General features: G+C 47.9%; 6 protein-coding genes and 1 long non-coding RNA gene across 9 annotated transcripts; 4 read left to right on the top strand and 3 right to left on the bottom strand.

The window, feature by feature from the left end:
* Positions 1 to 6,747: 6,747 nt before the first annotated feature.
* LOC311617872 lies at positions 6,748 to 13,146 on the top strand. The gene is made up of 3 exons (XR_014794197.1): positions 6,748 to 6,818; positions 7,257 to 7,428; positions 12,910 to 13,146. It is a non-coding gene; the product is annotated as an uncharacterized lncRNA (long non-coding RNA).
* Positions 13,147 to 16,378: 3,232 nt separating this feature from the next.
* Positions 16,379 to 19,279, top strand: LOC311617871 (type III endosome membrane protein TEMP). The gene is made up of 3 exons (XM_084874760.1): positions 16,379 to 16,465; positions 18,246 to 18,359; positions 18,493 to 19,279. The coding sequence occupies exons 2-3, from the start codon at positions 18,341 to 18,343 to the stop codon at positions 18,813 to 18,815; spliced, it is 342 nt and encodes a 113-aa protein (XP_084730886.1). The 5' UTR covers positions 16,379 to 16,465; positions 18,246 to 18,340; the 3' UTR covers positions 18,816 to 19,279.
* Positions 19,280 to 27,362: 8,083 nt separating this feature from the next.
* TMEM125 (transmembrane protein 125) lies at positions 27,363 to 30,814 on the bottom strand. The gene is made up of 3 exons (XM_084874731.1): positions 30,608 to 30,814; positions 29,000 to 29,150; positions 27,363 to 28,763 (listed from the first exon to the last, which is right to left on the bottom strand). The coding sequence occupies exon 3, from the start codon at positions 28,616 to 28,618 to the stop codon at positions 27,965 to 27,967; it is 654 nt and encodes a 217-aa protein (XP_084730857.1). The 5' UTR covers positions 28,619 to 28,763; positions 29,000 to 29,150; positions 30,608 to 30,814; the 3' UTR covers positions 27,363 to 27,964.
* Positions 30,815 to 36,399: 5,585 nt separating this feature from the next.
* CFAP57 (cilia and flagella associated protein 57) lies at positions 36,400 to 91,472 on the bottom strand. The gene is made up of 23 exons (XM_084874754.1): positions 91,387 to 91,472; positions 90,975 to 91,148; positions 87,819 to 88,135; positions 85,660 to 85,946; positions 83,791 to 83,998; positions 81,490 to 81,642; positions 77,958 to 78,097; positions 77,019 to 77,184; positions 74,659 to 74,772; positions 71,791 to 72,003; positions 69,304 to 69,477; positions 66,081 to 66,242; positions 65,675 to 65,830; positions 64,031 to 64,124; positions 63,209 to 63,399; positions 60,217 to 60,390; positions 59,063 to 59,221; positions 56,645 to 56,788; positions 53,570 to 53,686; positions 52,143 to 52,277; positions 51,920 to 52,063; positions 43,659 to 43,791; positions 36,400 to 36,788 (listed from the first exon to the last, which is right to left on the bottom strand). Exons 2-23 carry the CDS (start codon positions 91,129 to 91,131, stop codon positions 36,559 to 36,561), a joined length of 3,768 nt encoding a protein of 1,255 aa, XP_084730880.1. The 5' UTR covers positions 91,132 to 91,148; positions 91,387 to 91,472; the 3' UTR covers positions 36,400 to 36,558.
* Positions 91,473 to 91,524: 52 nt separating this feature from the next.
* Positions 91,525 to 99,734, top strand: EBNA1BP2 (EBNA1 binding protein 2). Its single transcript, XM_084874710.1, has 9 exons — positions 91,525 to 91,790; positions 91,879 to 91,962; positions 92,204 to 92,373; positions 92,937 to 93,060; positions 94,156 to 94,245; positions 96,320 to 96,395; positions 96,603 to 96,696; positions 99,197 to 99,359; positions 99,488 to 99,734. Exons 1-9 carry the CDS (start codon positions 91,725 to 91,727, stop codon positions 99,536 to 99,538), a joined length of 918 nt encoding a protein of 305 aa, XP_084730836.1. The 5' UTR covers positions 91,525 to 91,724; the 3' UTR covers positions 99,539 to 99,734.
* Positions 99,735 to 105,356: 5,622 nt separating this feature from the next.
* On the bottom strand, positions 105,357 to 114,609 carry CFAP144 (cilia and flagella associated protein 144). 3 transcript variants are annotated; one of them, XM_084871920.1, is made up of 4 exons: positions 114,478 to 114,609; positions 112,131 to 112,190; positions 109,364 to 109,467; positions 105,357 to 105,550 (listed from the first exon to the last, which is right to left on the bottom strand). In XM_084871920.1, the coding sequence occupies exons 1-4, from the start codon at positions 114,572 to 114,574 to the stop codon at positions 105,440 to 105,442; spliced, it is 372 nt and encodes a 123-aa protein (XP_084728046.1). In that variant the 5' UTR covers positions 114,575 to 114,609; the 3' UTR covers positions 105,357 to 105,439. The 3 variants fall into 3 exon arrangements, with proteins under 3 accessions (XP_084728046.1, XP_084728045.1, XP_084728047.1); XM_084871919.1 differs by lacking the exon at positions 114,478 to 114,609 and adding an exon at positions 114,117 to 114,408; XM_084871921.1 differs by lacking the exons at positions 112,131 to 112,190; positions 114,478 to 114,609 and adding an exon at positions 114,117 to 114,430.
* A 121-nt stretch (positions 114,610 to 114,730) lies between these two features.
* LOC311616504 (spermine synthase-like) lies at positions 114,731 to 116,385 on the top strand (the record flags this gene model as incomplete). The annotated part of the gene is made up of 1 exon (XM_084871918.1): positions 114,731 to 116,385. One exon carries the CDS (start codon positions 114,731 to 114,733, stop codon positions 115,841 to 115,843), a length of 1,113 nt encoding a protein of 370 aa, XP_084728044.1. The 3' UTR covers positions 115,844 to 116,385.
* Positions 116,386 to 124,035: the final 7,650 nt, after the last annotated feature.

Raw genomic sequence — 124,035 nt, 5'->3', positions numbered from 1 at the left:
CGCTGGTCGGGACAATACTTAAACCATAACACACTCAACAAAGGAGCACCTAAATATATAAGCAAATCTTGATGGACATAAAGGGAGAAAGCAACAGTAATAGCATCATAATAGGGGATTTTAACACCCCATTGGCATGCATGGCTAGATCTTCTAGACAGAAAATCAACAAGGAAACAGCAGCCTCAAATGACACAGTAGATCAGATGGACTTAATTGATATCTTCAGAGCATTTCACCCCAAAGCATCAGAATATATTCTTTTAGTGCACATGGAAAATTTTATAGGATAGGTCACATGTTAGGACACAAAACAAGTCTCAATAAATTTAAGAAGATTGAAATTATATCAAGCATCTTCTCTGACCATAATGGTATGAAACTAAAATTAATGACAAAAGCTGAAACTGGTTTGGCTCACTGGATAGAACATCAGCCTTCGGACTGAAAGGGTCCAGGGTTCGATTCTGGTCAAGGGCATGTACCTTGGTTGCGGGCACATCCCCAGTAGGGGGTGTGCAAGAGGCAGCTGATCGATGATTCTCTCTCATCGATGTTTCTAACTCTCTATCCTTCTCTCTTCCTCTCTGTAAAAAAAAAATCAATAAAATATATATTAAAAAAATAAAATAAAATCAATGACAAGAAAAAAAAAAAAAAAACACACCTGAAAAAAAACATAAAGACATGGAAGCTAAATGACATGTTACTAAACAATGAATAGGTTAACAATGTGATCAAGGGAAAAATCAAAAGCTACCTTGAAACAAATGAAAATGAGAACACAACCATCCCAAAATTTATGGGATACAGTGAAAGCAGTCCTCTGAGGGAAATTTATAACATTACTGGCCTACCTCAAAAAACAAGAAAAATCTCAAATAAACAATCTAACTTTACGCTTAAAGGAACTAGAAAAGGAACAACAAACAAAGCCCCAGATTAGTGGGAGAAAGGAAATGATAAAAGATCAGAGTAGAAATAAATGAAATAGAGTCTGAAAAATCCCCACAATACAAAAGACCAATAAAACCAAGAGCTGGTTCTTTGAAAAGATAAACAAGATTGACAAACCTTTCATCACATTCATCAAGAAAAAAAGAAAGATGACCCAAATAAATAAAATCAGAAATGAAAAAGGAGAAGTGAAAACTGATTCCACAGATACACAAGGGATTATAAGAAAATGTTATGAACAGCTATATGCCAACACATTGGACATATCCCACCAATGTTGGTTTGTTGTTTGTCTGTCTGTTCTTTAGCACTTCCTTACTTCCTGGCACTAACAAGATACTCCAGAATTATTTTGTATCCTTCCTGTTCAACCCTAGAATCAGCCATCTCTGTAAGAAGCTCTGGTTTCTTCTAAAAATAACATTAGAAACCAAAAGCAGGGTGCCGGGTCTGCTCATTGACGCTAGAGTATCATTGCTTCTAGGCCCTCTTAGCTGACGGAGCAAGGAAATAAATATGTTTACACTAATGCGTGAACATACACATATCTGTAAATATTTTTTATTTAACAATTTGCATTAAGCTTAACATGAGTTAAGCTTAAGATGAGTTAACAAGGATGTCTCCAATTCTAATTCATTACCACATGGTCAGAGGCAGTTTTTTTTTTTTTTTTAATTTTTCAGATAGTAAATCAGTTACTTAGCATTTTCTCAAATCAATAATACCTCCACATGCCCAAGGATACACTTCACACAAAAGACATTTCCAAATACAGTGGTGCCTCACACAACGAACTTAATTCGTTCCAGGAGCAAGCTTGTTATGCAAAAAGTTCGTTATGTGAAACGCGTTTTCCCATAACAATACATGTTAAAAAAAATAATTCGTTCTGTAGCATAAAATATGCTAAGATGACATAAAAAAATATGCTAAGATGACATATTTTTATTTAGATACATCTAAAAACATAATTTAAAAAAAAAAAAAACACACATTTTTTTAATTTTAAGACAGACTAAGTAGAGTCTACCGAATCTTGCACATCTTCATCCATTTTCTGCTTTTTGGCCGATGGTTTCATGAAAAACCTGTCCAAAGTTCGTTATGCGAGGCACCACTGTAGATCAACCAACCTCATCCAGGCCCTACCCAAGGCACTCACAGATCAACACCCCAGCGCTATACTAACTCAACACATCCAGATCTAGGCCTTCCTCATTTGATTCAGCAGACCCTCAAGTTCCCCCAAAAGTTTCCAGCCATGTCTGAGAGGCAGCCTTGGGGCGGAGGCAGGCGAGGAGAGAGCTGTTCCAGGCCTGGCTGCTCCGGGCCTGGCCTCTGTTGCTCTGGTCCGTTCCACAACCAGCTGCTCCAGGTCTGGCCACTGCCGCTCCCGACCCGGCTGCTCTGGAACCGGTTGCTCTGGGCCCGACCACTCCGGGCCTGGCCGCTCCCAGCCTGGCAGCTGCTGCTCCGGGCCTGGCCACTCCCTACCCGGCTGCAGAGGCAGGTTTTTTTGTTGTTGGTTGTTGTTAATCCTCACCACCACCACCACCACCACCACCACCTTCCCCCACCTCAAATATATTTTTTTCTATTTATTTTTAGAAAGAGTGGAAAGGATTGCTTCTCGGCCTTTTGGCTAAGATCAAGTGTAGAAAGAGTGGAAAGGAAGGGGAAAGACACAAAGAGAGAAACATTGATATTGATTGGTTGCCTCCCACACATGTCTCTTGCCTCCCATATGTGTCCCTACCAAGTCTGCAACCAAGGAAGGAGATCAGAATCAAACCCTAGACCCTTCATCCCACAGGCCAATGCTCTATCCACTGAGCAAAGCATCTCAGGCAGGGGCAGTGTTTTTTTTTGTGTGGTTTTTTTTTTTTTTTTTTTTTTTTTTTATCTCAGAGCCATCCTCTCCCCATCAAACACAACATCCATCCCTATTGTTTGTTTGTTTTAAAAACATTTTCAGAAATGAATCACATCTGATAATGACAACTTATTCATAATTAGACCTGAATGTAGTTTTTGAAAATAAAAAAGGTTATTTTTTAATGCCAAAAGTAAATGAAAAAAAAGGTTAACACATGATTACCAGTGAATTCACCTCAAGGATTAGATTTATAAAAAGGCTACTTGAAAGAGAAGAGTTTTCTTCTGGTCAGAATAGCCAGGAAAACTCTGAAATAGATTAACGAAGCCCTATCAAAAAGTGATATGTGGCAGGTTGTATTTTTCCAAATTGGCCACAACAGTGTGTCCTGTGCCACATGATTTTCTTACAATGTGACCTTGACATTTGTCCCACTGAGAGGATTTGGATGGCACTGTCTTGTCATCAAATGAATAGAGAGGATGTGATGCTGCGTGGGTCAGAAAGGTGAGGCGGCTTCTAGTTTGTTCTTGGAAGCACTTGCACTGTAACTCTGAGCTGCTATGTATACGCTGTCCGACTTCACTGAAGCCACCGTGCTGAGAGGAAGCCCGGACTAACTCATACAGAGAGACCACACTGAGAAATACTGAAGCTACGTGAGGAGAAAGAAAATCTCCCCACCAAGAGTTTCCTGAATTCCTGACTTACGGAGACTGTGAGAGATAATAAAACAATTGTTGTTTTAAATTACTAAGCTTTGGGCCGAAACCGGTTTGGCTCAATGGATAGAGCGTCGGCTTGGGGATTGAAAGGTCCCGGGTTCGATTCCGGTCAAGGGCATGTACCTTGGTTGTGGGCATATCCCCAGTAGGGGTGTGCAAGAGGCAGCTGATCGATGACTCTCTCTCATCGATGTTTCTAACTCTCTATCTCTCTCCCTTCCTCTCTGTAAAAATCAATAAAATATATTTAAAAAAAATTACTAAGCTTTGGGTGGTTTATTTCACACCAAGATTTGCTGGAACATAAAACGTATTATATATAAAGTCTCAATAATTAAAGCAATGTGGTACTGGCAGCAAAACAGACCAATCGAAGAGAAAAACAAGAAATGGACCCAAATGCACATAGGAATTTAGCATACATGAGAAGTGGCATTTCAAATCAGCAGGAAAAGTTGGTCTTTTTAATAAATGATGTTGCAACAACTGGTACCTGTCTATAAAAATAAAATTGGATCTATATTTTACATCATGTATATTAAGATAAACTCCAAATGGGTCTAAGATTTAAACCAAAAAAATCAGCCAAAACCAGTTTTGCTCGGTGGATAGAGCGTCAGCCTGTGGACTGAAAGGTCCCAAGTTCGATTCCGGTCAAGGGGCATGTACCTTGGTTGCGGGCACATCCCCGGTAGCGGGTGTGCAGGAGGCAGCTGGTTGATGTTTCTCTCTCATCAATGTTTCTAGCTCTCTATCCTTCTCCCTTCCTCTCTGTAAAAAATCAATAAAGTATATATTTTTAAAAAATCAAACCCATAAAAGAATGAGAAAACATCAGTGAGTTACTTTATAACTTTGGAATGGATAACCTCTCTAACAAAGCCTCAAAACCCACAGACCTTAAAACAGAAGATTAATGAAATTTATAGCATATAAAAAAAAGCCCTAAGAGGCAAAAATAAGAGACAATGTCAAAAATAGATATAACTCATAGATTAGGAATCAATAAAAACATAAAATCCAATGGGCAAAAATTATGGAAAAGATAACTTGTTATTTGCACATAGTCTTGCAGAAATGGTGGTGGAATTGATACCCATTTGGGTGAAATTGTTGTGCAAATTATTCACACACACACACACACACACACACACAAACACACTGGTGAAATTTAAGGCTGGTTGACTTAGGGCAGTGGACGGCAAATTGGCTCTCAAGCCACATGTGGCTCGTGAGCCGCGGTTTGCTGCTCTGTTGACTAATGAGTTTGCCGACCACTGACTTAGGGGAAGACAATTAAGCTCCTTAAGTTGTCCCTCAAAATTGACATCAAGGCTACCTGAAAAGAAGTGTCAAATGGTCCTCTTCGAAGTAGCAGAGACTCCTTCCACGGAAGCCTATCAGACAAGAGTAGACTACCTGGGTGTCAATGCACTTATTTCTCAAAATAAACAAAGTGAGAATCCCATCTTTGCTTTTTGGACTTAAGTCATGCTATTATTTATAAACTGTGCAAGACCAGTATGCGAAGTTGAATGCTGCATTGTTTTTCTTGGTGATTTTTAAGGAAATGGGTAGTCCTAATATGCCTCCCCTCCCCCATTACATTCCTATGTTCTCCTAAAGCATGCCCTTGTGTCTTGGTTCCTAGAATATTCTGAAAAGTATTTAAGATATTTCTTTGTTATGTGCAACCCCAGATGTGGGTATCTTTACATATTTCATAAATGCTTTAACTCCCTACTGTTTGTCACAATTTCTTTGTGAAGAAATTTGTAAAATGTTGCTCAAACAACATTACAAAGTTTTCTTTTTATTGAAATAAAATAAGCAACAATTCTTAAGTCCTGTCTTTGCCTGAAATCAACTTTACCAAGAAATAATTGTTCATGTTGATCAGCAAAGGAAAATAAAAGAAAAAGTACCGGTAATACTTTTCCTTTTCATTTTTAGGTTCATAGTTGGTAACAATGGTACTTTCACTTAACTTCAGGAGCAGCTAAAGCCACATGTCAATTCAAAAACAGTTTTTGCTGTTCTTTCAGGAAATACTTCTCTAGTGACAGGAAGTTGTCAGCAGATGCTCTAGGGACGCGGGCTGCAGCTCTGTGCCTGACGTCAGCGGGTGAGCATGCGTGTTTTCACTCCGGGCTGAAAAGAGGTGCCAGGCGTGTATGACGAGCTGTAAGGAAGACTGTAGATGACTTGGAAGCCATGGGGTTCTTTTTTCTTGTTGAAAAAAGAAAACTAAAAACAAGCCCTTATGTAAAGGAAGCCCCAGTTAATCCAGCAAAGCTCTGAATGCATTCCCTTTGGTACAAACTGCTTGACAAAGACCATTTGGCCCCAAGGAACCCCTGGAGGCCAGAAGCTGGAATCAACACCTCACAGAGGGCTCAGGCGGTTCAAAGCTCAGGACCTACTTAAAGCTCAGCAGACTTTCACTGGCCTTGGTCAGCATGAAACGTGCCTGATAAAGGACGCATAGGTCTTACGAGGAACACCAACACACCTCCATTGCCAGGAATAACAGTTACTGAACATTCGCAGGTGCCGGGAACCTTTCCTGATGCCGCCTCATGGACGCTCTGCTGTTTGAGGTAGGTTTCTTTGTTATTCTCCTCATTTTACGGAAGAAGACATTGGTGCTTTCTAAGGTTAGTTAAGTGCTGGAGCTTGGCTCTGATCCCAGGCCTGCTAGATGGTCCCACCTAGACAACAAGCAGTTAAAAGTCTCTGCCGGCATTTATAGGAGGCAGCTATGAATGTAATCCCCCTAACTTTAAAAATGATTTCAGAAAGCCAATCGGTATGTCCTTAGAAAGCACTAGAGATTTTATTCTGGGAAAATAATAAGCCCAACTCTGTGCTGTGCTATGATGGAGCGGGGCCCCTTTAAAAGGCAAAGACGGACCAGCAGAGACGGGCAGGCACCAATTTTCAGGGTGTCTTGCCTTTAAGGTACACCCGGTCCTTGCTTCACCCCGGGTCACTCTGAAATCCTAGAACCAATAGCCTCCGACACAAATGACTCATTGTTTCTCTGCTTCAAACCGCAGCAAGCCTACTTAGAATACAAAGCACATTTTATGAGAGAAAGCTGCCACCCCAGGCCATCACCACACATTCCGGCAGCATCCACAGGCTGGGTGAATCACAGGATTGCTTCCTGGTTGGCCAATCTCACTTTAAATGTTGTGTGAGGATAAAAGCTAGCGACAGCGCAATGAACCTCATGATTCAGTCCTCTGACACAGGTACGAGAGGGAAACCTCTGAAGGCAGAGTCCCCCAACTCCCGCCCTTTGGACCTGAAGATATATTGGGGTTCTGCCATTTCCATTCTTGCCTCCACCCTGATGAAGGGGTGCTGGGGCAACAAGAGGAGAAAGTGGGCTTCTGGGCCCCATGGAGAGACATGCCTCCTTCCTGGCTTACGTAGTGCTGCCACCAGAGGAACCGCCCCAAACTCTAGGGGTTTCAGGTGGGGAAGGACATTTCTGACTCCCGTAAGAAAGCAGGAATGTGGGAGAGATGACTATTCCTATTGTGTGGGGAGGCAGGTCGGGGAGGGGACACCACAATGGGGACACCGCCCAGCTGGTTGGCCACCTCTGGCCATTTGCCTGGCATGACATCCGTCTGCTGAGGGTGTGGCAGTCCCCTGCCAGGTCTGCAGAGCTTTGATCCTCCTAGACCCAGTTACCCCAGAGATAACTGAACAAGGAGGGGCACTGACTGCTGCCTCGTCACACTGGGTGCGTCTGGTGTCTAATTATGTATCCACGGTGGCAGGATGGAGCTGGTGGCTGGGGACGAAGTTGTCCCGTGAACCTGGATGCTGGATCTGATGTGGTAACCATTTGAGGTAATGACACTGGAGTTTCAGGGTGGTGTGTTTGGGGCTGTATGCGGCCTGGTGAGCTCTCCCTCGGGGCTTCATGGAATACCTGACAGACTCGTCCGCCTTGAGGAAGTGAGCAAACCCTAGAAGCTGCGATCTCAAGGCATTTCCTCAGTCTCAGGCCTGGGTCTGGGAAGCTCCTGCGGGGATATAACCTTTGAACTTACCTTAGTGCATGCATGTCATACTCAAAGGCTAACACAGGCCCTAGCCAGTTTGGTTCAGTGGATGGAGCTGTCTGCCTACCAACTGAAGGGTCCCAAGTTGGATCCCGGGAAAGGGCACATGCCCAAGTTGCGGGCTTGATCCCCAGTAGGGGGCGTGCAGGAGGCAACCGATCAATGATTCATCATTGATGTTTCTATCTCTCCCTTCCTTTCTGAAATCAATAAATTATATATATATATATATATATATATATATATATATATATATATATATATATACACATATATATATATATATAGGCTAACACGGGCCAAATAAACAAGGTTTAAGTTTATGTGGGCTGCAAAAAAAAAAAACAAAAAAAAATAAGAGCTTTAATTTTCTTAGAAATGTAGGTTTATTTTGAGAGACATGCTGAATACAAAAGGCTGAAATAAATGAGTAATCATTAACATTAAAATAATATAACATTTTAACAAAAATTAATCTTTTTTCTTGAACATTAACTTACCAGACACTGAATAACTGCACAAATGAATAAGCGTAACACCCATTTTTCTTGTTCTCCAAAGGCGAAATATTTCCTGTTGCACACACCAAACAAGTTAGCACAAGACTAATGACATGGCCGTCGACTGCTAAAATTTTCGCTGCTGGTATTAGTGGAGAGACATGGTACGCCTGCGCGTGTGTAAGGGAAACGAATGCAACACGATTATAGTCATCAGTCATTAGCGAACGCTGTAGTTTGTTATTCATAATTGTGTGTAATTGGATATTGTAAAAATTAAGTTACAGAGCTTTTATTAAAACGTTTCTTACATACCGTTATATTGGCTGGGCCGCAAAAATATTTGTTGTGGGCGGCATGTTTCCATCAAGTTTCAAGCCCAGTCCCCGCTGAATGCTGGGGCATCTCCACATCATCAATGGCAGAGCAGGAGTGGGGAAGGCCGGCCTCTGGGGAGGGCGGGGCTGAACTGCAGGGAGCCCTAGGGAGCTGCTGACTCTACAGCAGGAGGCGGGAAGTGGCTGGAAGTGACTGGAAGTGTCTGGAAGAAGTGGCTGGAAGTGGCTGGAAATAGGCAGGTCCCTTCAGAGGTTTGCAGAGGAGAAGGGGTCCTCTATCTACTCAAAGGAGCCCCTGTTCACAATAGAAGAGAGGTTCCTGCACGCAGCTTGCAAAGGGTTAACACCAGTTCTTCACCCGGAGGGAGTGAGTGAGCCCCGTGGAAATCTAACCACTCATCAGACAGTTTTTATCGGGCACTTCCTACATGCCAGGCCTGTGAGCCTATTTGTGACTGGATGTACATGTGCATGTCCCTGTTCCCACCAGCTTCTCAAAAGGGAGCTACACTACCCCTAAGGCGAAGACCCCGGTCCGCAGCAGGGAGGGGCTGGGTCAGATGGGGGAGGAAGTGGGTGCGAGGCGGGGAACCCAGGCACCCCCTTCTTTCTCTTGCTCACTATCCATTTCCTTTGGGAAATATAATCAAATCTTTGAAAGGCAGTGATAGCTTTCTGTCAGTCCAAATGACTGTGAGGATTCGAACACTTTGATTGCAAATCTTACTCATGGGAGCCGATAAGAAAGAAATTCTGAGATGTTCTAAATTAATTCACAGTGTCCGGAGACTGAGAGAAAGAGAAGGAACTATTAGTCTATTATAATGGCTGCAGACCGGCTAACAAGAGACTCTCACACTCCTGTTTTGCCTGTTGGAATTTTGGATTAATTTCCAGATGACTACTTCCCAAAATTATTTTAGTTAGGCCCCATCTCACGCCAGGAGTGCATCCCCCCTTGCCAGCCCTCCACTCCTACCCACTTGTTTACAAAAGGGCTTTTCAGACTGATGCCCCAGCTGACGTATAGACGTGGACTTTCTTCCTTCCTTCCTTCCTTCCTTCCTTCCTTCCTTCCTTCCTTCCTTCCTTCCTTCCTTCCTTCCTTCCTCCCTCCCTCCCTCCCTCCCTCCCTCCCTCCCCCCCCCTCCCTCCCTCCCTCCCTCCCTCTCTCTCTCTCTCTCTCTCTCTCTCTCTCTCTCTCTCTCTTTCTTTCGTTTTATTGATTTTCCACAGAGAGGAAGGGAGAGGGATAGAGAGCTAAAAACGTCAATGAGAGAGAAACATAGACCAGCTGCCTCCTGCACACCCCCCACCAGGGATGTGTCTGCAACCAATGTGCATGCCCTTGACTGGAATCGAACCTGGGACCTTTCAGTCCGCAGATCAATGCTCTATCCACTGAGCCAAACCGGTTTTGGCTAGACATGGATATTTCTTCATGAGGACTTAGCTATCCCAAAGCTGGCCCTCTCTACCTTCCCCCACCCCTTTACCTATAGCTCAGGGAAGTCCTTTCAGGCAGGTATACCTGTCTTCTCCCTCCCACCTACTTGATGTATAAAAGGCTTGCAAAACCCAGGGATGGGGACGTGCTGCCTTTTCTACGCAGCCATGCTGCTGGTGGTTTAGACCCCATGCCTAAGGATCCACCTTGGGCTAGCATTTTGGCTCGGGAAAACTTTTCTCATAAAAGACTTACAGCCGTGGAAGTTAAACATGTTTAGTTTAACAGAGCAGAGGGATGTCGTTGGGATATATAACTGGAAAGATGCTGGGCCTAGAGTCAGAAGACGTGGGTTTGAATCCTGACTCTGCCATGTATTAGTGGAGCCATTAGCATGTTATCATGAGAATGATATCTGATGCAGAAGGTTGAGTTAATCACACGCTTCAGATAACAGTAAGACCCCCATGGGTCTGTAGGCTCCACCTTAGAACCACTCGAAGGTTCATATCCCCGGGCTTGTCTTTATCAAGAATTGCATCTCCTGGTAACCTCCTTTTCCTTATGCCGCCATCTGCTCTTCACTTCTTACTTTTCCAACGTACTCTCTCCAGTCCACCAGCAATTTCTCCTAAAATCCATTGATCCTACCACTTTTTCAGGGTTCCTCACACCTCCCCATCCTCTCCTCACTTCCCTCTTTACTGGGCCCAGCTTGCCTACAAATCCCCACCCTCTCTCCATCTTCCCCCACCTGCACTTGGAGTGGCTAGAAAACAAGACACTTAGTCACCCTAACTGACCACTCACCCAAGGTGCTACCTGTGAGCCTATCCCATGCTGGCAGGCTCTAGATGACCAATTCACACCTTTTCTTTCTCTTTGAACCCCAGAGCCACTGTACTCTCAGCTGATGACATTGCTTCTTATTTCTCTGGAAAAACAGAAGTCCTGGGAAGAAAGCTTCCTAAGGCTCCCATCATTTCACTGTATGCTCCGCCTTCCTCAGAGGGACTCTCCCTGCTCCGGCCCAAGGTCAACCCTCCACCAGAGCACTTGACCCCATACCCCTCATGTCCTTCAGAACTTCACACCCTTCTCTCTTCCTTCTGCATCATCAATTTCCTCTCTCTCCTGAATTATTCAGGCCAGCTTACACTCATGGTATAACAGCTCCTAGCCTAAAAAAATAAAATCCTCCATGATTGAACCCTCGCCTCTAGTGTCTGCACCACTTCTCTGCTCCTTTAAACATTTATTTATTTGAGAGAGAGAGAGAGAGAGAGAGAGAGAGAGAGAGAGAGAGAGAGAGAGAGAGAGAGAGGAAGGAGGAGGAGGAGAGAGAAAGAGAAATCAATTTGTTGGTCTACTTACATATGCATTCATTGGATGATTCTTGTATGTGCTCTGACTGGGAATCAAACCTGTGACCTTGTTGTATAAGGACAACACTAACCAACTGAGCTACCCGGCCAGGACTTCTCTGACGCTTTTATAGCAAAATTCTTTGAAGAAGTGATCACCACTTCCTCCATTGCTCCAGTCAGGCATTCGTCCTCACATTATTGAAACTGCTCTTACCCAAGTCACCAGTGACCTCTACCTGGCCAATTTCAAGGTCAGTTCTCAAGCTGTATCTCAGTTGCCCTATCACCAGTATTTGATGTAACTGACCAAGCTCTTGCCCTTGAAATACTTTCTTCTCTGGTCTCCAGGACACTCTCTCACGTCTGCCTCCCACCATGCCTCAGTCTCCTTTCCTGCTCCCCCTCAGCCCCTCTCTCCCTCCCGCTGTGCTCTAGAATCAGCCCTCAGCCTTCTCTCTGTTCACCTAGAGAACTGGCTTCAAAAATCATCCACATTGCCGGGACCGGTTTGGCTCAGTGGTAGAGCGTTGGCCTGCGGACTGAGGGGTCCCAGGTTTGATTCCGGTCAAGGGCATGTACCATGGTTGCGGGCACATCCCCGGTAGGGGGTGTGCAAGAGGCAGCTGATCGATGATTCTCTCTCATCGATGTTTCTAGCTCTCTATCCCTCTCTCCTCCTCTCTGTGAAAAATCAATAAAATATATATATATTTTTTAAAAAAATCATCCACATTTTGCTGCTGCCCAAATTTTTTATTTCTAGCCTTAATCTCCCCCTGTATTACTGCCAAATCTATGCTATTGCCTACTCAGGATGCTGCCTGGATATCTCTCAGGCATCTCACATCTCACATGAGATCCTGGTGACCCTCCCAAACCTCTCCTTTCCGGAGTCTTTCCACTTGAGTAAAGGACATCTCTATCCTACTAGCTGCTCAGGACAAAACTTTGGAGTTCTTGGTGGTCCCTTCCTTTTTCTCAAACCCGGCATCCAGTCCGCAAATCACCTCGCCTTCACCTTCAAAAACTATCGAGGACCTGAGCACTTCTTCCCATTTCTACCCGAGCACCCCGAGGCCACAGTCTCTCTCTCCTGGATGCTAGCAACAGCTTCCTAACTCGCCTCCCTGCTTCTACCCCGGCTTCCTCTAGTCCATTCTTTACACAGAGGCCAAAGAATATTCCCCCAGTCCTCTGCTGAGATCATCAGTGGTTTCCCATCTCGTGGAGGGAAGGACCTGATGAGGCCCCACATGAGCTGACAGCCCGCCAGTTATTCTTCACATGTCTCCCCACCTACTGTGCTCCATCCAGCTGGGCTCCTGACGTTGCTTGAACAAGCCAGCCTGCTCCTGCCTATCAGACTCCGTTAGGGCTGTTTCCACTTTCTGGAATGCTCTTCCCCTAGATGAGCATGTTTGCAGTCTCCCTCTTCTTCAGATCTCAGCTCGAACATCCCCTCTTCGGGGAGTCTCCCCTTTTTCTGACGAATGGAAAGTAGCAGCCCCCTCCACAGCTCCCTAGCACCCGAAGCTATTGGATTTATGCATAGCCCTCACCATGATCTGAAATGATCTTATTTATTTGTTGTGTATTGTCTGTCTTCCCCTCCAGAATGAAAGCTGTATGGTGGCGGGAATTCTGTCTCCAGCAGCTAGCACAGTGCCTACCACAAGTTACCCCAGCTGCCATGGGAGGTGGTAAAGATTGCTCCCTGCACCAGAGCTCTGGATGAGGGGCCAGTGGTGCTGAGATCCAGCCTGATCTCTGCTCGCCGTGCTGAGGGGGACCCAACAGGTTGTCCTCTGCTATATTCCAATGCGTGTCTATGGGCTGGCTGTGGCTCTGTGATGGGTGATCAATAAAAACTCATAAAATAAATGACTGACTGATGGATGTGCAGACCATTCCTTGCTTTATTCTGTGGAACGTTTTTGCGAATTTCCTTCCTTTGGCTGTGTTTTCTTCATCGATTGTCGGGCTAATTAATATCTAATAGTTTAGTTATGAAGATTAAATGAAATAGTTCAGTAAAAAGCTGGCACAGGTATGATTTCATTTGTAGGAAATATCCAGGACAGGCACATCCATAGAGATAGAAAGCAGATTTGCTGGAGCCTGGAGTACAGGGGAAATGAGTGAGTGCTTAATGGGTAGGGGTATCCTTTTGGTGTGACAAAAATATTTTAGAACTAGATACAATGATGGTTATACAACCTTTTGAATATACTCAGTGCCACTAAATTGTGTACTAAAATGGTGAAATTTGTGTGATGTGAACTAGGTTATGTTTTATAAATACCTCAATTTTAAAAACAAACAAACAGACAAAACAGTACAGGTGTTCAATGAATACCCTTTGAATCCCACGATCTCCTTGCTTCAAAATCAAAAGCAAAATCCTAAAACTTCCTGGCTTCTCACTGTCCCATTACGGGTAGTATTCACTGATAGATCCTCTCTTCCCCCGACTGATGGATGGAGTATGATATAAACTGCACCTGCGGCCTGGACATTCCTGAGCACCTAACTGGGCACCTTATATGGACTGTACATCGAACCACCATTCAGCACCTGCCAAATACCCTAAGCCCCCGATTCCTAAGCACCTAAGTGCCGAATCATGTGCCTGATATGAAACCACCAAGCAGCGTGTGCTGAGTACCCTAAGCCCCATCCCTCCCCATTCCTCCCCTCAAAAGGCGTCCTTCTCCTCTACTAAAGCCTGTAGTCCTGGATTTCAGCCCTCTCTCTCATCTTTCATTCACTTTTCTCTTATTCATTATGTCAGAAGAAGTTATTGTTGCCGTTTTAGATGTTGGGGACTCGAAGGGGAATGCGACAGGTACAGACCCTAACCCCAGAGCTTCCAAGCTCACAAGAGGCCCCACCAAATAGAGAAAAAAGCAATGGTGGTGGTCAGGGCAAAGGGAGAGAAGCGCCAGGTCTGAGGGGGCGCCGAGTGTGGGAGGAGGAACGCAGACTAGGAGAGTAGGGGAAGGCCGTCTATATACAGAGGCACCTAACTAGGGCCCGAGTGAGGAGTAGGTCTGGGAGAAAATTAGCCTGAGAGATGATGGACACGTTGGGGGAGGGGCTGAAGGAGAGAGGGGAGAAATCAGGGGCCCCAGGAACGGGGCATGCAGAACCTGGGAGATGAGAGCGTGGTGGGTTCCAGGAGCAGAGAACAGTTTGGTGAGGCTGGAGGAGAGAGCATGAAAGGTAAGCACCAGGTGAGGTGGGAGACCTAGGAAGGAGCCATTGGGAGAGTTCAGATTCCATGTTAAAAATTCCAAGGTCCTGCAAAGTCCCCCACTTTGTAGCCACAGTTCCGGCTTGCCCCGCTTGCAACCCCTGGGCACAGCCCTTGTTGGGGTTGTGGCCCAAGGGACCCCGTGAAGTCCTGTGCCCTCATGGCTTAGCTCACGCAGTCCTTCCTCCCTCACACAGTCACCGAGAGCCTGCCCTGTGCCAGGCGCCGGCAGCCCGGAGACTGTTAAAACCTGGCTCCACCCTAAAGAGCTGCTGGGTTAATGGGGAGGCAGCACAGGAAGAAATTATAACCGGACAATCCATGGGTCCGTGCTGCCAGTCCCTACTTGAGCCAATTCAGCAGGGACAGGGTTGAATCACATGAGCGTTTATTCCAATACTGCCGGCAGTATGGGAGAGCAGCAGGTCATCCACAAAAGTCTGCTCTGCCCCCACCATAAGCCAGCTGCTTATATTGGGTAGAAGGACAAAGATTACGTGGGGAAGTAGGCAAAAGGGTACAGACGGGGAGGGTGGGCCATGGGCCGCATGTCCAGGTGAGCTCCCAGGTCCCACGTGCAACTCCCAGCCAGGTTAGAACGCGCTTTCTTTATTTAAAAAAATATATATTTTATTGATTTTTTTGCAGAGAGGAAAGGAGAGGGATAGAGAGCTAGAAACATCGATCAGCTGCCTCCTGTACACTCCCTACTGGGGATGTGCCCGCAACCAAGGTACATGCCCTTGATTGGAATCGAACCTGGGACCTTTCTCCCCAGGTTGATGCTCTATCCACTGAGCCAAACTGGTTTCGGCAGAATGCGCCTTCTTTCACCAGAACAGAACCATCGCAGTGACCAGAGCATGACTAAGATTTCTTACAATCATACCTGGCCCCCAGTGTTCTATTTCTGCCCCTATCAAAATCACTACAAGATTCACAGAGAAAGGCTGTGACAGAGGTGTGCAGGGCATGCAGGAGGGAGAGCGATGAGAGAGAATGCTGGGGCATTCTGGTGTGTATGTGTTAGCGTGTGCCGAGTACCCTAAGCCCATCCCTTTTTTCCCCTGAGCCCCCAGTCTACCACTGCCTGAGGGACAAGCGTGTCCTTCAGGCAGTGGTAGACGGGGGAGGGGGGGGGGCGCTCAGGGAAAAGTGACTCCTGAACCCATATCTTCAAGGACAAGGAGTGGAACAAAAGGGAGATTCAGAGCCTGGCTTTGTGGGGTCACAGGATCCTTGAGATCCAGATGAAGGCTTAAAACCTCTAAACACATACACACCGTAACCTCCCCTCCCCGCAAAGATACATATACCATCCCCAAAAGACCTCTGAACTCACACTGCCCATGGACCTGCACATCCACTCCACACACACACACACACACACACACACACACACACACACACTCTTGCAGGCAGTGTTGAGTGTGTCCTTGGCCTCTCTGGCTTTGCCCGGAAAGAATGCCCAACCCCCTGCCTGGCGGTTCCGGCCCACCGCCTTCCCAGGTCTGCAAAGCTTCCTCCTCAGCTCCGGACTTTGGACCTGTCACGGGAAAGTCACTGCTAACCTGGGCCTGAGCCGCAGCCCGCTGAAGTGCCCGCCCCTTCTAGGGCCCATAGGACCACCCCTTCCTCTCAGGATCCCAACAGCTCCAACCCACCCCCCTCTCCCCAGGGATGGGGGTGGGGGTGCGGGTGAGGCCTGGGCCGTCAGGTTCTCCGCAAAAGCAGGGGGAGATGTAGTTAGTGAGCCTCCCGTTGTGGGCGTTGCCTGCTGCCCTGCCCTCCGCCCTCCCCGGCAGCCTCTGCCCCACCGGCTGCGTCCCCAGGTGAGTCAGGCGGCGGTGCTGGCCCGCCCACTATCTGCAGGCCAGGCCGGAAGCTTCCTCCACCGGCTGTGCACAGTTCCTACAGGTGAGGAGCAGAGGGGAAGCACTGGGGGGCTGGGAGGAGGAACCCACAAATCCCCGAGGGCTCCTGGGAGCAGGAGAGGAGCTTCAAATCAGGGTGGGTGTGTGTGTCTGAGGATCAGAGGAGGTGTGGGGACTGCCTGTGGGTGTGGAGAAATGTCCTTGGGAAGAAACCACTGGGTCAGGGTAGGAAGGAAAGGAACAAGAGTAAAAGAAAGGTCAAATGGAGCTCAGTTCATTTCAACGCAACGGAATCTTATTTTTCTGAGGACCCAGTGCACAGTGTGGGGCCCACAGGAGGCACCCATTGAATGTTATTCATTTTCCCCTCCGTTCTAATTTCTCCTGTCCCTGCCCCCTCCCCCACTCCCAGCTTCACTCTAAGCTCTGTCCCTCACTCAACTCACAAACTGGCTCTGAGCAGCGAGTGCCAAGCTCTCTGGCAGTCCCCAGTCCCGGGCACAGGTTTCATCAGCTCTTTGCCCTCAGGGAGCTGCCCATCTAGTAACTGGCTAGTTCTGACTGGTAGTTCACAGTTGAGGCCAGTGAAAGGGGTCACACCGAGGGGCTCTGGACAACCTCACCATCGACTGGTGTGGCCTGATTTAGCATTGGAGATGGTGGAGACACACACACACACACATAAAAAAAAAAAAAAACTGAGAAGGGAGGGGGTGACTGGGAAAGAGGATGGGTGAGGTGGGAGGTGTCTGTGTGGGGGTGGGAGGGAACTGTGGGAAGAGGAAGAAGAGTTTGGCCTGAGGGCCTTGAGCTGGATTGCATGGCTGAGGGATTTGCATGCGGCACTGGGTGTGGGGAGCTCTGGAAGGATTTCTAAGGGGAGTGAGGGGGGTCAGATTGGGGCTTTAGGCCCATCACTCTGGGGAAAGGACTAGAGATGGGGCCAGACCAGTGGGAGGTTGTGAGAGCTAAGGTACAAGATGAAGGCAGCTTGGACTGGGGAGGTGGCAGTGGGTTGCCAAGGAGGGGACTAGTCCTTCCAGGGGTATTTAGAAGAACTGATGGACGTGGTGACAAGTTGGTGGTGAGGAGGGAAGGTCTCGTTAAAGTATTGGTATAAAAGACTATGGGGGAGTACACCCCTAAACTAGATGCTTAGCTCCTAGGTCAGTGGTCGGCACACTGCGGCTCGAGAGCCACAGGCGGCTCTTTGGCCCCTTGAGTGTGGCTCTTCCACAAAATACCACGTACAGTGGGATTGAAACTTCGTGGCCAATGTGCCGAAGTCGGTTTTCGGCTTTCAAAAGAAATTTCAATTGTTGTACTGTTGATATTTGACTCTGTTGATAATGAGTTTGCCTACCACTGTCCTAGGTACTTAGGTTGGATACTCCTCCCCAGGAGTATCTGATTTAAGTATTTCACCTGCAGATAATCTCTAGTCCCAGCTGGTCCTCCAACAGGTACTTCCCTAACCTAGGTGTTCTTCCTCTACATACTCCCTAGATTCTGGTGTTGCTTCCCCCCCCCCCCGCCCCCCCCCATTTCCCATTCAGGTATTTCTGAGTCTAGATCAGTGGTTCTCAACCCACTGCCACTTCCCCAGTCCAAGGTGCCTTCATCTTGTACCTTAACTCTAACAGTAACCGCCCAGCTGGTCTGGCCCCATCTCTAGTCCATTTCCCCAGAGTGATGGGCCTAAAGCCCCAATCTGACCCCCCTCACTCCCTTGTTAGTTGTCCAGTCTCCTGCGACTGAGAGTATGGCCTGCTACGTGTGCCCCGTGGCCGTCCCTGACAGCCACACGTGTGTGTATGTTTCAGGATCTGTGCCCCAGGGCTGCCTGTCACCTGGGACCTGCTTGGAGCCAGGGCTCTTCTGACCAAGCCAAGGCTCACAGGTGTCTTCCAGCTACTCCATGAGTGACACGAACCAGAGTGAGTAGCAGTGAGGGAAGCTGAAGAGGGGGGCGGTTTCCCCTTAGATGCTGGGGTTCGGGGAAGGACCCTGCCCCCACTCCTCTCGGTCTCCCTAGGGAGCCCATCCATAATGCTGTCCCTTTCTCTGCAGCCATTGTGGGACCCTCGGGACTCCCCACGGTGTCAGCCATGACCCCTGGGCCAGGCTCTGGGGCCCGGGCATGGCCTGTGCTGGTGGGGGTTGTGCTGGGAGCTGTGGTCCTCTCTCTCCTCATTGCGCTTGCTGCCAAATGCCACCTCTGCCGCAAGTACCGCATCAGCTACCAGCACCGCCCACTGCCCAGGACAAGGAAGGGGATCTGTCCGGAGGCCGGTGAAGATGATGATGATGATGGCTTCATTGAGGACAATTACATTCAGCCTGGGGCCAGCGAGCTGGGGACAGAAGGTAGCAGGCACCATTTCTCCCTCTGAACCCTAACCTTTGGACACCTCTTGCCGGACAGCTTAAGAACTGTAAATACTACAATGAACCTCAGGGAGGGAGGTGGCTAGGATTTAAGGACTCACCAGGGATTGAGCAATTCTTCCATCTCTGACACTAGCCACCAAAGTGACAATGACCCTCTCTTGCTCAATAACTCTCAATGGCTCCCTGCTATTCTCAGGATAAAGCCCATCAAGGACCTGACTATGGAAATGAGGCCTCTGTCCGCCTCTTGGTTTGCATCCTTCCTACTTACCTAGTTATTATTATATACCAGTCGATAACATTTATCAGATGAAAATCAGTGTGCCAAGTTTCTTATTGAATTTTTTCCCCTATCAATAAAGTGGGTAATCTTAATAGTTATAATATATTCTGTTTTTGACAGGTATTAATAAATCTATTTTTATTTCCAATAAAAGTTAAAAGCTGCTCGTTTTTGATTTTCCTGAACTGGAACTGGTGCATAAAAGTGTTCTTTGTCACGGAGCTGGAAGATACTGCTGGGACATGCCTCCCCCGCAGTGATCCCCTCCCTCTCAAAACACCCTGTGAGCTTCTCTCCCATTACCCTTGCCACATTTTCCCTTAATCTTTATTGCAATTTGCACTTCTTTTTTACTGTGCATGTCCTTACAGCTAGACTGTGAGCTCCCTGAGGCCCCAGGCTCTGTCTCATTTGTGTCCTCAAGCATCTTGCACAAGGCAGATGCTAACTAAATACTCGGAGAATTTATTGAATTACTGTGGGCGCAGGAGTACGTAGGTGAGAAGGGTTAGGGAGTGCAGCTGATTGTGAAAAACCTGATCAAGCACATGACAGGAAAAGATTAGGGTCACAGCTGCTGGTGGAATATTGGGGCAAGGGAGACAGTGAAGCTTCATCCTTTGCTTCGTTTGCAAGCAATGGAAAGGAATCCTGGCTTTTGCACAGAATTAAAGGGACAGCTGATTCGGGAGGACAGGAAGCAGGTGGTCCCAGCAGCCCCAGGTTAGGCATGGTACCTCTAATGGCTTGTCATTTATGGGTATCAATGAGACTCCAAGCCTGGGACTGCTAAACTCTCAGTTCCGAGTTTTAAGAACAAAGGTGAGAGAATCTGATTGGCACGGTGTGGATCCAGTATCCACCACAGGTCCAGCCAGCTGTGACCAGTGAGAGCAGGCTCCTATAGCTAAGGTGACCAGACGTCCCGCTTTTGGCGGGACAGTCCCGATTTTTAAAACGCCACGGGATGCGGGACAAATTGTTAAAAATCGAGACATCTGGTCACCTTACCTATAGCACATATGTGATTTGGGAGCCCACCTGTCTGTTCAGGTCAATCCCAGACAAGGGGAAGTCATGAACCAGGCAGCCATCCACACTGTGTCCACCCGGATGCAGCATTAGCCTTTAGAAAGAGCTGGCAGAGGAGGAAAGGGAGGGATGACTAACTTGAGAAAAAGGCAGGAGGATGAGGAGGGCTGGAGCTGGAGCATAGGGTTTGAGGGGTGCCCCGAGGCCACAGGCTATGTCTCATTTGTGTCCTCAGAATCTTGCACAAGGCAGATGCTAAATAAATACTTGGAAAATGTATTGAAATTCCAGCCTCATGGCAGTGATGAAGCTCAAGCGTGGGCAAGATCAGCTAGAGCAGTGGTCGGCAAACTCATTAGTCAACAGAGCCAAATATCGACAGTACAACGATTGAAATTTCTTTTGAAAGCCCAAATTTTTTTTAACTTAAACTTCTTCTAACGCCACTTCTTCAAAATAGACTCACCCAGGCAGTGGTATTTTGTGGAAGAGCCACTCTGAAGGGGCCAAAGAGCCGCAGGTGGCTCGCGAGCTGCAGTTTGCCAACCACGGAGGTAGTGCCTTGGTGCCAAGATAGAGAGCTTGCTCTTCAATTTGAGAGCAACTTAGGCTCATCTGTGACGTTTTGGGGCAAGGAGTGATGGGATGATGACAGGAAAGTCACTGTGGCTGCTGCGCAGGGGTGGGTTGGAGGACAGAGATCAGGAGAGAAGTGACTAAGATGAGACTAATGCGCAGGGAACAGATTCCACACATGGAAGGGGGCAGGGCTGACAGCTCTGCTTGGCTGCCTACCGGCTGTGGGGACGGGAGGAGTCCGGGGAGCTGCCCTGGTTTCGGGGCTGGATGGAGGAACAGGTTTCTTGGGAATGTGGACTCGGTGCCGGATGTGGATTTCCAGGGAAAGGTGCCCTGGGGCAGCTGGGATTCACTGGGGAGAAGTCCTGTCAGCAGACGTGGGTTTGGGAACAGTCAGCCTGATCGTGTCGGGTTGCTGAGACCCTGGGAGTGGTTTGGTTTAGGTTTTTGTTTTTGTTTTTGTTTTAAATGTATTTTATTGATTTTTCACAGAGAGGAAGAGAGAGGGATAGAGCGCCGCCCCCAGTCCGGGTCAGCAGGGAGGGCCGCCTCTCAGAACCTGCTGGAGGGCAAGCCTGGCTGAGCAGGAACGGGGGATCACGAGAACCTTGTCCTGAGTGGCCTTGCTGGATTCCTCTGAGAATCATTGCCATGTGCTCACATGCCTGGCCCCGTGCACAAATAGGTCGCGTGACCTGGGCCCACAGCTGCAGGAGCCCAGGGATGCTGAGCGTGCCGGGAGGCCTGGGACTCAGCCAGACCCGGCCCTGGTCTGTCCTCCTCTAGCAGAGGCCCTGGCTGCAGCTGCCTCTGCCTTGGCCTTGCACCCTGTCCTGTACCCCCAGCAGCGGCAGAGACCAGGGGCAGGGGAGGGTGCAAGAGGCAGCTGATTGATGATTCTCTCTCATCGATGTTTCTAACTCTCTATCCCTCTCTCTTCCTACTCTGTCCTGGGAACCCCAACCCAGACCTGGCTGTGGAGGACAACCCGGCTCCCAGCTGCCTTGTTCTGTTGTCCCCCAAAGCAGAGCCAGATCCCTTGTTTGTACATGGAGGCCAAAGTCAAGGGTCACACAAGCCACAGGCGTGAAGTTTAAGGAGCCCCAGCAGAGCAGCGGGTGAGCTGAGAGCTTAGATTCCCTGGATTCAAATTTTAGCTCTGCCATTGGTGAGCTGTGTGACTTCGGGCAAGTTACTCCCTCATTGCACTAATTATTTCTTCTCGGTAAAGTGGGGATCATAGAGTACTTGAAACACCAGGTTAGGATTAAATGAGTTATATAAGTAAAGTAGAACTGAGCCAGCCTTTTGTTAGCCATTGCCTGTGGGCTCTTCCCCAGAGCAATCACTCCTCAAGTGGTTCTCCCACAACCAGGATTAACCCTAAGGGAGGAGCTTGCCCAGCCCCCTTTCTCCTCACTCTCTGGGCTGGGGTTTGAGCTCCCCTGCTTCCCAGAACTCAGCTCAGATCTGGTCAGGACAGAAGGACTTGAGTCTCTGATGCTACAGGACAGTGGTCGGCAAACTCATGAGTCCACAGAGCCAAATATCAACAGTACGACGATTGAAATTTCTTTTGAGAGCCAAATTTTTTAAACTTCAACTATATAGGTAGGTACATTGTTATTAATTTAATTAGGGTATACTCCTAAGTTGGCCTTTGCTAAAAACTCAAGGGGCCAAAGAGCCGCATGTGGCTCCTGAGCCGTGGTTTGCTGACCACTGCTATAGAATAACAAAAACGATAGCACCGATGTCCTAGAGCTTCTTACCACGGTCCTGCTGGGAAGGCACCCCATTTTGTACACTGGGAAGATGAGGCTCCAACCACGGAACTGTAACTTGCTTCTTTGCTCAGCCATAGTGCCATTATCTCAGTCTGAAGAAATGATCACAGACCCAGAGAAGGAACCGCTTGCATTCACCCTGCCGGGGCTGGCACCCCTCCCTCCCTGAGTGAGGGGGGCTGAGAAGTGTCGGGGTGCAAGCTGCTGGTTTGGGAGCTGGCTGTGAGGGTAGAATGGTCTGTTCCGTCCCCGAGGGCCCCTCCAGGCCCTGGGGCTGACTTCCATGGCTACGCCCAGGGGAGTCTCTCCGGTCCGAGGACAGTCAGGAAGGCGGCCCCTGTCCTGTGCAGAGTGCTGAGCGTGAGGGGCACGTGTCAGCCCCCTGCAGCCTGGAGAAAGCTCCTCGGGGGAGACTTGAGTGACCCCAGAGGGCCCGAGGTCTCATGTAGGATGTGCTTCCTCTTTTTTTAAAATATATTTTTATTGATTTCAGAGAGGAAGGGCAAGGGAGAGATAGAAATATCAATTATAAGAATTATTGATTGGCTGCTTCCTATGTGCCCCCTGGGGGTCGAGCCTGCAATCAGGCATGTGCCTTAATGAGGAATCAAACATAACTCGATGTTCAACCACTGAGCCACACCGGCCAGACCCTTTGTAGTTCCTTGAAGGAGCCACTTTCCTTTGTCCCTAGGTCCTTCTGCTATTTCTTCTTCCTAGGGCACTCTTCCCACCCCTTAGGGCCAGCGGGGACATCACTTCTGGGGCTGTCTGGCCATTTCTTCTTATTCTTTTCTTGGAGAGCTAACCCTGGTTCCATATGCAGCCAGCGAGTCCCAAACCCTATCCTCACTCCCCCGATTACGTTTGTCCTATGTTTTTCTCAGAGTCCTGAGGACAAATTCCTCAGCTGGGCTGCCAAGGTCATTGCCCGGAAGGGAGTGAGGAGGAGGGATTTGGTGGGAGCCATGTGAAGGCTTCTTTCCATAGGACTCTCAGTCCCATGAGGTGGAAGGTCAAGCCACCTGCAGAGGGGGATGTCAGGGGATGCTAGGATGCGAAGGGAATGGAGGTAACTTGAGGGTCACTGTGGGTACAGCTGACGAAGGAAACTGCCCACGAGCTGAGACTGGTGGTGAGGATTTCCTGGTGACACCTGCTCCCTGGCTTTCTCTGCTAACCACTCACTGAGAGGCGGCAGGTGCAGTGAAGGCCAGTGTGTGGATTAGTCCATGGAGGTGGTTTCCTGGGCGACCAAAGGGGCAAGTGGCTAAGGAGCTAAGGACGCTGTGAAGGAGTGGGTGAAATGATGGGTTGAAGAATCATCTCCAGAAGGGAGGAAAAGGCAGGAGGGGGAGGTTAGAGAGGAAGTGGCAGCTTTACATTTACTTTTTTTAAAAAAAATATTTTATTGATTTTTTACAGAGAGGAAGGGAAAGGGATAGAAAGCTAGAAACATCGATCAGCTGCCTCCTGCGCACCCCCTACTAGGGAGTGCCCGCAACCAAGGTACATGCCCTTGACCGGAATTGAACCTGAGACCTTTCAGTCCACAGGCCGACGCTCTATCCACTGAGCCAAACCAGTTTTGGCTATATTTACCTTTTATTAATCCTCACCTGAGGACATTCTTCCATTGGATTTTAGAGAGAGCAGAAGAAAGGGAGAGAGGCAGAAACATCAACATGGGAGAGACACATTGATGATTTGCCTCCAGCACCCATCCCAATCTGGGGTCGGGAATTGAGCCTGCATCGAACCTGGGACCCTTTGGTCTGTGGGCTGACACTCTACCCACTGAGCCAAACCTGCTAGGGCAGGAAGGGAAGCTTTAGAGAGAGAGCAGAGGGGCCGGTGGCCAGCTGGTTGTAATGTGGACCAAGATGGGGTTTTGTGAAGAGCTTTGAGCAAACAGGCTGGAGACGGGAGACTGTGGGTGGGCTGAAGTAACTGAGGAAGCGGTAGCATTTCTGCCCTGCCTGTGCCTGGACCCAGCTCTCACCCTCCCAACTCCTGTTCCAGATGGGTATGCGCTGTCTGCTCCCGCTGCTCTCTGAAGCAGGCCAGCTGGGGGCACAAACCAGATTCTTCCTGCCTGGCCCGGGCCTTGCCTGGAGTAGCTGCTCATCCAGACATCTGTGCCATGTAACCTGCCCCCTCCCCATTTTCTGGGCCTCTGTTTTCCTTTTGTTTCTTTTTCTTTCTTTCTTTCTTTCTTTCTTTTTTTTAAATACATTTTATTGATTTTTTTACAGAGAGGAAGAGAGAGGGATAGAGAGTTAGAAACATTGATGAGAGTCATTGATCAGCAGCCTCTTGCACACCCCCTACTGGGGATATACCACAACCAAGGTACATGCCCTTGACCGGAATTGAACCTGGGACCTTTCAGTCCGCAGGATGATGCTCTATCCACTGAGCCAAACCGGTTTTGGCTCCTTTTGTTTCTTAAAAGAGATATTATGGAAGAGTCTAACCCAGGCTCGGCCAAAAAGAAACATGATTCCTCCCCATGTTACGGGATGGAGAGGTGTTCTGTGGTCCCTGAATGGCTCAGGAGTTGGTGACATGATTGCTCTCTCCAGGAAGAGCCAGAATGTCTTGGGCAGGCAGTGTGGGGCCTTAGGAGAGTCAGGGCCAACAGTGGACAGCAGCCTAACTTCCCCACCCTTCCCAATCATAGTTGGTCTCTCCCTGATCCTTGCACACACATTGCCATCCAACAAAGCACCTACTATGTGTCAGGCCTGTGCTGGGAACTAGGGACACACAGGGGAGAAGACCCAAACCCTGCCAGGAGGAGTTTACCACCCAATTAAGGAGACAGGTGCACAGAGAAAGAATTGCAGGCTGGTGTCTACAACTGAGGGTTTGAGGCTAGAAAAGGGGCAACTCTCTAGTTTAGGGGAGAGGGTCAGGGAAGACTCCCAGAGAATGCGGTGCCCTCGAGAACTGAGTCTTGGGGAAGGTCATGAAGGCAAGGAAAGAACACAGAGAGGCCGGGAGAAGGGAGAGAACACGCTGAGGTCCAGCAGGAGTCGAGTGTGTCTGGCTCACGGGATGATTCGATAGGAGAGAGACCAAATTGGCTAACATCTGCATGTCAGCCTGCAAGAGGTGGGGCCATCCAAGGATCTCAAGGTAGTTTGCATTTTTTTTTTTTAACACAGTCACTGGGGCTCCACTTGTACACGTGGGACCGGGGGAGGGGAAGTTGCCTGTAAGAGGAGAAAAGAACAAAAGCAGGGAGAACAGCAGGGAGGCCGCTGCGCACACAGGCCGGGACGAAGCGGACTGTCTGGGCGGTGAGTGTGGAGGTCTGATTATCACAGGAACATCTACAGAGGAGGGCCGCGGGAGCTGCTGTGTGTGCTGGACACAGGGTGAGGGAGAGCGAGGTGCTGTCTGGGCCGGCTGAGGGTTCTAACCTGGACGCTGGGTGAATGGAGAGACGGAGGGACTAATGTAAGAGCGAGAAGAGGGGTTCCACGTTGAATATATGGCAGTCCGAGGCGCCTTTGGGATACCTGGTGCTCCCGGACACGCCCTATTCTGCTCCCGAGCTCTCTCCCCGGGTGGGAACACCCTTGCTCTCCTCCAGCAGCTCGGTGTTGTCCCCAGGAGATGGTCTCAATCTCGGCAGCTGGAAGCAATGCTCCCTTGCGGGAGCCCTGGCAGGTAGGTCTGCATCGAACACGTCTGGTCCCGACCTCTCTGCTCGCTGAGGTGCTGCCCGTATCTGCACCTTGCGAAGCAGGAAGTGATGAAACGCTCTCCTAGGGAAACTTTGGGCACCCAGGACGTGTTCCTGCACCGGAAGGGGAGATCCCTTCCCGGGTAGACCTCAAGCAGGAAGTGACTCTTACCACCCGAGGGGGTTTCAAGCAGCCCTTCTGAGCCCAGGAGCCCAGAGTCAGGCCAGCCAGTGCCGCCAGGACACGGACCAGCACCAGGACACGGACCAGCACCAGGACACGGACCAGGACCAGGACCAGGACCAGGACCAGGAACAGGACCAGAACCAAACCAGAACCAGGACACGGACCAGGACCAGGACCAGAACCCAACCAGAACCAGGACACGGACCAGGACCAGGACACGGAACAGGACCAGGACCAGGACCAGGATCAGGACCAGAACCAGGACCAAGACCAGAACCAGGACCAGGACCAGGACCAGGACCAGGACATGGACCAGGACCAGGACCAGGACATGGACCAGGATCAGAACCAGGACCAGAACCAGGACCAGGACCAGGACCAGGACCAGAACCAGGACCAGAACCAGGACCAGGACCAGGACATGGACCAGGACCAGGACCAGAACCAGGACCAGGACCAGAACCCAACCAGAACCAGGACACGGACCAGGACCAGGACCAGGACATTGACCAGGACCAGGACCAGAACCAGGACCAGAACCAGGACCAGGACATGGACACGGACCAGGACCAGGACCAGGACCAGGACCAGGACCAGGACCAGGACATGGAACAGGACCAGGACCAGAACCAGGACCAGGACCAGGACCAGAACCAGGGTGTTCCGGTTGCAGGGGCGGGTAGGGAGTTACCGCCTCCCGAGTCACCAGCTGACAAAACCTCAAACCCGAAGCTTCCTCCTGAGCTAATGGCAAGGACCCCCCTGGCCTCTCTGGAACCAGAAACCCACCATCTTCCCGAAGCCAGTGCCCCTCAGCCCCCATCTCCCCTCAGCTTCACAGCAGCTGAGAGGAGGACCCCACACCTCCAAGGTGCTCTTGGCACGGAATAAGCACGAGTGTTCACTTTGAGTGGGGGAGGGGGTATGAGAAAGGGAAAGGAAGGTCTCTAGGTGAGATGGGGATAGAAAGACAGTAACAGTCACTGTAACAGCAGCCTCCACTTTTAATGCACATCTGTACTATTCCCAGTCCTTCCACACGCGATCCTCGGCATCGATGACCACAGCCATGACTCTCAAAAACAGGCGCAGAGAGGCTGAGTCACCTGCCCAGGCTCCCCAGCTGGGAAGGGGCAGAGGGGGACCCCAGCGCAGGCCCGCACGCTCCGGAGCCCGCTCCGCCACAGTGACTCTCCTCCGCGAAGACTCGCCGGCGTGGTCTCGGGGTGGGCAGCAGTCGCTCCTGGGGACGCCCCTGACACGTGCTCGCTGGGAGGGGTGTTGGGAACAGGAGCGAGCCGAGAATCTCCGGGGGCCCCCAGACACTTGTCTGCCTGGAGACCCCCGATGCAGACAGGCAGCCGCCGACAGTTCCACGGACACAACACCCCGTTCCAAGAAGACACACACTCACCTTCCCGTAGAAGGGCTGGACAGGCCTGGGGTCGTGCACACACATAGTCACACACACACACACACACACACACACACACGCACGCACGCACGCACACGCACACACATGCACTCTCATGCCAGCACAGGTCCAGGAGGCTGAGGCAGCAGCTGTGGCAAGGGCTCCGGCCGGGGGGTCAGATGAGGCTGGCGATGCTGGACGTGGTCTCCTGACGCTGGCCAGCAGAGAGCCGTCCTGAGATGCTGAAGATGCTGCCGCCGTGGTCCCCGCGGGCGGAGGGGGCAGCGGCGCGGAGGGCAGGGCAGCGCCCGCTCACGCCCACCTGGTACAGCAGCAGGCCCAGCAGCAGGAGCGAGCCGGAGGCGGCCAGGGCGATGCCCACGGACAGCATGGCGGCGAGCGGCCGGGCGGGGGCCGGGGCGGCGGCCAGCCCGGCCAGCGTCAGGCCGCCGGCCAGCAGCACCAGGCCGCTGAGCAGCACCACCAGCGCGTCGGCGCCGCCGCCGCTGCGCAGCAGGGCCACGTGCTGGGGCTGCCGCACGCAGTTCATGTCCTGCACGGCCGAGCTCATCAGTTGCTTCACCAGCACCAGCAGGGCCAGCAGGCAGAGCGCCGTGCCCGCCGCCAGCCGCCACTCGCCTGAGCGGCTGCTGGTGGAGGCGAGCAGCGCCACGCCGCCCGCCCCGCAGCCGGCCACCAGGCCCACGGCCGTGGCAAAGCAGAGCGCCGAGCGCCGCGGCTCCTGGGACCACCACAGCTCCACCTGCTCCGCCAGCACGTCCGGGGGCAGCGCCCGGCCCCGCGGGGCGGGAGCCTCTCCTTCCGACATGGCCGGGTCTGGCAGGAGTCAGGGCAGAGGGCACCGGCGGTTAGAGGGCGCGGGTCATGGCCTGGAGCCCCCGCCCGCCACCTGCTTGGCAGCTGGAAGCCCGGAGTCCTGTTCCTCTCGCGGTCCGGGGCACCGTCACCATCCTCTGTGAGGGAGAGTCACTGCGGTTAGCTCCCCAGCCCGCCTGGGCCCCGTGGTCTCTCCTGGAGGCTGTGGGGATGGTCCTGAGACCCCTCCCAGGTCCCCTGGAATATCCCCCCTCCTCCCCAAGAAAGCCCCCTCCCCGGCACTGCTGCTTGGGAAAGCCTCCCCAGTGACCCCGGAGAGTTTCCCCCATAGAAAGCACCCCCACCCCTCCGGGGAACCCCTTCCCCAGCTGACCTCTCTGGCTCTCTCAGTTGCCTGTCCCATCCCAGCTGGCCGAGGGAGCTGGTGCCATGGTGGACGGTAGCCGGCGGCCGATGACGAAGAGCCCGAGATAAAGCCTCATTCAGGACCCAACTCACATGGCTTCAGCTGTCACCACTGACTCCTGGGGGGAGGGGGAGGGGACGGGAAGGGAGGGGGGGTGACTTAACCCTCTGGAACCAGCAGCCTGACCCTGAATAGTCTCTCTCAGGGCTGAGGTTCCTTCTCTGCAGGTTAGGATCTAACCCCTAACACCCTCCTTCCCCCGACACCCCATCCAACCTCCCAGCCGTGGCCCTCAAATCCCAACCTCGCTCCCGGGCTCCTGACCCATAAGCCACTGGCACCTTCATGTCCCATAGTCACCTCTGACACAACAGGTCCCACCCGAGCTCGTCATCTCACCCGAACCTGCTCCTCCTCTTACGTTCGCTCCTCACGTGTACACGACCCAGGGAGGCCACCTCTAGACGTTTCTCCATCCCAGTCCCTGCCCCGTCCCCACTGCTTCCCGACTCCTCAACACCCCCTCCTCATGGACTTCCTGTCCCCCAGCTCTCCCCCCCCCCGCCCCCCGCCCCCCTCCCCATCCTCCTCCTCCAAAGGGAAAGAAGGTCTGGGTCCTTACACCATGGGAACTCGGTGAGGGACCTCAGAGCGGCTCCCCATTTACCCATTTAACATGTCCCCAAGACCCCAGGGTCTCTGCCCTCAAGGAGCTTCCGTTACAGCAGGTTCGCGCCATAAATGCTGGGTGTGGATTAGTCAGAAGAGGGGTTTGGGGGAGGGTCAGGGAAGCTCCCCTGCGTTCACCTCTTAGAGCCCCAGGCTCCGTATCTTTTTTTTTTTTTTTTAAGATATATTTTATTGATTTTTTTACAGAGAGGAAGGGAGAGGGATAGAGAGGAGTTAGAAACATCGATCAGCTGCTCCCTGCACACCTCCTACTGGGGATGTGCCTGCAACCAAGGTACATGCCCTTGACCAGAACTGAACCTGGAACCTGCGACCCTTCAGTCCACAGGGCGACGCTCTATGCACTGAGCCAAACCGGTTAGGTCAGGCTCCATAACTCAAAATCAAGGGCAAAACCTTTATCTTGAGCGGTGGGGAGGGTGAGTCATTTGATATCAGAACTTCAGGGGGAATTCTGGGGCCCGCACAGATGCCCAGAGCATGCTTTTTGAAGAAAAGAACTCAACATCCGTTCTCTCCTCCAGTTCTGGAGGGGCCTCCTGCTAGATACTCAGGACCCAGACCCTGGGCCACTTCCGGAATGTGACTAAGAGGCTGTACAAGGGTTACACCCCACGTGAGGCACCAACCCTCCACAACCCCTCTGCAGGGCAGCCCGGCACCGGGCAGGAGAGGCAGGTGCCAATGCCCCTAAGGGAGATGGAGAGGGGGCCGTGGGAGGGGCGCTGGTGTCAGTGCCACATTCCCCAGGGCGGTGGCTTCACGGGTCTGAAAGTGCTTGCACAGGTGTGCTGGGACAGCGGGGGTGCTCAGGTGCCGAGCCAGTGGGAGAAGATGGAGGTGGGTGGGTGGGTGGCGGGGAGGGGGGGGCCCAGGGACACTCACGAGAAGCCTGGGAGAGCTGGATCCAATCCGAGCCCGGCAGGTGGAGCGCTCCAGCTCCGTTTCCGGGGAGGTGCTCACCTGCCTAACCTGCACCCTGGGCGCCCTGGGAGGGGCGTGGGGAGGAGAGGGAGATCAACAGCAGGTGTTTCCCAGTCCCGGGCTGGAGCTGATTGGCTGACGTGGCACTCCTTCTCCAGCAGGGCATTCCTGGGGAGGGAGGGGCTTCTGTCAGCTGCTGTTAGGGCTCCGGCAGAATTCCCAGACTTGGGCAGCAGCAGAAATGTCGCTGCCCCAGTGCTTGAGCCCTAATCCATCCCCCCAGCTCCAACCCCATCGTAGATTTAGTCCCAGCTGCAGTTTCAGACCCTAATGAGAACTCCTAGCGCCAACCCCAGATCTTACCCCACATCTTAGGCCCAACCCGGAACCTTGAAACCCAATCCTAACCCCCAGCCTCATTTCCAAACCGAATTCCTATCCCAGCTCCCAAACCCAGCCCTGAATCTGGAACCTCAGCTCAAATTCCTCACCTGACCCCAGCTCCAAATCCTGGGATGAGGTCCTGGATCCCACTCTCACAGCAGTGCCGGCCTTGCCTCCTGTTCCTGAATCCAGCCCCCAAATCCCAAATCCAGACTCAGACTGAGCCTCAGCCCCAAATTCCCCAGCTGGTCCCTAAGCCCCAGTCCCTCCAGCCCTTGGCACTTTCCCTGGGCCGAGGCCCCCACAAGCCCTCTCTCTGCTCATTCTCCTTCAAAATTCCATCTAGTGCCTGACTATGGCAGGTCTGCCTGCCCCCATCACCGTCCCCCCTCCCTCCCTCGTGGATCCCGCTGTGGGGCAGGAGGAGGCAGGATTTGAGCACAGGAAGGAGGGGGAAAGGCACTCGGGTGGGAAACAGGAGCTCCCTTGCTTAAAATACTTGCAGAATAAACTTCCAGTTAAATGCTACACTCCTTCACCGGCTCACAAGCCCCTGCCGCACACACCAGGCCAGCTAATTGCCACTGGTCCCTGCCCTCCTGCCGGGATGCACGTAGTTCCGTTCAGCATGCTCTGCCCTCTGCTCTGCCCTTCCGGTTAATTCTTAAACCCAGAGTTACCCTCTGCCTGGGATATTTACCACGCCCCAGCCTCAGTCTGGCCAACAGGACTTCTTTAACCGAGAGTTACCTCCTCCAGGAAGCCCTCCCTGACTTCAAGCCTGGTGGAGGTGCCTCTTGGATGCGCCCACGGTCCCTGTGCTTCCTCCACAAACTGCTGACATTGCATGTGCTGTAATGTTCCTTATTCACTCACCTGTTAGCCCCCACTAGACATGTGATCCCCAAAGGGTACACGTGTATGCCTGTTTTGCTAACCATCGTGGCCTCAGCAGCCAGCACTGTGCTTGGCACACGGGCAGTGGTCAGTAAGTGTTTGTTGAATGAAGTGTGAGCTGATGGGGCTTTGAGCAGGGAGCATGTGAGATGAAGCACAAAAGATTCAAGGCTGCGCTGGGCCTTGAATGCCATGGGGAGGTGCCGGGTCTCAGCGGAGGTACCGATGGAGGGTCCTGAGGTGTAAGTGGACATGGTCAGGGCTCTGCTCCTCACAGTGAGCCTGGCCCCACACACCGCATGCGCTCTGGGTGGGCTGAGGCGGTTGCCGGTTGGAGCTGGTTGGAGGCCGCCACCCGTCTCCTGGATGGAGATCCTTGAAATGAATGCCTCTTGCGCTCTCTCCTCCTGATGTGTTTGGGAGAGACAAGACAACAAAACCAAAGTTACCTTCCCACCAGCAGCTCACAAAGGGCTTCTGCCGGACCTGTCCAAGCTTCTCTTCGCTTCGTGCTGTGGAGGCGACAGGGGGTCAGTCCCAGCTCGAGAGCAGTGCTGTCCGGGAGGAACGTCACAGGGGCCGCGTATGCAATGTAAGGTTCCAGTAGCCACGTTAAAAAAGTGAAAAGAAACCGACGCTACTACATTAAACTTGTTACTTAACCCCTAAATGTTTTCACTGTAACATGCAAATGATTGAATGAGCGATTTGAGTCTTTCCTTTTGTATGGATTGTTGAAGATGAGCCGTGTGCCTTAGACTAGCCCTGTTCCAAGGGCTCCATCGCCCCAGGAGGCTTGCGGCTCTCTTACTGGACTGTGCAGCTCTGGGCAGTCCTGTCCCTGGGAAAGGGTAGGGTAGGCTGCCTACTGTGGGGCAGGGTCTGGGGGGGGGGGGGGAATCACATGGGTTTGCCACTTTGCAAAGCATTATAAAGGTGTCCCTGGGAAGGGACAGGCTTGCTGGCTGTGTATTCCCCTCGCACCTGTCTGACATTTACTATTATGTATCCTCCTGGTCCCAAGGAGGGGCCAATCCCGGGCAGACCCATGGTCCAGCTGTCCCAGGGAGAGCCGGGCAGGGAACTTGTGAAAATTCCCTCCTTTTCCCCAATCCCGGTCCTGACATGTCTTCTCTCTTACCTCCCACTCCAAATCCAGAGCAATGAGTGCCAGGGGGGTCTTCCTGGACACACGGACATCCCCGTGCTCACCAGGGTCCCTCAGGCACTGCCTGGGAGCAGCCGGCTGGTGATGGCTGCCCACACTCTATGAGGAAAGATGGACACTGATGCCAGGACCGCCCATGGGGCAGGGCCTTCGGTGCTGGGAGAACAGGATGGCAGAGGAGGCTCAGCTGGGAACCCACGTGGTGTGGCCAGAGCTGGCGCTGACTCTAGAAGAAGGGCAGGAGAGCACCTGGCAGTCTGGGTCCAGGCAGAGGGCAGCCTCCGAAGGCACCCGCGATCACCCCAGCATTGCACGGGTCCCCAGAGCTCCGTGAGGGACTGCAACCCGAAGAGTGAGAGTGGAGTCCATATGCCAATGCCTGGCCACTGGAGTGACCAGCAAGGTTCCTGAGGCTGCGGGAGGAGGGACTGCCAGGCCCCTCAGTGAGGCGTCAACTGGCCGAAAAGACCCTGTGAAGGAGGCGTTGGCACCATGAGGTGAGACCCTTCCCCTGGGGTCAGCATAGGCCACGTGGACGGAGGTCTCAGGTGCAGCAGCCACCCACTCCATGCCACCCAGCAGGTGGGTGTAGGAACACACGAGGCAGACGTGGAGAGGAAAGCAAGACTATTCCTCCGGCCCCAGCTTTGCTAGCAAGAGGCTGTGCTCACCTTGTGCAGCTGAGAAAACATCGCGGACTCTCATTGTGGCAGGCTCTCGTTGGCCGGGCTTTGTCCTCCAGCTCCTCCGCACCAGCTGGGCCACCGCCAGCCTCAGGCTGAGGTAAGCTGGCTGGCAGGTGTCAGCGCCTTCCCCTTCTGGGTTGGACTCCCCACATGTCACACTCCTAAGACCGCCAACACTTGGCCCAGTGCTCTGCGTGGACGCGTCTCCGGGGCAGGCTTACGATCACGGGATGTGGAGGCCATTGGGGAGACGGCCTGCAATCCTGGCTCCATCGCGTGACCCTGCGCTGGTGACTTCATTCCTTTTGTAACCTAAGGCTCATCTTATAGGGGAGATGTGATATCTTGATTCGAAGGCATTTTTATTTTTATTAAATTATTATCTGTGTACATATTTTAACATTGCTCCCCCCCCATCGAAGGCATTTAAAATATATATATATTTTATTGATTTTTTTTTTTTTTTTTTTTTTTTTTTTATAGAGAGAAAGGGAGCTGGATAGAGAGTTAGAAACATCGATGGGAGAGAAACATTGATCAGCTGCCTCCTGCACATCCCCCACTGGGGATGTGTCCACAACCAAGGTACATGCCCTTGACCGGAATCAAACCCAGGACCTTTCAGTCCACAGGCCGACCCTCTATCCACTGAGCCAAACCAGTTAGGCCAATTCAAAGGCATTTTTAAGTTGAAAAGTCTGTCATTTGAATGTTGCTACTTCATAGCCACAGCGAATTCATTTCCTTCTGGCCCTGAGAAGGGCCCGTTTCCTTGGCATGTTCCTTCTTACTGGGTCTTTCTGCCCCTCGCCACCCTCCTCCCCACCCCCAACCCCAGCCTCCAACTCCCTCCGGTCCTAAAGTCAGGATTCACTTCTCTGCATCTCCACCGCCACCATGTTGGTTCCAGCAGTTGTCCTCTCCCACGTGGTCAGCCACAGTGTCCTCCTAACTGGTCCCCCTGCCCCCACTATTAGTTCCCTTAATCAGTGACCCACCCAGGTACCCAAGTGAACTTTAAAATCCTACAGAGCCTTGCCCCCAGAGAATGAGAGCCTAGAAGGAGAGGCAGCACCTACACCTGAACGGATCTGTCAGAGGGTTAAAAAAGGAAGCCATTCGGGAGTGTAATTTGGGGGGAGGGGAAGGGCAGGGTCGGGGCAGTCCCCTGACATTTCAGTTATCACCTGAAGGATGAGTGGCAGTTTGCTGAGTGAGGTGTGGACAGACCTGGAGGCAGGGAAGAGCGTGGCTTTTCGGAGGAATGGGAAGGAGGCCAGTGTGTCAAGAGCCTGGGAGGGGGTGGGGAGGGCCTCAGGCTCAGCACCGGCCTCTGTGGGTGCCTTTACCGCCCACACCATCGGGCCCTGCTGACCCCCCAAACTCATTTTGAGTCCATTTCTTCTACCAAGGTCAAAGCAAGGCTGGCCGGGAATGGAGAAGTCCGACTCCCAGAGAGCCCGCCTACCCAGCGTGGCCGTCTGTGGTCCTAGTGGGCGAATTTCTCAGGGTGCCTGAACGTTGTCCTGCTTCCTGGGCCTGGTCTGGAGGAGATGAGCTGGCCACTGTGGCGGGTGTGGCTGGGTGGGAGAGAGGAAGTGCCAAGGAGAGAGAGTCCCGTGTACACTTTGCTTTACAGCCTCTGCCTTGTGCCTTCTTTCTGCTCTTCCCAGCCCCAAGGAGAGCCCTGCCAAGTGTGATGGCCATGCCTCGGCACTCTCTGGGGAAACTAACCCAAGAGCAGTGCCCAGAGCAGATGGGGGGAGCTGGGGAGATGCCCTGGGGACTCAGATCTAAGAGGCAGCAGAGACCAGCAGGGTATAGAAGGGTGCCCGGCCTCTGCAGCTGGGAGGACAGGGGCGTCTGGGTATACTGATTGCTCTTTAGTGCATAAAAGCAGCCTTTTCTGGTACGTGTGGCGGGTACCCAGTGGAAGTATGGGTCCCAGAGGAAGAGGTGTCCCCCAGAATTGTGGGGGCGGGGGAAGTGGGAGGGCCTTGGGTAAGGTGACCAGACGTCCCGATTTTTAACAATTTGTCCTGCGTCCCACGGCGTTTTTTTAATTTTTATTTTTAATTGGGACTTTTTAAAAATGCCCCGGGACATGGAACAAATAGTTGAAAATCGGGACTGTCCCGCCGAAAGCGGGATATCTGGTCACCTTAACCTTGGGGAACAAGTCTAGAGTGGCATGGAGGTGAGAGAAATAAGGGTGGGGCTCCGCTTCTAATCCTAACCACAGGGTCAGCAGATAAGGGACACTTGAGGGAACTTTGCCACGTTCTTTCTTTTACTCCGATCTCTACACAAATCCTCGGAAATCCTCCTTAGGTTTCATAAAGGAGAACAGACGGAGGAGGCTGTGTCAGGTCCTGTTCTGGCTGGCAGAGGAGAAAGCCAGGTCAGACACGTGGGCAGCGATACTTAAAGTGGGAGCAGGCAGCCCGTCCTTGGGGCCCAGAGAGGAACGTGGAGGCAGGACCCAGCTCCAAGTTCGGTGTGAGTTCCACAGGGAGAGGTGGCTTTGGATGAGCCGGAGACACCCCCAAGTCCTCAGGGTCCCCGCTTTCCCTTCTTCCTCCCCCAGCTCCTGGGCTAAGCCAAGAGTTGGACACAGTTGTCGGCAAACACCTTTATTCTGACCAAGTCTCAAACTCCCCAGGGCGGGAGAGGGGCTGGGGCGGTGCGTGCCACAGGGACGGCAGCCCAGAGAAGGCCCCGGGGACAGATGCGCGGCGCTTCCTCTAGTGTGGCTGGAGGTGGCTCACCAGAGGGAGTCACTTGTTGGGCACCTCAGTGTCCAGCTTGACTATAGATTGAATCCTCGAGCCGAGGGAAGGAAGGCGAACTCCACCGATGGCGTGGAACCCTGGAACCTGCTCCTGCTCTTGGATCTGGTCTCTGAGGCTTTGGATTTCTCGGCGTTGCATTTCAATAATTCTCCCCATTTCTTCTTGCTCGTTCAGTCTCATGGTGGGAGCGATGCGGTGGGTGGCCTCGCTGGGCCCTGGAAGGGACAGAGCAGGATGAATGGGGGCCTGTCATTGGACGGCAGCATGTCCCCCCTCCCTCCCTGCCTCCTCTAAGTTTTATTGAGCACCTACTCAATCCCTGATGCTGGGGATACAAGATGGAGACGGGAAGAGACACACTTGAGAGTGACAGTCAAATGCTGGGCATGACCTCGGCCCAGCACCTCTCCTGAGCCCCAGGCTGCTGCTGGCCTTGAGGTCCCTCCCGTACAGGCTGCTTTTTCTCCCATCCCCCACCCCAATCAGGGTGGCGCTGTCCTGTTGACGTTGGTTGGCTTCTAAACCTCCAGTGCTCCTCCTTGGGTAAAACCCCTGCTCCTGGAGACAGACCCCTCTCTACCTCTCCTGGTGTGGCCACTCATTCATGTTCCTTGAGGACTTTCCCTTCACTCTCCCATCCCCAGTCATCCTCAGATGCTGCCATCATCCTGGGCATAGCTGGTGTCCACCAGGGCCCAGGGCTCATCCATTATCTAACCACACAGGCTGGACCCTCAGGGGGAATGTTCTTGGCTTCCACGATGTGTCAGCACCCACTCCTGTAGTTTCCCCTCCCTTAGCACACACGAGGTCTCCATCCTCCCATCATGACCTCTCTTTCTGCCTTGTGCTCAAGGCCCCTGTTCTTTGACTGAGTTTGGACCTCTTCTTCTTGGACAACTCTATTTCTTACCTACCAAATGGGATCCTTTTACATGCATTCTCTTTTCTATCCAGTTAGATCAATTTACAATAGCATCAAAAAGAATAAAATACTTAGGAATAGACTTAACCAAGGAGGCAAAAGACATTTACATTGAAAAGTACTTTAAAAAAATAAAAAGGAAAGTACTCTTCTCTTACACTACAAAGCCACTGTAATCAAAGCAGCCCGGTATTGACATAAGAACAGACTTATAGATCAATGGAACAGAATAGAGAACCCAGAAATAGACCCAAGCCATTAAGTTCAATTAATATTTGACAAAGGAGGAAAGAGAGTATCTTCAATAAATGGTGTTGGGAAAATTGAACAAATACATGCAAACAACAACAACAAAACATTAGACCATCAACTTACACCATATACAAGAATAAAACCAAAATGGGTAAAAGACTTAAATGTATTAGTAATTGTGAAACCATAAAAATCCTAGACTAAACCATAGGCAGCAAAATCTCAGACATCTCTCATAGCATTATGTTTACAGATACATCTCCTAAGGCAAAGGAAATTAAGGAGAAACTAAAAAAAATGGGATTATATCAAAATAAAAAGCTCTGCACAGCAAAAGAAACCATCAACAAAAGGAAAAGAGAGTCCACTGTATGGGAGAACCTATTTGGCAATGATACATCTGATAAAGGGTTAACATCCAAAATATATGAGGAACTCATACAACTTAACAGAAGGAAGACAAACAATCCAATTAAAAAATGGGCAAAGGACCTAAATAGACACTTCTCCAAAGAGGACATACAGATGGCCAAGAGACATATAAAAAAAATGCTCAAAGTCATTAATCATCAGAGAGATGCAAATCAAAACAACAATGAGGTACCATCTCACACCTGTCAGAATGGTTACCATTGACAAATCAACAAATGATAAGTGCTGGTGAGGATGTGGAGAAAAGGGAACCCTAGCACACTGCTGGTGGGAATGCCAACTGGTGCAGCCACTGTGGAGAACACTATGGAGTTTCCTCAAAAAATTAAATATGCAACTGCCATTGGACCCAGTGATCCCACTTCTAGGAATATATCCTAAGAAACCTGAAGCACCAATCAGAAAGAATGTATGCACCCCTATGTTCATAGCAGTACAATTTACAATGGCTAAGATCTGGAAACAGCCCAAATGCTCATCAGGAGATGAGTGGATAAAAAAGCTGTGTTATATTTATACCATGGATACTATGCAGCAGTAAAAAAGAAGAATCTCTTACCCTTTGAGACAGCATGGAGGGACCTGGAGAATATCATGCTAAGTAAAGTAAGTGAGTCAGAGAAATACAAGTATCACATGATCGCACTCATGTGGAATCTACGTAACAAAATAAACTGATGAATGGAGTGGATCCAGAGACGTGGAAGCAGGGAATAGAGTGCGGAATCTCAGAGGGAAGGTGGGGGAGATAAACAACCAAAGACCTTGTATGCATATATGCATAACTCATGGACACAGAGAATAGGGTGCTGAAGGCCTTGGGTGAGAGGACTGGGGGGGAGGAGGAGACGCTGGAAGGGGTCAATGGGAGAAAAAAAGGGAACATATGTAATATGTTCAACAATAAAGATTTATTTAAAAAAAATAAAAGTTACAATGATAAAAGAACTGGGCTGACAGTGAATTGTTTTTTAAAAATAGAAAAGAGCCGAAGCTGGTTTGGCTCAGTGGATAGAGCGTCATCCTGCGGACTGAAAGGTCCCGGGTTCGATTCCGGTCAAGGGCATGTGCATTGGTTGCGGGGACATCCCTGGTGGGGGGGGTGTGCAGGAGGCAGCTGGTCGATGATTCTTTCTTATTGACGTTTCTAGCTCTCTATCCTTCTCCCTTCCTCTCTGTAAAAATTCAATAAAATATATTTAAAAAAAATAGAAAAGGAAAACAAGTTATGTTATTTTAGTGTATAGAAATGCAACTGATTTTTGTGTGATTTTGTATTTTGTAATTGGAATTTTTGATCCTTTGCATGAAATCTCCCCTTATTTTCTTTGGAAAGCTAACCTTTAATGATGATGGCCCTGTTGAAGGTCTATCATTTTTTTTCAATCCTTACCTGAGGATACTTTTTAATTGATTTTTAGAGAGCGTGGAAGAGAAAGGGAAAGTCAGAGAGAACTATCAATGTGAGAGAAACACATCAATTGGTGGCCTCCTGAAAGTGCCTTGACCAGGGCCTGGGCCAGAGAGGACCCTGCAACCGAGGCATAGGCCTTTGACTGGATCTAACCCAGGACCCTTAGGTCCACAGGCCAATGCTCTATCCCTTGGACCAAACCAACTAGGGATGTGAGGGTCTATCTTTAACCATTCTATCAGACACCGGGTGGATCAAATAACTGTTTTTAATGTCCCTTTTGTTTTCCGGCCCACTTTACTCCCACCTCCAGAGATGCCAGCTTCTGCTAATTTCTGAGCCTTTTGAGAGTTCTGTGATTATATTTCCTCTCCTTTTCCCAAACCTGGTTTAGGAGTCAGGTTTCATGTGCCTATGAAGTGGAGTTACCACTCATTTTCAGCTTTCAATTTTTTGTGTGTCTTATTTCCTTCTGGTTTTTATTTTTATTTTTTAGATCTTATGACTTGTGCTATTTTAGTAGGTTTTCAATTAACCATCTTTAATTAGAAGTTTGAATGATGTGGCTTTAGTAATTGAAAACAAGCAGGTGTGTCTAGCAGACCTGTTAGTTAATTATGTGAATAAAAACTTAATAATAAATGCTGCTAAAACTAAAATGGTGGTTTGGAGATGGCAACCTCGCCTGTTTGGATAAAAAATTCTTAAAAGCCAACCAAACTGGTCAATTCCTTAAACAACTTGAGGGCATAAATTTTGAGTTAGCCTGTCTTGGTGGGCCCATGTTCAAAATCAGAGGTTTGACTTAGACTGTTCATGATCCAGGTAAGCAGTTGGTAACATATGTCTCCAACTGTTATGAACTGTAAATATCTCCCATGAGAAAACTATATTACATGAGTGCTATGATGTTTGCTTTGCTTAAAAATAATCCATGGTGGGTGTGGGGGCAATTACTGAGGGGCAGGGACACCAATGAAGCAAGAGTGTGAGAAATCGATGCTTACTGAAGTTGGAGGATGGATTCATTAGACTTTTCTCTCAATTTCTGAATATGTCTGAAAATGTCCATGACTATAATAGGTATACCATAGATAGATATATCATACATCACCCTGAGGATTTTCTCAATGAATTATTTGCTAGGACTCTCAGGCATAATCCTTTTAAAAAAAATATTTTATTGATTTTTTACAGAGAGGAAGGGAGAGGAGATGAGCTAGAAACATTGATGAGAGAGAAACATTGATCACTCCCCCCCACCCCCCCCACAGCCCCACTGAGGATGTGCCTGTAACCAAGGTACATGACCCTGACTGGAATCAAACCTGGGAACCTTAAGTCCGCAGGCCAACGAAGTGGCCTGTTTTTTAAAGTGAAGTTTTGCAATTGTCAAGCGCCTGGTCTTTGTAATACATGTGCTCTTATGTCATTCTTCAGATCTGATAGTGCCACTCAGAGAGTTTACTATTGTGTTAATTTCTCATCAACTCTAATGACAAGGGCACAGAAGATTCACACACTCTATCTACCAGTGTTTCCCTGAAAATAAGACATCCTCCGAAAATAAGACTAGCACATGGAAAGATAAGACATCACCTGAAAATAAGACCTAGCGCAACTTTGGGAGAAAAAATTAATATAAGACACTGTCTTGTTTTTGGGGAAACAGGGTATCTATCTATCCATCTATCTACCTATCTATCTATCTATCTATCTATCTATCTATCTATCTATCATTTATCTATATCTATCTATCTATCTATCTACCTACCTACCTATCTACCTACCTACCTACCTACCTACCTATAAATATAGACACACACTATCTATCTATAAATGTAGTTTAAGACTTACAAGAAGTTGTGAAAATAGTACAGAGAGTTCTTTTGTGTCCTCCCACTACCTTTCCCCCAATGGTAGTATCTTATATAACCACAGTACAGGAGACAAATCATATTTGGAAGACCCAGTCCTCAGCAATGGGATGTTTTTTCAAGGTTCCTAAGCTTTATTCCTGAATGTAAACCACCAGAATACAATATACTTGAACCATGTTGGCTTAATTTCCCACAGAAATGCCTTACCCTCTTGGTTTTTATTGACTGTCCAGGTAAGAAACAGACACCTAAAGAATGTTTTTTTTTAAACTGCCTGAAAACCTACAATTATAGACTAGCAGTTATATTATTCAACACCCCTTTCATAAGCATCCATGTGATAAGCTTTTCATGTAATTTAGTAATAGAGAAAGGTTTCTTTCTCCAGAAAAAGAAAATTTCTTTATCCATAAATGAAAACTATGTAAATAATCATATTTCTTTGTTTCTCTTTTTGCCTTGGTTGTCAGAAATTCAAAGGAACTTTAGGATATAATTATAGTCATAACTCATTTACAATTTCTAATATCATCTCCCCCTCTCCCTTTTAACAGTCTCTGATTTTTTATGTGTCTTTAATTATATAGGTCTTCCATCTCTTATCCATAGTTCTAAGAGGCACAAAGCTCTAAAAATGAAATGCATTTTAAAATTATGAAGAGGAAGAAGATAAAGATAAAAATTATGAACAACAAATACGTAACTATCCACAAGTGAAACTAAAAACGAAGGGAATTAAAAAATATGATGAACAGTATTAACTGGTGAATATAATAGAATCAGAGGTATGGAAGGGGAGTGGACTGACGATTCTCAGGAAAAAGGGGAGTGGGGGTGCGGGAAGAGACTGATCAAAAACTGTGCACCTATGGATGAGGACAATGGGCGATGGGGAAAGGACAGAGGGTGGGGTGGGAACCTGGTGGAGGGGAGCAATTGAGGGGGGGGGGAAGAGGAACACATTTGTAATAATCTGAACAACAAAGATTTATTTTAAAAAAAGAATATCCTATGTAATCCTATGTAATAAAAGGATAATATGCAGATTAAATAAATAAATAAATAAATAAATAAATAAATAAAATTATGAAGTGTAGTGTAAATATTCAGCTGTTTCACAAAAGAAACACTATTCTAGGGCTTCCATGTAATATACAGTATACAGTATGCTCTAAGACAATGATTTTTAAAATATATATATTTTATTGATTTTTTTACAGAGAGGAAGAGAGAGGGACAGAGAGTCAGAAACATCAATGAGAGAGAAACACCGACAGCTGCTTCCTGCACACCCCCTACTGGGGATGTGCCCGAAACTCCAGGTACATGCCCTTGACTGGAATCGCACCTGGGACCCTTCAGTCCGCAGGCCAATGCTCTATCCACTGAGCCAAACTGGTTTCGGCAAGACAATGATTTTTAACAGGTGTGCTACAAGAATTTTTAAACATGCAATACCTGACTAGTCAGGGCCACTGACCTCTTTTCCCTTAGACTGTCAAATAAAAGAAATGACAAGAGCCAACAAAAGAGCTGTCTAGCTGAAACCGGTTTGGCTCAGTGGATAGAGCATCGGCCTGCGGACTAAAGGGTCCCAGGTTCGATTCCGGTCAAGGCCATGTACCTTGGTTGCGGGCACATCCCCTGTGGGGGGTGCGGGGGGTGGCTGATCGATGTCTCTCTCTCTCATCTATGTTTCTAACTCTCTATCTCTCTACCTTCCTCTGTAAAAAAAAAAAAAAAAATCAATAAAAATATATTTATATATTTTAAAAAATAGCTGTCTAGTGTGAATAAATCAAAATTATCCCTATTTTTGGTCAGATCAGCAAAATATACTAGTATATATTTTTTGATGGGCCAAAGAATTTTAGTAGTTTCTGCATGCCATGAGATAAAAAAAGGTTGAAAATCGCTGCTCTAAGATCTGAAAGATTCTGACACTGTGGCTAACTCTAAGGATTTTGGACCTGCATATACTTGAATGTGCTAGGTCCTCACAGACCCTGTAGAGAGCAGGTGTGTGGCATGAGAGGCTCCCAGAAGGCCATGGGGTGGAAGTGACCTGGTACCAGAGGACACTTAGGAGAGGCTCCCTCGGAAGCCAAAGGGTGACCTGCCCATGGCTGCCATTGGTCTGTTTGTCCCAATGTCCATCTCCTTTAGCCACTGGGGACAGTACCTGCTTCTGGAGCCTCTTGTTGTTGGAATTTCTTGGTCGGTTTCAGAGCTGCTTCAAGGTCATAGACCTGGGAGCGGGTGAACTTCAGCTCCCTGCGGAGCTCATTAATCTCCTTGATGAGGGAGACATTTTCCTGCGTCAAAGGAGGGAAAGAGAGTGAATATGGATGAGTGACCAGTGGGCGCAGGGCACGCCCTGGCTAGGGGCCAAGGGTGTGGGGAATGGGTGGGGTTGGTCCTGGTGCCTCTATTAGGGTATGAGTCTTTGTCCCAGCTCATGGCTCAGCCTCTTGAGGCATCAGCTAATTTACCTTCAGGTGGACTCTAGCAACATGAGATACAGACAGTACACACAATTTCCATCCATCCAGGCTCTTTCCAACACCAACAGCAACAACAACACTTTTCTAAGAACTTCATATGAATTGAATGCATTGAAGAAGCATAATAACCCTGTTAGTAGATTCTATTACAATCACAACTTTACAAAAGAGGCAACCGAGGCCCAGAAAAGTTATGTGACTTGCTTAAATTATATAGATAGTAAGTGACCTTGTCAGGATTCTGAGCCTGACAGCCTGGCTCCACAGTTACAAGCTCTTAAGTACAGTGCTGTCCTTTATTCACTTTTTGGTCATTAATTGTTGAGCCTATGGTTATAGGGCATCTGCCATGGCCCTGAGATGTAGACTGAAAAAGATATGGTTTCTACCCTCCCTCCCCCCTCCACAGGATACTGTTTAGTTAGGAACCCAGAAAAGTATGTGGACAATTAATATTTGCAACATCCATCTGAAGTTCACTTCTCTTGTGTTGGATAATATCTATCCATTCATCCATCCACCCACCCACCTACCCATCCATGCATCACCCATCCCATATGTGTGAGTGCCAATTATGTGCCAGGCACTGCGCTGACCCTGAGGTATACAGAAAGTGAGACCAGGCTTTGAGGAGGCTGAGGTTTCGTGGGGGACCTGGCACAGTGCGATGTGTGGCTGCCCTGAGATGCAGGAGTGGGGCACAGAGCTCAGGTGCGTAGCTCTGCCTGGATGACCAGGGTGGATTCCCAGGAATAGGTCCGTGGGCTGAGGCTTGAAGGAGCTGCCAGGGAGAAGGTAAGGGGACTCCTAGGCAATTGGAACAGCCGGAGAGAGGCACAAAAGTAGGACACGGAGGGCGGGCGGGCGGGCGCCTCGCAGCAGTTCTGCATCCCAGAACCCCAAGTGAGAGAAGGGAGTGGCAGGAGTGAGGACGAAGAGCCTGCTGGGCGCCGGGTGGGGCTCTGCCCCTGGGGACATTCTTCCCTTCCCACCCTCAGATCGCTGCCTTCCTTTTCATCCTCAGCACGAGGGCAGCAAGGGTGGCTCTGCGGAGGTGTCCCCTTCCCCACGGGCCCAGAGAGACACTGGCCATTTTGCTCTAAGTGCACAGTACTTGGCTTGTCTACAGCGGCACCTCCCATTGATCATGCAATCACCTGAGGATCCTGTTAAATGCGGCTTTGGACTCGGTAGGTCTGCAACTAGTTCTGAAAGTCTCCGTTTCTAACGAGCTCCTAAGAGATGCTGCCGCCCCTCTGTGAGCCAGGCCATCAGTGGGTAGCAAGGCCCGGCAGGGCTGACTACCAAAAAAAGCCAATGCGGCCAAACCTACACGGAACGGACTTGTGCCGGGAGCAAACTGTGCCTCCACAGGGGCACGGTGAGTGCAGAGTCTGAGCCCAGAGAATGGGGTGGTCCCAAGCTCTGTTCTCAGAGTTCTGACAGCTCGTCTGGGTTATGGGGACATGCCCGTGGGGCCCAAGAGGAACACCCCATCATAGTCTTTCCCCACAGAGCCTCTTTGTTTGAGCACGTCAGACACACCTTCCGATTTTCAGGGTATCACTTAATTCCAGTGTTCTTCTTCCCTCCCTCGTGGATGAGGTGCCCAATCATCTCCAACCACCTGCTCTCAGGCCAGGCCCTGTGCCTGTTTTTGCTACAGTCAGCAGCTGTTCTCCATCTGATCTTTCACCCTCTTCACCCACCCAGGCCTGGGTGATGAACCGGCCCCACTTCCTCCCAGGTGCTCGCCAGTGGAAGTCTCTGCCAGCGCCCCCTCCCCATCCCCCCCAACTTCTCTACGCTGCCTTTGTATCATGACACGATCAATTAAATGTGTACCGGTGTTTATGGGGTTCTAAGACCTTGAACTCTGCCTTGCCCGGGGAAGTGCTCCATAAATATTTGTGGAATGGGTAGGCAAATGAATAACGAATGCAGTGGATACCAAGTTGAATAAGAGATTCTTACTAAGGAGGAAATTATAAACCAGGGGGTAAAGGTCGGGCAGGGGAGCGCAGAGCGAGAGGAGGCTCGGGAGAGCTGCAGTGAGCTCGTGGGCCGCTCGCATGCTCGGGGGCTCTCCACTTCGCTCACTTGGTGCCGCTCGGCTTCACTCTCCTGCCTCATTCCACCGAATGACAGTCATCGGGATAAAAATTAGAGGCTGAGGGTACCATTTCCCCAGTCCTCTCCATAAATGCCTGCAATTACTTCTTCTTGGTCACCCCATCCATTTGGTCACGGAACCCTGTGGATCTCGTATCTGAACGGAATCTCGTGTCTATCCTTCCTGCTGTGATTCCTAACCAGCTCTCAGCATCTCTCCCCTCTGCTACTGTAATGGCCCTGCCCTGGCTTTCTCCCCGACTCCACCCTCCACAACCCGGTCACATGTTTGGGACTTCTGGCTCCCGATAGCTTTAGGTGTGAATGCCTCTTTCTGACCCCACTGTCAGCCTTGGGCATCTCCATGATGCTGGTCAGTTCTTCCCTCCCTCGTGGACGAGGTACATCATTAGAACTTGGGCACTTCCATTTCATGGCTCAGTCCTTATTAGAGTGTGACCGAGGCCCATGCAGCCTGATTGCCCTGTTGAGTTTGTTCTTTCGTTCATTCATTCATTCATTCACTCACTCATCCATTCATAAAAAAATCACTTAAGAACAAGTTTCTGAAAACCTACTATGCACTGGTCATGGTGCCAGACACAGGAGGTTCAGCTTAGATCCAATGCCAAGAGATGCCCTGAGAGTTTGAAGAGGGGTGCTCACCCATGTGAGGAAGGCTCCATGGGGTGGCAGGGGACAGGGAAGAGTGTTTCAGGCCTGCAGTCAAGAGGGAGCAAGCAGGAGGTGAGGCACTAAATACTTGATGAAAGTAATAATAAGAGTAACATAGTCAGGGTAATCATAACTTCCAGGTTTGATTTGGCTCCCTAAGGAGTACTTTCTGGGGTGGCTCATGCTTCGAGGAGTCCAGAGGTCACACCGAAATCAACTGTCCAGGCAGGCATACCTCCGGGAGATGGTATGGGTTTGGTCCCAGACCACCACAATGAGCGAATAACACAACCCACATCGCATGAACCTCTTGGCTTCCCAGTGCATATGTTATTCTTACACACACTTTAGTCTGTTAAGTGTGCAATAGCATCATGTCTAAATACAATGGATAGACCTTGAATAAAAAATACTTCATTGCTCAAAAATGCTAACCTTCATCTGAACTATTGGAAAAAGTGGCACTGACAGTGTTGCTTGATGCAGGGTTGCCACAACCCTCCAATTGGTAACAAACACAGTGTCTGTGAGGCTCAATAAAGCAAGGCATGCCTGTGTGAGCTTTGAGTAGCTCAGTGAATTTAAAACGTGGATACAACCGTTGGCTGAACCTTCTGTTCCCGATCCCTCTTCAGTCAGGATGGCCTACAAAAGCCCTCCAGTTCTCCAGGTTCCCACTCAGCAGCTCTGGCAGGGAACCGCCAGCTCAGGCTCATCAGGTGCCAAGTCGTCGGGTATGTAAGAGAGACTGGCTGGGGATGATAAAGTCAGTTTATATATATAAATATATATATAAAACAAAACCTTCCACATAAAGGGCTGCATCAAGCCGGCCAGGTTTGCCTTTTGTGGAGACTGACGCCAGAGAGTCACAGATGGGAACAGACTGGCAGTTTTAACACCCATGTTGGGCAGGGAAGGGAAGGAATGCCTAGAGCACCCCCTACTGGCTTTTCCTGAGTTGACATCTTTAAAAAAAAATACCGTATTTTCCGGCGTATAAGACAACTTTTGAACCGAAAAAAAGTCAACCGAAAATCAGGGGCAAAAGACCAAAATTGCACAAAAATTACCTGCAGATCTTGATGGCAAAGTAAGTCTTTTCTTTGAAGTGGGGGGTAGTCCTATACAGCGAATATAGGCCTAAACCTATGTTTTAACTGTAAAATTAGGGGGTCATCTTATATATTTTATTGATTTTTTTACAGAGAGGGATAGAGAGCTAGAAACATCGATCAGCTGCCTCTTGCACACCCCCTATTGGGGATGTGCCTGCAACCAGGGTACATGCCCTTGACTGGAATCGAACCTGGGACCTTTCAGTCCACAGGCCGATGCTCTATCCACTGAGCCAAACCGGTTTCAGCTTGAGTTGACATCTTTAAGAATGTGTCTGGGTGGCAAGAACAGGCGACTGATGTATTCTGTGGACGTGGCAGCCCTGCATTGGTGGCATTTTTCTGGAGCCCACAGGTCTCGCCATCGGCCTAATTGCGCAAATGAGCCATTTCTCTGCTCCTCTTTCAACCTTCTCACGTGCAACCTGACATTTCTATTCGTCATTTTTACTCTGAAATGGCTTTTGACATTTTCCCCTTCCAAATCCTTCTCGTCTTCCCTGAACCCACCTTTCTCCACCAGCCTTTCCACCTGCCAATGGACTTGACCTCTGTAATACCCCCGCCCACTTAGGGAACCTCAGATGGAGCCCGCTTATAAGATAAGCTTTATGCTTCTTGGTGTGGCATGGAAAGCCCTTTCCATGGGACCCCAAGCTACATGCTGTTCCAGTGGGTCCCTTCTCCCTGCCCCCACACTGTGCAATAAAGTAAGGTCTCCTGAGTGCCAACCACCCCGCAGGCCTCTCTCTTCTCTGCCTGTCCTCGGGTAGTGCCCTCTGCCTGAAAGGCTCTTCCCCATTGGCTCCCAGTCCACTCTCTGCTCATCCTTCATGGCCCGCTCAAATGCCACACTCCCTAACGGAAGCCCACCTCGGAGGTGAGCTCACAGCCCCGGACACCCGGGGTGGAGCAGTGCTCACTGTATCTTGCTCACGTTCCCTGGCGTAGAGTTCCCTACGATGAGCTCCTTGAGGGTAGGCACACTATCACACTCATCTTGGAATCCTCCATGGACGGCCAGCACTTGCCATGTAAGAAGCCCTCAAAGCATGTATACTGAGAGAGCAAAGTATGTGTCCTAGATAGTTGTACTCCCTAACAACTCTTATTTTCACATCTGCACGTGTGCTGGAGAATGAGTAGAAAGGCCCCAGGCTCCCGCCTGAACATGCAAATGAGACGGTGACCTCATTTTCTGTTTTCTAATGAGTTTCTTTCAGATGCCATGTCCGCCCTGGCCTTCCTTGCCCTCTTTTTTTTTTTTTTTTTTTTTTTTAATATATTTTATTGATTTTTGTACAGAAAAGAAGGGAGAGAGATAGAGAGTTAGAAACATCGATGAGAGAGAGTCATCGATCAGCTGCCTCTTGCACACCCCCTACTGGGAATATGCCCGCAACCAAGGTACATGCCCTTGACCAGAATCGAACCCGGGACCCTTCAGTACCCAAGCCGACGCTCTATCCACTGAGCCAAACCGGTCTCGGCCCTTGCCCTCTTTTTGACTGAAGTGTCAGGGCCTTGGAACCTGCAGACACGGCTCCTTACCAAGGCACCAGGCATCCAGGCCACCAGCTGGGGCTCTGGGGTCAGTGGAGCGGCCCCCTCTCCTGTCCTCTCAGCCCACAGGTACCCTTGGTCCGTGTGGTGGCCTCCCAGGCGCTCCCTCAGGATTTCCTTGGTTTGTAACTAGATCTCTTGCTGGGGGACAGGAAGGAAAGAGCATTTCGGAGCACCTGTTCTGGACCTGGCCAGTGCCGAAAGCATCCTATTAGATCTCTCATTCAAACCTCACTGAAGCTGGTGTTTTCTTCCCCATTTTATAGATAGGGAAGGCATTCCTGAAGACATTAAGGAATTTACTCATGGTGTCACCATGTCTGCCCCCTGCACAAGAGTGGCTGAGGCAGGACAAGCGGGGTCTGCCCAGCGCCAGTGCCTGCCTGACTCTTTGCCTGACCCTGGCCCGGCCCCTCTCCTTCAACTCAAGATTAAAGAAAGGAACGATTTTTAAAACCCAGACCAATGGTTTTGAAAGTTTTCCTTAAAAAAAAAAAAAAAAAAAAAAATCTCCCCAACAAAAGTTTACAGAGCCTGCTGCAATAAGCAAGGCCGTCTCCCTGGTTGGGGGGGGAGGGGGGGACCCTGCCTTCCGGCCCCCCTCTTGCTCCCTGCAGTTGTCTGGGGCACTTCTGCGGGCTCCGGGGCACATGGGTTTACAATGCTGCTCAAAAAAACGCTCTTCCAGGGATTTCCCTCTGCCTGCCATGGGGAGTGGCAGGCTGGGCAGGAGCCCTGCCTGGATCTCCTCTGCTCCTTCTACTCCAGCTTGCACCCTGGCCCAGCAGGAGTGGGCACACGGCCCCTGGGGTAGTGAGGAGCAAAAGAGGACGGTAGGCTACCCCGAGCAGCCTCAGGTGAGGCTTGCTCCCACCTGGCCTGCGGTCTTCACTTTCTTTCCTTTTCCTTCTTCTCCTTGGACTGACACTTACTTTGGGCATCTGCTTGGCATGGAGACAGGCACCTGGCCCCCATCGCCCCCTCTCCCCACCCCAGGCCTGTGCGCTGAGAGCTCAGCAATGCCCCCTGCTGACAGCTGCTTCTGCAGTCCCACTGCCCCGCTGCCCAGCACGCTGCACTCCTGTGGGCTCTTTGTGCACAGGGGCACTTGAGACCCTCAGCCATGGCTCTGGGTGTCAGCTGCTCGTGCCTAAGGGTCCCACCAATGACCACTCCCGTCTCTGGGCCTCTGACTGCTTTCAGGGCCCTGCCTGGGGGAGGGGAGGGGGGAAGGAGAGGGCAGGGGGCAGGGGGCAGTGGTTATTGACGGTGTGGGCTGTTTTTAAACCCTGCTTTTAAACCGGGGCTGTTTGTAAGATGGAGCAAGACCTACTGTGTCAGGGCCTGGCCTGAACCACAGTGCCCTCTGCCCAGTGGTGTGTGGGCTGGCCAAGCTGGGCACTGGCTTGTTTCTGTCCAACTGCAGCCCATCCCCATCCCAGTATTTTAATTATGGCGTTAAGGACACATAAGCATTAAAAGGTATGTGCCTTATATATGGGATTCTGATTAATTCGCATTAATTGCCTCAGACGATACTGATACCCAAACAGAAATCTGGCAGGAGAAGGCCGACCGGCAATCCTGATAACGTGCTTCCTGGAGGCGGCGGTAATGGGGTCAGGCTCTCTGCGCAGACCGTGGAGGACCTGGGCGGTGGGCGTGGAGAGCTCATTAAATCAGAGCGAGGCCACCTCTCCGGGTGGGTGTGGCTAGCTCTGCACCCAGGAGATAAGGGCAGGGACCTGAGGCACCAGAAAAGTCAGGCGAGGTGGGCGGAGGCAGGCGTGTTCAGAGGAGAGAGCTTGGCCAGCAGGGATCATGTGATACCGGTAGCAGAATAAAAAGCAGCAGAACAAAGTAGGTGACATACGAGTTGGAAACAGAGGGAAGGAAAAGGAGAGTGTGACTCAGGAGAGCTAAAAATCACGGGGATGAAGGTCCAGAGGGGATGGGACAAGAGGAGTGAGGCAGGACACAGGCGTGCTTCCGATAAAGACGGGGCAGAACAAAGAAACGGATGAAGTTGGGAGGTGCCTGGGCATAGAGATGCCAAGGAGACCTCCTTGGCGGGCTCTGGGCCATGTCACAGCCAGGACAAGCTCTGGGACAGGGGTCTTCAAACTACGGCCCGCGGGCCACATGCGGCCCGCAGAGGAGTCTGATCCGGCCCGCCAGGTTTTTTGGGCAGTGAGCGCAGCCGAGGTGTTACAGTAGGAATTAGTAGTTCATATAGTCCGGCCCTCCAGCTCTCTGAGGGACCGTGATCTGGCCCCCACTTTAAAAAATTTGAGGACCCCTGCTCTGGGAGGTCAGAGGAGAGGAGTCAGAGATAATGTTTTAGGGAAAGCTAGTAGGTCCCCTGGACCCTTGGGGGCCCTGAGTATTAGGTGGTCTCAAGGGGCCCTTGACAGGCTCTCTCATCGGGGATGGCTCAGCCCCTGAGGGAGCTTCCCGGAGCGGGCAGGTACCTGCATGATGCGGACATAGTCGGTGCGGTGCAGCTCGCTCTCCTTGACCACCTTCTTCTTGAGAGTGGCCAGGTTTCGCTCCAGGTGCTCCCGCTGGCGACTGTACTCCAGCTGCAGGTCTGTGTTCAGCCCTGCGATCTCCACCTGACGGGGCACAGGGGCCTCTGAGCGAGGGGAGACCGGGAGAAAAGAGGGGGAGCGCGGGGAGGGAGGCAGAGCTCACCATGTCTGCCCGCTGCACGTACTTCTCAAAGAGACCTCGGACCTTCTCCTTCAGGGCCCGGGCTTCCTGGATGTATGCCACGCAGTTGTGAAGGTCCGTCTTAAACCGTTTGACCAGCGCCTCCAAGTCCCGCTCCTGCAATCAGAGTCGCTTACTTCTGGCGCTGAAGGGGTGGGCTCTCCTGGGGCGGGGGCTGCAGGCGAGTGGCTGCAGAAGGGGGCAGGAGGCGCCACATCTGGGACCACACCGGGCACAGAGACGGAGATGGGCACCCAGCCCAGAGGTGGAGGCACCAAACCCCCGTGCACCTGGCCTGAACGGCGTCAGCTTTAAGAGGCCAGCACAGACTGATTCCTTTATTGGCTCCGGGTTCCCGTCAGGACCTCGGGCCTTAAAAGAGGAGAGGAAGCCCAGTAGTCACTCTTGTTCCTTTCTGAGCCAAACTGGAGTATCGATTCTCTCCTGCGGGTTCCAGGGCTTCTAGGCCCCCTTATTACAAAAGCTCACCCAGGGTTTATATCCTTCCTGAGGACTGCTGAGAGTGGGTAGGGAGAAATCTGATAAAATTGGGCTAGATGCCTTCCTCCCCCTCTCCCCCCAGATCTTCCATCATGCTTTCTCTGATACCCATCTTCCTCTGACATAGCGAGTCCCTCCTTTCTCCTGGCCCCCATGGCCCTTTATTCACATTCCACGATTTTCCGCTGTGCGTTATAACTCTTAAGCACATGCCACAAATCACCTGTCAACCTGTTCAGTTTGTGAAGGGCAGGATCTGTGTCTGTTCATGTCGGTGGCTCTGTAGCAGCTTCTAGCATTACCTAGTACAGAGCCAGTACTCACTGTGGGGAATGGAAAAATCCAGTCCGATCCAAGCAGCACTGCAGGGTGCCCTGTGCCAGTGGGTGAAAGGGCAGCCAAGTCCTGGCCTAGGGCCAGGAGACCTGGCTCCCAGTATTGGCTCTCGGCTCTGTGTGAACTATGGGTGTCAGGTGAAGTTTCTTAACTTCCTAATCCTCCTGGCACTGTTTTCCTTATTTCTTACAAAGAGGGACTAGAATAGGTGATCTCTGAGATCCTCCCAGCTGCAGTGTTGATTTGATAGTCAAGGACATTAAGCACTGACTACAAATGACTCTGAGCATGCTCCTTCCCACGAGAAACAAGCCAACGCCGAGGGCATTCCCACGAAACTGTTCTCCCACCTCAGGTCACTTTACCCAAAGTCATTGTATAGTCTCAGGTGGGTTCAGTCATGTGAATTTGCAAGGGCCTGCGATCTGGCAGGGCTGTGAGCAAGGATGCAAGTTAAAATGGGAATGTGCCTTAGCAGTGGGCCGGCTCTGCCTCTTAGAAGCCAGCTGCCCATGGCAGGCTCCAGCCAGATCCTGAATCCAAGAACCGCCAGACGCTGAAAATCCTCACACCTTCTGTCTCTCTCTGCGCATCTCCTGATCCGTGGCTCGCAATTTCTGCCACAGCTCTGTGATGTTCAGCTCCAGCTGCGTGTTCTGCTTAAAGAAACGCTCCAGTTCAGATTCCATCTGTAGAGTACAAGGAACAGAGTCGAGAATAAGAAAGGGAGAGAATGAAAATTAGGTTTGAACCGAAGTCTTCCCGTGGGAATGTCTCCCCTGATATCCAGGACGTGTCTTTTCTAGCGCCCACCTGTCCTCTGGAGCTGAACCTTTCTTCTTGTCCTACCAGGTCTGGCTCAGTGGATTGAGCCTCAGCCTTCGGATTAAAAGTCCCGGGTTCGATTCTTGTCAAGGGCATATGCCCAGGTTGTGGGCTCAATCCCCAGTAGGGTGTGCAGGAAGCAGCCAATCAATGACTCTTTCTCATTGATGTTTCTATCTCCCTCTCCTTTCCTCTCCAAAATCAATAAAAATATTTTAAAACAAACAAAGAACTTTTCTTCTTACTCCTGGTCTCCTCTAAAGCCCCCACCCCCTGGGCTGACATGTTAACCCAGATCACGTGTTCTATAGCTGGGCCATGAATTTTCCCCTCTTAGTTGTCTGGTTACCTTCTTCGCTTACATTCCTTATAAACTGATAACTCTCAAGTTCTGGAACCTCAACTCCACCCGGAGGCAGGGTCCTACAAGGAAGCACCTTCCTTGCCTACCTTGTGACATTGTGTGAGTGAATCTTGACTCTCTGGGGCCACAACTCATCAGAATCAATTCTAAAGCAGAAAGTTTTGAGGACCATCAAGTAGGCATCCCCAGCCAAAGGCATAAGACAGGAAAGAGGAAGCTGAGGAGGAACCTCGGCCTCACCGCCCTGTTGAAAGGGTCTTAAAAAGTACAACTGAGGAGAGTGTCCCATCTTCAAAAGGAAAAGCAGACCCCACAGGGGCTTCTGAGAGATTTATTAGTTATTGCAGTTGCAGTGACCAAAGATGTGATTGACACCGGGAGCTTCTGATTAGAGTGAAGCCAGCAGTAGGGCTTCGCTCTAATCAAAAGGGAGAAGTGAAGGACCCTAGTGTTCAATAGAGAGGTTCGCTGTTTAGGAGGCTGGGACTTCACTGGGTTTGTTCATGGCTGGATGGAATAGTCCCTTGAGTCTATTTCGGGCCTGCTGCTCAGAAGGAGGTCTTCATGAGCCACACTCACGTTGTGAACACAAAAGGGCAGGTTTTAGAAGAACTTTATCCTCATTATTGAAAGCACTTTGTATAGACAGAGAAGCCCAAATGTGTCTCTGCACCCCCCCGCCCCCCCGCCCCCCCTGAGGTAATCCTCGAGGTCAAAGGACCTCACGGAAGGAGTCAGGCCAGCTATCAGCCTTGGCAGCAACTGGTACCAGGGTGGGGTAGGAGGGCCTCTGTTTGATCACTCCCCAGGTTCGGGCACATCCCCTGCCAAGAATCAATGCCATGGTTGGCGCAGTTACTGAAGGGAAATGAGTAAGCTCTCAGGTATGTTGGGGTGGGAAGTAACCAACTAAGTCTTAAATCCAGTTCACAAATATGGCAACGAGGAGGGAGAAATGGGCAGTGATCTCCAGGGCCTGCAGCACATTGATTCCAGGCAGGGGGACCTCAGCTCTCTCTTTCATATTCTCTGGCTACCGTTTTTGGGCCCTGAAAGCACTCAAGAATGGCAGGAGGCCCAGAGGCGGCAGTTCCCTGGTCAGCTGAGGACATCCTTCCTTATCCCAGAGGCCAGGGAGAAAGTCATTGCCAAAAGGACACACGTTCTCTGGACTGCCCTGGCCCTGGACTGATGCCATGCCTGGCTTCTTTCCTGGGCCTCCTAGAGAAAGGGTTTTGCTTTCTCCACCATAACTCTTGTGCATCCAATCCTAGTTAGGTCACCAATGCTCTCCGACGCCCTTTTACTTGCTATCCTTGTTCGGCACAATTAGAGAAAATGGAGGGGGAACAGGAGGTCATTTTGCAGAGAGTGGTCAGGAAAGGCTTTCTTGAAGAGGTGGCCTATAAGCTGAGACCTTGAAAGACGAAAAGAAGCCAGTCATGTGAAGACCTGGAACCTCTGAAACAGCATTGCAAAGGTCCCGAGATGGGAAAAGCTTGGCTTACCCTAAGAACTGTCAGAAAGTCTGTGGGCTGAAGAAGGGGAGGGAGCCTGGAGATGAGGCTGGAGAGGCAGGTAGAGGCCCCTGGGCCTCAGTAGGGAGCTCAGAGTTTATTCAGATGGGATGGGACTCCATTGTGGTTTGCTGTGGCCTCTATGTGGGAGTAGACTGGAGGCTGGAGTCAGGTCCAGACCAGAGATGACGAAGGCTTGGACCAGTGTGATGGCAGCAGAAAGGAGGAAGGATTGGATTTGAGGGATCTTTTGGAGATTGATCAGATAGGCCTTGGTGATGGTTGGATATAGGGGTCAAGGGAAGGGAAGGACCAAGACTTCTACACTTGTACCTTAAGCCCCTGGGAGGATCATGGGACACTTGTACCTCGCTGGACTCTCAGAAGCCCTCTTCCAGTTGCTCTTGTTTCTAATCTCCTAGCTACCTTCATCCTGTTTGCTTTTCAAAACACACACTTCATTATGCCACTCCCCTGCCCAAGAACCTGTGATGACTTCCCATTCCTATCAGATGAAGTCCAAACATGGCTTTACACAGGGCCCAAACCGACATTTCCAGTCTGAGAAGAAAATGTTGGAGGGGTGTACTTTCCCGTGCTCAAGGCTGGTGGCTGAGTACACATCGCCCCCTGGTGGCTAAAGGCCCCAAAGCCTCGGTTCCCTTGGCTTAGAGGGCCCAGAGCACGCACCTTGAGGTGCTGCTAGGGCCAAAGTCCACCCCCAGAACCTGCGAAAGCCAAATCCCAATGCATTTCGCTCTTGCACAACTGAACACCCGGTGGGGCCTTCTCTGTGGCACCCTCTGCACACCCGGGGAGCAAGGAGGGACTGCGAGGAGAGTTTTCTCCCGGTCCCTCCAGCCCGGCCAGGACAAGTTGGACAGGTGGCTATGGTTCGGGGGGGGGGGGGGGGGGGCAGGGTGTGGCAGATGCCTTCTCACCTCCTGAATCTGTTCCTTCATCACCTTGATCTCATTCTCTCGAGGTTCTATTTGCTTCTTTAGCTCCTTTATTTTGTAGTCGAGCACAAACTTGAATTTCTCTAGTTCTTGATTTTTCTTTTTCAGGTCATAAATTCGCTTCTCCTGCAGGTGAGTTGAGAGAAAAGCGAGGTGTCAGGAGACCCGGGATATGGGATCCTGTTAGGCAAAGAACATCCATCCTGTGCCCCCCCTGATTGAGGAGGCCACGGACAGCTCTCCTCGCTCGGGATACAAAGGCTGTGGCTCTCACTCCGTGGCTTCTGTGCCAGGACTGCGTGCATTCGCGCACTCACTCAAGTACAGGCTGTGGCCGACTGTTTCCCAAAGCTGGCCTCGAGAGCATTTATCGTCCCACATGTTCTTGTACAATACGACCTTATGCTCCTCCATTAGGAGGTAGGATCTGCACCTGGCTGGACTTGCTCGCTTGTAACCCACAGCGTGTAGATCACATGATGCTGTGTGGCTTCCCAGGCTAGGTCAGAAAAGGCCAAGCAGCTGCCATCGGTTCTCTGGGGGAGGCCATGTGCTAAGTGAGCAGCCCCACTGCACTGAGACCTCCAGGCTGGGGAACACATTAGGTGCTTTGGTGGATGGTCTCGACTGATCCCAGCCTCCCAGCTGTCCCGGTTGGGCATGAGGATGAAGAAGCCACCTTATATGCTGATCTTCCCACCCCAGCTGCTTGCGTCCCCCTGACTGAGGCCCCAGACCCTGAAGACAAAGACAAGCCATCATGTCTAATTCCAGGCCCACCGAATCTCTGAGCATAATAAAAGAGTTGTTGGCTTTTACCACCAAGTTTTGGGGTAATTTGTTGCAAGGAAACAGCCACCAAAATGTAGGTCTATTTATCCGTCAAACATTTACCAAATGAAGACCTTTTATTAAGGTCTGAGATACTAAACAAAAATATGACACATACCCTGCCCTTAAGGAGAAAACACTAGCTGGGAAGCAGGTGTATCAACCAACGTACCCTGCACGGTGACAGGTGTTGTAAAAGGAAGTGTGGAAGGTGCGTGTGTATTGAGGGTGCTGAAAATAAGGTGGTGGTTCATGGGGAAAGTGAAGAATGAGGCTGGTGGGAAGCAGGTGAAGGAGGCAAGGGTCTTGCGTGTTGGATAAAAAGTTCAGAATTTATCCAGGAGGCCAGGAGTTGGCAAACTACGGGCCTCAGATCAATTCTGACCCATTGTCTGTTTCCATAGTTTTACTGGAACATGGCTAAGCCCATTCATTTATGGATTGTTTGTGGCTGATTTGGATGGCAGGATTGAGTAGTGGTGACAGAGACTATACTGTCTGCAAAGAGTATACTATTGTACTTACTACTAGCCCTTTACAGAGAAAAGTTTGCTGACCCCTGCCATAGGCCAGGGGAGCTAGGGCAGAATCTTAAGAGGAAGAGTGGCATAATTACAGAGTGTGGTGGCAGGGAGGTGGGAAGAAAGGCCTTTAGACTTGGCAGGAGGCTGACGTACTTTTCTAGGTCAGAAGGCATTAACCTCTTTCTTGTCAACCCCTCACCCTCTTTGAGAATCTGAAGAGAGCTTTGAACCCTCCTCTAAAAAATGCCCAGATACAGACATAAACACATGTAGAAATTACATGCAGGAACTGTCATTTCATCCCATCAGATGCCCTGATGGGCCCCCATTTCACAGGTGAGAAAACCAAGGCTTAGAGAACTTGCTTAGGATCCCGTGGCTGATAATAGAAGAGCCTGTGTTGGGACCTAGCTAACTAGGCTAAAGCCCAGGCGTTCTCAAACATTTGATAGTAATGGTAGACCCTGGATTTGCCCAGGAGGATGATGATATAAAATCGGGAGGATACTGAGGTGGTATGTTTTACAAAATATAATGGGTCTGTCTTCTAAGTGTTTTGTGAGAGAGGGTATCCTAAAATGTGATTCAAGTCTTCCGGGGTGCCCAGCAATTATGGGGCCAACACCAGGGAGTTCCTCTCTGACCAGGGGCTCCAAGTGGGCAATGGGGTGAGCTGCCCCCAGTCCATGGGGATGGCCCTGTTAGGATACCTGGAGCAGTGGAGAGCAGGGCCTTGCAGTCAGCTGACTCAGATTCTTATCCCAAGTCTGTCAGCTACTAGATGTATGGTCTTGGGCAAGGTACTTAACCACTTGGAACTCAGTTTCCTGAGCTTTACAACAGGGTTGCTCATGGCTCCTGGGGTTGCTGGGAGAATTCAATGTGATGCGTTTATAGCAATTAGCCGAGTGCTAAGCACACAGTAGGCACTTTACTGACTGCTTATCCCTCATCAAGTTAAATAAATATGTTCTCCTGGACTCTGTCCTCATTGACAGGGTCCATCTAGGCTGCAGTTGAGGGCGGCCAGGAGAGGAGCCTTCACCTTATCTTGAATCGTCTCATCTCTTTCCTGGATCTCCCGTTTGAGGCCCAGGATGTCCTTCTCCAGGGACTTAATGACTCCTTGCAGCTTCAGCTGCTCTCCCTTCAGGCTCTCGATGTCATTGGCTCGCTCTTCAATCTCCTTCTGCAGGCTGCTGAACTAAAGATACAAATGGCAGCAACAAAGACATCAACGGCTTTGAGCTGTCTCCATTCCTCCCAACTGTCTGTGAATGTAAAGAGCTCCCCATCAGATTTGGGGACAGTCTGGAATTTCCCAGGCCGAGCGGAGGATGTAGCGTTCTGTCTGATAAGATCCAGTTCCATCCCTTTATGCGAGGATGGACTGTCTTCATTGGGAGGCTCTGGAGACCAGCCCCCCTGAGTGGAAACCATAGTTTTCCATGGCCACACCGGCCTTGAAAGGTTGGAATCCATGCCTCATTGGGGTCACAAAGATTGGGCCTTAACTGGTAAGTCTTCTTAGCCATGTCCAAGAAGGAAGACATGATGGTCCCCAGACTGAGTAGTACTAGTGTAATTTCTAATAGGAAGGAACACAGGCTTGCTTACTAATCTTCTCTATCACTACACATTTTGGGAAAACTGGCAATTCTATGAGGATCTATAAGTTGAATCCCTCCTAACCCCAACCATTAGTGGCTAAACACATTGGCCATGCCCTGTAAACTAAGCACCCTACATCCCCAAGCCTTCTCCCACCCATGGAGTCTAAACTGGAGCCACCCAGGACTCCCTGCACCAAGAGCCCGAGGACTTCTCCACGTGAATGCCAGCCGTCTCACCTCCACAAGACCTCATTTCCATTCCTACCAAGGGGTTAGCTCTGATGACTAAATCCTACTGGCCAATAGATGAACGCCCCGAGCGCGCCCATCAGTGCCACCGTGAACCTCACTGTCCCTGAGAAGAGAAGGGAGGCCCCGATGATTACCCCTTTGGAGGACGTGGTAAGGATCTGTCTGCGCAATGGAGAGCCGAGAGAACCCGGACACCAGGCCACGCTCCTTTCCTAACCCACTTGCTGGAGGTGAGGCCCTCCAGGCAGGCTTCACTGCTGTCTACCCGCCGCCCCTCGCTTTCCCTGCAGTGCTGCCCTTGCCCCCGCCAGGCCTCTGAGGGAACAGCCCGTACCTTCTTCCTCATGATGCCTGTTTCCCCTTTGAGCCGAAGGTTTGACTCCTTTTCATCCCTAAGCTTTTTCTCATACTTGGTTTTGATATCTTGGATTTCTCGGTCTTCGTCTTCTTCAATTTGTTTCTTGGTCTCTTCAAACTCCCGAAGCTGCTGCCTGACATCTTCCTGAGCCTGGTTCAGAGAGAGGGAGAGAGTGTGTTTGGGGAGAAGGGGCGCAGGACACCTTGTGCTAAGACGGCCTGGGGCGAGATGAGCACAGGGGCCCCGCGTGGGGAATGGGAGACTGAGGTTATTATAGAAATGGAAACGGAGGCTATGGGTCCCTTGATGCTTCCACATTCTTCCTGTCTGTCCTACTTTCCTTTCTTTTCCTACCAGATTAGATCTCAGGCCCCATCACTTCAACCACTGTCTTACCAACACCCCCAACCCTCTTCTACTTCTAGCCTTCACATGGACACACAGGCCTCCTCTGCCTTTCCTTCTCTGAACTTGGGACACTTGTGAAATTATCTGATTGTCTCTCTCATTAGATATACACTGAGTGGCCAGATTATTATGATTTCTGAACGCATAATAATCTGGCCACTCAGTGTACTTCTCTTGAGTACCTCATTTATTTGATATCAAAGAGACCATAAATCATACACCTGATCAGTTTTCCCCTTTGCACTGGCTGATAGAAAGCTTAGGGCAAATAAGATCAAAAAAAATTTTGATCTCCATCAAAAATCTAGAATACTTTTGGTACCCATTTGAGACACAAATACACTGAGTGGCCAGATTATTATGCGTTCAGAGATCATAATAATTTGGCCACTCAGTATAAATTCCCTGTTGATCATGTCCACCATTGAACTCCCAGTGTATAACACATACCACCAGCACACAGCAGGTTTGCAGAAAATGCCTGAATGAATGAGTGAACCTTTAATTCTGCCCCCCCACCCCCCTGCGCAGATCCTAATCCAGTTAACCCTGATCTTTCACCTCCCATATGGTTCTTGAATCCATCCATTTCCCTTTATGCCTCCACCACTGCCCAACCCACTTGCCTGGATTGCTGTCTCAGACTCCTAACCAGTCTCCCATCTCCAGTCATGCCTCCCTCCCATCTGTTCCCACTCTCTACTCACAGAGAGCTTTCCAACTCACACACCTGATCATGCTACCTCCAACTTGAAAGCCTTCCATGGCTCACCTTGTCCTCAGAATAGAATCCAGACTCTTGAGGTGGGTCTATAAGACTGTGCATGAGTTATAGCACCAGCTCACCTCTCAGCCTCAGCTCACACTCCTGCTCCAAGCTCTAGCCAGAGTAAACTAACTTCAGTTCCCCCAAACATGCATGTTCCTCAGCTGCTGGGCTTGGCACACGCTGTCCCTGTTTTCAGCCCTCTTCCCGTGACTCTCTCCTAGCTTTTGGCTCAGCCATCATTTCTTGCCACTCTGCCATCACTTGGTTATATTGGAATTGCCTGATGACAGAGTCCTGCACTGGAATGGAAGCTCCTCAATGGCAGAACCACATCTCTCTGCTCACCGCTGTGAACACCCAGCACAGCATTAGGTTCATAATTGGTGCTAAATGAGTAAAATCCCAGAGAGTTCAGATGCTGGGAAAACGAGCTCTACCTGGTGGAGTTTGGCAAGTGACTAGGGCATGACTCCTTGTTGCCCACTGCCATCAAGTGGTGGAAATTTCCGATTATATCAGAATCGACTGCTTTCCTCCCAGGCCGATCCTGGCACTCACTCTCCCAGGCTGCATGTGCCATCCCTGGATAGTGCTTCCAGGGTTGAGAGAGACAAGATGATTTGAAAACTGGGCTCAATGGCCTCCTGAGAAAGGCTTCTCTTTGCCCATTGCATGTTACTGCACCCCTGCCAGACAGAAGCCTGGCAGGGCCAGCTCTGCCTGAAGCCTTATGTGGCCCACAAACACCTGCTCTTTTTCTGGTAGATGTTGCTAAGGCATCAAAGCAGCCCAGCCAGGCCAGTTAAGATGGTGTGCCAGGTGGAGGCTCCTAGGAAAGTTCTGAGTTGAAATCTTATTGACTCAAAAGAAGAAATGCATTGTGATCAGTGTGGGAGGGGCTAGGAGGAAGGCCAGCCTCTCTTCCCTCTGGCGTGGATTCAATATCCCTAGAGGCAGCTATCTGACTCGTTCTCTTCAAAAATTACTCCATACCTCAGGACTCTCCTGCCCCTCACTCTCAGCACACCACCTGCCACCATTTCATGCCAAAAGGAGGCCATCTGGCCTCTCTCGATTTTCTCTTCATTTTGGGAAACTAGGTATTTTAGCAACCCACAGTGCCTGAGCATCTACCCCATTGCTCTGCCCGGGTGCCCTTTGCTCCTGGGTTTCCCAGACTTCTGGTCATGCTAACTCACATCCCCCCTGGATCTTGTGACCTCCTGTGATCCTTCCCTGACCTCCCAGCATGGTCAGTGCCCTTCATCTGTGTGCTCACCTTTATGAGTGGCCACCTCCCTCGCCCAGCTGAGAACCAGGTCTCATGTTTTATTTTTCTTGGTCACCCAGCACTCAGGCTGGTAACCAATAAGACACTCTTTGTCTTTGCTAGGCCAGCAAAGGAATGATTTCATTTTGTAAGACACAGAAGTTATTAAGGGGCTTCAGACAGCCACCTTCCCCATCATTCCGGGCCCTTGTTCCTCTCCAGGTTCTTTAAGCTTCTTCTAGAAAGGTGCCCCCAATTCTTAAGGCTTGAGGGTACAGCTAAGATAGAAATAGGCATGCAACTTAGTCTGTCCAAGGCAGCTTAGTCTCAAAACCAGAGCTCAGTGAGTCCCCTGGTCTACAGACAACAAATGTATGAAACAGAGGTCGAAGGGCACACACGCTGAGAGGAAGTTGGGGGAGGAGGTCAGGTGAAGTTCCCCACAGCTCTTGGGTTGTTCAGAGGCCGGGCCTGCAGGCCATGCTGTGGGAGGGAGGCACAGCGTGGCTTCCTGTGAGTACCTCTTCCAGAAGGCCGGTTTTCTCCTGTAGTTTGGCCTCGTAAAACTCCGTCAGCTCCTCCAGGGCCTGGCTCTTGGTCTCATCGTTATCCCGAAGCTGTTTTTCATACTCCTCCTGCATCCTTTGGGACTTGAGCTGCAATTCCTGGTACTTCTCATATTCCAGAAGCAACTTCTGGTTGTTGCAACATTCTGAAGAGAAGCAAGGAAGGTATTTAAGGTGAGACAGTGGCACCAACTGCAGGGACACCTAGGAGCCCTGGGTGCTTTCCACCTGCTTCCAGCACCAGCTACTGACTTCATTTTGTAAGACATGGGGGTTTGCTAGAACATCTGCCTCAAAGCCAAGATCCAGAGCCTGCCTGTCTTCCTCTCTTGACTACAATTCCAGCGTCTCATCAGACAGCCACCCTCTACCCCCTTTGCTGCCTAGGTTTTGAGGAAAGTGCAGATGGGATGCTTGGGGGTTCAGGGCTAAGAAGAAATGTTTACTACCTACTTTGAGTGTGCAAAATATAGTATCCTCATTTTACAGAGGAGTAACTGAGGTCTGGTGAGGTTAGGTGACTCCCAGTAAGAACATGGTGAGTCTGGGACAGTAGATCAGGCTCTAAACCTGCACCTTTCCGTATCTCCTACTGGCCTGTGTTTAATCTGTGTTTAATGGATGAGTAAAATACACAGGAGTAAAACCATGGTGAGTTCCAGGGGATAAAGGCAGCCTGTTTATAGACAAAGCCTCACCATCCAGGACTTCTGCCGGGTCTGGGGACTCTCAGACATCTGCTACCTTCTGCCCACGTGGCCTCCACTGTGGACTCACCCAGGTCCTGCAGTTCCCGCGTTTGTCTGTCCAGGAGGTCATCCATGCGTTCCCGATGAAATACATCCTGCTTTTCTTTTTCTGTTCTTAATACCTACAACACAGGGTCAAATGTTCTTGTTGCTACGCATCTGCTGAAAGCACTGCTGAGGTGAGAACACATTTTACCAGTGACGTCCACCTTCACTCACAAACATTTCCCAAGCCCGTGTTTTGTTCTAAGCACTGCTCTATGAGCAGCAACCAAGCTATCCCTTTTTATTTACATTCTGCTCTGAAAGTTCTATACTTTCACTATATGCTTCTACTAAGCAGGTCTTAATGAGTTCAGTTTTGGACATGCAGCAAATGCATTTTGGGGTGAAAAAGGTAAGGATTCAATGGAATTCTGTTGTCAGCACATCCTATATAATAAAAGCCTAATATGCATAATATGCAAATCGACTGAACAGCAAAACCACTGGTCGCTATAACATGCACTGACCACCAGGGGGCAGACGCTCAAAGCAGGGGCTGCCCCTGATGGTCAGTGAGCTCCCACAGTGGGTGCGCTGCTCAGCCAGGAGCCGTGCTCCCAGCAGTGGTGGCGGAAGCTTCTCCCACCTCTGCTGTAGGCAGGCAGTAAGGAGTGAGTGGCCCTGGACTGTGAGAGCCCTGGACTGAGAGAGGGATGTCTGACTGCCAGCAGGCAGGCATCCCCCAAAGGGTACCGGACTAGGAGAGTGCACAGGCCAGGCTGAGGGAACTTCCCCGCTCCAGTGCATGAATCTCGTGCATTAATCTCGTGCACAAGGCCTCTAGTTTTTAAACAAAATCCTTGGATATGTTAATGTGTCAGCGACTAAGGAAGTGTTTCCTTTCACAGAGCAGGAAGCTCCTCACAGGTAGGGGAGGTGCCATCTCCAGCACCTAAGCTTGTGCTTAGCTCATGGAGGGTACCAAATCAGTGTGCTGACCAACTGAATGAAATAATAAAATCAACAGCCAGATTTGTGGGTTGTGTGTGTGGGTGGTTTTTTTTGTTTGTTTTTTTGGGGTTTTTTGCCAATCTGTGTGACCCAGAGAGATAACTTAAAATAACAAATATCCCTTGACTTTTGGGTGAAGGGCCAGACAGATTAGTGCAGAACAAAGAAATTATACTGAAGAGTCCTGGACCAAATATAACCAGAGGAAGACCATTTGGACTAATTTTATTTAACCTACTGATAATCCGGAGATCAGTACTCTGCTAGCTTTTTTCTTTCTATACTTACTTTTTCTTGTGACCTTTTTATTTTATTTTAAAATAAGTTTCTCTTGGTCATAAAGGTAATATATTCTCATTGAGGAGAATTTGGAAATTATATAAAAGTATAAAGATCATTTAAATTACTCATAATTCCAATTTCCAGAGATAATCACACCATTAACTATCTTTTTTAAAAAATTGTTCCATGTATATTTATTTTATTTAACACTAGTCACTATAGAGTTTTTATATTTTGTTTTTCACTTAGCACTTTGTCGTAATCGCTATGCTTTCAAATCACACATTGTCATGGATCTTATTGTATGAGCATATACCAGTTCTATCTTGAGTACATGGAAGTGAAAAGAAGATTTCTTAATATTTGAGGTTGCTGGTTTTGTCTTTAAACAGACCTGGTTTTTCGTTTTCAAGGACTCCATTTCCTGGATGAACTTGTCTGTTAGCTCCTTAATCTTCTCAGAATAGTTCATGTCCTTTAGTCGCAATTGATACTCATTCTCCATTTTTAATTCTTCCACACGAGTCTTCAGCTCCAACATGACCTGAGCCTTTGGAAGGACACAGGATCAAAAACACTGACAGTGAGAGTGATGATCATGTGGTGGAATGACAGGCAGGTATGGTGGGAACAGACCAAGGGCCAGTGCGGAGGGCAGCATGGCCATGTGGGCAGAGAATGTGCAGTGGGCTCTGGGCACAGGTGCAGCCAGCTGTAAAGGGCCTCGAATGCCAGCCCAGGAGTTTGGACGCAATCCGCAAGGAATTCCCACATCCCTCTTCATCAGATCCAATTCTTACCTTCTCCTCCATGTCTGTTTTAGTAACGAGCACCTCTTCGGCAAAGCCCACCTCCCTCTCTCGCTTTATTCCCCGACCATCCTTATCGAAGACCTTCCAGGTGAACAGGCAGCCATCCTCGGAGACCGTCAGCAGGAACTGGTCATCGAAGGTGAGAAACATCTGAGCAAAAGACCATGAAGAGGAGGCTCTCTGAGGCCCTGGATGACAGGACTGGCTACTGTGCCAGGCCTCCCCCCATGCAAGCCCAGGCACAGCTCACGGGGAGAAAAATGCAATGCTGAGTAAGAACCTATGACACAGAAGCCCTCATGGGTTCCTGATAATTAATAAAAGAAGTAAGACTAGATCTCTGTAGATTTGAAATTTTAAGAGTCAGTTATTATCTAGACCTGTGGCTTGCGAGCCACATGCGGCTCTTTGGCCCCTTGAATGTGGCTCTTCCACAAAACGCCACGGCCTGGGTGAGTCTATTTTGAAGAAGTGGCATTAGAAGAAGTTTAAGTTTAAAAATTTTGGCTCTCAAAATAAATTTCAATCGTTGTACTGTTGATATTTGGCTCTGTTGACTAATGAGTTCCCGACCACTGATCTAGACTATACAAAGAACTCTCAATACTCAACAGTAAAAAGCCCAAACAACCCAACTAGAAAATGGGCAAAAGATATGGAGACATTTTACAGAAGAGAATGTACAGATGGCAAATAAGGACACAAAAAGATATTCAACAGTATTAGCCATCAGGGAACTGCAAGTGAAGACCATGATGAGATATCATCACACATCCATTAGAACAGCTAAACTACAAACAGTGACAACACCAAATGCTGGCAGTGATGTGGAGAAACTGACTCTCCCGTGCACTGCTGGTGGGATTGGAAAATAGCTGACAGGCTCTTAAAAAATTAAACGTATATTTACAATATGACCCAGCAATGTTACTCCTGGGCATTTATCCCAGAAAAAATGAAAACTTAAGTCCACACAAAAGCTTGTACATAATAGTCCAGACAACTTTATTTGTAGTAGCCCAAAGCTGGGAGAAATAAAACTGTCCTACAATAGATGATGGCTGGGAAAACTATGGCAAAGCCTTACCGTGGAACGCCGCTCGGAGTGAGAAGGAATAAACTATCGAGACATGAAATACCTTAGAGGGATCTTAAGGACATTAGGCTGAGAGGGGAAAAGCCACTCTAAGAAGGCCACATACATGTGATTCCATTTATGTAACATTCCCAAGATGACCAATGTTAGAAATGGAAAACAAATGAGTGGCTGTCAAGGACTAGGTTGGGGGTGGGAGGGGGCTGGGTGACTATAAAAGGGCAGCATGAGGGAGCTCTTTGTGATGGTGGCATAGTTCTGTGTCTTGATTGCAGTAGTGGGTATGCAGATCTATGCATGAGATAAAACGGTAGAGACTTACATACACATATCGCCCCAATGTCAAGTTTCTGGTTTGGTATTGTGCTATAGTCAGTTTAGATGTAACTACTAGGGGAAACTGGGTGAAGGGTACACAGGACCTCTATGCAGTCTTTAAAATTTCCTGTGAATCTATTACTATCCTATATAATAATAGAGGAACATGCAAATTGTCTGGGATGCCATAACATCACGACTGCTCAGCAGGCAGCATGCACAACAGGTATGCATGGGCGGAGCCTTGGGGGTGGGGCAATTGGGGGTGGTTAGGTAGGTGCATATAGAGGGAGGCCTCCTCTACGGGCCCACCCCCAGTCTCTCCTGGCTCGGGCCTACTTCTTTGGGGCAATCCATTTAGGAGCCCCGGATGGGTGGGCGGGGCCTACCTCTTTGGGGCAATGGATCACAGGACTCCCACACTGTGACAGGGCACAGGCCAGGCTGGGGGATCCTCCGTTCCTCCTCCCCCTTCCCCCCGCCGAGTGCATGCACTTTGTGCACCAGGCCACTAGTTTCAAAATAAGACACACACAAAAAAAGAGCCAACTATGAAAATATCTTCCCATAATTAGTAGGGATGTCAAAAACCTTAAAAATGGCCATGTTCTTGCCCTCAGGAATTCTAGGGATTTAGCCTCAGGAAATAATCAGAGATGCCCTTGAAATCTGTAGACTAGGACACTCACTAGCATTTATAAGGTAACTTAAATACCCAGTTATAAGAGAAGAATTAAATAAGTTATGGTTCATCACATGAAAAAATATTTGTGTAGCTACTAAAATCATGCTTTTGAGAACAATTCAAATACTGAATATGGCAAAGTGCTTATAATAGCATTAAGTTTTTTAAAAAGGCTAAAAAAGAGTGTATATATAGTATAAACTCAATTTTTGTAACACACACACACTGTATGCATAAAAGAGTAGACGTTTCCAATGCACCCAATTATTAACGATGATATTATTATGAGGATTTTTATTTCTAAAGTAAACATGCATCGCTTTTATAATCAGAAAACTAAACATCTTATCCATAAAACTTAGTAGATCTGAAGAGAAGCTGGGAGGGACTATGTCATAGGAATTTGCTTTGGAACAAGAACTGACTCAATACAGGAATATTTCAGTTTATAATGAAAAATCCTTTCCTAATAGTGTCTAAGGCGAGCCAATAGAATGTGGGACCTAATAAAAAGCCTCAGGTGTTGATGGCATTCAATCTGGAGTAAGAGGGGGTCAGGGGAGGAGCTGCACATTCTCCCAGTGCCTGTTCTTCAGAACTCCATGTAAATAGAAACACTGCTATTTTAGAAGGGAGAATGAAGGGACAATTTACACATGTGTGCTCATGTTGTTACCCCCAGGAAGGTCTCAGGGTGGGGGAGGGCTCATCTCCTTTTAGTCCAGGGCACTTCTGTGGAGGAGATGGAGAGCTGTGATCAGCCAACACTCAGAGCTGGGAGGAATGCCCTAGTTGGGGAGGGGAGGTCTGGGCGAGACACCTCCAGCATCTCTCACACGGCCCTTTATTATCCATAAAATTGTGGTGAACAATCTGTGCATAAATCTTTAGGTGCATTCAATTATTTCCTAGGATAAATTTCTGTGATTAGGTTAAACAGAGAATATTAATAGCCGATAAGTGTCTATTGAATGGATGGCTATATGAATAAGTAAGAAGACAGGAAAGACACTGCGGTTGATGGGGTGAAGAAGGTATGTGGGGACAGGATCAAATGGACCTACTGACAGCTGGTTTGGGACTGGGCCCCTGAAGAGAGGGGATTCTCTCACCTTGGTGATAGGACCGCCATGGGCCTGGTAGTCATTGAACTCTTTTGGCAAAGGCAGAGGGTACTTCATTGCACGTATGGTTCCCACGGATGTACCCACAAATATCATGCGCCCCGAGTGAGACACAACGATGGCTGTGTAGACGACATCAAATGTTGGTATCTCCCGAAGGACCTAGAGGAAAGACAGCTCTGCTCAGTGTGAGGGGTGAGCCACGTCCCCAGGTTCCCAAGTCATTCTCTTCCTCTCCTCTAGTAGCAATGTTAGAGAAAGCTCTATATTTAAAAAACATATCTCTGCCCAACCAGAATGGCACAGTGGTTGAGCCTTGACCCATGAACCAGGAGGTCAAGGTTCAATTCCAGGTCAGAGCACCAGTTATGGGCTTAATCTCCAGTAGGGGGCATGCAAGAGGCAACTGATCAATATTCTCATCATTGATGTTTCTGTCTCTCTCTCCTTCTCCCTCCCTCTCTCTGAAACCAATAAAAACTTATTTTTTAAAAAATGTGTTGCCCTAATCAGTTTGGCTCAGTGCATAGAGCATCAGCCTGCAGACCAAATGGTCCCAGGTTTGGTCCCGTCAAGGGCATGTACCTGGGTTGCAGATTCCTCCCTGGCCAGGGTCCTGGTCAGGACACGTGCAGGAGGCAACCAATTGATGTGTTTCTCTCACATTGCTGTTTCTTTGTCTTTCCCTCTCTTTTCCATTCTCTCTAAAAATCAATGGAAAAAAATATCGAGGATTTAAATAAAAGGGTCTCCTATTTCTGATAGCATCTGCAATAGTGCTCAGCACATAAAAGGCACAAACTAAATAGTTCTTGGCTGCTTGGTTGATAATAAACAGTTCTTCAAGTTAGGAATAACACTAATAAAGAGAAACTTTCAAACAGCACCTGCTAGGTGCCAAGCATCATTCTATGGCTTTTATATGTTGTAACTCATTAAATCCTAACAAAACCCCTTTGGTGGAGTAACTGTTACCCCTGAAATAGTCACAGAAATGGTAGGTTATTTGCCTCAACTCACCCACCTAGAAAGTGGCATGGGGTTCCAGAGTATTTGCCCTTGGCTGCTATATTACCATGCACCTCAAATGCAGAACAGGAAGTGGATCATAAATGCATTCAGCAAGCATTCATTCATGTCCATTCCATAAACAAAGCTATACTATCAAGGAACTCATTCCTGCACATATTAAATCACCCCCACACCCACTCACCCATGTGCCTATCCACTAGACATTGATCAAATGTTTGCATTGGGCCATGCAGTGGATGCTGGCTGGTAGGCATATCAAGAAGGGAGAACCAGGAGATAATAGATCAACCGAAGGACTTGTATACATGCATATAAGTACAACCAATGGACACAAAACTTTGGGGAAGGAGGGTATGTATGGGAGGGGGGGCAATGTTAAAATATGTACACAGATAATAATTTAATTTTAAAAAGTGTAAAAAAAAAAATAAAGAAGGGAGAACCATGGCTCTGCCCTCCCAGAGCTTTGCTCTGGTGCCGCACTGTGAAAGCCACCACAGAACCAGGACTAAGCTGTCTGGGGCGCAGTGGTGAGGCACCCTGCTCCAAGCTGTTTCGATCATGGGGAAACCTGCCTCAGGTCAGTTTGCTGCCGTGGTATCTCTGCCCTTCCCCAGATATCAGGACCCAGAGAGTGACGAGCACCAAAGGAAAGTGAGAGAAATCAGTGAAGACCAGCTGCCCTGGGCTCCTGGAGTAGGACACAGCCACACAAGTAGGAGGCGTCCTTGCTGGGCTCTTCTCTGCTCCCTCGGCTATTGGGAGCTGTTGCCACCATTTCAGAGCTGGGGAGTCTCAAATGAATATGGTGGCAAGCCTAGGTAACAGCAATAACTGCAGTTTTGCTTTTACCCCAGGAGAGTAAGTGCAGATCAAGAGTAAGGGTGCAGGTTCGAACTTCTGCAGAGCTCCATGCCTAGAGGGTGGAGAGAAGGTATAGACAGCAAGCAAAACACAAGTGGAAAAGGGTCCCACAGCCAAAGGCCGGTTTGGCTCAATGGATAGAGCATCGGCTTGGGGACTGAAAGGTCCCAGGTTCGATTCCGGTCAGGGGCATGTGCCTTGGTTGCGGGCATATTCCCAGTAGGGGGTGTGCAAGAGGCAGCTGATCGATGATTCTCTCTCATCGATGTTTCTAACTCTCTATCCCTCTCCCTTCCTCTCTGTACAAAATCAATAAAATATATTTAAAAAAAAAAAAAAAAGAAGAAGAAAAGGGTCCCACAATTTAGCTCAGTCAGGTAGGGCACTGGGCAGAAAACTCCTGAAGTAACAAGAACTGAGATGACTGAAAAGGAATGGGGAGCCAGGCGTGACTCCATGAAGAAGAGACCCTGTTCTCACAACCCTCCTTCTGCTGTAACGGTAGGGGCTGCCTCCAGCAGGTCAGTGCAGCAGCTCAGAGGCCGGCCAGAGGCAGGGGGCAGGGGCAGGCAGACTCACGGAAGAATCGGCGATCTCCTTGAGGGTATGGTCAGATCCAACAGCAAAGATAATTTTGCCATCAGGGGAGACGGTTACACAGTTGTAGCTGCAGGACTTGAGCACACACTCCGTCTCTCTCCTTCCTGTGGACAGATTCCATTCATACACAGCACCGTCTGTGCCACAAGAAATCAGTTTGCTGTCATCTGCATTCCACACAATGGAACGAATCTGCAGGGGATGAAGACATACCCAGTGAAGGGTCCACACACACACATGCACGGCCCTCACATGGAAGAGGCGGGTGAACTCTTCAGGTGTTCCATAGACTGAGGCAGAATGTCCTTTCCCGGTATGCACCCTCCAGCAAGCACAAAACAGATTATTAATTTTCTGTCTGCCAAGATGTTTGCAAAATATGGTAGATGAAATACTCCCATGTCCTTTTTACCTTAGAATGGCAAGACTAAATTGTGATGGTTCCTATAATGCTACAACTATTCAATTATGACTTTAATAAAACACTTTATTGGGGGAAAAATAATTATATATTCACAGGAAGTTACAAAAGTAGTATAAAGAGAAGTACCTCTGAAATAGCAGAGTAAGTCTCTTAGCTAATTTCCTCCTGCCCCCCCCTCCCCTCAAATAAGTTAACTGTTAAAAATAATACAAGTGATTATTTAAAGTCTCTGGAAATTGTCCTAAGGGCATAGAGCAAATGTAGAAACATTCATTCAAATAAACCTACTCAGCCTCAGTAAGAACAGAATCTGTGGCATTTGAGCCATGACCTGCTCCTTTACCTTCCTCTGCTCCAAGAATTTTATCGTTGTGCCCTCTGGGCAGGTGTGGCCAAAAGATGGGGCTCCCTCTCCCTCCAGCTCTCAGTCTTTGGCTATGGTGTCACCCTGGGAAGGGCAGACTGTTAGTGTTTCTTATCCCTACTCAGAAGCTCTATTCTAGGCAGGAATGGCCGAGAGACTGGTCTTCCTTCCCCCAGCCAGTCCCCACTGTTGGTGGAAGCTCTGCTCCAAGTGTGGGAGACCAAGAATATGGAGGGACTGAGGATGCTGGTTCCCAATCATGAGGGGAGAGCTAAAAAGACCAGGAGCTTTCATTCCTTCCCTCTGCAAGTGCCACTCAGACTGAAGGGGTCATTCCTGAAAAAGTAGAGCAGGGATTCTGCCCAGGGGATGGGCAGGCCATAAAACAAGAGCTCTCCACCTCTGCTTGAGGGGACTGCTTTGTTTGGAGCAAAGCACAGTGTACAGCGTCAAGTGACCATCTCCACAGTAACTTAGAGACCAATCCCACTGCAAAGCAGCTCTCAGTAACGCTCGTGTGTATAGCACTTCCATGGCTACAGTCAGTGGTCAGTTTTTAGTCTTTGCAGGACCTCTCTCTGACATTCCATGCCAGTGACCACTTTATGCTTTTGGAACTAGTTCCTTGGCCTCTTTGATACAAGTCCCTGATTCCAGGTTCTCTTTGTACCTTCATTTGAGTCTTTCTGTTCTTTTTAATAATCCTTTAAATGTTGGATATCTGTCTCTTGCCCAAGATTCTTCTCAGATTCCACACAGGCCCCTGGTGATCTAATCTACTCCACCCTAATACCCGGAATCTTAATTTTCGGCCTTGACTTCTTTCCTGACCTCAATACTTTCTGGACATGTCAAATATAATATGTCCAAATGAGACTTACTATCTTTTTTTTTCCCCCCTCTCTGTCCCTACTACTAAAGCCATGGTTTAGTTCCTAATTCATCTTTCACCCTCACTTCCTAGCTGGTCTCCATCATTCAACATTCCTCCTGCCAAGTCAATCTCAATGCCATCTGAAGAATTACCTATCTGAACCCATTACGTCCTTTCTTAAATCCTATCAGTTGTGTCTCATCACCTACAGACCAATGTCCAATTCCTTGGCCTGGCATACAACACTCTATGATACAGGCAATTTCTCCAGCTTTTTCTTCTATCACTCCTCAAGTATGCCCAATATGCCAGCCATAGAAATCACAAGCCACCACCCTATTTTATACTCCCATTCTATCATCTTTAACACGTCCTTGAGTCTAGAATGCCTTTCTTTTTATATTGCTTTTTCTCTCCAAATTCATCTGCTGAAATCTTCTTAGCCCTTTTAATCTTTGGTCCCTCCCTTTTCTTCATGCCCCATATCCACTCTGTCTTCATGAACTATTGGTTTTACTTCCTAAATATCTTTTGAATTCATCCACCTCCATCCTGGTCCAAAATACTATCTTCTATCATGTAGACATTCTTATTTCTTTAAATGCATTCTTTACTCTGTAGCCAAAGTAAGCTTTTAAAATAAAAATCTGGTCATATAATTCTCTATCCTGAGAGTCCTCAGTGATTTTGAGGAACAAGGATAAAGTATAAAAATCCTTAAATTCCTACAAGGTTCTATGTAGTTGGGACTCTGCTAACCTCTCCAGTCTCAGCTCACCCCAAGTTTTATCCTGATACCTATGTTCCAGCCCCACTGACATTTCAGTTCCTCTGACACACAGTGCAATCGCCCACCTCAGTGTCTTTGGAGCCCTATCTGCAATGACTATCCCACCAGCTCTGTGTCGTTAATCCCTACCCATTCCTTTAGGACCAAGCCTCTGTGAACACCAAATTTCCTTCATTATGCCAACTCCTTCATTATTTCCTCTCATAACACCTCATGTTTTCCTTTCATTGAATTTATTGCAACTAGTAATTAAATTTGTCTGTGCATTTGTTTTATTGTCCCTTCCCCCAAGTAGACAAGGAGCTCCACGAGGAAAGGAGTTGCTTCTCTTTTCATCACTTATTTCCCATTGGATAGCACAATGCTGGACTCTGTGCTCCTCCACACGGACTTACCTTCCCTGTGTGCCCTTTCAGATTTGTGATATTCTCCAGGCTTGTGGTGGTGAAAAGGTGAATTACGTTTCCATTGACTGCAGCAAACAGGTGACCTCCATTGCTAAAGGCACTCTACAAGAAAATACAGCCATAGAGCAAGCATGAAAAAAGTGAGCAATCTCGTTCCGTTACTGTCAAATCCTCCTTTTCTCAAAGAGTTGAGGCGGAGCCCTACCTGGTTTGGCTCAGTGGATAGAGTGTTGACCTTCGGTTCTGGGTTCATTCTGATCAAGGGCATATACCTCAGTTGAAGGCTTGATCCCCATCCCTAGTCAGGGCGTGTGTGGGAGGCAACCAATTAATGTGTCTCTCTCACATCGATGTTTCTCTCTCTGTCTCTCCCTCTCCCTTCCACTCTCGCTAAAAAATCAATGGGAAAAATATATATACACTGAGTGGCCAGATTATTATGACCACCCCATCACTACTTCGTTGGGCCACCTTTTGCCTTCAATACTACAGCGATTCTTCTTGGCATGACTCCACGAGATGTTGAAAGGTGATGTGAGGAATCTGACACCATGCCTGATGAATAGCACTGTCCAGTTCTGTGAGATTTGATGGTTGTGGAACCAGCTGTCTGATGGCTCTTTTAACTTAGTCCTACAAATGCTCAATTGGATTGAGATCTGGTCATTGTGGGGGCCACCTAAGCAAGGTAAGGTCTCCCTCACATTCTTGAAGCCACTCCTGCACAATACGAGCACTGTGGCATGGCGCATTGTCTTGTTGGAAGAAGCCATCCATTGGGATGCACCATCAACATAATAGGATGAACTTGATCAGCAATGATACTTAGGTATGTTGTGCTATTCAGACATTGTTCCACACGAACTAAAGGGCCCAAATCATGCCAGGAAAACATGTCTCAAACCATAACACTGCCCCCACCAGCTTGAAGGGTTGTACTTATGCATGTAGGGTGCATGGTTTCATGCTGTTTCCGCAAAATTCTCACTCTGGTATCTGCATGATGCAACTGGAAACGTGATTCATCGGACCACATGACTTTTTTCCAATGCAAGACTGTATAATCCTTATGTTCCTATGTGAATTGGAGATGTTTTACTTTCATAACTGCAGACAGCAAAGGTGTTCAAACAGCCCTTCAGCTTCCATAACCCATACAATGCAGTGTACAGCCAATTTGCCTACAAATGTCAGTTGGTTATAATAATCTGGCCACTCAGTGTATAAAAGCATATATGCAAATTGTCCCCTCAACCAGGAGTTTGACCAGCAGGCAGGCCAGCCAACTGCTAATGTCCCTTCCCCCTGGCCAGGCTGGCTAGACCCCACCCATGCACAAATTCATGCACTGGACCTCTAATATATATATATATATATATATATATATATATATATATATATATATATATATATATATATATATATTGAGTGGCCAGATTATTATGCGTTCAGAGATTATAATAATCTGGCCAGAGAGAGAGAATATATTTATATATTTATATATTTTTATATATTTAAAGAGTTCAGGCTGAAACTATGTATGGAGGTGGGAACTGGGTGGGGCAAGGTACAAACATACTGAGAATTGGCTGACAACTATTCCTGTAGCTCACTGCCATGTGCATTAAGTATGAAGCTGCTTGGTTCACAGGGTAGAGCACTCATTTGTCTGTAGAAGTTGCAGAGTAGGGAAGTGATTCCTGGGACCACCGTCTTGTTCCTACAGGTCATCTCCAGGAAGGCTGATGGACTGCTTACTGCCTCTCTGCTGACTTCAGGGCTTTTCCCCGTCTCCAGCCTCGCCTTCCCAGCTGTGACTCTGGTTCTGAGGTAAGTCTTTTTCAGTGCTTTTGTATTACTCCACAAGCACAGGGAGGCCTACTGCAGGTGGGATCTCACACGGCTTGGCTCAATGAAATATTTTGGTGAGAATAAGAAAAAATGCAATAGAGCCATATACTCAATAAGTTTGTTGGGAGAAGAATTGGATTATTTTCTTTTTAAAGCCACTAAAGTTTTCTTTAAAAAATTTTTTTTTTATTGATTTTAGAGAGGAAGGGAGAGGGATAGAGAGATAGAAACATCAGTGTTGTGGGAGAATCATTGATACGCTGCCTTCTGCATGCCCCACATTGGGGATCGAGCCCACAACCCAGGCATATGCCCTTGACTGGAATCGAACCTGGGACCCTTCAGTCCACAGGCCGACCCTCTATCCATCGAGCCAAACCAGCTAGGGCATAAAGTTTTCTAAGACACCTTTTGGTCCCACCTCCCTAGAGCGTGTTAGTTGATATTTCAGCCCTGGCTTTCCAAGAAACTGGTCCCTTATCTCCAGCAGTTCTTACCTCTTTGCATCCTCTGATAGAGTATTCTTTGAATGAACGTATATCATCAATGAGTAGATTCATGAGGCGTAGCTTGTCAGCAAACCCTACTACAATGAAGTGACCAGAAGGGTGAAGGCTGATTGTATAGGCCTCTTCCTGGTATTCCTTGTAGAGTTCCAGAGTGCTGTGAGAAAGGTCAATTACTGAATTATAAGTCTAGCCTGCTAAATCCCTTGAGCCCTCCCCTGTATCTGGTATGTATTTTTATCATAGCATTTGAGATACTTTGTTGCTTGCAATGATTGCTTTCCCTCTTATCTAGATTTTGATTGTTTGAAGATAGAAGCAATGAGTATGCCAAGTAGGGATACTGATCAGGGGCTTATCTAGTGATGTTAAAGGTGCAGCTCCATTTAGATTTTCCAGATCAGAAGGATTTTACATTTTATCTTTCAGCAAACCCAGCAACTGTGTATAAGAACAAAGAAAATATACTGTGGGGCAAATCTAGGTCATAGATTCTCGGTGAAGCTATGTCAGGAGGCAAAAAATACCACTAGGGTGTTGAGGTGGGTTGCAGGCAATGAGGAGGGGAAAAGGGATAAATAAGAGTCTGGCAAACTCTCTGAGGTCCAAAGCAGATCTAGTGGGAGTCAGGGGGGAGGAGAGCTGGAAGGACACAGGAGGTCATGGAAGAAGGTGAGACACTGGAGTCCCTAGAGTCTGACACAGTGTCTGGCATGGAGCAAGCATCCAATAAAGCACAAAGTAATTTTCTAGCTTGTGTAAGAGCAAAAAGAGGAGGCAGGTTGACTGACTTGACTTAAAAAAAAATTTTTTTCCCCAGCTGAAAGCTTCTGCATAATTAACATTTAAAACTCTCTAAAATAACTCACATGAAAAATTTAGCAACCCAAATCCTGCATATTAAAGTAACAAAGCCTTTGCATTCCTTACTTGGACTCATAATTCCAGATGCGGATGGATCGGTCCAGAGAACAGGTGGCAATGAGGGGTTTGCGGATGCAAGTAGCCAGGCCGGTGATGGATGCTGAGTGTAATGGGTACATCAGATACTCAAAGTGGGCAGGCTCCCCCTGGGGAAATCACAGAGAATGAGATCTGGCGGTGTGCCCAAAAGGCTGGCTGCATTTCAGCTTTCATGTTCTCCAAGGACATTATCAGGCTGGGAACCAGTCACGTTAATATTATGCATATTTCCCTAAGCCTATATTATTTTAAAACATTATTCCAATGGCAAAAAAAATATTTTATTCCGAGAATATACCAGAATTTTTAATTTAGCCATTCCTCCATGAGGAGGACATGTAAGGGGTCTCCAATTTTTGTAACTTGGGAATAACCAGACTAATTTCCTTGCAGGTAAGTGTGTGTACCTCTGATTATTTCCTTAGATACTGCCGACATTAAGCTTTGTTATTGTAACTAAGTGCCTGACGGTCTGCTTTGATTGTTGAGGCATATGTTTGAGAACAGCATCTTGAAGAAACATATTGCCAGCTGTCTAAGCCCAGCAAAGCAGCCAGATAAGGAACCACACTGCCCCCTTCTTTCAGAAAACCCTGGATAACGGATGACTTCAGTGATAACGCTTCTCTCCTCCATGCCCCAATTCCCACTCTTAGACTGTAAACTAGGCACTAAAGAATGATCCGGAAAAACCCTAGACACCCCACCGAGGGCCCTACTAAAGGCAGAGAGCCCCAGGTCTGTGCCCTTTCTCTACCCGTGACCTCTCCGTGAGGCCATAGGCACACATGCTGTGTACCCACCAAGACCTGTTCCTCCACGTTTCCTGATGGTTTTTGTTGGAGTGCATCCTGCAATCATAAGAACCACAAAGGCCAGTCCAGCTACAACACTGGCCCCTGTGGGGGAAACATGCAGGTCTGGGGCAGTGCCTGGGGCTTTCCTAGCTCCGTGGTTGGCAAACTGAGGCTCTTGAGCCACATGTGGCTCCTTGAGTGTGGCTCTTCCACAAAATACTATGGCCTGGGCGAGTCTATTTTGAAGAAGTGGCATTAGAAGTTTAAGTTTAAAAAAATTGGCTCTCAAAGGAAATTTCAATCATTGTATTGTTGATTTTTGGCTCTGTTGACTAATGAGTTTGCTGACCACTGTCCTAGCTGATAGCATGACTATCAATTGGCTGGGACTGACACAGTTCTAGAATGGAATGTAGGGAAAGTGGTATGAATGATTTTAAGAATCTTGATAACTACTGCCAAATTTTTCTCCCGGGAGGCCAGTTACTGTACCTCCAGCAGCAATGAGACTTGGGTGAATGACTTTAAATTAAAATGTATCTTGCCAAAACCAGTTTGGTTCAGTGAATAGAGCGTCGGTCTGCGGACTGAGAGGTCCCAGGTTCGATTCCGGTCAAGGGCATGCACATCCCCAGTAGGGGGTGTGCAGGAAGCAGCTGATAGATGTTTCTCTCTCATCAATGTTTCTAGCTCTCTCATCGATGTTTCTAGCTTTCTATCCCTCTCTCTTCCTCTCTCTAAAAAATCAATAAAATATATTAAAAAATAAAATAAAATGTATCTTATCACACTGCTCGTATACATTCCAGATGTTTGCCATCAGAGGCATTTTACCTGGGACACCTGCAAGAGGAGTGATGACTGGGAAATTTAATGAGGTGTACATATTTTAGGTCTGTTCACAAGACAAAGCAAAAGCTGCGATGCGAATTCCTTCACATTCCGCGTCACTCCATCCTTTCCTACTACCTCAGAGAAAGAGGTGCTGTGCGGGTGGGGGGCAGGCACAGATATTCCCATTCTTCTCCATCTGTTGCCCCTTCTTTCTCTAGTACCTTCAAACGCTTGCCTCTATTTGCTGTTTTTTGTTCGCTGAAGGATGAGCAAGAACTAATATGGGGAAGAGAGGAGGGAAGAGTGTTCCAGGCGGACGCACAGTGTTTGCACAAGCCTCTTGGCTGGAAGGAACATGCAGATTCGTGGTGATTGGAAAGGTCAGCCTTATTAGGTGGGCTGATGGGATGAGGCTGGGGCAGCCAAATTTGGTCTTCTCAAGAGCACAGGGAGGTCACTGAAAGGTCACAGCTATGATGACAGTGGTGGTGGTGGTGGAGAAAGTTGTATCTTCTTGCAATGACCAGATATGGGTTTTGAAAAGACCATTTTAGCATCAAAATGGAGTATAACTCAGGGGCAGGAAGGTAGAGCGTATGTATAGGCACAGGCAGAAGACTTTGACAGCTGAGGAGAGAGAATGGAAATGCTCCCTTCCATAGAAGAGCCAACTTCTCTGGCCTAGTTCTCTCCTGCCCTGGCAAACGTCCTTCTCAGAGGCCCTGCCACCTGGAGGGGGAGAGGATCTGCAATGAGCTCACCCACCAGACAGAGAAAGTGAACAAGTTGGAGATCCGTCCATCAGATTAGTCTTTTTTGAGTGAATCAGTTCCCCCAGGTGAAATGATAAAAATAGTTTCTAAATCTGCAGGTTAAAAACGGCTCTGGATTCATGGTACCACTAGTGTAGGTGGCCAGAAAGGCCCCACCTGAGATCACTGGTCAGACAGCATTATCTCCTTTACCTACTTCTTATGAAAACAACCTAGACAAACAGACAAAGAAGGTGTGGCATACACATACAACACACTACTACTCAGCTATAAAAAAGGTGGAATCCTTGCAACAGCACGGATGGACCTTGAGGGTATTGCGCTAAGTAAAACAAGTCAGGTGGGTGCCCTCAGGGGAAAAGACACATACTATATGACTTCACGTGTATGTGGAATATTAAAAAACAACTAACAAGCAAAAAAAGCAAAAACAAGCTCCTAGAGGCAGATGACAGATTGGTGGTTGGGGTGAAGAGGGGCAGGAGGGCAGAATGGGGAAAAGGGTTCAATTGTAGGGTGATGGATGGAAACTTTCGGTGGTAAGCACGATGTAGTATATACAAATGTCAAATTATAATGTTAGACACCTGAAATTTATATGTTACCTCAAAAAAAAAATAAAAAATAAAAAGAGGCTATGTCTTACAACCTCCTGCTGAAAATATGTGGAAAGTGATGCCCAGAGAGGTTTAATCCGAAGTAATCTATCCAAAGTCACACAATAACTTTTAAGTAACAGTTCCCAAACTTTGAAAACTCAATTTAACGTGTGATACTTTCAAAATGCTCTTCTGCATAGCACATTAAAAAAAAAAACCTGATATATATCTGACATATAACACTGTATTCTTTTGGGATATACAACATGATTTGATATGTGGGCCTGTTAGCTTTTAAATACACTTAGATCTTGTTTATCTTAAAAACGAAACAATTCTCTCTCTTCAGCCTCATCTCTACACCTCATTCTAGGAGGTCGGTATTACCCTGAGACCAAAAGCAGACAAAGGCATCAAGAAGAAACACTAGAGACCAATTCTGCTGCGAAGACAGATGAGGAAAGTCTGGACAGAAACGTTGCTGGGAGAGACTTGCCTTGCTGATCTCCGTCAGGGACATGGTGATGCTGTAGAGCTGGTTCTTACTGGTGCTGACGAGCAGGGTTTCCTCTGAGGGGCTGAAGCACAAGCAGAGGATGTCCTGCTTGTCCGACTGACTCGGGTCGTTGCTCTGCGGGTCCACAGGAATCTGCCCACGACACAAGACGGCTGTCAGTGGTGTGCTCGCATCATCGGTGGGTTCTCGCAGGTGTAATGAACTAGGACTCCCAGACCAGCATGGTCTGGTCCCCCTCAGAGGCGGGGAAGGGAGCGTGTGAGTTGCCTCTGTTTCTGTGGGTTTCGTTATTCACCTGTAAGTGATTAGTGGCTGAATAATAAGACGACAACATACATAAAAATGATCGATCTGCACGTGCCCAGCTGAGATCTCCTCTGAAAACAAGTGCTAGTCTAACTCCCACTCACTCACTCTGTATGCACTTGGGGTATGTTGTGTACCCCAGGGCAGGCGCCCACCTGCACCTAGGATACCAGCGTGCACTTCAGGGCGGCAGAGGGGAAGGTGACAGCCCTTCTTCCACATGGGTAGGCGCCAGGGCAGAGAAGAGAGAAGGGGTCACACAGCTCCTGCCAGTAGTCTCTGAGGGGGGCTGTACTTCCCAGGTAGACATTATAAAATTAGATTTCCTTTTCTCTGCTATTGCTTTTCTTCTATTAACAACCAAGCTTCCTGAAAGGTTGGCCTACACATACGTCTCCTCTTCCTTTGGACTTTTCTAGAGCCTGCAGCACCGCCTCCCTGGGGTCCCCTCTCCTGCTTCCCTCCCTCTGTCTGGAGTTCTTCACCCTCCTTCACATAGTCAACTGCCTCTGCTCCGCAGGACAATGAAGGCTCTGCGAAGCCCCTGACCTGCGCTGCACTGTGCTGGGCTGGGCGGCCATGGGATTCCCTCAATGTGCCCGTGGCACAGGATAGTTCCCTCTGTTGTCCCATTGGTGTGACACTACACTGTGTAGAGTCGAATGGGAGCCCGCAGGCCTAGGACCTTGTGTGTGTGCTGCCCCAGTGCTGTCTCCCACACAGGTTTTGCTGGATTCAGATGCTCATCTTAAGCAGCAAAGTCACGCCTGACTCATTCAATGTGTTTTTAGCTGCTTCCTGTCCAGGGCCCCGCCATGGCCCCACCCTCTATCGCAGGCAGAGCACTGAACTTGAGCTTATGCTTCTCCACTCAGGAACAGGCCGCCTGACACACAATCCTCGGGTTGGAGATCTTTCACCAGAAAGATGGGTTCTCACCTTTTCCCTTCAAGTGATGCCAGGCCCTCTCTATTGGGGAACATAGGTATCCCCAGTACGCCACCTGCTCCCTGTCAGTGGTGGCTTTGCTTAATTTGTTCCTCCCACCTGGAATTCCTAATCTGTTTCTTTCACACAAGTGCTCTCATCCTCTAAGGTAGGGGTGTCGAACTCAATCAGAGAAGGGGCCAAAATCTAAAATCCAGCCTAAATCGCGGGCCGAATGGTTTACTGAACAGTCATAAACTGACAATGTCATAAACTGACAGCGGAGTGCAGTGATGACAGCGCGGTGCGGGCCACATTGCAAGGCCTGGCGGGCTGGATTTGGCCCGCGGGCCTTGTGTTTGACACATGTGCTCTAAGGCCTTTCTTCAACAATTACAATCAAACACTCAGAAGCCTTCCTGGTTCTTCCCAAACTAGATGTGCTCTCTCCTCAAAACAGTGTGTATCATTTATTCCACACACATTTACTAAATGCTCACTGTGTGCATGGTAGTATGCTGTGTATTAAATATCAATATGTATCATCATAATATAATTTTTAAAAATATCTACTTTATTGATTTTTTACAGAGAGGAAGGGAGATGGATAGAGAGCTAGAAACATCAATCAGAGAGAAACATAGACCAGCTGCCTCTTGTACAACCCCCACCGGGGATGTGCTCGCAACCAAGGTACATGCCCCTGACCGGAATCGAACCTGGGACCCTTCAGTGCACAGGCCGACGCTCTATCCACTGAGCCAAACTGGTTTCGGCCATAATATAATTTTTTATGGGAGCACTAAGCTTCAAAGAGAAATAGAATTTGCTAAAGTTCTCTCCCAGGATTGAAATCCAGATCATCCCAATTCTAAACCCCAATTCTGTCCAACCCATCCTAACACTTCTTCAGGACAAACTGCTCAAATCCCCATTGCTGCTCGGTGCTACACCCCCTCCTCCCCATCAAACTCCTTGTCAGGCCTCTGCTGCTGGAGAACAAAGGTCAGCAGGACCCCAGTTTTTGCTTATTCCTTCTCTCCTTACCCGGATTTCCCTGCTCTCGTGATAAAAATCCTTCTCTTCCATCTTCTCAAACAGTAGAACTCTCCCTGGCCCAGCAGAACAGGCAAACCCCTTTGAGTAGGACGCAATGGCAAACACCTGGGGCATGGACTGCTGGCTGTGGCCATTGGTCTCCAGGATCTGTTCAAAGGAAGGGACTGGGGAGCTGAGTGTTGGGAATTCGATCAAGCTAGAAAAAAACAACAACACAGCATGTAAGGTTTACAGAGACAATCCCCAGGAGAGGGATTCTGCTAGGGATGAGGAAGAAGGGCTGCTGTCCTTGGGTGTGGGAGAAACCACCCAGAGTGAACCCCTTTCCCATTGCCAAAACACTACCCATTGCCCTGGGAATGCTACACAAACTCCACAGGAAGCCTGGAAGGTTACACACTTATTTGGAAGTCTCACAACTCTGTGTGGTCACTATTATTATTGTCATTATCCTATATAATAAAAGCCTGATATGAAAATCGACCGAACGGCGGAATGACCAGTCGCTATGACGTACACTGACCACCAGGGGGCAGGTGCTAAATGCAGGAGTTGCCCCCAGCTCACATGGCCCCTGGCCAGCCAAGGTGGGTGCCAGAAGCCCCCTCCCCCTCCATTCAATTGCCCCACTGGTCGCCCCACAGAGAAAGGTGACCGGCAGCAGCAGTGAGGCAATCAGGGGGATGGGGCTGGCTGGCAACCAGGTGGGGCCAGCAAGCAGGTGATGCCAGGCTGGTCAAGGTAGGTGCCAGCAGGGGCCCCCTCAATCACCCTGCCAGTCACCCCACTGATTGGCCCTGATTGCCAGCCAGGCCTAGGGACCCTACCCACGCATGAATTTCATGCACTGAGCCTCTAGTTAGTAGTATATTATTAATATCCTCATTTTGGTGTTTAGAAAAAAGTGGCTCAAGGATTTGAGTTTTCTAAAATCACACACTTAGCCGAAACTGGTTTGGCTCAGTGGATAGAGCGTCGGCCTGCAGACTGAAGGATCCTGGGTTCGATTCTGGTCAATGGCATGTACCTTGGTTGCGGACACATCCCCAGTGGGGGGTGTGCAAGAGGCAGCTGATTGATGATTCTCCCTCATCATGTTTCTAACTCTCTATCCCTCTTTCTTCCTCTCTGTAAAAAATCAATAAAAATATATTTAAAATAAAATAAAATCACACACTTAGTAAGTAGAAGAGCTGAGATTTGCATCAAGGTATCCATTTCCACCTTCCCTCCCTCTCTATTCCTCTCATTCATTCCTCTAACAACTAGAGGCCCTTGCAGCTGCAGTACATACGATGGTCCAGTCTGATATGGGTGAGAAGCTATTGGCAGAGGTAAGGTTGAGAGCTCCATCCCGAGCCTCTAATTTACCCCACATGCTTTTGTTGACATTTCCTTCTTTGTTGGTCTGTTGCCTCCTACTGAATTGTAAGGTCCCGGGGGATCTGTGTCTCCAGCACCTAGCAAGATGCCTGGCGTACTGCAAGTGCTCGGTGGACATTTATTCAATTGATTCAGTAAGTTAGGCAGCCATTAGAAAATATACGGGAGGGTCTGGCAGGTTTTTGTGGCCTGTCCAGGGGAAGGGAACCAAATGGAAAATCTGTAATTTGGAAGACTATTCATACTAAAATGCTTATAAAATGAGGTTAGGTATAAAGATAAAAATAAATGTATGTAGACTAAGGTCATAACTGTCAAATTTGTGCTCGAATATGGATGAACACTAGAAAGGCAGAAGGAAAATGAAGAGTTGATGTTTAAGGCAGAGAGGTGATGAGAGCGCTGGTTTCATGGGATGCTATCAGTAGGAGGAGTATGTTTTCACAGGAGCACAGCCCGGAGGGGTGCCATTACCTCTCTGACTCGTGCATCATCTCCAGGTTCTTCAAGTCGCTGGTGGACTCCTTGACCATGATACTTGTCTCCCAGCGTTGATCTCCAGATTCAAAGAGGAAGAGCCTGCCTGTGTCGGTGCCAACGACAATCTTGTCATCAGACACCCAGGTATGGGCGAGGTAGTTTTGTGGTTCTCCCCTCTGAAAGTTGGTTTGCTTCAGGGTTCCCTCGGCAAAGCGGAGAAGCTTAAACATCCCATTTCCAGTGACACACACCTGCGTGTTATCCTGAGGACTGAAGCTCACCTGTAGAGTGTGGAAGAAGGAAAGACAAAGCTTTATGAAACTAATCTTAATGGAATCACTTCCCATTTTACCAATTAATATGTATTCCAGGTAACTCAGAGTACCCTTGAAATACCACTACATCATATAACTTTGATACCATAAGAGCACAGATCTGCATCCATTATATTTGTGGGGCCAGTTGTTTTAAACTAGGAAGCCTACAAAAGTCCTTTTACCAAGGCCAAAAGCAAAATGAGCAGGTCTTGACAATGGCCGAGTGCTGTGTCAACAAAAAGGAATGAAGGCTCAGCTGCAAACACAGAAACGGGAGGATCTGGCAGGTTTATGTGGCCTGTCCAGGGGGAGGAACCTAAGGCCAGGGACTGCTATGTGGTCTCCTTGCCAATGGAGCTTCCTTTATCTGTACCCTCCTCAACCCCACGTACAGGGACAGGCAGTCAACCTGTCACCCGCATTAGGTGGTGATCAACTTGAGAGGCTGTGGCTTTTCCATCTCTGTATTTTCCCAGAGCTGGGTTCACAGCAAACATCTAATAGATGTGCATGAGGCTACTGGAGCACAGGTGCTCTCTGCTCTGAGTGGGGGTGCTGCACAGGCCTCGCTGGAGCCTGGAGGAAACGACCCTCGGCTCGCCCTGATTCTGTGGTCGCCGAGGAGCCTTCTAATTGCTGATTTCTCTTCCAAATTCTCCACTCCCAGGATGGAAATACACTAGGTAAATGATGTGAGTGCTCTGGTCTTGAGGTGCTGGTTTATGCACTAGGCCTGTGGTCAGCAAACTGCAGCTCGAGAGCCACATGCGGCTCTTTGGCCCCTTGAGTGTGGCTCTTCCACAAAAGAACACGTGCGGGCACGCATGTACAATGCAATTGAAACTTCGTGGCCCATGCGCAGAAGTCAGTTTTCGGCTCTCAAAAGAAATTTCAATTGTTGTACTGTTGATATTTGGTTCTGTTGTTTGCCGACCAAACGGTCATGTGAGAATGACTGAGTCCACTGAATAGAGCCGAGTTCCTGAAAACCTGCAGAGCTGAGTTCTAGATCCTGCACTGGGTTGACTGCACCAAGATAAAACTCCTTGGGACCCCCTGTCTTAGCAGTGAACCAGCTTCCTAACAGGGGCTCTTTATTTTGCCTTCAAACCACAGTAGAAAACTCTGCTCCCCATGTAACTACAATTCCGTTGACAGCTCCTTAAAGATCTACTGCTTCGAATTACTCCCTGAAATCTTCGCATTGCCTAGCAATGATGCTGAAGAGAGGCCAGAACCAGAAAGGGAGAGCGAGTTGGACCACTTCACCTCTGGCCTGAACCTGTGACCAGAAGGCAGTTCCAGGCAAGACAGAGTAAAGAAGACAGACACGGGACTCCTTGGCCCTGCCATTCCATACCTCTGTGATCTTACGTGTGTCACTTAACCTCTTGGAGCCCCAGTTCCCTCATCAGTATAATGGGGATAATTCTGAATACCATATACGATTGTTGTGAGACTGAAGTTAAATGTGCATGTTAAGAAATCAGCACTGTAGCCGGGACCGGTTTGGCTCAATGGATAGAGCATCGGCCTGCGGACTGAAAGGTCCTGGGTTCGATTCCGGTCAAGGGCATGTACCTTGGTTGCGGGCACATCCCCAGTGGGGGGTGTGCAAGAGGCAGCTGGTCGGTGTTTCTCTCTCATCGACGTTTCTAACTCTCTGTTCCTCTCAATTCCTCTCTGTGTAAAATCAATAAAATATATATTTAAAAAAGAAAAAGAAAAAAGAAATCAGCACTGCTTCTATAATAATACATAGAAAACATCCCATAAAATACAGCTCATGCTATTTTTTTTTATAATTTGCACAATACTTGTTATGTTGGGAGGTACCTGGTAGACAGTGTTGTTCTGAGCGTCGGTTTTGATCATGGCCATTACTTTCTGTTTTTCCCATAGCCAGTAGACAAGGTTGGACTCTGGAGGCGATGACTGAGCCAATAGGTATTTGGAGTCTGGAGAAAAAGCCATGCTAGTAAATCTCTGAACTGGGAAGTCAAAGTTACTAAGGACTTTACGCTTCCGGCAAGGGATGGCTGACAGTTCATAAATGGTGATGATAGGCTTTTCTTGCACCAACTCAGAGATAGCGAGGTATCGCCGATTGGGACTGATGGACAAGGCTAACATGGCTTGACTCTTGTCTGAGCCTGCAAACAGGTAAAACGGAATAATGAGGGTAGGTCGCCAAGATTCAATATGAACCAGGCATAGTGGTCGGCACTGCTGACACAATAGGAGAAAAGTGCAGAAATAGGTAATTGTCAACCTGTGAAGCTCCTTGGCACAACTATGTCTGGGGTATTATAACAGTGGCTAGGGTGGGCACCTCCCTGAAGCTAAGGTAGGAGGAGAAGTCAGGGATCAATTCCTGGAGGACAAAAATGGGACAGGGAAAGGGTGGGGCAGGTGACAGGAAGAGAAAATGTGTGGATGTGAGAAAGTGGGATATTGTTGGAGCATCTCATGTGAGCCAGGGTTGGTCACTATTAGATAAGTCTAGGGCAGTGGAATAGGGCCATGCTACATAGGCCTTTAGGCCTTGAGTGGGCAGCACTCAGCACTCTTCCTCTGCTCTCAAGGCTGGGATGCTAACTACTGGATTCCTCAGCCTTCCGTGCAGTTAGGTGATCTATGTGACATTCTGGCCATGCGATAGATGCAGAAGTTTGCTGGGCTGGCTTTGTGGTAAAGCTTGTGCTTTCCTGAAAACCAGGGATGGATACATCTCTCCCCCTTTCCCTGGAATCTAGGTGTGATATCTGGAATTACAGCAGTCATCTTATAACCATGAGATAACATACATGAGAATGCAAGTTATGGTCTTCTACATAGCAGCACCTGGGGCAACACTGAAGTACACATACTTTATCTGGGAAATGCAATCAAGTTATGATTTTGATGGGCCCTAGATACTATTGCTTTCAGGAGCCTCTCCCTCCATTAAAGAACATTAAAAAGTATATTTTGTGATTGCATTGATATAAAGAGAAATATAGCCAGGCTAGATTCATTATGACATATTTATTATTATACTTTCTTCCTGATTTTAGAATAAGTTAAAATAAGACATTTTCTTGGCTCCTAGGCTCTGTGTGGTTAAGCTCTTTCTCACTTAACAGAAACTCCATCCTTCTACTTACTCAGACCAGAAATCTTGCTTCTTTTTCTCTTCCACCCTACACCTGTTTTCTGAGAAAATCTGTTACCTCCACTTTCAAAATATATCCAGGATTTGATCTCTTCTCACCATTCCTATTACCTACAACCTGCTCCTTGACACCATTTTCTCTCACCTGGATTGTAGCAACAGTTTCTCACCTGGTCTCCTGCTTCCTCCCTTGTCCCTCCTTAAATCTATTCTCTACCCAATGGCCAGAATGAACCTGTTGAAACATAAGCCAGATCATGCTGCTCTCTCTGCTCAGAATCCCCCCATGATTTCTCATTTCACTCAGCGTAAGAGCCTATGACCCACAAAGCCCCCTGTGATGTTGCTCCCCGTTACTCCTCTGCCTCACCTCTTTCTCCCTGTTCCTTCGTTCCCTCCACTCCACCCACACTGACTTCCTTGCTAGTCTCCTAACACACTAAGCACCCTCCTAACTCACAGCCTCAAAGGTGAAAGACAAAAGTATAAAGCATAAAGGAGATAGTATAGATATTCATAAGCTTGAGTTAGGGAACAATTCCTGAAGAAGACACAAAAAGGAGAATGTTGATGAACTTCATTAAAACTAAGAATTTCTGTCCATCAAGATACCATAAGGAGGGAGAAAACACAAGCCCCAAACTGGGAGACAGTATTTGCAATACATAGGATTGGCATAAAGAGTATAGAAAGTGTGCCCAAAAATCAATAAGAAAATTACCCAAAAACTCCCATAGAAAAAAAAAAATGGGTAAAAGAGATGAATAAGAAATTTCATAGGAGACTAAATAGGAACAGCCCGTAAGCACATGAAAAAAAAATTCATCCTCATTAGTAGTAGAGAAATATAATACTAAAACCAATAAGATACCCTTTCTCAATTAATAGATTAACAAACAAAAAAAATAATAGAAATGTGAACAATACCAAGGGTCGGTGAGGTTGTGGAGGAATGGCAAGTCTCATGTACGCCTGGTGGGAGTGTAAATTGGTACCACCATATTACCCAGTGATTTTTGTCCTGGCTATGCCCTCAAGAATCTCTGCACAAGTGGACAAGCACATATGAATGCAATACATTTATACTAGGATGACTTATAATACAAAAATACTGTTGTTTCCCAAAAAGTCCATTAACACTGGAATGGACAGATCTATTTGAGACATTAGATTCATAGATGTAGCAATAAAATGAACTCAAGATGCAATATTCAGGATCTCAAAAGCCTGATGTTGAAAACAGAAGCAAGTCATTGAACACATATATTATGATTCCATTCATATAAAGTTAGTAAATAGCAAAAACAAAACTATATCTTAAATGGGGCTACACATATATGGTCACACTACAATATATGCAACAAAGAGTGGAAAAGGAAGTGACTAAGTTGTGGAAATTATGTATATCATCAGCAGAACCAATATGAACAAAAACAATGTAACATTATACAAATAGTTATATTTGTGACTTGGGATAAAATCTCCAGTGTCCTCATCACACATGAATTCAAAAGGTGCTGGAATGAGGGTGGTATGCTCTAGAAAACTGTGTTAACTCAAAAATTGGCCTCGGTGATGACACAGACAATGATATTGAACAGGCATGAAAAGAGACTCATTAAAATAATTTTTTCATTAAGTCACAGTGAAAAAGTGCTTTTAAATTAATATTATTTTACATGTGTTTTTTGCATGTAATGCAAGTAGACATGTCTACATTTAGAGAACTATACGTTTAAGTGAGTTGGCCCAAAAACTTTCCTTTCAATCTTCGTGTTGGAATTATGAGGTTATTTTTGCCACGTGAGGTTAATGTGTCAGGATGGGAAGGGTTTTACCTGGAATGAATTTTTGCCATTTCTGATCCATATTGTACTTCACACAGTAATTCCCTGAAGGAAATATAATGATCTGCTCATCGAAGAAGAAGATATTGTTGGCCACGTGGGATCGAAGGCCAAAAGCATGCAGCGACTGAGCTACCACGGCCGACATGGTCCCTGGTCAGAGTTCTGTGAAGACCCAGCGCAGCAGGTGAGCTTGGGGGAAGCACATCGCCCCGCCCCACCCCGCCCAGGACACACCCCTGACCCCGCCCCCGGAGTCCCGCTGGGTCTCATTTCCTCCCCCCCCCCCCCCCATCTCCAGCACCCCTCACCCTCATCCCCACCGCGGCTTACTTTCTCCCCTTTCCTCTGCGCCCTAGCGGCTTCCAGCTCCTCCGGACGACCCCCGGGTACCCCTTCCCACCTTACGCTTCTCCTCCAAGTCACCAGACCACTCGTGTATCCAGCGGCAGTCTCCCTACGGGTCCCAAGCAACTAGGGCACTTTCCGACGCCGGAGCGGTTCCTATAGCAACGGAAAACCGGAAGTGCGGTCCGCTGCCGGAAGCGGAAGTCTGATCTGGAAGTTCGGCTACGGCGGTGTGTTTGCAGTGAGCGCCGGAGCGGCTCTGGTCCACGTGGAGCCGCGGAGTGAGGGCAGGGGGCTGAAGGCAGGCGGCGTGGCGAAAGGCGCCCTCCCCCAGCCGCGCGGGCCCGGGCCCACCCCGGACGTCTGGTAGGTGTGGGACGCGCGTGCTGCGAGATGGACACGCCCCTGCCGTCCGGCTCGGACTCGGATTCTGAAGAATCTCTGGTCACAGACCGAGAGGTTAGTGTCCGCCGAGCTCGCGCGGCTGGGCAGGCGGGGGGCGGGACGTCCTTACTCCCATGTGACTGACGCCGATCGTGCCCTGCAGTTGCAGGATGCGTTTTCCCGAGGGCTTCTGAAGCCAGGCCTCAATGTCGTGCTCGAGGGTCCGAAGAAAGCCGTGAACAACGTGGTGAGCTCGGGCGCCGGGTCGGGGTCCTGGGAGGTGAGATGAGCACCAGGAGCTGTTATGCTTGGGTGGCTGAGTTCTTGTTCTAGGAAGGATGCAGCCTGTGCGTTGTCAAGAGGGTCGATTACCTGTTGGGGTATGGGAGTTAGCAGTTTGTCCCTGGGCCTAGCTAGCCCCCTGGGCTTGGGAGAGACATAGTAAGGGTTCCCTTCTTAGGAACTCCGTGTCTGAATTTTTTTTTTAGAATGGCCTGAAGCAGTGTTTGGCAGAATTCAAGCGGGATCTGGAATGGGTTGAAAGGCTGGATGTCACCCTCGGTCCGGTGCCAGAAGTCAGTGGGCCTCAGATAACACCTCAGAACAAGGATCGGAAAGCTGTTGATCCCGAAGATGACTTCCAGCGGGAGATGAGCTTGTACGTTGGTTTTCAAATGTGGGGAGAAGTTGTGGTCCCTGTGCTACAGGGGGTGGGGGAATAGTGAGCCTGTCCTCCACAGAGGCTGTCCTAAGGGTAGGAGCAGGGAGGACGTCTTCTTTTGATTAAAAAGAGCTAAAGTTGTGGGTTTTGTCTTGATTTTTGCATGTGTGAGTATTCAGTTATTAGAACAAAAGTTTCCTTATGGAAGGTCCTTATGTAGACTTCTGCAGTGACTACATAAGAATTCCTAATTAGTTTGTAAATTGATAGGTACTTTTAGAGTGGCCGTTCTCTGAAATTACTATTTTATTTTCAGCAGTACTCGTCGCTCTCCTTTTTATCTCCCCTCCTCCCCCCGTTATAAAAGAGTGTACAGTTAAGTTTCTTCCAGGTGCCAAGTTAATGAGGTTTTATTATAGTTTTTGTTTGTGTGTGTCTTCTTGCTGGTGGAGGTCAGATGTTGAGAGTCCCGCTGACCTTGGATAACTCATGAAACGGAGTGAGAAGGAATGTAAGCCTCTCCAGCCTCGCTGATTTCACACGTTGTCCTCTATCCTCAGCTACCGGCAGGCCCAGGCTGCAGTGCTGGCAGTGTTACCTCGGCTCCATCAGCTCAAAGTCCCTACTAAGCGGCCCACTGACTATTTCGCAGAGATGGCTAAGTCTGATCAGCAGATGCAGAAGGTAAGAAAAAGATTTTTTTTTTTTTTTTTTCCTGGAAAGCTGAGGCTTTGTCCTTTTAAATATATTTACCTGGCTAATCTCCTATAATGTTTAAAAAAAAAAAAAAAAAAAAAAAGACTAAACCTAATAATAGGGAACTGATTGTCAGAGGACAATTATTCTCTCTGTTGTCTACTCCAGACTCATGCCAGTCACCACCAATTAGATAAATATAAGGATGACTTTTTCCTAATTTAAACAGCTAAGGGGAGGAAAAGTACAGGAAGATATGAGGTCCACTTTCTAGCTGGCATGGTCCTGGCATGGTGCGTAGAAAAATTACAGACCTTGTCCTGCTTTTGCTTGGAGAGAGTGCTGTAACTTGTAGACAGTTCCTTTTCTCTGGGCTTCAGTTTTCGCTTCTGTAAAGTGAGGGATTCGTATATGGCTCAGATGCAGTATAATGTAGAGCTAGGTAGAACTGGTCCTTGTTTGACTCTGGGAGGAATTGCCAAAATTTAGTCGAAGGTGTACTGAATAGTTCCCTTGGTTCTCAAGCCGGATTTTAGGGAGCTCCTGTCTTGGAGGTACTTAGGGAAACCAGTCTAGAGATGAACACAGACACAGAGTCTCTGTACATTCACACTGACAGCAGCTTATCCTTTAACTGGAATGTGTATGTTTGATAGAAAAGGCTACGTGCCTGATATCTGTTGGTGTTTTTAACATGCATCTGGTATATTGGAGAAGGGAACTAGGGCTGCATGCTGTTCTAACAGTCGGTAGACAGTAGGGATGGGCAGAAGTTAGTTTCTCTCGGCAAAACTGTGGGCAGGCAGTTTTGTATAAGGGAGCAAATGGCACACCAGGAGTAGGAAGCTTGCTTTCAAGTTCTTGCTTTGCCACTGATACATTCGGTATGCTGGGAAAAATGCTCAGTCTGTGGGCTGCATTGTCCTGTGTATAAAACCCAGGTCTTGGAATAGATTATTTACAAGGTTTCTTTGAGCTCCATAGTTTGCAGAACAGGGAATATTTGTTTCCTGTTCCAGGGCACCCAAAAGAGCAGTCATCCCAGAGTCAAATAACATAAGCTGACAACATTTTATGTTTTAGATTCGACAAAAGCTGCAGGCTAAACAGGCCGCCATGGAGAAGTCAGAAAAGGCTAAGCAACTTCGAGCACTTAGGAAATATGGAAAGAAGGTAAGAAGGAAGGTGGCAGGGGGTAGAATGATGCTGAGTGTGTGTGTCAGGTCAGATTGCCTCGGTCTGGTTTGGTTCCATGACTTGTATGTGTTTGATCTTGTGTTTGTTATCTCTTTCTTTTTTAATATATTTTTATTGGTTTGAGAGAGGAAGGGAGAGGGAGAGAGAGATAGAAACATCAATGATGAGAGAGAATCATTGATCGGCTGCCTTCTGCATGCCCCCTACTGGGTGATCAAGCCTGCAACTTAGGCATGTATCCTTGACTGGAATTGAACCAGGGACCCTTCAGTCCACAGGCCAATGCTCTATCCACTGAGCCAAACTGGCTAGGGCTTGTGTTTGTTATCTCATAGTAGGGGTATGTGTGCTAGTATTCATGAGCACAGTCTTTCCTTCATGGGGTAGTCTGATAACTAGCAAATCATTTTTAAAAATATATATTTTATTGATTTTTTTACACAGAGGAAAAAAGAAGGATAGTTAGAAACATCAATGAGAGAGAAACATTGGTCAGCTGCCTCCTGCACACCCACTACTGGGGAAGTGCCCACAACCAAGGTACATGCCCTTGACGGGAATCGAGCCTGGGACCTTTCAGTCCGCAAGCCGACGCTCTATCCATGGAGCCAAGCCAGTTTCAGCTGTAGCAAATCATTTATCTCTTCAGTTTGCACTTCCATACAGTGAAGAGTTGGGGGGATCCAGATGAGTGGTTTCCAAACCCAATCTCACAGCAGAATCACCTGGGGAAATTTTTCAAAGCAGATCTCTAGGTTTTAGTATCTAGGAATCTGTTTATGTTTTCTTCTTTTCCCCCAAAAAACTCTCAGATGATCACTAGCCTACATGATTGTGAAGTCCTTGAAGAAATCATATGGATTGTCATTCAGTCAGAAAAAGCAAATGGCACCTGCGAGTTTGAACTATGACTGCCTTGAGTTCTAATATAAAACCAGAGCAGGCATACCATGACACTTCTTTTAGTTTTTCTTGTTTATTTCATGGTCACTTAAAGAGATGATAGGAATTAAAGTTAAGGGGTGTGGGAAGAGATGTGTGTGAGGAGATTCAGCATGGGTGTTAAGACTTTGTCTATCTTTTGTACATAAACATAATGATTTGGGGTATTGAGCTGCTCTCTTCCTTGGGAATCATTTCACTGGTAGGTCCTCAGTGGAGTAACAGTAAAGGGTAGATTAGCATCCTGTCCTTTGCAAACAGGCAGCTGTGGATTTATTACATTGAGCTGGTGGTCAGTGGCTGAGATCAGCTCAAAAACATGGGCAGCTGGTTTTAACACAAATTATCAAAAAAGGAAAAGCTCAGGCTAATTAGCTCACTCTTTCCAATTGGAGGAATCTCGGTACTGGTTCTGAACTGGGGATGATTTTGCTTCCCAGGGGTTTTGGGGCCATGTTGAAGACATTTTTGGTTGCATCTTGGTGGGGAATGTACAGCTGCATCTGGTGGGTAGAGGACAGGGAGGCTGCTGAACATCCCACAGTGCCCCAGACAGCCTGGCTATCCCTCTCAGAGAGCTTTCCTATCTGAACTGTCAGTAGTGTTGAGATTGAGAAACCTGCTTTACAGTAAAAACATCTCCTTTTGTCCTTAACGCTTTTCCTTTCTGACTTTTGGGAAGATTGGTTTTTTTTCCTGTTGGTACTTTCATGCCTAGCAACAGTAGGTTAGGTATTTAGTTGACCCAGATATAATTAATGGGGAGAATTGGATGTGGACCTAACCATAATTGGCTACAGTTTTGTAGGCAGGGTTGTGTATTGGGGGAAGAGTGCAGATTGTCTGTGTGTGAGCCTCAGCTCCCCGCTTTCCCGCTGTGTAGATGGGGCGAGTGACTTTATCTTTCTGTGCTTTAGTTTCAGGGAGTTTCAGAATTTCTGACTCATTCAGTTGTTTGTTGAGACGCTAAACTTGAGTGTTTGCATAGTTTTGTCGCACAGTACATATTCAGCAGTGGTGGTATTATCACAGTGTTGATACTGGGAGAATATAGGCACTTGCTGTGATGGTTTGGAGTGGGGGTAACAGACCTGCGTCCATGTCCCAGGTGCAAACAGAGGTTCTTCAGAAGAGGCAGCGGGAGAAAACACACATGATGAATGCCATTAAGAAATACCAGAAAGGTCAGTATTTCTCTCTCCTAAGGATACAGGGTCCCTGCTACTTCTGACACCCAGTGCTCTAGAGGATTGATTAATTTGTTCATAGGGTTTGGGAAGGGTATGGGGAACAAGATGTACCTCTTAAAATCCAGTAAGCAACAATCTTCTTTTGAAGTTTAAGGTTTTCTTAAAATGCGATGGCACTAATCAAATACACTTCACTCCTAGGCTTCTCTGACAAACTGGATTTCCTTGAAGGAGATCAGAAACGTGTTGCACAGAGCTCAAAGGGAGGAGCTAAAGGCCAGCAGATGAAGAAGGGGTATGAAGTGTTGGTTTTATTTTGTTTTGTGGTGTGTGCTGGGCAGCAGTTCATGAGTATGGCAGGGGCTGCCATAGGAGCATCTGCAGGGCTCAGAGCATGGCACTGCTGCCTTCAACCCAGACTTACCAGGCTATGTGATGATCCTTTCAGCCATATCAGTCTTTGAATGTTAAAGTAAGGTGATTTAAGGATTTTCACATTTGAGTGAATCTGTATATATAAAGAGCCAGGGTCTGTAATGACCAAGGCTCAACCAAACACCTGAAGTCAGTGCTGGGTTGCCATGGTGACCCAGCACTGACTGCCAAGGGGGCTGTGGATCAGGCCCAGAGAGAGGCCTGCGGAGAGAGGCAGGGTCTGATCCCCAGCCTCTGGCAGCTGTTGGCCAGCTGTTGAAGTGGCTTCTCTGTTTTCTCTCCGGGCCTCCTGAGGGGCTATTGATCAGCCCTGCCTCTTTGATCAGGACCAGAGATAGGCCTGGAGATGCTGACTGGCATAGAAACCAACCAATCGGAACTAAATCTGGGTGAAGTGCAAATTGCCAATGGCTGCCTAGGAGGCGGAGCTTTTAATGCTGATTGACATATTATAGAAACTGACCATTCAGAACCTAATTTGGGTGAACTGCGAAGGCAGAACCTAAGGTGGGGGCTGAGGAGGGGTTTTAAGGGCAACAGCTTTTTGGTGTAAGGTGTGAGAAAGCATTTCAATTTTTTCATGACTGGTTTGGAGGTATAGTGCATATGGCTGGCTCTCAGTCCAAATATAGGGATTATGTGTTTTTGTCTGCCGAGAGCATCTCCTGCTGAAAAAGGCTTCCCTGCCCCTGTCTCCCCCCATTTAAGCAATCCTATCCTATATAATCTATACTACTAAAAGAGTAATATGCTAATTAGACCAAGTTGATCGGCCATCTTCTGGACAAAGCCATGCTGGGGGCTGAGATAGAGGCAGTTAGGGGCAATCAGGCCGGCAGGGGAGGGCAGTTAGGGGCGACATCAGGCCAGCAGGGGAGGGCTGTTGGGGGTGAGATCAGGCTGGCAGGGGAAGGCCATTGGGGGTGAGATCAAGCCGGCAGAGGAGGGCATTTAGAGGTGATCAGGCAGGCAGAGGCAGTTGGAGGTGAGAGGCTGGCAGGGGAGGGTAGTTGGGGGTGAGATCAAGCTGGCAGGGGAGGACAGTTGGGGGTGAGATCAGGCTAGCATGGGAAGACGGGAGCAATCAGGCAAGCAGAGGCAGTTAGGGGTGGTGATCAGGCAGACAGGCAGGTGAGCGGTTAGAAGCCAGCAATCCCAGATTGCAAGAGGGATATCCAACTACTGGTTTAGGCCCCATCCTGTGGGATCAGGCCTAAACCGGCGGTCAGACATCCTCCAAGGGGTCCCCAATTGGAGAGGGTGCAGGCTGGGCTAAGGGAACTCTCCTTCCCTCCCCGCATGCACGAATTTTGTGCACCGGGCCCCTAGTGTTTAATAAAACAGTGTGATGGTTAAGATTACGGTTGAGGGTTCTGATCCAAACTCTGCCTCTCATTGGGAGGGTAAGTTATTTTATCTTTTTAAATGTTAATTTCCTCTTCTATAAAAATGAGAAAAACATATGTGCCTCATGCTCTTATAAAAATTAAAAGGAATAATATTGGTTATTGATATTATTACTTTTAGTTCACTTTTATGCATGCCTGGAAACCAGGTCCAGGGTGATGATCCTGGAGGAGGATCCCACCTGAGCTTAGTCTGAAAGATGAGTAAGAATTCACCAGAATAGGAGAGACTCACTCAGATTTGGGGAATATGGAAGAACACGGATGAGCAAAAGCTTAGAGGTGAGAACAGCTTTGCCTGTGAGGAGCAGCAAGCATTTGGTATCACTGGGAATACAGTGTGAGACAAGGAGTAGCAAGACATAGCTGGAGGGGACCCGGCCGAGGCACAGAGGCAAAGATTGTTTGTCTTGTTGAAAAGCTTGGGTTTTAGCCAATAAGCAGCTGGGAGACTGATGGGCTTTCCTCAAAATAATGTGCAGGTCCTAGTCACATTTTATTTTATTTTTAAAATTTATTTTTATTATTGAAAGTATTACAGATATCCCCCGTAGTCATGTTTAAAAAAAAAAATTTATTGTGGTTTTTGTATAAATGATAGTATTGAGAGAGGCTGACCAGTTTTAAGGTTTATTACATTTGAATGTGAACTGCATGTATATATCCCCAAGAGGAGTAGAAACAAATGAGGATGATTTACCAAGATTTAGTTAAAATAAGGAAGCTTTTCAAAGCTTTCCTGGTCCTTGCTTTGTTTTCCTGCTCTGGTAGTTAAACCTGTAAATAGATGAGCTTGCCTGGGGAGTTTGTTGAGTGGGAATGTAAGGCCATTGATGAGATTCTAGGGGACAGTAACGTCTACTTACAGACAAAATACTGAGGATGTTGTTGGGGCATAAGATTCATCAGAATTTGCAGGGCTGAGAGTAACCTGTAAAGCCACTTTTTCCCCAGTCCCAATGCCAAACGACGCTATAAAAACCAGAAGTTTGGGTTTGGTGGTAAGAAGAAAGGCACCAAGTGGAACACTCGTGAGAGCTACGATGATGTGTCCAGCTTCCGGGCCAAGACAGCTCATGGCAAGGGCCTCAAGAGGCCTGGAAAGAAAGGATCAAATGTAAGTGAGCGTGGGGACCAGCTGGGGGGCTGGACTCACATCCACCTGCTCCATCCTTTTTCTGTGCATCCTGACCATGGGCAGGACAGGCTGCCATGTGACCACATGTGGTATTTCTTTTTCTTTAGAAGAGACCTGGAAAACGGACAAGAGAGAAAATGAAGAGCAGGGCACGCTAAGCAGCATCTTTAAGAAAAAGGATGAAGACTTGGGATTTCACAATACAATTGGGTCCCTTTTTATAAAAAAACAATTTTCAATAAACAAAAAAATATCAAAGAAGCATACACCCTTGGGTGAAAATATAGTTAAGATTAAAAGATTTAGAAGTTATTTTACATATTAAATAACACCTCTATTTATTGATAATTTAGATGTTGAGTCCAAGTTGTCTTCTTTTTATGATAGATGAAGATTTAATACCTACCCATCCTCCCAAATAGTTGCATCATGATTTGAGATAAATCAGCTATCAGTGTTTATATCATTAATATCCTTTAGTAATCACTGGAGAGCTAGATGAGCTATGATATTATTTCCTTTGTGGTACAGTTTTTGTTTCTTTCTTGGGTTGTCACCTTATTTATTTGTGAACCAAATTTTCCTTCTATATTGTTTTCTTTCTAGACATTTCATTTTATCCATATAATTTTCCCGTTGTAACCCAGGTCTGTCATACAGCTGTCACCTTATTCCTTTTCTAGACTTTCTAGATTGAGTCTACTGGATCCCATATAATGCTGGTGTGTATTTCTTGGCATCTGCAAGGGGTTCAGGAATCTGGAGAAGGTTCTGTGTGTAAATTAAGAGTCCAAAGAGGAAACATGGGGGAGATAAGAGATCAACCGAAGGACTTGTATACATGCATATAAGTACAACCAATGGACACAAAACTCGGGGAGGGAGGGTATGTATGGGGGGGGGGGCAATAAAATAAAATTTAAAAAATAAATTAAAAATAAAAATAAAAATAAAAAATAAAAACAAAGAGGAAACATAATTTAGGAAGGCATTTGGGGGGCCAGAGGAGCTTGGCTAAAGAAACCAAGCTTTCCTGTCTCTCTGGACCGCTTGCTTTTTATTAGCACAAATTGTCCTAAAGCAAGGTAGGTATACATATCAAATGGTAAGGTTTGGTATATCAGAATCCATTGGCAGGTTGGAGGAACTGCCTAAGGCTGTTCAGGCGTTTGGCCAGTAGGAGGCAATAACATGTAGATTGAAATGCCCTCAGCTGTCTGGCAGCAAGCAATCATTTATGCATCCATTTCAGGTTTGGGGAAATGCCCTCAGCCATTTCCAGATGATTCAGCCCTGCTGACTTGCTGGAATTGGCTTCCGGCACCATACTCTCCTGTGTCTTAGCCCATGCCTCCTTTTGCTCTATACCATTTTCTAGTATCTTTCTAAGAAAGGGAACGTGGGAGGTGAATTTCCTACCTCTTTGCATTTCTCAAGTTACTTTTAATTTGGTGGGTATGCCTTTCCCTGAGAATGTTTTTTTGTCTCGTGGCTCTAGTGTTGCCACTGAGAAGGCCATATCCCTTCCAGTTCTCATTCTCTGAAGCTTTTTTTCAGCCTGTCATCTGAATTGCCATTGGCCATGCCTTGGTGGCCCCTTTGAACAGGGTGTTTGCAAGAATGTGCGCTCTTCCATTCTGGTAAATTTCATAAGGGATAGCTTCCCCCTATTTTCTTTGTTCTGCAATTTCTTTAGATGTTGAAATCTGATTAAGTGTATTTATATTTAAATTCTCCTTTGGGGGAAGATTTCTTTGATTCTTTTTTTCTGATCATTTTATTGAATACTTACTTTAGCATTCACTTTTCAGTTTATACCCAAGAGTTCTTTGTTTCTAATTGATTCTCACATCATTTTACTCTCGTTCTATAGCTGTGGGCTACCGTCATCTCTCTCAGAAGATGAATTATAGTTTTGGTTTTGAAAAGAGGTTTCTTTTGTTCCTTTCATTCTATTACCTTGGAATTCCCTGAAACCCCCTGTGCATTTGTGTTTCCCTTTTTATGTTGAGTTTCTAGTACAAAAACAGTGAATTTAGTTAGCTTTTGTAAACTAATTTCACATAAAATTCTGAGTGAAGATGAAATTATTTCCCTCGGCTTGTTTATGACTATACAATATTAGCAAGTGGGGTAAAGCACAGGATTTCAAACAAGGAGTCTTGAATTTGTTAGAAACTTTGAATTATGTTTGGAAGATGTTGAGAGTTTTAAGAAAGAAGAACATAGGTTAATAGCATTTCACAAAGGTAAGGCCAAAAGTAAGTTATTACTGTTATGTACATTTCGGCCCTCAGTGTAGTCAGGGTGCAGGCACTGTCATTCCTCGTGTTCTTTAGAATACTGCTTCATGCAATGCAAGGTAGCAGCCTAGCAGTCTCCAGTACCCAGGATAGGCTGTTCTTGGTTCAGTTCCAATATCCATGGGTTCTTGTTACCAAGTGCAATTAAATAGTAGTTTTTCAACAACACTTCAAATTGCAATTGTCAAAGTATTGTTAACTGAGAACCTGCAGAAAGTAGTAACTTCTGTTAGCCTTTCAGTCCCAAGTCACTTTGTGAGTTACAGATGAGATGATAACAATTACAAAGTCTAGGTGATTGGTCAGTGCATAGACAAGCAATGTGTGGGATTGTGTTGCCTCTGTTTTGCCCAGCAATGAACCTACATGGCATTTTACAAAAGCATATAATTGAGAGAATTGATGAACGAAGATGAAAGTGCAGTAAAGGAATGGAAAATGATAAGGCTAGAAGCAAGATTTGAAAAGCATGCAAATGGAGTTGAAGTCTGCCGAGGTGGGTGTGGGGACTCTGCTGTCATACCAGAGTGACTGTGCAGCAAGCACTGGGAGACATAGTGAGGAGGGTGTCCCAGAAATAGCGGCACTGGCAAAATATGGAAGGGACTCTAGGAGACACTTTGTCACATTGAAGTAGAAATGAAATGTTGGAAACCAAATTTAGAAACAAGCAAAGCAATTTGCTGGGGTGTAGAAATGATGCCTGCTCCATGTCATGTATAACAACAAAAAAGGCAAGCACTTTTTTTTACAAGAAACATTTGATTCTCGATGTTTTGTTTTCGTTTTCTTATTCATTTAACAAGATGTTTAATAGTTTGACAAAAATTGAAAAACCATGAATATATTTTGAAGAAAGCATAAAAAGTGGACTAATTGATGTAAATAGTAAGAGTAGGTTCCAGAGTCTTTTCATCAAAATGTCCTTAACTGTGAAAGTGCTCATGGTGCTCCTGCTTGTGTTTCTTTAAATAGTGCAGCCACATTTCATCTGCTTTCACCTTCCCAATATCACCGGGAGGGGGGGGGGGGGGGGGCGTTACTTTGTACACAGGCTTCTCTAAAAAGACAATCTTCACTTTGCACAGTAGGGCAGGACCACACAGTGACCACCTCCTGGAACCATGCAAAGTGACTTTAATGAATTTTGACAACATTTTTTTAAAATGTTGGGGGTTGTACAAGGAGCTTCCATGCCTCTCGGCCCACCATCCTCCCAGCACCAGGAAGTGTTCGCAAATACAGAAGCCCTGTAGTTAGTATAAGGTTCTCGCTCTTCCCAACTGGTGGGCGTAGTTATGACATTACTGGCACCTGTCACAGAGACATCTCCAAGACATTGAGCCATAAATCAGCGCCTGCCAAAAGTGTCCTGGAGCCCTTCCTGTTCTGCCCTGGGTCCAACCCTCTCCTGTTCCTCCCCTTAAAAAGACCCCCAGACCAGCCACTCCCAACTCCTTCAATTCTGATTTCTCTACCTCCGTAATGAGTCCCGCTCATTACTGGGGAATAAACTTTACTTTAAAACTCCTTGGTGATCAGTTTCCTGCACCTCAAACCTTACAGTTAGCAGGGTTTATGGAGGGTTCATCATGTAGGCATGACTGATTAAACCATGACCATTAGTGAGAAAGTCAATCTGCAACCCTTATTCACTCCCCAGAAGGTGGTGGTGGGACTGAGAGGGACTTAGAAGCAAGGCCTTGTTCTGGTGAGCAGCCCCCATTTCGGATCTACCTGGAGAGGCTGCCAAGAGTCAACTCATTACAACAAAAGCATTCCTGTCACTGTTGTTACATGTGAAACTGCTCGGGATTTAGGAGCTGTGTTAGGAACCAGAGAAAGGAAACATCTATGATACCATGTCACCCACTAATCTTTGACCATGGATCCCTTAGAGCAGAGATTTTCTACTAGTGTCCTACAAGAATTTTTAAAAATAAGTACCTGAGCTGAAACCGGTTTGGCTCAGTGGATAGAGCGTTGGCCTGCAGACTGAAAGGTCCCAAATTCGATTCCGGTCAAGGACATGTACCTTGGTTGTGGGCACATCCCCAGTAGGGAGTGTGCAGGAGGCAGCTGATCGATGTTTCTAGCTCTCTATCCCTCTCTCTTCCTCTCAGTAAAAAAATCAATAAAATAGATTTTTAAAAAATTAAATTAAAAAATGCAGTACCCGACTTTCCCTTAGGTTGTCAAGTTAAAAAATGACAACAGTCAACACATCAATAGTTGTCTGGTGTGAACGAGTCAAAATTAAACCTATTTTTTGTTAGATTGGCAACAATTATCTTTTTTGGTATGCTGCAGAATTTCAGGAATTTATGTGTGCCATGAGGTGAGAAGGGTTGAAAATTGCTGCCCTGTAGCAAAAGGATATTGGCCCACTTCTAGATCGCCATATGGGCATTAATAATTAGCTTAGTCAAGTGGTTGGCAAACTGTAGCTCGCAAGCCACATGTGGCTCTTTGGCCCCTTGAGTGTGGCTCTTTCACAAGCTACCATGGCCTGGGCGAGTCTATTTTAAAGAAGTGGCATTAGGAGAAGTTTAAGTTTAAAAAATTTGGCTCTCAAAAGAAATTTCAATCATCGTATTGTTGGTATTTGGCTCTGTTGACTAATGAGTTTGCCAACCACTGGCCTAGTCTATGACATTGTATGAAGGTGTCTCCTGGAGGAGGCCACCCAGAGCAGAAGTGATTGCAGCCATAGATGGCTTCACCCTTTCAGCAGCCAAGTGGGAGAGAGACGGGCACCTCGCTGAAACTGCAGCATAATGACGGGCTAGGCTGGGAAGGGAGCATGGAGCCTCCATGTCCTCCCTGGGTGCACCACTCTCCCAACACCTCACGTGCTGCCGGGCTGGCCATTCCCTGGCTCTTTTAGGAAGGACCTTTAAATGAGTCTGTGTGGGGTCTTTTCTTTAGAGCTGGTTTATTTTTCCAGAGGATTCTGTTAACTTCAAACCCTGGGCAAGAATGCAGTATAGGAATGGGCTAGGGATTCAATCCTCTTTCAGATTTTCATACCTCCTTCCTATTCTGTGCTTTCCTTAGTTCCCTGAATGCTGGGTTTCCCACATTTCCCTAAGAATGACCCTCCAACACGGGAGACCTTAACTGCCTGGATGCTGGAGTGGACTTATCGGAAAACACAGATATTTACATTATGACACATTAACACTAACAAAATTACAGTTATGAAGTATCAGTGAAAATAATCTTATGGTTGGGGCCACCACAACATGAGGAACTGTATTAAAGGGTTGTGGCATTAGAAAGGTTGAGAACCATGGATCTAGAAACTGCCAAGATTCACCTCACCAACATCCATGGTCATTTCCCTGCTTCACACCCGCCTTGTCTAATGGTCAAAGGACTGGGACGTGGGCTCTGTGCTGAGAGGTGTCCCATTGAGCTTGCACCTGTCGGCTCACACCCTCTCACCACCTTTCTAGCCCCATCAGTGTTCTTGGTTACCAATGTTCTCGCCTCTCTGTTGTGGATTCATACTTTTGGTATCTGTTTCCTTTACTGGGGTCTGGGAAGGCAGAGGAGATGTTTTTGCAGTTAAGTTTTCCATCTTTAATGGAACTTCTCTGACTAGTTTATAAGGTTAAGGACTTGAACCAGTGGACATGGGCAGAAAGGAAAAGGTAAGACTGGAGAATGGTGACTTTAAAGGGAAGGACCTTTATTTATCTGGGCAGCACACACTTTGGACATGAAAGGTGGGCAGACACCACTACTGGCAAACTATTTGTGGCGATCATCTTCTCCCAGGATCCACAGTTTAGCCTTGTACAGAGTGATGTCATTGTAGACCTTGAAGTGGTTCAGCCTGGCGTCATCACGTTCTGGGTTGACCTAGACAGGAGAATGTAAGTGTCAGAGAGTGGCCTGTGGGAAGGGGGAAGACTTGGGGGAGGTTTGAAGTTGATGGGCCTGGACTTGAATCAAGCCCACTCTGCTGATGCACACCCCCTGGTTCTCTTCCTTGCAAAACCCAGTTTGCGAAATGAAGACAACACTGACATCAAAAGAGCTGCAGGACTGAGGAGAACATCTTGGGCAAAGTTGCTGCCCTCCTCTTTGCACTGCCTAAGCTGGAGGCCTTTGGACTCTTTCCCCCACTGGACAGTGAGCTCCAGGGGCAGGTGCTGTTTGTTTTAGTCACTGCTTATTCCTGCACCTAGAACAGTATGCAGCACACACTAGTGAATGTTCAAAGGGAAGTAGGGGAGGATGTGTGCATGCAGGGGAGGGTTTACTCACAGTGAACAAAAGAAGAGGATTGTGAAGGAAAGAAGGCGAATTAAAAACCATCCAAGTAACCGTGTTTCCCCGAAAATAAGACATCCTCTGAAAATAACACCTACTCACAGGTTTCCTTCTGAGTGAAATATAAGGCATCCCCCCGAAAATAAAGGCCCCCCTAGGCTAAACATGAGAGATTTGGTCCACTGATTCTGAAAGAAATGGAGTCACAAGAAATTCACCAGGAAATTCAGGAATTGGATTGTTATGATGATGTTCCAGAAGATGATGACATGATTGTCATTGAATAAATGAGTAAATTCTTGATACTGTAGGATTCACAGTTTGTCTGGTTTGTGTTGACAACTACCGTACTACCGTACTGTATACAGGCAATAAATTTCCTTTATTTTCATTTAACAATAAATGTGTACCGTATTCTTCTTCATGGAAAACTAAGACATCCCCTGAAAATAAGACCTAGCACATCTTTGGGAGCAAAAATTAATATAAGACACTGTCTTGTTTTCGGGGAAACAGGGTAGATAATTTTGTAACTTCTAAAAGTATGACAAAGCACAATACTCTGTACATATTTGTGAATGAATGAATGTGTTGTAATTACATCCAGAACTGAGTAAGTAAGAGTGGCAGGTAAACGGTATAGAAGCTCCACTGTGCAATTAACCTAAAGGACACCCATTCAGCACAAGTTACTAGGAGACCAGAGGCTGACGGTATTTCCTGAGTGTGCTTCTCCAGTGTCCTATTATTGGGGGTGGGAGTTCTCTTCCTGTGTAGGCTGGGGTCCTGCCCTAAGCGAAATTGGGGCCAATTAAGCCTTTTCTGCCCTCCAGTGCATCACTCGGAAACTCCCGTGCAATTAACTTTATGCTTGCACAAAGGATGCAATGGTATTGGGGTATACTTCACTCTGCCTCCAGCGCCATCTTGTGGTAGTGTCTCTGGATTATGAATATGAACATGTTAGCTTATTTGCAGACCCTTCACAACTCCATGGTGGAGACCTGATGTGGGGGCCACGCAATCAGTCATCCTCAAGGCTATGGGGGTTTAGCAGGGCAGGCTGGCCACTGCAGTCACACCAGTGACTGTCATTGCAGGGGAGCCTGCTGGGAGATGTGCTTGTCCAAGATACATTTCCACATGCACACTCTGTACCCCAGGGAGCCGGGCCTTTATCTCTAAAAAACAACAAAGAACAATGAGCTAGATTACTGTGCTTCGTCATACTTTTAGACGTTGCAAAATTATCTAACTTGGATGGTTTTTAATTCGCCTTCTTTCCTTCACAATCCTCCTCTTCTTTTATTCACTGTAAGTGAACCCCTCCCCGCCTGCATGCACACATCCTCCCCTACTTCCCTTTGAACATTTGTCTCTTCCCCGGCCTCTCCCTCTAGACTCAGCCCCTCTGTGAGTGTGGTGGGGCTCCCGCTGGAACCCTCACCCTGCCTCCCCAAGTCTCCTCTCTGCGCGGCGATGCCCCGGGTCTGAAGAGCAGCAGCTGCAAGTGCACTGGCAGGACGGACTAACGGAGACACTCAGCCCATGCCCATGCAGTCGTCCTGCGCCAGAGCCACTTGCCCCGGCTGGCGTGTAGAAACGGTGGAGAAGGCCAGGCCCCCAGAGAGAAAGAAGAGAAGGACAGGGTCCGGGGAGTGGTGGGAAGGCTGTACACTACGTAACTACTCAGTGGACAAAGACAACCAGGAATAAGCCAAGGGGTCAGGGGACGCCCCTGATGGCTCTCTGTGGGGCCATGTGCCTTCTTTTCTATTCTTCATTGACAGCATAGTAGCCCATCGTTATGAGCACTTACCACGTGCTAGGTACTATCCTAGCAAGTTACATACATTTCTGGTTAATCCTCACAACAAACCTTCAAGTATTGATGTTTTTATCCCCATTTGATAGTAAATAAATGGATTCTTGGAGTTTTAGTTCATACAGCTAGAAAGTGGTGGAGCTGGGATTTGAACTCATGCTGTCTGGCTCCAGAGCCAGCACGTTCCACTGAACTGAGTTGAGCTGTAATAGCAGGAGGCACAGGGTGCTGCAGAAGCACCCGGCAGTGCCCAACTCTGCCAGTGGGGGGCAGAAATCCCTTAGTGGGACTTCATGGAAGAGGTGACTCCTGAGCTGAGTTGGAGGATGAGCAGGACTTCCCCAAGTAGTGGCTGGGGGTCCAGAGCTGGGCTGCAGGAGCAGCACATGTGGAGATACAGAGTGTGCAAGCTCGTGGCACCTTCGAGGCCATGAAGGAAGTTCCAGTACAGCTGAGGAGCATCGTGCTACCCACAAAATACACAGATGCACTAAAATCCTCGTGTTAAAAAGCACAACATTTAGGGGGAAATGCAAAAGAACAGTTAGTTGTTTTGTAACTCAGGATGTTGAAGGTTTTCCTAAGCAAGGCACAAAACCCAGAAACCGTAATGCAAAACGTTGGCATGCTGCCTACTTAAAAACTAAACCTCAATGTGATGGAGACACAAGCAGGTTTAAAAGATAAGACTGGCAGGAAGTTCTTCGAGAAACTTTAAAACTTTCTATTTAAAAGTCTACGTTTTTTTTCCTTAGTAACAGAAGCCCTGTATCATTTAGGGTGATGATGTGCTAAAGGCAGGTAGTGGGGACCTTTCAATCCAACGGGGTGAATACTGTTGCCATCATTCCCACATTAAAGGGAAGGGGGAGAACTTAGAGGTGTTAAATGACATGGCCAAGACCAGACTACTAAGTACTGGTAGAGCAAATTCAGGCAGTCTGTTTTCAGCAACCTTTGTTCAATCAACACTTACACGGTGAAAGGGTTAAAGAGAATAAAACGGGGCAGAGAAAACGTATTGTGCTTGGCAGATATCTTGCAGAAAGCTTGCAGCCTTGAACACCACGTAGCCTAGATAACAGCTAGACATCTGGCACAGGGAGGAGCCCAGGACGGACCGGACCCTCACGTCAGCAGAATGGCTTGCCGCCAGCAAGGACTAATAAAAACCTTCCTCTCCCTTCTGTTTCTGCCTATTCCTTTCTTGGACTCGGCTCACCTGCACCCAGGTGCCTGGCATAAAATTTCTTTTGATACATTATGGCCTCAAGTCATAGGTGCACGACGCAGGCCCACTCCGAACCTCTCACACAGGACTCACTATGTGGCAGGCACTGTTTTTGCACCTTACAAATCCTTCCTCATTTATTCCTCATAACCTTGAGATGTGTCCTGTACTATCTCGTTTACACGGAGAAAACGGAGTTATAAAATAGCTCGGTCACTTATTCGGCGTCACACGGCTAGCAAATGGTAGCCGGAGTTCAAAGCCAGGCATGGGGTGCATACTCTGCTGTCTCAGCCCCCAAGCTCCGTTGCTTCCGAGCTTCCTAAGGAAAGGAGACACTTACCAAGGGCTCTGAGAACCAGCCATATTCTTGGTTTTCCGTCTGTGTCTCGGGGTATTTCTTCCTGGGCACCTGGGCAGTGTGGTGAATAATATTCAGAAACCTTTCTGGAGGACGGGACAGGAGTTAGAAAGTCAGTCTTTGGGAACGACACCTGGTCCTGTGCCCTTTTCACTCCTTAGGGCACATGTGTCAAACACAAGGCCCGCGGGCCAAATCCAGCCCGCCAGGCCTTGCAATGTGGCCTGCACCGCGCTGTCATCACTGCACTCCGCTGTCAGTTTATGACATTGTCAGTTTATGACTATTCAGTAAACCATTCGGCCCACGATTTAGGCTGGATTTTAGATTTTGGCCCCTTCTCTGATTGAGTTCGACACCCCTACCTTAGGGGCAGAGCACCTGGGCCCGGAGGCTTGCTTAGGCCTCATGCCAAGGGTGTCTGGTTCCTCCATTCATTTTTCAACAAATGTATGCTCAGCACAAACTGTGCCAGGCATTGTCTGGGCCCTGGAGGGAGAGCAGAGTGAGACAGACATGGTCCCTGCTCTCCTGGAGCCCCTAGTCTGGGAGAGGGGACAGGGGACACAATGTACAGATACACAAGCAAACGCGACAGTGGCAAGCAGTGAGGTGAACTGTGAAGAAGGGGGCAGTCGAAGGGGCCCACAGAGATCCGCTGGCGAAGACCACGGGATCTTTAGGGGATGCCTCTCTGGATGTCAAGCAGGAGCCAGCCCTGAGAGGCAGAGAAAGAGCACACCACTGCTGGCATGAGAACAAAGGCCTGAGGCATGAATGAGCTTGGACAATGTAGCTGTGGGCCAAAGGGTGAGGAGGGCTGTAAGAAGTAAAGCCAGCCCCGGCTGGTTGCTCAATGGTTAGAGCGTCAGCCCACAGACCAAAGGGGCGTGGGCTCAATTTCCAGGGTAAAGGGTGCACACGTCAATTGCAGGTGCAGGAGGCAACCAATCGATGTGTCTTTCTCTCCCCACCTCTTTCCTCCCTTCCACTCTCTCTAGAAATCAATGGGGAAAAATATCCTCTGACAAGGATTAAAAAATAAAAAACAAACCAACAAAATTAAGGTCTAATTCTTTTGTGTTGAAATAAGTCTGGCTGCCAACACCAGGTATATCTGAAGCTCCACAGCTTAAGGACTCAAAGAATTTCCATTTTTAATTCATACCTTATCAAATCTCAATTTGAGAGTGACAGCTTGACATCAGGAAGAAACTGGGGTTTATAGTGGGACATTCTGGATCTTCTATTATTAGCTTGTCAAGGGCTTTAACGTCTCTGGGTCTCACTTTGCTCATTCTGTAAAATGGGAGTCAAATACCCACTTCAACAAGGTGACTGGGAATGGACCGAAGGAGTGTGAATGAAGGGCCTGTGCATCTGATCGACCAAGCTCATCCTTAGCAAAAGGGAGCTAGTAGTGAACTTCTGCCTGGCTTTCAAGACCTCACTTCCTGACATTTTTCTTATTGCTACCAGTCCCCAGCTCCTGTCCTTCACCTAGGCTGGTGTCTTCACTACAGATAAGAGCCATACCTTTTAATTGTGCTCTTTTGATAGTTCACTTGTCTGTCTCCACTCTGCTGTGTGATCATTCATGCTTCCCCCACCCCACACCTCCCGCCCCACCCTCCTACATGTCCTACATCCTTTCTCCATCGTGTTTTACTCTGAGAACATAGAGGGGAAGGAGAGCAGCTTTCCATAAAATATTTCTCTTCCCTCATTCCCACACATGGCCAGTGTCCACCTATGTATTGTGGCCCTGCCAAACTACTCAGAGTTCTATGGCCATGGTGGTGTGTCTCGTTTCTGTGCCTTTCCATGTACCTTGAAATGTCTTTCCTCATCACCCTGTTACCACCTCCTTTAAGAAGACTTTCCAAAACCCCACTGCCTGACTTAGGCACCTGTTTTCCATGCTGCTGCCATCCCAGGCCTAGTCTCTAATCTATTCATCTCTTCTTCACTATGATATGAGATCTCCTCTCCAGTCCCATCACATAGTGCTATCACACAGTGACTATTGCTTAGTAATAATGAAAATAATTACATGAATCTACAATTACTGATCACCATGTACCAGATAAACACTTGAAGTATTTTGTTTAACCCTCACAACAACCCTAAGAGATAAGCTCAGGGAGGCATAAAAATCTTGCCCAGGCCCTGGTCTGGTAGCTCAGTTGGTTAGTGTGGTCATGTACCATGTACCAAGGTGTGGGGTCGACCCACAGTCAGAGAACATACAAGAATCAACCAAGGAATGCATAAATAAGTGAGTGGCACAACAAATCAATGTGTTCCTCCCTCCCTCCCTCTCTCCCTCCTTTCCTTCCCTTTCCTTCCCCCCTTCCTCTCTCTCTTACTAAAATAAGTAAATAAAATTAAAAGAAAAATTCTTTGTCCATAATCACCCAGTTCATGAGCAGCAGAACCAGGATTTGAATTAAATATTATTCCAAAATTTGTGTTTATAACAGCTAATGTTTGATGAATGAATGAATGAAATGTTATGGTCATTAGAAACATGTCTGCTGGCTTGAAAGTGAATAAACTGGAACTGTGGTGGAATATGTCCACCTCTTATGAGCCGGGTTAGATGACTCCGGTTTTCAGAGGATCTAAGCAGAGGATTGTTATTTGCTCCCCGGTGAGCCCCCCCCCCCCCCCCCCCCCTGAGAGGACTGTGCAGCCACCTGCCCCTCTCTGTTCTATCTCAGTGGTGTTCTCAAACCCCAGGACCTACCATCTGCAGGTTCCTCCAGGTTATCGTGCCAAGACATGGGCTTTCTGGTGATTGTGTGAACTAGAGAGAAAATAGCAACACAAGTTCACGTTAAACGCTAATCCTTGCCCTCTCTAAGACCCACAGTAGGCCCGACACCCACTCAGTATTTTCTCAGTGACTGTCACATGCCAGATATGGTGCTGGACATGAGGGAATAAGGCCCTCAAGGACCTCACATGTGGCTACGTGAATTTGAACACTTAAATACAATTAAAAATCAATTCCTAAGTCACACTAGGCACATTTCAAATGCTCAATAGCACATGTGGCTAATGGCTACCATTTTGGGCAGTACATTTTCATCACTGCAGACCATTCTCTGGGACAACATTATGTTCGGGGATGCAGACACACCCATCAGCAAACAAGGTTAACCAGAGTGAGGCCACGTGGTGTCAGAGGTACAGAATCCATGGACATCTACTCAGCTGGTAGTTACTGGTGCCCTGGAGACAGGGAAGGTTTCCATTCTATTTGTGGTGATATACACAAATAAACCATTTTAGGCAAATCCAAGCAGGATGCAGAACAATAAAGCAGGTTCTGTGGAGAGAGTTGGTGGTGGGGTGGGGATGGAAGATACATTAAAGCAGAGCCCAGCATAAAGTGTGCTGGGTGAGGCTATGGGAAGAATCCGAGAGTGACACTGGTGAGTTGAGAAACATCTAAAAGGCCAGAGTAATTCGCGAGGAGGGGGCTAGGTAGAGAGTGGGAGGAAATGACCGAGGCCAGAAGGAACCAGTGGTCTCCAAAGTGATTTTATCTCGAACTCCTAGCAAAAAACTCCTGAGCCTACATCCCTATGATGATCAGTATATTAATAAAGCATAATTTCTTTTTTTCTACATAAAAGTAAACATAAATACAAGTTTTAGTATTTTCTCACTGTACCACAATGGACCATATTCGTCATGTTTTCAAGGGGCGGAGTTAGGAGAGTATTGCTTTTCCCTGAGGGATTTAAATTGTTGGAATGGACCAAACTTAAACAAAAATGTTATCCTGAATTTAGTGGTTAGGGACTCCACTGGAAAACCAGGTTAAACTGTAAGAAAAGTGAAGATATTAGATTTTTTTGACTGTTGTAATCATTTCACTATGTATATCAAAACATCCCATAATGCGCCTTAAATATATTCAATTTTAAAGTTAAAAATGACATTACATTTTTCTCTATGGGCTGCAGGAACTAGAGTTAGTTTAGTCTAGAAGTTGGGAGTAGACGTTCAGGAAGAAGGAACCATTTTTATAAGGTAAAGAGGTTTTGGATGACTGGATGTGTTAGGAAATCTATTTATTTAGACGATGGGAGAGAAGGGAGCATGTGGCTGGTGCAGAGCAGGCACTGAACTATTTCTCAAAGGAAGAGTGTATGGGTGGGGAGGAGAGCGAGGATGAAGCTGATGGGCCACAGAGGCAGAGCCACAGATCAGCTCAAACCTCAGCTCAGAAGCTGTGGGGCCCCTGAGGGTTTCACAGAGGGATGGCAGGAACAAATTAGCGTGTTAGCAAAGCTCTGTAGCCTGCAGTGTGTAGAGGTTGGAGGAGAGGGGAGCTTGGAAGAAAAGAGTAGTTAGGAGCCCATCAGATTAGGCCGGGGGGGGGGGGGGGGGGGGGGGGGGGGGGGGACAAAAAAAAAACCCCAAAACCCTCAAACATCTGCTCTGTTAAAAAACAAACCAAAATTACAGGCAAAACAAAATACATAAAATCCTGCCAAACAGAATATTTCAAACACAAAATTACAAAGAGCCTTTCAACTTTTTTACAACAAAAAATATTTCATCATGCCTATTTAAACAAAAACATATCTAATATATCTGATGTGATGTGGGGGGAGACACCCCCGACCCCTCTTCCCCCCCACACACACCCCGTACTCCGGCCTCTTCCCAGCGCCCCCCCCCCCCCTTTCCCCTTCCTCAACCCCGCCGCACCCCTCACCCTTGCGCAGGGGGTTCACGTGATACTCCGTGTAGAGTTTCTGGCTTCGCAACTCTTTGATGTACAATTCCTGCAAGATCTCGTTGTGACGCACCTCATCCAGCATCACCTTTTCCTTGTGGTGTCCGGCCATGGCCTTGGCCCGGCTGGGTCTGCCCCGGCTTCCCCTCACCGCCCCCGAAGCTCGAGCAGTGCCGGGCCCCCACCCGCCGCGCCCTCGGGCTCTCAGCCCCAGGCTGTCTCCAAGGCAACAGCGTCCAGGACTCGCTGCCCCGTAGACCTCAGTCCGCCGGCCGGCCCCGCCCCCTTCCCCAAGCCCCGCCTCCTCCCAAGCCCCGCCCCCTCGGGGCGTCGGACTCACCTTCCGCCACTTCTCTGGACGTAGCCTGGCGACGGGCACCGCCCCTGGATGCGACCGGAAAAGGACCTTCCCCGACGCGGCCGAGCGGGGCGGCCATGGACGTAGGATTGCGACTCACCTGGGCCCGTCGTTGACTGCGGCAGGTTTTGGAAGGGGTCGCGCGGGACACTCTCCCGCGTCCGGGCGTCCCGCCGCCGCCGCCCCGAGCGGCTGCGAGGTCCCGGCGGCCGCTCCCTCTGGACCGGGCCGCAGGATGGCCGCCGCGCGGCACCGCACCCTGGACTTCCTGCTGGGCGGCCCGGCCCGCGGCGAGGCCGTCCTCGCGGCCCTGCGGCCCGTGTTCCAGGAGCGGGGCATGGCCGAGTCGCTGCACACCTGGCCGGACCACGGCTGCTTAGCGACCTACGTCAGCGCCAACGGCAGCTTCGCCAACGTGAGGATTTACCCGCACGGGCTGGTGTCGCTGGACCTGCAGAGTTATGAGGGCGAGGGCGAGGGCGATGCGCAGGCCCAGGAAGGGGACGACAGCCTTCTGGACCAGGTAGAAGCGAGAATGAAAGACCTGAACCGGGACGGCCCCGGCAAAGTGAAGCGGCTGCCACCCCTGGTCCGGGGAGGGGCCGTGGACCGCTACTGGCCCACGGCGGACGGCCGCCTGGTGGAGTACGACATCGACGCGGTGGTGTACGATGAAGACTCGCCTTATCAGAACATTAAAATCCTGCACTCGAAGCAGTATGGGAATATCCTCATCCTGAGCGGGGACGTCAACCTGGCCGAGAGCGACTGGGTCTACACCCACGCCATCATGGGCAGCGGCAAAGAGGATTACGCCGGCAAGGACGTGCTGATCCTGGGAGGCGGAGACGGGGGCATCTTGTGTGAGATAGTCAAACTGAAACCAAAGATGGCCACGATGGTAGAGATCGACCAGATGGTGATCGACGGGTGTAGGAAATACATGCGGAAAACGTGCGGCGACGTCTTGGACAGCCTCACGGGAGACTGCTATCAGGTTCTCGTCGAAGACTGCATCCCGGTGCTGAAGAGGTACGCCGAAGAAGGCAGAGCGTTTGATTACGTGATTAATGATCTGACCGCCGTTCCAATCTCCACATCTCCCGAGCAAGAGTCCACGTGGGAGTTCCTCAGGCTGATTCTGGACCTCTCGATGAGAGTACTGAAGCAGGATGGGAAGTATTTTACGCAGGGGAACTGTGTCAATTTGACGGAAGCCCTGTCACTCTACGAACAACAGCTTGGATGCCTCTACTGCCCTGTGGAGTTCTCCAAGGAAGTGGTCTGTGTCCCGTCATACTTGGAGCTGTGGGTGTTTTACACTGTTTGGAAGAAAGCTCAGTCTTGAAGAGCAACATGCCCTTATCCCGTATGTTGCAAATAGCCTTCCTGACCTTCATGGGCTGCACATCCCATGGAATGGAGTCAGGCAATTGCTGGTGATTTTCTTCAAGGTTTTTTTTTTTATTGTTGTTGTTTTGTTTCGTTTTTGTCTAATTATTACTTTTAATTTAAAAAAGCAAACGGAAAAAGTATATTTTTATGAGCTAGGGTGCTTTTGTGTGTGAAAGCCAGCTGAAGATAAGGAGACAGTTTGAAGAAGGCTGCTCAAGGAACCCCTAGACTAGAATATGACTTTGTTACTTTTTTTAAATGCATGGGCTTGGCTACACCTTTTGATAGCCTAAGGGCAAGTTTACATGTAAACAAGTTTACTTCTCAATTCCCAGAGCAGAAAAAAAAAAAAAATGCATGGGCTTGTTTTTTTTTTTTTTTTTTTTGTTATACTTTGCTTGTTTGGAGGAATGAACATCGTTGTTTTGTTCTGGAGGAAAGTCTCTATGATGTTTCCCAAAAGGTTAAGACATTAAACTTTGGTGATTATGCCCAGCTGGTGTGGCTCAATGGCTGTCATCCTATGAATAGGGAGTAACTGTTCAATTCCTGGTCAGGGCACGTGCCAGGTTGCAGTTTTAATCCCCAGTGGGGTGTGTGCAGGAGGCAGCCAATCAGTGAGTCTCTTATCCTTGATGTTTCTATCTTTCTTTCCCTCTCCCTTCCTCTCTAAAATCAATTAATATATATATATATATATATATATATATATATATATATATATATTTGATGCTTATAAGAAATAGTTAAAAAGGAATGAATTAGCAATGCATCGATTAAAATTGCAAGTGAGAAAAAAATATGAAACAAAGAAACCTATCTCACTTTAAAGCTGATGCCCAGAATCCAACCCTCCATACCTATCTCAGAAAACAGCAGGGGCCTCATGTCTAAGAAGACATTCTGGCCCAGATCATCATGTGATAATATAGACAGAATAACCCTTTCCTAACTTAAGTAACTGGGGGACTTCATAGTTTATTTTTAATTGTGGTAAAATATACATAAAAGATTACCATCTGAGCCATTCTCAAGTGCACAGTTGAGTAGTGTTAAGTGTATGCACATTGTGTGAGAACGTCTCCAAAACTTTTTCATACCCATTAAACAATTCCCCATTTTCCCTACCCCCCAGCTTCTGGCAACTATCACTTTCTCTTTTATGAATATGTCTACTCTTAGATACCTTATATAATATAGTTTATTTTAAAAGAACAAAAAAACAGGCCTCGCATAAAGAAAGGAGCCACCGTTGGTTTTAAAAGTAAGCATCTCAACACTGACTCCAAAGCCTGTGCTCTCCCCCAGTCCTTCCTTCATTCTTTCTTGCACCCATTCATTCATGACACCGTGTGCTCCAGGAAGTGTTTAGGTCTGGGAGACACGGTGTTGGACATGACAGGGGTGTGAGTCATAGCTCCTCTGTTTCACTTTTACTTTCTCCCTATAAATTATGGTCAGTTTATGAAGTTACCCAAAACTCTAAGAATTTTGATTGAAATTGCATGGAAGCTATATATCAGTTTGAGGAGAGTACTTTAAAAAATACATACCAGGTATTCTTCTGATGCTGTCATCTGGGCAGGGTCTGTACATGTCCGTTCCTTGTGGATTCTGCTACCTGCCGCAATCCGGAGTGCAGGCAGCAGACTGAGAGAGGCGCCACCTTCAGGGCTGTGCAGAAAACAATAGAAGGTTCCCTGTATCGCATTTTTCAAGAGCAGAACTTTATAGAATTCCAAGGTTCAAGAATTTTAAGATTAAATAATAATAATAATAATAATAATAATAATAATAAGGCATTTTAGAGAAACCAGCCTAAAAGAACCTTGAGTCCTTCTATATGGATGAAAGAGACTTTAGTGCCCTGTGTGTGAGTTCTCAGGGGCCACCCACTCTTGCATCCAGTTTAATTTGGGGTAAATCTATTGTACTTACTCTTTCAGAGATCAGATTAGATGCTTTCCACTCTTCGCTGTTCCTGCTGTTTTCTCTGTGGTCACAGACGGAGTTCCATGGAGAAGCTAATGGCAAAGGTAGAGGCCTCTGCAGGTTGAGTGATCAGGCAAACGAGGAAAGAAACAGACTCTAGCCGAAACCGGTTTGGCTCAGTGGATAGAGCGTCAGCCTGCGGACTGAAAGGTCCCGGGTTCGATTCCGGTCAAGGGCATGTACTTTGGTTGCGGGCACATCCCCAGTAGGGGGTGTGCAAGAGGCAGCTGATCGATGAGTCTCTCTCATCGATGTTTCTAGCTCTCTATCCCTCTCTCTTCCTCTCTGTAAAAGGTCAATAAAATATATTAAAAAAAAGAAAAAAAAAAGAAAAGAAACAGACTCTATGAAAATGAAAATTTGTTAAAGGTGTCTTGGACATCTGGAGATGATTGATAGGATGAGGATGAGGACACAATACAACCAAGATTAAAGATTGGTCATGGCTGAAAACGGGGCTTCCTGTAAGTAATTGAGCTTACCCTCTTAGCTGAATGTTAGTAAGCCATCTTCTCGAATGCCTTATGTCTGCCAGGTCAGGCTAATGTAATCCACTGTCCTAGACATTCTGAACTGCACCAGAACTGTCCACGGGTAGGGAAAGGATCTCTCTAGGGTTATATTTATGAATTAGGAGGTCTGGATGGGGAGCGAGCTGGAGTGTTGGCGAGGAGCAGAGACCAACATATTAGGAAGAGGGGCTATTTGGGAGGAGAAAGGGCAAAGATAGAGGAATAAGTAAGGCGATCACTGCGAACAGAGTGGAAAGAGGGTAGTCTGGAAGGCACATAAGAACTGGGTAGGTAGATAACATGGATGGGGTAGTGGAAAGAGTTCCCACCATCCAGAGGAGGGAGAGTGGTAGGGCAGAAAATACAAAGAGGTGAGTGCCACATGGGAGGAGAGCCAGGCGAATTCGGATCCAGTTTAGGAAGGTTGCTTAGAAGATGAATTTTTTTAGGAACATAAGGAGGCCGGAGTTGAGATGAAGAAATTTGAGGTAGCTTGCGTCTCATTTTCCCAAAATAGTACTCATCTTGTCAAAAGGAGGGACTGCACATAAGCTCTGACCTCAGCCTGCAGTTATCTCACCTACTAGCCCTCGCCTCATCTGGTGGCAGAATGCCCATTATGACACGCACACAGCTCTCCATTGGGCAAATCAGGAGGCCCCAAGAAACCAGAGAGATGGTCCCCGTTTCTGGTGACCAGGGAAAATAACAACGGGAATGGGACTGTAATAGTTGTTCACATTCCCTGGGAAAACGTGTACCTATGCCCTCAGTTGGCAAAGATTGATCAAAGGGCTAAATAGAGTTAGGGCATGGGGACCCAGGAGAATGGATCTGAGGCAGGATTGGACAAAGTGGGGAGAACTCAATATTCCATTTACTCACTACGTTTTCCAAAGGCCTTTCCTATCATTTATATCACTCTATGATTATGAGGCATCAGAGAAGAGATAATCTATAATGATAAAAGCATAATATGCTAATTAGACTTGACAGCTGAACGTCCTTCCAGACAAAGCCGCAGTGGCTGCGAGGGCCGGGGGCCAAAGGCAGGCAGCTGTGGCGGCTGCAAAAGCCGAGGACAGGCAGCTGCAGTGGCAGCTGAGGCAGGGTGATAGGGGCGCCACCTTCCCCTGATCAGCTCAGTTGCCTCCTGCAGAGGCTTAGCAGACTGTGGCTTAGCCATCTCAGTGGGACATCTCCTGAGGGCTCCTGGACTGTGAGAGAGGGCAGGCCGGGCTGAGGGACCCCCAACTCCCCAGGGCATGAATTTTCATGCACTGAGCCTCTAGTATGTCCATAATATGACTGATGAGGAAATTGAAGCCAGAGAGGGAAGTGTATAGCAAGGCAGCAGACCAGAACTTGGGCCAAAAATCTAACAGTAGGGGGCACGTAGGAAGAGGCAGGAAATGGCTCAGAGCACTGAGAAGTAGCATGACCTTCCATTTTTGGACAGGATGTTATAAGGGTGCATCAGAGCAGAATTTTGCAGTGTACTTTTGGTTAGTGTCTGTGGTTCCTAGATTGATTTGTTGCCTGACCCTAATGGTACTAGAACATAGGGCCAAGGCCCATAGGATGGCTGCCCATTCCTGATGCCTAGTGGCAGTTTTTGGCTTTCTTATTCACTACTCAAAACACCTACTTTATGTCAGGTGATTTATGGGCCCTCCCTCTCTATTTTGTCTGTGGGAATTCTCTCCCCTGAAAACTCCTGGTTCCTTTGAGCATCACCCAAATCATAAACCCCTTTGGCTCCCTATTTTCTGTGTACTCTTTTTTTTTTTTTTTAAATTTTTTTTATTTATTATTTTTTAAAAATATTTTTTTTATTGATTTTGTACAGAAAGGAAGGGAGAGAGATAGTTAGAAACATCGATGAGAGAGAGTCATCGACCAGCTGCCTCTTGCACACCCCCCACTGGGGATATGCCCGCAACCAAGGTACATGCCCTTGACCGGAATCGAACCCAGGACCCTTCAGTCCCCAAGCCGACGCTTTATCCATTGAGCCAACCCGGTTTCAGCTCTGTGTACTCTTTTTAAAAAATATATATTTTATTGATTTTTCACAGAGAGGAAGGGAGAGGGATAGATAGCTAGAAACATCGATGAGAGAGAATCATTGACCAGCTGCCTCCTGCACCCCCCCTACTGGGGATGTGCCCGCAACCACTATACATGCCCTTGATCGGAATCAAACCTAGGACCCTTCAGTCCCCAGACCAACGCTCTATCCACTGAGCCAAACCGGTTCCAGCTCCGTGTACTTTTTTTTTTTTTTTTTTTCAGAGCAAATAAAACTATTTCCAAAGTCTAATTTTAATCCAGACTGAACAAGCAAGCAGAAAAGTGAGAAAGCTAACTGTAGGTATACCAAATGTAAAGGCTTTTACCTGCACATTTACAAGCCATCCTTTTGTACATGCATTTTATTTTTAGGGGAAGAAGATTTTGACATTAGGTAAAAATAGGACTGAGATGGTACCACATTATAGTAAAAGTATTAGAAATATGATCCTCAAGATGTATCAGTTATAAACTAGATGAAAATTTGAGTGACAAAGATCTAGCAAAATTCTTTAGTGAAAAAGTCAAATGCAATTCATGCTACCAAATAAAAATAAAGCCATATAAATAGAGCAGAATAATGTCCTAGGCTTTTGGGTAATAAAGTTAGTGAAATTGAACAATTTTGAATTGCAATAAATCCTCAGTAAAGAGTCTTGGTTGTTTAGTTGAGAGTTACAACTTTTTCTTTTCTTTTTAAAAAAATATTTTTATTGATTTCAGAGAGGGAGAAGGAAAGAGAGAGAGACATCAGTGATGAGAGAGAATCATTGATTGGCTGCCTCCTGCATGCCCCACACTGGGGATCGAGCCTGCAACCCAGGTATGTGCCCTGACTGGAAATTGAACTGTGACCTCCTGGTTCATAGGTGGCTGCTCAATGAGCTATGCCAGCTGGGCCCAACTTTTTCTTTTAATGACATTTTAAAAGTCCTTGGTATCAAATAACACCTGGAAACGTAAATCAGTTAATGACATATTCTAAGACTTTGATGCCAGAGATTTTTATGATTGCAATTCATATTTTAAAACCAATTCTTGGAGACACTAAATGTAAAACTAAATGCAAGCTATGTACTCACATCTTCAAAAGGAATGCTACATTTCTGCAATAATATGTATTTCCAGGCAAAGACGTTTTCCTTCAAGGAAAGCTGAATTTAAAGGATACACTTCTAACCAGCTAGCATCACTTTCAATGTTTCATTTATTTTAGAATCAATTTTATTGTAGCCCAAACAGTGGAATTAATTGTGTATAACATACTATTTTTTATATATACACATTTTAAATTATAGGAAATAAAGTTTATTTTGGCAAATAGTGTGAAGCAAAATTAAAGTTGCATACACTAGTAACATAACTGAACATCCTTAATTTGGCATAAGTGTTTCACATTTCCTAAATCACCATAACCTAAACTACTAGCAAAATTCTGATTTTATAAAACTGATAACATTGGAATTTAACTTGCTGTTGTTGCTTACGGTCTGATTCCAACAAAACTTTTCATAAGCTTCTTTGATCTCTGGGCCCATCTCATTATCAATATCATCCAAATATGGATCACTAGCTCCTGATAAATCTCCATTTTCTTCATAATCTGGAAAAAGAATTTTTTTCTCTTTCAAGTAAATCTTGATATTTCTCTTGGTAATCTGCATCAGCTGCAGTTAAAGGAACACCATCAGATGTATAAAATATTGGTTCATGCCCTGACTGGTTTGGCTCAGTGGATAGAGCATCTGCCTACAGACTGAAGGGTCCCAGGTTCGATTCCGGTCAAGGGTATGTACCTTGGTTGCAGGCACATCCCCAGTGCGGGATGTGCAGGGGGCAGCTGATCAATGTTTCTCTCTCGTCGATGTTTCTAACTCTCTATACCTCTCCCTTCCTCTCTGTAAAAAATCAATAAAAATATATTTAAAAAAAATAAAATGTTGTTTCATTCATAAAATAGGATCATTTCACGTATTGCTCCTCTGTATGCTGAGGTTTCATGGACTCTGCCCCAGTTACTAACTGGAGTTTTATAAGCTTTAAGAGCATCTGTTTTACATCTCTGCTGCAATGTGCATCCAGGACATCTTCAATTCTCTGAATAATTTCTGTCATTTCCCACATAAATTAAGTTATCATTATAGGATTAGAAAAGAGGGCATTCAGCTGGGACCGGTTTGGCTCAGTGGATAGAGCATTGGCCTGCGGACTGAAAGGTCCCAGGTTCGATTCCGGGCAAGGGCATGTACGTTGGTTGCGGGCACATCCCCGGTAGGGGGTGTGCAAGAGGCAGCTGATCGATGATTCTCTCTCATCGATGTTTCTAACACTCTATCCCTCTCCTTTCCTCTCTGTAAAAAATCAATAAAATATATTTAAGAAAAAGAAAAAAAGAAAAGAGGGCATTCAGCAACTTCTGAAGACAAACCCGAGAAATATCTGCTCTTGATCTCTGCCTGCTGGACCCCAGAGCAAGGACATTGGGCAGGTACAGAAACTCACCAGGGCAGAAAGCGCTGGATGCTTAGCAAGAGGCAAAATGGTAAAAATAAGAACCCTGCCCTCAGGGTAACCTGTTCTCCCCTAGCGTATCACTGGTCATGTGGTTTTGATCCTGGATCTTTCATATCTCTGGATAGGCAGTTTAGAACCCCTGACCTTTTCCTCCCTGAAGATAACATCTAGACCTCAGCTCTCCAGGCCCAGAAAAGCAGCAAAACCAGACAGGTGGCCCACAGCTACCCTAGGATCAGCTACATTGACAATGACCCCTTGAAAGAGCACACCGGGAATGCTGATGAATATTCTATTAAGGCTACAGGGGCCGATGGGGAGCTGGCATTGGGCTCCTGGTGCGGGCTGGCCTGGGCTGGTGCGTGGGGCTTTGGGCTGTGGTGGCACCTGGTGCCGGCTCGCTTCCACAGGCCCTGCTCTGCTCGGAAGGCCCTCTCGGTTCTAGAAACCACCAGCCCCAGGCCTGTTCCCTCTGCAACCAGGCCAGGCAGACTAGCACCTGGGGTTCTTTTGAAACCATGGGACCTGCTCCTCCTGCGAGGGCCCAGGATAGCCAGGGGTTTCCGAAGAGGAGGGTGCTGTCCCTGCTTGATCCTCTGTGCACCTTACATCCCCAGGGAGCTACAGCAGCATCCACAGCAGAGCACCTGCCCTTCCCTTGGACTCTATCTATATATATATAAACCAAGCAACCAGAATGTCTGTAACAACCCATCGCTATGGCACGCACTGCGGTGGTCAACCAGCCCGATCAGGGCTCCAATCGGTCCCCCAACCACCCACAACCCCTCCCCCTGGCCAGCTGGCCCCGCCCCTGATTCCCCCCATCGGGGTGGGCTGGCTGGACTCCAGCATGCATGAATTTATGCACCAGGCCTCTAGTGTTATATGTTATGGGAAAGCAATGTTCTTTGTCAATTGCATTATAATCAAATCTGTAACCATGTCATTTTTGTTGTTGCTAATCCTCACCTGAGTATATTTTTTTTTTCCATTTTAGAGAGTGGAAGGGAGGGGAAAAGGGAGAGAGAAACAGATGTATTGGTTGCCTCAA

This window comes from Pipistrellus hanaki (assembly GCF_964339955.1).
Source record: "Pipistrellus hanaki genome assembly, chromosome: 2".
In the NCBI taxonomy this organism is placed as follows: domain Eukaryota; kingdom Metazoa; phylum Chordata; class Mammalia; order Chiroptera; family Vespertilionidae; genus Pipistrellus; species Pipistrellus hanaki.
The sequence above is the reverse complement of the archived record's forward strand: the minus strand, read 5'-3'. Positions and strand labels throughout refer to the sequence as shown.

Coding starts and splice junctions, on each gene's coding strand:
- CFAP144 (XM_084871919.1), bottom strand. CDS start 114,249: ATGGCCGGACACCACAAGGAAAAGGTGATGCTGGATGAGGTGCGTCAC. Junction 112,191..114,116: donor CGTGAACCCCCTGCGCAAGG/GTGAGGGGTGCG, acceptor TTTTCTCTCTAG/TTCACACAATCACCAGAAAG. Junction 105,551..109,363: donor GCTGGTTCTCAGAGCCCTTG/GTAAGTGTCTCC, acceptor TCTCCTGTCTAG/GTCAACCCAGAACGTGATGA.
- CFAP57 (XM_084874754.1), bottom strand. CDS start 91,131: ATGTCGGCCGTGGTAGCTCAGTCGCTGCATGCTTTTGGCCTTCGATCC. Junction 85,947..87,818: donor AGAACAACACTGTCTACCAG/GTACCTCCCAAC, acceptor CACACTCTACAG/GTGAGCTTCAGTCCTCAGGA. Junction 66,243..69,303: donor ATGGCGGTCCTATCACCAAG/GTGAGAGAATCC, acceptor TCTTTTGCTCAG/ATGTTTCTCACCTTCGATGA.
- TMEM125 (XM_084874731.1), bottom strand. CDS start 28,618: ATGTCGGAAGGAGAGGCTCCCGCCCCGCGGGGCCGGGCGCTGCCCCCG.
- EBNA1BP2 (XM_084874710.1), top strand. CDS start 91,725: ATGGACACGCCCCTGCCGTCCGGCTCGGACTCGGATTCTGAAGAATCT. Junction 91,791..91,878: donor CTCTGGTCACAGACCGAGAG/GTTAGTGTCCGC, acceptor CGTGCCCTGCAG/TTGCAGGATGCGTTTTCCCG. Junction 99,360..99,487: donor CTGGAAAGAAAGGATCAAAT/GTAAGTGAGCGT, acceptor CTTTTTCTTTAG/AAGAGACCTGGAAAACGGAC.